At 39.7% G+C, this 144,179-nt stretch overlaps 2 protein-coding genes across 2 annotated transcripts; both read right to left on the bottom strand.

Moving 5' to 3' along the window:
* Positions 1-54,889: 54,889 nt before the first annotated feature.
* otpa (orthopedia homeobox a) lies at positions 54,890-62,073 on the bottom strand. The gene is made up of 3 exons (XM_052020253.1): positions 62,037-62,073; positions 61,290-61,702; positions 54,890-55,393 (listed from the first exon to the last, which is right to left on the bottom strand). Exons 1-3 carry the CDS (start codon positions 62,071-62,073, stop codon positions 54,890-54,892), a joined length of 954 nt encoding a protein of 317 aa, XP_051876213.1.
* Positions 62,074-70,855: 8,782 nt separating this feature from the next.
* Positions 70,856-120,385, bottom strand: tbca (tubulin cofactor a). The gene is made up of 4 exons (XM_052019842.1): positions 120,223-120,385; positions 93,485-93,590; positions 73,724-73,810; positions 70,856-71,159 (listed from the first exon to the last, which is right to left on the bottom strand). The coding sequence occupies exons 1-4, from the start codon at positions 120,273-120,275 to the stop codon at positions 71,079-71,081; spliced, it is 327 nt and encodes a 108-aa protein (XP_051875802.1). The 5' UTR covers positions 120,276-120,385; the 3' UTR covers positions 70,856-71,078.
* Positions 120,386-144,179: the final 23,794 nt, after the last annotated feature.

The raw sequence follows: 144,179 nt of genomic DNA, 5'->3' as shown, positions 1-144,179 counted from the left end.
CAGCTTTGACAGATTTTTTTGTTGAGTGGCAGCTTGCTTCTGCTCTTTGTATTATCAGGCAGTTACACTAAAATATGGAAATTCCTTTTAAAAGCATATTAATTGCTTACATATTATACTTGCAGGTGCAATGATAATTTTTCTTGGCAGACAACAAATTCCATGCAAAATTTTAATAGAAGCTTGAGAAGAAAAAAAATTTCACTACAGAAAGAAGATTTATATTTCTTTTAAAGAAAAATGTTCATTTATAGATGGTGGTACTTTAAAAGTTATGTCAGAAATAGCTCAAAGTGCTTCATTTATGAAAGCGTTAGAGAAATGTTTATATACAATTTGTTTGTTTGTTCGTGCTCCTTAACATAAAAGATAATGGGTAAATCAAAGGGAAAAAATGTAAGTTCAGGAAATCAGAAATAAAAGCAGAATGTGCCCAAAATATACAAAGATCATTCTGCGTCAGTAGAGAGAAAAGGCAAGATGATATTTCAGGGTTCACACCATAACCTCTGTTGTCCATATACTGATGCTGACAAGACTCCCTCTGTGATTCCAGCACCTTGTCTTTGTTCAAAGGACAACAGTGCTTACAAACAGAGGAAAGACTGTTCATGACGAGCTTTATTTGGAAGGGTAGGGATGTCAGCAAAGGACTCAATCCATTCTGGTCCTGGGATTCCATCATAATATAGTTGATGAAATGCCAGCATCAAACACACTCTCCAATAAATAGGTTGTCAATTTGCAGGAGGGAAATTAGGAAGGACGGCCAAATGTGAAGAGCATTCAACAGCACCTTAAAGGGCAGAGGTTTATGTGTTGGGAATGAGTACAAGCAGCACTTTAGACTAACAGGCATCTTGTGTGCTGAACCTTATAGCAATAGATGTATTAGAACACCAAGCCTTTAAGTCCTCATACCCACAAACAACCGCCATAAAAATGTCTTCCAAACCTCTATATTGAGCTTTCGCCAACCGAAGCGAGAAGGTCTTTTGCTTCCAAAACAAAGGAGCACCTTCTTACATTCACCACCCATGCTTGCTGAGCACAGAGTGGGTGCAATTGTCGTAGCATTTCGTGAGGCAAAGGCAAAGGCAGGAGTAGGTTAATTAGCTTCTCAAGCCTACTCCATCATTCGACAAGGGCATTGCTGATCTATCTCAACACCATTTGCATGCCCTATCCCCATATCTCTTGATTTCGCTATTATCAAGAAACTGTCATTCTCTGTTTTGAATGTGATCAGTAATTGGGTCTCCATGAACCCGAGGGGTAGAGAATTCCATAGATTCACCACCCTCTGAGTGAAGAAATTTCCTCTAATTTCATTTCTAAGTGACCTACCCCTTATTCTGAGACTGTGAATGAAGAGAGGCCAAGCAGATTGGGATTCTACTCATTAGAATACTGATCTTATGGGGGAAAAAAAACAGGCTTCTGAGAGTGGATTGATAGGGTGGATGCTGAGAGGACATTTCCCCTAATGGGGTACCTAGTACTAGGGGGTATAGTTTCAGAGTAAGGGGGTTTCCCATTTAAGAGGGACGTGCGAAGGAATTTCTACTCTCAGAAGGTTGTGCTTCTTTGGAATTCTCTACCCTAGAGAGAATGGAGATGGAGTCATTCAGTATATTCAAAGTGGAAAATAACAGCTATTTAAACTACAAAGGAGTATGGGGAGAGAGTGGGAAAATGGTTATTGAGGCCAATTGAATGGCAGAGCAGGCTCAAGCGATGATTGGCCAACTCCTCCTCCTGTTTTTGTTTATGTTCTTATTGGCCCCAAGTTCTACAATCCTTAACCAAGGGAAACATCCCACATTCACCCTCGATGAGAGATACAGTAAATTATATTATCAGCTGAATATTAAACAATTGGCACCAAAAATATTTGCTAATCGTACAGTATTGAATCAATTTCTTCCCTCACCTTAGTGGAAGCATCTTAGTTCAGATAGTATATGCCCCATTAATTTCACTTCTGCCAGATAGTTGGGATCCCAGTTTTGTTGAAGACTGGAACAGAGCCACGTAAGAAAGCTGACATAATTTTCTATTTAGGAACTTACTAAAGCTGGCTGGTGATCAAAGTTGGGAACATGTGGGACAGTTGGACTTTCCAAATGCACAAGCTAGAATTCCTACCCATCCCATTAACAGAGACCCATTGTTATCAGACCTTTTGCCACTACAGATTATTAACATGTATCAAGTCTTAAGGAATTGGTCAAATGCCACACAAAAAAAACCTGCTCCGCCAAAATAGATGGTGACATTGAAAAACTTATCTTTGCAAATGTAGAAAAGATTGACTTGTAGTGACGTGAACAATTGGCTATTTTTGTAAAATACATGAGCGATTTTCCACAACCTTATCAAAATATGCAAATCAAAATGTACAATTAAAAGCAGTATATAAGAGTATTATCATCCGTGAAGTGTAGAACTGTGGGGTGTAGAAAGATCATAAAATAGACTGCCCTTTGCAACATTCATGCATAAATTCATTATTTCTAATTAGCCCAGCCTAATAGTTGAAGTCTTGATTCTGCTCTGCTTTGTTTACCATGGATAAATTGCTAAGAGTGTGTAGGTGAAGACTGACTCATCTTCCGGCTTCTGAGAATATACTTCACCTAATGCAGTTAGCACTAATGGATAGGTTTGGACAGTGCACACTGCCTTAAGCATTCTTGTTAGTGATGTGCATCAAGTGTGTGACCTCAGACAAGGTCCTTTGCAGCAGAAGTATATGTAGTTGAACTTCCACATTATACAATAAGCCCTTGTTAAATTTGCTAGTCATTATATCAAGCCAGATAGACCTTGATTTTCAATGTTCTCTTGAATTTTCAGTGTAAAGGTTTTCATATTTATATGCCTGGCTATTCAACTGCTTATGTAAATACTTCTTAAATGTTCTGAGAATCTCTGTCTCCATCAACATTTCAGGCAGTGCATTTCTGATTCCAATCCCTCTCTGGATGAAGAAAAATATTCCTCAGGTCCTCTTTAAACCTCTAACACCTTACCTTAAAGCTATGCCCTCTAGTTTCTTACCATTTACCCTATATGTGACCCTCAGCCTCCTCTACTCCATGGAAAACAAACCCAGTCTATCCAGTATCTGGAAACACTCCATTCCAGGCAATATCCCAGTGAATCTCCTCTCACCTTTCCTGTGCACTCACATCCTTCCTAAAAAGTTCTGCGGCTATGGCCTAACTAACGTTTTATAAAATTGTACCATATCCTCCCAGATCTGATATTCTATGCCCCATCTACTTAGGGCAAGTATCCTATAAGCTTCCTTAACCAACTTATTCACCCATGCTGCTACCTTCAGGGATTCTTGGGACATATGGAGCAAAATCCCTTTGTTCCTCCATACTTCCTAAAGTCCTACCACTCATTGTGTATATCCTAACCTTATTAGTCCTCACATTAATTTGATTAAATTTTATCTGCCATTGTTCCGTCCATCTTAGCAACTCAACAATATTGTCCTGTAGCCTAAGAATACTCTCCTCACTATCAACAACTCACCTCTTTTTGTGTTATCTGCAAACATGCTGATCATACTTCCTATATTCACATCCAACTTGTTAAAGCATATAATAAACAGTAAGGGTCCCAGCATAAATCCCTGTTATACACCACTGGTCATCAGCTTCCAATCACAAAAACAACCCTCCAACTTCACTCTCTGCCTTATATTACCAAGCCAATGTTTGATCCAATTTGTCAGCTTGCCTTGGATCCCATGGGCACTTACCTTTTGGACCAGTCTCCCATGTGGAACCTTGTCAATTGCCTTACTGATGTCCATATAGACCACATCAATTGCATTGCACTTATTAATACACTTTGTTACCTCTTCAAAAGATTCAATCAAATTGGTCAGATAAGATTACCCCCTAACAAAGTCATGCTCACTATCCTTGATTAATCCCTGTCTTTCCAAGTGTAGATCAACACTGTCCCTCAGATTTTGTTCTAATACCTTCCCTACCATAGAACCATAGAACAATACAGCACAATACAGACCCTTCGGCCCACCATGTTGTGTTGACCTTCAAACCACACCTAAGACTATCTAACCCCTTCCTCCCACATATCCCTCTATCTGAAATTCCTCCATATGCTTATCTAACAATCTCTTGAACTTGACCAACGTATCAGCCTCCTCCACCACCCCAGGCAGCGCATTCCATGCACCAACCACCCTCTGGGTGAAAAACCTCCCTCTGACATCTCCCTCGAACTTCCCACCCATTACCTTAAAGCCATGCCCTCTTGTATTGAGCATTGGTGGCCTGGGAAAGAGGTGCTGGCTGACCACTCTATCTATTCCTCTTAATATTTTGTATACCTCTTATCATGTCTCCCCTTATCCTCCTTCTCTCCAATGAGTAAAGCCCTAGCTCCTTTAGTCTCTCCTCATAATCCATACTCTCTAATCCAGGCAGCATCCTGGTAAATGTCCTCTGCACCCTCTCCAATGCCTCCACATCCTTCCTAAAATGAGGCGACCAGAACTGGACACAGTACTCTAAGTGTGGTCTAACCAGAGTTTTGTAAAGCTGCATCATTATTTCGCAGCTCTTAAAGTCGATCCCACAACTCATGAAAGCTAACACCCCATAAGCTTTCTTAACTACCCTATCCACCTGTGAGGCAACTTTCAGTGATCTGTGGATATGAACCCCCAGATCCCTCTGCTCCTCCACACTGCCCAGAATCCTGCCATTTACCTTGTACTCCGCCTTGGAGTTTGTCCTTCCAAAGTGTACCACCTCACACTTCTCTGGATTGAACTCCATCTGCCACTTGTCAGCCCAGCTCTGCATCCTATCAATATCCCTCTGCAAGCTTCGACAGCCCTCCACACTATCCACAACACCACCGATCTTTGTGTCATCCGCAAACTTGCTAACCCACCCTTCCACCCCCTCATCTAAGTCATTAATAAATATCACAAAAAGTAGAGGTCCCAGAACTGATCCCTGTGGGACACCACTAGTCACAGCCCTCCAGTCCGAATGCACTCCCTCCACCACAACCTTCTGCTTTCTAAAGGCAAGCCAATTCTGAATCCACACGGCCAAGCCTCCCTGGATCCCTTGGCCTCTGACCTTCTGAAGAAGCCTACCACTGAAGTTAGACTCACAGGCCTATTGCCATTCAAGAATAAAGGTATCACATTTACTGTCAGGCAGCATCTGATTGAGTCCCTCCACCTTTTTTGTGTATTGCTACAGATTCCACTATCTGCAGTCTCTTGTATCTCACATTTACTGGCCTCCAGTCATCCAGCACCCCACCTGTTGCCAGCAAAGATTTAAAGATTTCTGTCAGAGTCTCAGCAATCTCCTCCGATGCCACCACTAACAGCCTTGGGATACACCTCATCAGGCCTTGAGGATTTTATCCACTTTGAACCCAACTAAGTCATCCAATATCTGCTCCTTTTTCATAGTGTTATTCTAGTATTTCACAGTTCCAGCAGTTTTTTTTCTCTCTCCCTCTCACTGAACTTCCTCAGCTCCTTCTCTTTGTATCTCCTCCACACAGATCAGCTGCCATTAACAAGCCTTCACCATCCCCTCTCAGTCAGCATCACCACTGCTAGTGTCATTCAGTCACTCGCGGTCTCCACACTATCACAGGCTTCCCTTTGTTCTCTCCACCCCTCCCCCTTCTCTGCTATATTTCAGAGGTAGAAACTAGCATTTTTGATTTCAACATTTTCCTAATTCTGATCAAATATCAACCTTTGATCGGAAATATTAAATCTGTTTCTCTCTCCAGTGATGCTGCCTGACCTGCTGAGTATTTCTAGCATCCTTTTTCATATTTCCTTTATAATTTCATGTATGCACAATATTCATTGAAGTTTGGTGCAAATAAATAGTTTTTCTTCTTTTGTGTGTAGTGTATATGCCAGCCCATCTGTATTGCCAACTTTGTGCTCCTTTTGGAGTTACATTTGATGCCTTTCATTTAACATATAAAAATGACCCAAACCACAGACAGCCATAAGGAAAAAGAAAACACTGAACTGGAAAATGGGAGGTGACCAAAGTTGTGGTTAACAAAGAAATATTTTCATAAGTTGCTTAAAGGAGAGGAGAGTGGCAAAGAGGTTTGGAGGAGGCATTCCTGTCATTGGCATCGTGCTAAACTGTGGGTGGTGCCTCCAAAGGACCAGGCATAAAGATCAGGAGCTGTGAAAAAACCTATAGTCAGATAAATCCTGTTTAAATCCAGTGTAGGATTGATATTTCAGACTTTTAGACAGATTGGAATTTACTGATAATAACAAATGAGAGGTCAGAATGGAGAGTGTTGTGGTAGTGCAAATTAGAGGTGATAAATATATATATATATGAGAGTTTCAGCAACAGAAAATTGAGGTGGTGGCAGAGACAGGCAATGTTTCTGAGGTAGAAGAGTAAATTAGAAAAAGTGAGAGAACACATAGAAATGAAAACAATATGGTGACTGAAACTGAGCGGAAGATCAAATAGGGTACCAGGATCACAGACAGTCAGGTGTAAACCAGAGGAATAAAGGGGGGTGGAATTAATGGCAAACAGCAGATTTTGTGCTGACTGACTTAAGATGACGTCGTCAGTCTTCCCAATGACAGCTTGGAGCTAAGAGTTGTCCAAGACTGAATGTGAAATCAGAAATGTGACAGACTGTGGTAAGCTTTAGATTCAATGTAATGGGTTGAAGTATAGAGTGACACAGGAGACCAACCAGCATAATATTCTTGTGCTGACTTTTTGAAAGAGCTACTCAGTTGTTGTCTTCCTTGTGCCTTTTCCCATTGTCCTAAAATTTATATAAGCTTTTTAATTTTCTTTTGTTATTATCTAATCTACCACCACTCTTTTAAACAGCACATTCTTAAAAAGTACAAGTAAATGTTACAGATGTTTGTTGAGCTAGGGTATTATTAATATGCATGTAAAAGCTGACCCTACTTTTGCAGATGAAGAGCAAGAGTAAACAAGAAAAAGTAAGAGCACTGCTTTCTTTCCAATTGCCACATTATAAAGGGTATGATTTGAACTTCCAGGATAGTATTGACTTTTGCCTTCCTACTATAACCACGGATTCAAAAATTCTGGAACTTATGATGTTCCCACTTTTTGAAATTCTTAGATCAAGTTAAACTCTTTTTAATTGATAATTGTGTGCAGTTCAACATGCAGATGATCAAACACAGTATAAGACATTGCATTGATCATCTTGGAAGAATCATAAACTTAAACTTTGATTTTTGCTGCACATAATCAATGTCAATAACAAACAAGAATTTCCTTGAGGAATCCTGCATGAAAGTTCACTCTAATAAGATTTTTGTTAACATTGTAATGCCAAAGCTGCTTACAGCAATGACGTTATAGCAAAGTGACTCTTCTTGGCACTTTCTGAAACACACTATATTGTTTATTATTGGAGAGCATCATGAATTATGAACAGCAGTATACATAGAATGTGCTAGATGTTCTTAGTTTTGTGGTCATTAAAATTTCATATCATATCTACGCTAAGGGTCAAATGGATTCTTCCTATTTGGTCCTGACTTTCACCATTCATCAATCAAATTGAATGTTTTTTTAAAATCAATGAAAGTAACAAATAGGGGCTGTTATTATGTTGTTCCCTCAACAAGCCTGCACAGAATGTATATTTGGTTGAGACAGCTTTTCCCTGCACAGAAACCTGCCTTTTTTTTTCCTGGAAGGTAGGGTCGATAAGAGGTCTTATTCTGTTAAGAAAAGTATGTTGTACCTCTGTGGTGATTGACATAAGACTGATTCTTGTGCAGTTTATCATTAAGTGGGTTCCCCACTTTTTGCAGTGCTGTTGTGTTTTAACTTCATTGCTTGGACACTATTGTTTTTCAAAGAAATGTTGGCATTTCTCATAAAAAGTATACTGAGAAAAATTTCCAATATTTTGCAAATTTTACCTTTGGTTATTAATTAATTTGAAAATTTTGCCAAATTTTAGCTGCTTAACAGTTATTTTTATTTCCTTATTACAATACCTAATTCAAACTCAATAGAAATATTCTTATTGGCAGCTTAAGGCAGGAGAAACTTGTGAAGAGTCAAATATTCAAAACCTCCAAGAAGTATAATCATGTTCACAAGTTAGTTGACTTCATATTGATTTGGTTGATACAACTTTTACTTAGTGTATTATGCTATTCCCCCTCCCCCCCCCCCAACCTCCTGGGCAGCTTCTCTACTTCAATTGACCTTTTTTGGCCCCTGATATTCACTATTCTTTGAAGTACCCCTTTTTATTAGTTTTGTTAGTAATCTATTGTTCTTTGAGCTGGATAATAACAGTGCTATGTTTGTTAATTTTACATTGCTCATGTTCAGCAATCAGTTCTTTCAGTGTAAGCGGTTTTAAGTATGACTTTTGGAGCATTGTGCTTGGGACTGTGCTCTTTTCTAATTTACCATTCATAACTTGCATCATAAATATTCTTGTTCCCTTAATATCTAGTGATAGATACCAAGGAAAAAACCTAACTATATTATGTTTCCATCTAACCACTTTTGGCCTCCAGTTTATTTCCTGAATCTACTTTAGTTTTTCTCCACTGAAGCCACCTAGGCTAATTCCATTCTCAACACAGTGCACTTTACTATTCATCTTCAAGCATCTTTCTAATTCCCACTTAACAAGAACCTATAGATTTTGCATCAACAATGAGCTTGTGGCAAAGAATTCAAAATTCTTTGTGAAGACATATTTTACCTTGACTTGCACTTTCACAGCATCTGGATGGTCATCTTCAGTATGAATAAATCAACAGTTAAGGTAAATAGCTAAATAAACTATTAATGACGTGCCCTGAATTTTAATTATTTTATATGAATTTATTATCAAACAATTATGAGGTTAGCATTTCAATTGATATGGAAAATGCCATAGGGATTTAATTTCCTCTGGTAGCATTTCAATTAATCAGTTTGCATAAAATTTTTTCATGTACTATTTGAATACAATGATCATTCCATTTAAAATAAATTTGTTTTAAAAACGGATAATGACTATTTGCACTAGCATACAAAAGAATTATACATGAACATGTCAATTAGTTCACTGTAAGAAAATTTATTAAATCCATTGTGTTTTTTATATCCTCTTACAAGGAGGAGGAAACATTATTCTCTGTGCTCTTGTGTAGCTCTCAGTGCTTAGTTCAGTGCATCATTGACACAGATGTCTAAGGATACCCACATCCATTTTGTTGGGCAGGAATGATGGTTTAACTGGGAATAACAGAAGAAGGAGCCAACATCTCTGCATAGGAAAATGAAATAATCTTTAATTGAAGTGTTATATTTAAGAACCCATACAAGATACAGATTCAATTATAGTTGGAGTATTTAATCCAGTTTCAAATATCCCATCATAGAAGGGATATCACATGTTCTGGAAAAATTAAGAATAAGCTCAGTCGGATAATATTGGGGATCAAAGTTGTGCTCATCAGGGAAATTAAAATACAAATCATGATTTGAGGCAGGGGATTGGATGGGATTTTGTTTTTTCATAGAGAGTGATTGATATCTGGAACTCCCTAGTAGTGGAGGTGGTAGAATCAGATACAATCACTACATTTAAGAAATATTTAGACAGGCATTTAAGTCAGCAAGACATAGAAGAATATGAACCTAATTTGAACCAATGGAATTAGTGTAGATGAGCAAAACTTGAAACAAAAAGGTCAGCATGGACGTGGTGGGCCGAAGGGCAGTTTCTGTGTTGTACAACTCTATGGTTCTTTGATAATGAAGAGGATACTGTGAACTTCATTGTGTTCCTTGTGAGGGGTTCAGATTTGTATTTCAGTAGACCACTTTAATCTGACTGAAGCTACTGTGGCAAAAAGTACAAGATGAAAATACAGGACAAAGCTGATAGTTATATGTTTTCAATTTTATTTTATGTTTGCTATCACTATCAGAATAGCATCAGTCACAGGTATCTTTTGCTGGTAAATAACCTGGATGTTAAATCTCATATGATGAATTGAAGTGAAACTATAACAGCGATTAGCCAAGGTTGAAGGAGTATAAAGGCAGAAACTGCAAAATCCACTAGATTATCAAGTATACTGAGTTAATATAAAGGGAATTAATATAACATGACTAGAACTTTGAGTGATGTCTAGTTGTAAAAATACAAGCTTCCCTCATCTTGCATCTCTTCTTTGGATTGAGATGGCATGGTGTTGATGGCTGTGACCTTCATGGTGGCTTAGGTTCCCACCTGGCACTGATTTTTGATTTAGTGCTGATCGGCTGCGCTTGTCAGAGGCTGCAAGGTGCTTTCTATGCGCGACTGGAACAGCTCAAGGGCAGCCTGGGGCTGTATCTGCCTCCTGCCTGTCAGTCTGATAACCATCCTGTCTGCTCAATAGAGAACTTAGATTCTGTGTCTGCATGACTGACACCAAAATATGCCCTAATGTTTCCAAATGTGAGGGAAAGATTTCTCATTCTGCACCAGATTCTATACCTCAGATGATTCATTTGAAAATGCATTGAGGTTTTGTGGCAGCTTGTGATAAACTGTTATTTATTTAACTGCCCTTAATTCACTAAAGATCAATTGCATTGTTTAAGATAGGCAAATAAACCATAGGTAATAAAACTATATAAATTTTCAACAATCTAATAAAACCGTGCACCGTACAGTATCACAATGCCTGTGTATCTTGTGACATACGTGGCTGTCCTGTTCCTTATACTACTTCCTTCTATGCTCCTCAGCATTCCAATGCTTAGAGTGTTCTACTTCAAATCCGAAACAATCAAAATATAGATTTGTTCTAAATCATAACAGAAATTTGAAACACTTCTTTTATAAGAATCTTTTCATATACAAATAATTCATGTTGGTTTAAGGAAACATGATACATTTTAAGAATGCCAACATTGAATAAAAACACAAATGAAAGTTTTTACCCCACCTCACTGTGCTATTCATTATGTCATTCATTATTATGCCATGTGTCTAGTCTGTGAAACACTTAAAACTGGTACTAATAGCTATGACCTTCATGGTGAATAACATTTCATAAGGTTCTATTTCTTATTAGTCCCATAGGTATAAAGCCAGACCTCACACAGTCCATTCCCTCAATCTGTTCTCCGTATACTCCTTGATCCTATCTTTGCAGAAACTGGACATTAACCATGAAGAACAGACTTCACACCTGCCACATTCAACTTGCTAATTTCTCTTACAACTGTCATGGTTGCAACTTATTTAGTTTCTCTGAGGAATTACTTGTTCTATATCCTCTTTCTCCCATAAAGAGAGTAGGTATCTTACCATATCACAGACTTTCTCAAATTAAACATGGGCTAGCTATTAGGAGGGACACAATGGCAGCTCATATAACTCTTATAAGGAAATAGAAAATTACCATTTATCATTTTCAAGTAAAGTATAAAATGATAAGAGAAATCCAGTATAATTCTACAATTGTACTTAATTTTTGAAGTAAAATCAGAAAACACTATTCCAAGTAAAGGTTGGGTAAGGAATTTGGATTTCTTATTTCCCCGAATGGCAGTGGATACAGGGACAAATGACAGTTCTGAGATCAATAGATTGATCAAATATTTTTAGTTAAGGATATTAAGGGGGGATTGGCAGTTAAATGGAGTTGTGGTGCTGATCAGCCATGACCAAGCTAATTCGTGTAATGGTGCACAACATTTTTGGGGGGGTGGTGCCAGATTTACAATCCCAACCACTCTCGAGGGCGACTCATGAGAAATGAATTTTATCTTAACTATACATAACAATATGCCAATATTTTTGATATGATAAAAGACAAAATTGGAATAGATCTCACTGCTTCTTCACAATCTCCTTGCTGCTCTACTCACCAAATTTCCGGTACTCCCTTCTTGCCAGCCTTGTATTCATAGTGATGTATAGTGTCAGAGCTATTGCTGCTGGTACTGTACTCCAATGGTAGACAATGACAGACCTGTGCCCACCAGTACAGTGGCCCATTGTTATACAGAGGCACACCCGCATCCACCAGTACTGTACCCTAGTTATACAGGATGGACCTGTTCTCAATGGTATTGTATCCCTGTGTTATGCAATGACAAACCTGTGCCCATGAGCAGGGAAACCTAAATATTAACAGAAATGGACCTGTGACCACCAATGCTGCACTCCAGTGTTATAGAGCAGTGAGTCCTGTGCCAGCCAGTACTGCACCCCATTGTAATACAGCAACAAACCTGAACCCACCAAACAGTACCAATTTCTATAGCGACAGGCCTATGCTCACCCAATACAGTGCAACCTGCCTCTGGAGCCAGATATGGACCTGCATCTGGACTAAGGCTCAGAAGATCAGACCAGATGGTTCTTGTCTTTGTTCCCAATGTATTTTGTTCCTGGACTCGAGGTCAGTTGGATACTCGGTGCAGGGCCCGCCATTGGGATGCCTCTGAGGTGTGCATCAGAATGGGGCCCCAGAGACCTAGACTTGTTGTTGGGTGGGGCAAGTACAGGCTAGACAGACTCATCCTGCTGGCCTGATGTAGCCTGTGACACCATATGTTGTGCACCACAGGCCTAGTGGAACTAACTTAAGTGTGCAACATCTTACTCTTGTACCAGCGGGGGTGACCAAAGTCTAAATTTTAACCACATCAGTCCAACAACAACAAAAGAGACTGCAGATGCTGGAATCTGGAACAAAGTACAAAACACTGGAAGAAACTCAGTGGGAAAAGGTAAACAAAGGGAGAAGAAAAACCAGGTGGACAGGTGAGTGTTTGTGGGAGGAAAACACCAAGGGTGTGGGTTACCTCAAATTGGAAAGTTCAATGTTCTTATCATTAACTTACACCTTTTGCCTCCTCAGATGCTGACTGACCTGTTGAATTCTTCCAACATTCTTTTTTTGTCCCATCAGTACATCACTGCATTGAGAACATCAGATTGCAGCTGTAAAAAGAAAATTGAATAGGCACACTGGAGCTTCCATGTTAGGGCCAAAGGTTTCCACCTGAGAAGGTTTCCAGAACATAAAGAAGAAAATGGAACCATCTGCTTCCCATGAACAAAATTGAAGACATCCTCATGTGCTTTCCACAGGCTGTAGAGCATCTAAGGTCATTTGTTTGCCTATTGTCTCTTCTTCAGAATGATCCAAAGTGAGGGATAAAGAAAAGTTAATTTGTACATTAAAAATATTTATAAATCCCTAATATGAATTTCCCTTCAATCAGTGAACTTACAATATTAAAAAAACTTCCGAAATTGACGTTATTCAGGTACCCACAGTGCTGCTGTAATAGCCCTTATACCCCTGGGCTAGAGGAAGGGAAAAAATGTCAACTAGCATTCTGCTCCTGCTCCAAATTCTATCTAGTTAACCTTAGTGGAATGTGTCTATGTGTGGATGAAGCTGATATAAATTGGGCTTGTCTATGGTATTTTCCATGTCAAAAAGCTGGTAATTCTTATTATCAAGGATTATCCATGAAGAAATAAAACTTGTATGTGGTAATGCAACAACAGGAAATCATAGCCTAATATGATTAGGAGTTCAAAACAAGACATGAGAAAGTTGACAATAGAAAAATATCAACTGATAGTTAAAAATTTTGCAATGGCAGCTGGTTGGAATTCATAAACCTACCTGAAATATTCATTGGCAAATTTGTTTGTTCAGATTCCATCTAATGACTAAGTGTAGTGTCACCAGATGTCAATATATGTCAATGTACAATGTACAGAAAACTGCTTATTTCCTTCTTTTTCCTTCTTAATTAATTATGATTGAAAGACGAGAACAAAGTTAAGGTATAATTTTTACTCTGCTTCTACAGGTTACTGTTTGTTTTCCACTACATTTGGGAAGATAAAGCTATTTTGATATTAATAACAAATTGAATATAATGTAGAACAGGTGTCTCTCCATCACTGCTGGTAAAATAAGTAAGTTCTACCCACTCTCACAGCAGCAGAAACCTAATTAATGATATTAAATGTGGCTGTAAAATTAATAAATGTACTGAAGAGCACAATACATTTTGCTGTATGTTAATGAAAAACAAGGTAGTATCGATATGCGTTGCTACAGCAATGGAAACATAAAGGTTGAATTTAGCTGCACCACTAAATTGTTAAATTCCTACTCTGTAGCTATTGCAGTTAGGTGCTGAGTCAAAGAACTAGGGAATGGGGAACAGGAACAGTAGTTGTCCTTTGTTTGCTGTGGCTTGCCTCTTGGTGACTGGCATTGATTTGATTACCCAAATGTACTTCAGAAAACCATAGATCGACCATATTAACAGCAATAAACCAAAATACTGCAAATGCTGGAAATCTGAAATGAAGGAGAAAGTCTCAACAAGCCCAGCAGCATCTATGAGGTGAAAAGCAGACATAACATCTCAGACTCTACATTCAACTGATCACCCTCAGCCATTCCCGTCAAGTCAAATGGGATGTTACGAGTACGCACATCTTCCCCTCCCCTTTCTCAACATTCCAAAGAGATTGTTCCTTTTACGAAACTCTGTTCCATATCTCCATCCATACCCATTCCCCTGCCTGATGACCACAAAATTCAATAACGTCTCTTCCAAACTCTTACGCTGAAGTACAGCCGACCCCTGCATTACGACTGTTCGGGTAACAGAAATTCCCCCTTACAGAATTCACCAAATCACTACCCAAGAATTTGAGATACTGAATAAAATACAGTCTCACAGAATTTATGTGAAAAAATTAAATAAATACAAAATGTATTTCTTTTTCAACTTGAGTTTCTTGATGCATGTGCTGATGGCATGGATTCATGTTAAGGAAAAGCGTGATATGGACCATTTTCTAGGAATGCAATCCCCATAGCGCAGGGGCTGCCTCTAATCATTTAATTGTATTTCCTTCATTTCAGTATTTGCTAGGAGTACTTGGGGTGGTGCAGTCTGCATTCTGAGCAGCAAATACTGAAATGAAGGAAATACAATTAAATGATTTGAGGCAACCCCCGCATTATGGGGTAATTTAACTGGGAAGTAACCCAAGAAGTAAACAGTTTTTGGTACATTGTACATTGACGTATATTGATTACTGGTCCAGTAACTGGATCACAAGTTAGTCCATACTGAACTGACAATCAGAGATCCAAATTCAAATCTAACCATTGGCAGCTTTGGAATTTAAATTTAGATTAATAATCTGGAATTAATGAAAAAACAGCCTGTTTTAGGAATTATGACCACAAAACTACCAGATTATCATAAGAATCCGTTGAATTTAGAGGAGCGGAGTTGACAACATAACAATGCTCTTTGTTCATCGAGAAATATCAGTCCAGTTTTTTTTTTCTTTTGAAATTTTTGTTTAGTTTGTTTTGTTTTATTACTTACAATTTTTTTTCAAGTTGGGTTTTTTTATATAATAAATCTTTTTCTTTCCCCTTTTGACTTTCTTTTTGTAATATATTCGTTTACCAAGAAACCGTGGGGCCTAGAATATATTTTTTTATTCTTTATGACTAATCTGTATTAATTTGAAAATTAGTAAAAAAGATTGAAAAAGAAAGAACCAGTTTGGTTCTCTGAAGTTCTTTGGAGAGGAAATCAGTTATTCTTACCCGGTCAGCCCCATATGTGAATCCAGACTTACAGCAAAGTGGTTACATCTTAAGCATCCTCTGGAATAGCCCAGCAATCTATTCTGTTCAGGGGCAATTAGGGATGGGCAAGAAATGCTATCCTTGCCAGCAATTCCCACATCCCAGAAAATAAATTTGAAAAAAAACTCTTCAATGCACCCTTGACCCTCCCTGACTTCTGGTTGCTTGTCTTTTTAATTCTCCATTCCACTCCCATTCTGACTTTTCTGTATTTGACTCCCTACACCTTAACAATGAAGTTCCAGAGAAGCTTGAGGATTAGCACTTTATCAATCAGTAAGGCACATTACAGCCTTCTGGATTCATAATTTTTAGATCAACATTTTTAGACAATAAGTCTTGGTAATTATTCTGCTCTTATCATTTATGGCTTTGATAGACTCTTTTGTTTCTTTCCTCGTCCCATAACAGTACCCCTTGTGCCAGGATGGTATAAACAATGGACAAAGGAAGACGATTAGAAAAGCAATCAAGGTACAGTTGATAAAGGTGGGCTTTAGGAAAGATTTTGAAGGTGGAAAATTGTCAGCTTTTATAGATGGTTATGTTCGATACGCTTTAAACTTTCAAGAAATGGATGACAGTAACTGAACAATCAAGGCTTCTCCCCTCAAACCCTTCCACACACCCCCAATCCAAACCCACATTCCCTCTACCCACCCTATTTTTTTGAAGGAGTGAAATGCATTTTACCCTCATCATTTTTGCCACCTATTGCCAACTGTGGTTTCTAGCAATTGATGTAGGCAGAAGATGTGTACCAATTACTCTTAACCAATTACAGAGTTCTACTGGCAGATACTTGAGCTTACTCATGGAGGTTTGCAATTCTGAAGCACATTGCATTCCAATTTCTCTGCTTCAGTCACAGAATCATACCTCAGAACATCATACCACATTGTTACAAGGTCCATAAAGTACCTTGATTTTTGTTTCTTTGTCAAAGCTAAATTGCTGAGATAAATTTGCTTTGTGATATGAGTATTGATCTATTTATCTATCCAAAACCTCAAATGTATAGTAAATGAAGGAGATTTCTCCACACAGTGGGTGAATTTTTCTATAGCTGGGTAAGTATAAGGGATTGAAGGATTGAGAAAAAGTAAGTAAGCCAGCAAACACTTCCCTTCTCAAAGATTAATCCCACCTTCCCACATTCATCCCTTTTTTTTATCAATCACACCTAATTGCCTATTTAACTCATTTATGCTATTTGCTTCAGTGACCTTCTCTGCTATAAAAACAGTGTATGAGGTTAGCATCTATGGCTGAGTGAGTCGCAAATACTTTACCTGGTGTGCATGTGTTCCTAACTACCATATATCACCAGACAGGAATTTACAAACAGCACTTTGTTCACATTTAGCACCATGCTGCTAAAAGCCTTAGTATTAATCCTAAAATCTAATTAATACATAAGAATTCAAATTAATAAAGGCCAAGGATTTTTTGATAACTGGATCCAGAGACTTCTTTCGAGAATACTGCTAATTAAGCTTTGTGCAATACATCTTCAATCAAGCTGCTGAGTTGATGTATAATTGAACAAGAATGGTAGAATGTTGCAAGTTGTGAACGAAATTCAGCATGTGAAGTGTTAAAAGTACCATTTGAACTTTAATGAATGGAATTTGCATAATTTGTTCAATTTGTCAACTCTCTTGCTTTGTGACCCACTAAAATTCAGTTCAAAGTGTTTTATGAAAAATAATGGCTAAAAACTGAATGTCTTAATTTAAATTTAATGCAATTAAAAACAGTTCTAAATTATGACTGATGAACAGCACACACTGATGTCAGTCAGTTTCATCAGAATATATTGAAGTTAATGTCGATTAATGCTCCACTGATAAGTGTCAGTTTACACAAATTAATAAAAATTGTAAAATACATTATATTGCAAACAAGTGGAGAAATGGGGGGTGGAAGGGGGGAGTAATCTAATGAATTCCAGAATACACTGCAAAAAAAGAAATTTATTTTATTTACTGCAACATATAGTTTTCACACCTTGCAATAAAGTAGGGGGCACCAGATCAGCTTTGATCAAATCAAATCCCTTTCACTTCAATTTTTGTTTTGTACCATGTAATTCATCTCATCAAGCCTGCATTAAAATAAAATTGTGGTGGTTGGTTTTTGCAATTGCACCTTCAAGCAGGTGATATTTGGTACTCACCTGACTGTCAGCTGCCTTGACCCTGCACGATTATGCATGCTCGGCTTATTTTATATGGTGCAGCTGACCTCATAACCAATATTGTGCGTTTTGTTGACAGTTAGTCAGGGGTGTTTAAGAAATCACATTTGAGAAGCCTTTGAAGGTTGCTTACATTGCATTAAGTGTAAATTTATAGGGAAATGGTCACTGAAAGATAAGTTTGTATAGGGGACATAGAAGTCTATTAATGTCTAATGTTTATTTTGGTCTTTGTCAATAAAAGTGCCTGGCAAATCTCAATGGTTTCCAAAAAATGCATCCAATCTTTAATTTGTAATTCCACAGAGCACCAGAATAATGTGGTAGTCAGTCTTTAAGCCAACAAGCTACCTCAGAGTGGACACTCCATAGAATAGCAGGGCTGTGTGCATTCTGGGGGCTGGACTTAATAGTAAATCTGTTATTTCACAAGCAAATCCAGCCTTGTGACAAATGTTTGGTACGGTGGGTTATGTGATTGAAAATCCCCATACTATATTACCAGACTTCCAACTACCCACAGCATCACTCTGCTGCACCAATATTTCAAATAGCAATCTTCCTGTATACCACATCAACTAGTGCAAACTTTCTGATTCATAACTGATTAAAAGAGAAGGATAGAAATCATTGAACCACATGTACCAGTACCAGTAAGGACAGTCCATTGATACCACTATATTAGCCAATGAATTGGAAGAGTTGGAGGATTTGTAACAGGATGCAGTGAACTTGCTTTAAACAAAACAGCTCAGAAGCAACACAACAAAATATATTTGCAGTTTACAGAACTCCTGACTGAAATGGCAGCAAGTTCTCCTGATAAAGGAGCAATGATTTCTCCAACAAAGTGCAGTGACTAGAGGATAGTTATGCATTAATTCTGTATGTAAGGTCAATCCCAGCCACTTACAGTACATTCAAAATATGATTGGTGAGGGAGCTCCCCAGTAATGTCTATCCTGACTGGGTAGAGAGGATTTGTTACCCTCGTACACCTCAGGGACACATCCAGTTATTTCCTTGTTATATTATGAAAAGTAACTCCAGATTTAAGCTAGACTTAATGAGTGATCATTTACAGATCCTCTAATATTTCACCTTAGTATCATTGAGCCATTCTTTGCTACTTCTCAGTACTGGCTACTACTAGAAATTTGGAGATGCTTACTATTGAATATTTGGCAGATGCAAGTAAGCATTTATTGTGAATATGTATCTGAGAGTAGCAAATTCTAGCATTCCTATTGTGGCCTTACCTTAAGTTTTAATGGAAGGAATGCATGCACTGAAATGAATGCATCTATGATGTGTTTACCAACCAATTAGATAGCACATTTCCTATTTTAATTTCAGTTGTCACAGAATATTTCCGAAAATTGGAGCTGTACCTCACACAAAGGAAGATGGTTGTGGTTGGTCAAGAACAACCATCCCAGCTCCAGAACTTTGCTACAGGAGTTCCTCAAGGCATTGTCCTAAGCCCCAGCTATTATCAGCTGCTTCATCAATTACCCTCCTTCCACTGTAAGGTTGGAAGTGAGGGTGTTCACTGATGATAGCATAGCATTCAATTCAATTCCCAACTGCTCACCATGAGAAGCAGTCCATGCCTCCGTGCAGAAGACAAAAATCCGGCATGGCTATAAACGACAATTAATATTTGTGTCACAAAAGTGTCAGGCAAAGTCCATCTCCAACAAGAGAGAGACTAACCACCTACCTTTGACATTGGTGGTGGGGGGGGTTGGTGGAAATAACTTGGCATTACCATTACCAAGTGCCCCATCATCAGCATCCCTGAGATCATCAAAGACAAGAAACTCAACTGTCAGAGGCTGGATATCCCGTGATGAGTGACTCACCTCCCGACACTTACCCAGCTCCTTTTTGAATTCTGCAATGAAATCTGCCTCCATTACTACCCCGGTAGCGCATTCCAGACACTAACCACATGCTGTGTGGAAAAAAAGTTCTCTCATGTCACATATGGTTCCTTTTTCAATCATTTGCATTCTCTGCTCCTTAGTTCTTGATCTCTGCATTCATGAGAACAGTTTCTCTCTAACTATTCTGCTTGCATTTTTCATGATTCAAATACCTCTATCAAATCCCCTCACAACCTTCACTGCACCAAGGAGAACCAAAGCTTCTCCAATCTTTCACATACTGTAACTAAATTTTCCTCATCCCTGGAATCTGTTCTGGGAAATTTCTTCTGCACCTTTTGTCTGGCTGTTACATCATTCCAAAAGTGGGGTGCTTGGAGCTGGACACAATACTGCAGTGGTAGCTTAACCAGTTTCATAAAAAATAAACGTCTTTCTCTTGTACTCTATGCTTCTACACCATAAAAAAGCCCAGGGATCCTTAATGCTTTTCTTTACCACTTTCTCAACCTGCCCTGTCATTTACAATTATTTGTGCTCATACTATCCCCAGCTCTCTCTGTTCATGTACCCTTTTTGGAAATGTATTCACTGGTTTATATTGCCTTCCTCAATCAAAGGCTGCCATGATATCAAGGACAGTCACTCTCACCCCATCTCTAGAATTCAGCTCTTTGACTCATGTTTGGTGATAAGGCGACCCTTCATCTGGACTGAAAGAGTAATGGGGAGATAGCCAGTATAAAAAGGTGAGGGAGAAGGATCCGAAATGTTGACAGTCCATTTTCCCTCCACAGATGCTGCCTGAACCACTAAGTTCCTCCAGAAGTTTGGTTTTTTTTGCTACAAATATTAAATTCCAGCATCTGCAGTCTCGTGTCTTTTTGTAGCAAGTTTGATAAGGAGACCTGGATTTAGAAATGTTGGAAAAAATTGTTTCACATGAAGTGACCTAGACAGAACTAATGAACTAAAAGGATGATAGAGATAGAGATCTCACTGTATTTAAAAAAGTATGCAGAAAAGCACATTAATTTTGCACATGAATTAGCCTAAGTAATGCACTTTTGGCTGCTGCAGACATGGTGGGCCAAAGAACCTCTGTTTATGTTGTTTATTTTAATAACTTCATGACTCAATAGGTCCTGCTCTTGTTTTTTTTTACATTCTGATGAGATATTTTCACATTTTACAACATTTCTTAAACATGTTATTAATGGCAGAAATTACAAAAGTAAGGAGCATTCATTTCAATTTGTTGTATGAAAATGTTCTCTTTAGCCAGATTTGATCTTAAAAAGAAATAATCAATAATCCTATTAAAACTTACCAACTGGAAAAGATATGATGAACTGCAACATTATTTTGGGTTTCCATTGGTCTTTTTCTTGATACTTGTTTTCCTACATGTACTGACAGCATTATTAGGACACATTGTCCAACCTGCATCATGAGGGAATTACAGTACTAAAGGAAAAATATAGTCATTAACCCAGGGTGCCTTGGTATTCCTGTCATTAAAGTTATGGATATTAATTCAAGTTCTTTGCACACTTGTGCTTACTGACACCACCATCATGGTTCTCTGATGATGCCACTGCTCCTAGATCCTTAAACAAGTATTCCAAACAAATAATAGAAATACTAAGTATAAATAACTATTTTAAAAAATCATTATTTTCCGTTACTTTATTTTTAACCTGCCTAAGAAACTCATTGGGGGATATGATAACATTGTATGTATATACAATTCTTGCAACTATGTCACTGAACATTAACCTAGAAAATGGAACATTTAGCACCTTTTTTTTGGGTGCAGCACATGACCACTGAAAGTGGAGAGGGAGTAATCAGGATTATATTGAGAACTTCAAGGCCATGCATTGGGAGCACACAGAAGTCCTGTGTGGATTTAGCAAACCGTCGCATAGACTACCCCAATCCGGATGCAGGGTCTCAACCCAAAGGATTGACAATTCCTTTACCCCCACAAATTCTGCTTCACCTCCAGCAGATTTTTTTTCACAGACTACCCACCTACTAGTCCTGTCAGGCACCTTCTGGCTCACCTGTGGCAAAGCCTCAGGACTGAAGTGGTAGCAAGTCATCCTTGATTTCAAGGGACTGCCCAAGAGGAAGATGGAACCATTGGGCCAAGATAAGGATGTTTGGCCCATTGTTACAAACTATATACAATTTCCAAAAGATCTTTTTTGTAAGCATAATCACTTCAAAGAAATCTTACTATTTAATCAAAGAAGTCATGATTCCAAACTGTATATGAATCAGTCTAAATCAAACCATCAAGCACCATAGTCACTCTTCAGGGTTCAGAAAATGAAAATTCTTTCCTAACATTATGATTTTTTTTTGTTGTATATTGATAGTTCGCTCAAGAATTGCAACTGTTCCTTCCCTTGGAACAAACACCATTACCTAAGCCCTATGGCAACAGAAGTGAATGTTTTAGAATGAAACATGCAGGGATGTATGTTCCTGTAATTAGTGCCTAATTATTTCAGTGCTTTCTTAGTCAGGGATAAAACTATATTTACTTCAGTCTGCAATACCACTACTTTGAGGTTGCAGTCTGTGCAAGAGCAGTTAATGGGCTATTCAACTTATGTTCTAAGATCCTAACAGAATGGTAGCTAATGCTATATTAAGAAAGTTTTTTCTTAATTAGTAATTGGCCACAAATGCCCAGGGACACAAAGATGCTTTAGTTTGTTCTGGCATCCTAGTGGCAAAATTCCATTTGGCTATACAACTGATGGACAGATAAACAGTATAAGTGAGTGTAATGATAATGGCCAACACCATAGAGTAGTAGAATGTTGTTGCTTCCTATTATTCACCTGCCACCTGTCAACACACAACTGGGGCCTCTGGAGGGAAGGAAGGCAAATCAAATTGTGTGACTTCTTCTTGCACTTCAGGACTGACATTTGACCTAAAGCACACCATATTGTTCCAGGAACAAGTACCCTCTGAAAACCTGATTCCATGATGTGAAAGATGAAAATTAAAATAGTTTTAGGGTGCTTTTGGAGTCCACCTGTAGAATCAGTTGATAAGATGTCTTAGTTTGATAAGTACATATTAAAATGTAATGCTTAAAATGAATTTCTATGCAGCAGGAAATTTTCCTGAGGCATTCTCAGCTAATTACTAAGCTAGAAATATTATGATTAGTGGTAGAAGTGGAGGATGATAGAAAGAGCAGAATTAGATATATATAATTAATAATCGGACATAACCACAAAGTAGAATTGTAGATGCAAGAAACATTTTATTTAGTTTTATAATGAGAAAGTAATTATGCTTACATTTAGACTAAACTAATAGAATGCACTTTTGGTGGCGATTGTTGTGCAGATGAGTATGACTATTATAGAAAAGCAACATCCTGTTAATGACTGTGAAATGAATGACATGCTGAACAATCTCCTGCATTTGTGGTATTAGTTGATGGAAAAATGTTGTCCAAGACATCAGAATGTTCTCTCTGTAAATAGGGTCGCGGAATCATTACTATTCTGAAAACAATGTCCTACTCTACTAAATCTTCTTATTTCTCTCCTTGCAACTGTTTATTTTGTTGGAATTAGAGGCATTAACCAGGTTCTCTATTCATGCCTAGTAGCAATTTATCCTTTGAACTTGAATCCAGCTCCAGCAGCAAAAAAAAATGAATTAATTAGAACAAGATTGTGAGTAGGACACGAGTAAATTCGATCAAGTGATTTTGTCAACTATGTATTTGAAGTAACTGTTATTTCAGCTCAGTAAACACTATAACTAAATGAAAATGGAGACATTTCTTACCATCAAAAAAAGTTTTGCATTTACATAGCACCACCCTAGCCTATCCCAAAGTGCTTTGCAATCAGTGAAGCAATTCCGAAGAGTAGTCACTGTTGTAAAGAAGGAAACAAGTGAGAAAGTTTGTAGAAAGCAATCTGTCTCAAGCAGCATCTTGATATTGGCCAGTTAATCAGTTCTTATAATGTTGACTGAAGATAAATATTGGCTAAGACACCAAGGATAGCCAATATTTATCCCTCAATCGACTTCATAAGAAAGGATTAACTGGCCAAATTGCTGCCTGTGATTGAAGGACAGCTCTCCTGTCGTTCTTCAAGAATGTAGCATGCAGTCTTTTACATTCACTGAGAAAACAGACAAGGCTTTCATTCAACATTTCATTCAAAAGACAATGCTCAAACAGTGCAGCACTCCCTCAATACTACACTAAAATGTCAGCCTTAAAACTTTGTGTTTATATCTGGAAAGGAATTTAAATCCGTAGCCTTCCACCTCAGGAGCAAGCAGCTGCCCAATGACCCACAGTTGACTCAGCTCCTAAATAACTGTTGGTATTATTAATAATGAGTGCCTGTGACATGAATCTGTGTGCTGTTTTAAAATGGTGTTATCCCATTCAAAGTAAACGAGGTAATGCCAGTAAATTGGTAAATTAAATTGGTAAAGTGGTAACTTGGGTTATTATTGTCACATGTTCCAAGGTACAGTGGAAAAACTTGTCTTGCATACTGTTCATACAGATCAATTCATTACACAGTGCATTGAGGTAGTACAAGGTAAAACAATAACAGAATGCAGAATAAAGTGTAATGGCTACAGAGAAAGTGCAGTGCGGGTGGACAATAAGGTGCAAGTTCATAACAAGGTAGATTGTGAAGTCAAGAGTCCATTTTATTGTACTAGGGAACCATTCAATAATCTTATAACAGTGGGGTAGAAGCTGTCCTTGAGCCTGGTGGTACGTGCTTTCAGGTTTTTGTATCTTCTGCCCAATGGGAGAGGGGGGAAGAGAGAATGACCCAGGTGGGTGGGGTCTTTGATTATACTGGCTGCTTTACCGAGGCAGCGAATAGACAGAGTCCATGGAGCGGAGGCTGATTTCCATGATGTACTGAACTGTGCCCACAACAATCTGCAGTTTCTTGCAGTCCCGGGCAGAGCAGTTGCCGTAGCAAGCCGTGATGCATCCTGATAGGATGCATAATATGTTGCATTGATAAAAATTGGTGAGTGTCAAGGGGGACATGCCAAATTTCGTTTTAGCCTCCTGAGGACCAGGACAGGCTATTGGTGATGTTCACTCCTACGAACTTGGAGCTCTCAGCCCTCTTGACCTCAGCACTGTTGATGTAGACCGGAGCATGTACACCGCCCCCCTTTCCTGAAGTCAATGACCAGCTCTTTTGTTTTGCTGACATTGAGGAAAAGTTTGTTGTCATGACACCATGTCGCTAGGCTCTCTATCTCCTTCCTGTACTCTGACTCATCGATATTTGAGATACGGCCCACTACAGTGGTATCATCTGCAAACATGTAGATGGAGTTAGAGCAGAATCTGACCACGCAGTTGTGAGTGTATAGGGAGTAGAGTAGGGGGCTGAGGACACAGCCTTGTGGGGCACCAGTGTTGAGAATAATCGTGGCGGACGTGTTACTGCCTATCCTTACTGATTGCAGTCTGTTGGTCAGGAATTCAAGGATCCATTTGCAAAGGGAGGTGCTTAGCCCCAGGTCTCAAAGTTTAAAATAACCAGACTATTAAACTAGCAGGAAGCAGACTTCCATCAAATGAACATATTCAGTCTTATCCCATCAGATTGCCAATCATGATCCATTAACATTCAAGAAACCCATCTATCTGTCCTTGCTAGTCTCAAATTACAAGAAATCATTCAAAGTGAAGATGGGCATCACCTGAAAATCAACTCATCAATTCAGTCCACAGATGCCATCTGACTGATGCCCTTCTAACCTTTTCTTTTGCAGTTTTGGATGTACCATGTGCTGTACTTTGTTTATACTTAAATACATTAATATGTTTGATTTGTCATTGCTGCAATTCCTGGATCCATTTACAATGTGATTGTCTACTAATGCTTCCTTCATTATCGGTGGAGACTAAAGAAGCACACAGGTAGGTCTGAAACTGAATGCAGCCATCAATAGTGCAGAGGAACTAGTGCCTGAAAAATGATAATACTGCTTTTATATTGCATTTTTAGTATGGGTACCAACCATATTATAGTCTTTGCCATGCCTGAATCAAAAATACAAATAAGGTAATGCGATCAGTGCCTCACTGATTCTGAAAATGCTGCTGTCTGTGATAATATTGACTCAGAGGGCAAATCACTTAAATAGCTCTGTAACACATGAGAAATGGCTCTCAGTTTAAAAATAGATCTTTAATTTCTATCCCCTGTTTAATTATCAATATCTTTTTCTAGTTTTTTTAAAAGCCCATGGGTTTATTGAAAACAGACACGTTTGCTAATTTGCTGCAATAAATTTCTGGAGAAAACCTATGACCCAGAATTAACTCATCAATGTGCTGACTGACGATTCCTTCCATTTCCATAACTTGCATGTTACTTGAACCTACTGGGATTAATTGTTTATAAGATTTTGAGAGTGATTATTAACTAAACCCACCTGGCATAAAGGTAAGCAGGGTGCAACATGGAATTGGCCATTAAAATCACTCGGGATTGGGAGCTGACTGGCGGTGATTTTAAATTGCACCGCTGAGCAGGCATCAAAGACACACATTAAAAGATGTTGAGGTCCTGCTTATCATGTCCATGTCAGATTCTGTAGAAAATCCAGGGCAATGATCCCAGGGGAAATTTCAGGCATGTTAAGAACCACAGCCAAAATTATTTTAGCCCCTAAATCACTTTTCCACTTCTTATATTTCATCATCCCTGCCCCCATTCTCCACCCCTACCTCATTCCAGTTAACAAAGCAGCAAAATGCACATTAATATGGCACAGCTTAAGGCACCATAAAGCACCATATAACCAATAAATTACTTATGTGTTTTTGGCAGAAGATACAGTAGTCAACAAGCACATAATAAAGGCACACAAATTGGTATTTACCATTAGATAAAGGATCAATTTATCTTTTGTAATTAGAATGGTTAAGAGAAGAGCCTAACCCAGAATTTAGCAAGCTGGGAACTGAGCAACCAGGTGGGAGCTTTCGTTTAGCACCTCCTTCAAAAACAACACTACAGACAATGCAGATCTCTGTCAAACCTGACTGAAATATCATAGGTTCAGAAGTGAGCTTATGCCCACAACCTTGAGGCAGAGATGTGGGTGCTATCCATGAGGCAAACTGACACTCAGCTGCTGGTCCACGATCCATTCACAGAGACTTCAAAATTGCTTTTGTCTTGATTTTGGACAAATACAGAAACAAAAACAACATGCCCTTTAATCTGAATATCCTTAGGCATGGGTCTCATTACTTAGCAAAGAGGGCGCTGGTAGTCACTCTGGTACCACTGGTAGTTACTCTAGTGCCACTGGTATTACTCATAGAATCATGGGAGCATGCAGCATAGAAACGGACCATTTCAGCCGACCACATCCATGCCAATCATAATGCCTATATATGCTAATTCTATTTGCCTGCATTCAGAACATATCCCTCTACTACTTACCTATCCAAGTACCTGCCCAAACACCTTTTAAATTAACTGTATCTGCCTCCACTGCCTCCTTGGCAGCTCATTCCAGATATTTACAACCGTATGTGTGGAAAACCTGCCCTCAGATCTCCTTTAAATTTATGCCCCTCACCTTAAACCTGTGTCCTCCAGTTCTAGACGCCCCTGCCCTGGGAAAAAGATTCCGACTACCTACCCTATCCATGTCCCTCATAATTTTGTAAACCTCTACAAGGTTACCCCTCAGTCTCCTACATTCCAGAGAGAATAAACCCAGCCTATCCAATCTCTATGACTACAATCCTCCATTCCAGGCAACATCCTGGTGAATCTCTTCTGTACTCTCTCCTTTGCTACCACATCCTTCCAGTAATGTGGCGACCAGAAATGTATACAATTGTGCAGTATTATTAGTGCAGTATTAGTATTAGTGGTAGTTAACTTGGTTCAACTGGTAGGCACTCTGCAGTGACCTCAACTGTCTACATGTCCATTAATAATGAAATATTAATGAGTTTCACATGACCAATCAAGCCTGGCAAAAATGTCAATTGCTTAATCAAATTTAATAAACATCATAAATCCAGCAATTAACTAAAAGAACCAATGTGCTACATTATTTCTCCAAGGGAAATTTAAGCAAACTTTTCATCTCTATTTTCAGTGGAACGCTGGATCTTTGGTATTCAGATGGTTTTGTGTATATGCCTATTAAGATGATGAAATGGCAACTCATGTAACTGAATAGAAATGTGTCGGCCTCAGTGGATTAGCCACAAAATCAGGCTCCTTAGCTGTTTCAATAATGGGCTCCATCTTTGAAACATGTTACATTATTGTATTTAATTTATTTTACTTTATCTGTCAATGGCTCTTGGTAAAATGGTTGCAAAGAGAATCAAAAGGACAAGATTTCGATAAAGATGTTAGTAATCGCATTTGCTTTTATTTTCCTGCAGCTGTTCTGCTGCCTTGTGTTCCACACACAGCATGTCAAATTGCCCCCAAAAAACAAATTCTACAGCAGTAGAGAGGCATTCACACTTCACTGACTATTGATTTATTTCATTTATTGACACAAGATGGACTTGAGGTAAGCACTTAGTTCCTCCATTTCCACTATTCTCCAAGCAGTGGTTCCGAGTAATCAGAGCAGTATTCCTAAACACACCAGGTCAAAATTTGCTATGGCTCCCTCATCATTGTGTGAAAAATTACCTAATGAAGAATAGGTTACACAGACCTAACAAATTAATTGGTTGGGGCGAGACTGAAACTAATTGCTCGAGTTATATAATGTAATCCTGCACCTGTTTGCGTGCAAACGAAAGCTGGCAGCTGTGAGAGCAAAGAAGGCAATGGCCCAGATTTAACAGCAAGAATAACGGTGCAGTTATCAGCACACACTCCTATTAAGGAGTAAATCAAATAGCAAAACTGGTATCTGCACATACACCATTAGACATGGAACTAAGAAAGTTATGTCTATTTTATTTGGTTTCTCCAAAAACTTCATTACGCTGGTACCTCATTCAAATATCTAGGCAGCGTAAATTTGTGTCATGTACCCGATAGCGAGATGACTAAACATAGCAAAAAATATTAGAAATGTCTATCCAAGCATAAGTAATTTTTAATGGCACAATATGTCTTAATTACTAATAAGCTAGCTTTCCAGCCCTTAACATTTACTTTCATACTTGTAGAGTTCCATTCCATCAGATTTTATTATTTTTATTCTTTTATAAGAAGTGAACTTTGCTATCCAGGCCAAACCTTTAATTTACCTACTCAATGACCTTGGGAAGGCGGCGGTGAACTCCTTTTGTAAACTGATGGTAAAGGTGCTCCCACAGTGCCATTAAGCAGGGATTTCCAGGATTTTGATCCACTGACAATCAAAGAGGGCAAATACATTTTTTTATTCATTCAAGGGATGTGGGCTTTGCAGGCTGAGCCAGCATTTAATTGCACATCCCTAGTTGCCCTTGAGAAGGTGCTGGTGAGCTTCCTTCCTGAAGCACTGCTGTCCTTGAGGTGTGGGTGTAACCATCGTGCCGCTAGTGAGGGAGTGCCAGGATTTTGATCCAGCAATGGTGAAGGAACGGTGATATATTTCCAAGTCAGGATGTGTGTGGCTGGAGGGCAACTTCCAGGTGGAGATATTCCCATGCCTTTGCTACTCTTTTCCTTCTAGCTCATGGGTTTGTAGGTGCTGTCTAAGGCCTCTTGGTGAGTGTTGCAGTGCATCCTGTAGATGGTACAAACTGCTGCTATTGTGCATTGGTGGTGGAGTGAGTGAATGGTTCTGGATGGGTTTCCTATCAAACGGGCTGCTATGTCCTGTATGGTGTCAAGCTTCTTGAATGTTGTTGAAGCTGCACAAATCCAGGCTATTCCATCACACTCCTGACTTGAGCCTTGTAGATGATGCACAGGCTTTAGGATCAGAGGTGTTATTTCCAGGATAACTATGTCATTATTTGAAATTTTTAAGTCATTTTCTTTCTGTTTCTTTAACTTCCTCCACACAATTTTACACTAAATTAAATATCCTAACTTCAACTTTCTGATTTTGACTCTGTGAGCCTCTGTAAGGATTTTTCAATCTGCTTTATTAAAGAGGTACCATTGCTTAACCTGTTCTCATTGGTCCCAGTTCCTTGTAGAGAGGGTTATGATCCATCAGACTCCTATGTCAGTAAGATGCTACTGAAATGCCCAGAAAAGTGCAATGAATGACAAACATGGCTTGATCTTTTCTGACGGCATTATTCTATCATAGTCGACTGGACTACAATCATTCTGCAGCCATTATTGCAAACAATTAATACACAATAAACAAGCCTTTAAGTGTATTTTGTTGCAAGATTCCCAGCAGTTAAGTGTACCTAAGAACACAAATACTGTACCATTCCATAAGATAATGGTTGATCTGATCTTAGCTTCAGATCCATCTTCCCGTTCATTCTAACCCTGGGCTTCCCTTTGGACCAAAAAATCCATCACAGCCCTGAAAATACATATGTTCAATGACTCAGTCTCCACAGCTCTCTGGGGTAGAAAATTCCAAGGATTCATGACCTTCAGAGAAGATTCCTCTATTTTAAATGGACAATCTCTTATTCCAAAACTACACCCTCAGGTTTTAGATTCTCCTACATGGAAAAAACATCCTCTTGGCATCCGCCCTGTCAACCCTCCTTAAAACTTATGAGGAGAGGTTGGACAAACTAGGGTAGTTTTCTCTGGAGCAGCAGAGACTGAGGGGAGACCTGAAAGATTATAAAATTATGAGAGGCATAGATAAGAGTAGACAGCCAGTGTATTTTTCCCAGGGTCAAAACGTCTAATACTAGAGGATATGCATTTAAGGTGAGAGAGGCAAGTATTTTTACAAAGAAAGTGATGGGTGCTTGGAATGCACTTCCAGGGGTGGTAATGGAGGCAGATACAACAGATACATTTAAGAGGCTTTTAGATAGGCATATGAATATGCAGAGAATGGAGGGATATGGACCATGTGCAGACAGAAAGGATTAGGCATCATTAGCTTAATTAGTTCCGCACAACATCGTGGGCTGAAGGGCCTGTTCCTGTGCTGTACTGTTCTATGTTCTATATTTTATGTTCTATTTCTAATAAGATGACCCCCTCATCCCAAGAATCAATCTGGTGAATGTTTTCCGTACTACTTCCAATCCAAGTATATTCCTCCTTTATAATGAGACCAAATCATTACTGTACAAGATAATGACGAGTTAAAGGTGGCTCAAGGCTGAGGTTACTATTAACAATTTCATCAAATGATCTGGGCTAGTTATGGTGAGGGGAATACATTCAGCTTGAGGGATATCAGGATCAAGGGTTTCAGGAAGCAGGGTTGGAACTGAGGAATGTCGTGGGTGGGATCATTACAGTACAGAGTTGATGGGCAAGGATGTGGGAAAACAATTGACTTACCAAGCAAGCCTTCCAGGTCAGCATGGGAAATGACATCAGCATTTGCAGCCCTGAAGTTGAAATTGTACAGGTTCACAAAGGTGACTCATGATAGAGCCCTTTGTTGAATTTTCTGAGAGATGCAATGATTACTGACATGTACTCCAGAAAAATATAGATTTTAATTGCATAGCCCTGATTAAAACAACAATTAAATTTTCCAGCAAATATAGGTACATGTGAAGTGGTGCATTTTGGTAGGAACAATAAGAAGGACATATACTACTTGGAAGATAAATCTTAATGGAGTAGAGAAGCAAAGGATCTGGTGTGGCAGAGGCAACAAAGGTTAATAAGGCTTTAAGAAATCAGACATTCTAGAAATTTTGAAATAAAAAGGCAAGATATTTGATTAAGGAGGGACAAAAATTCTGCAGATGCTGGAATCTGGAGCAATACACAAAAAGTGCTGGAGGAACTCAGCAGGTCAGGCAGCATCTATGGAGAGAAATAAGCAGTTGACATTTTGGGCAGAGAGCCTTCATCAGGACTGGAAAGGAAGAGGGCAGAAGCCAGAATAAGAAGGTGGGAGGAGGGGGAGGAGCACACGCAGGCAGGGGATAGGTGAGTCCAGGTGAGGGGGGAAGGTAGGTGGGTGGGGGAGGGGGATAAGATGTGATAAGCTGAGAGGTGATAGGTAGAAAGGGCTGAAGAAGAAGGAATCCAGTAAGAGAGGGCAGTGGACCATGGCATAAAGGATGGAGAAGGGGAGGAGAGGAGATGGGCAGGTCATCGAGGTGGGGGAAAGGAGCCATAGGAATAAGGGGAGACAGAGCAGTGGGGGTGAAGAAAAAGGGGTGGGGTTACTGGAAGTTATTGAAATCGATGTTGAGGCCATCAGGTTGGAGACTCGCAAGGCGGAATATGAGGTGTTGTTCCTCCAACCTGCATTTGACCTCAATGTGGCAGTAGAGGAGGCCATGGATAGACACGTCAGTATGGGAATGGGATGTGGAATTGAAGTGGGTGGCCACCACGAGGTCCTGGCTGTTGCGGCAGACAGAGCAAAGCTGCTCGACGAAGCGGTCACCCAATCTGCGTCAGGTCTCACTGATGTACAGGAGGCCACACCAGGAGCACCGGATGCAATAAATGACACCCTCAGACTCGTAGGTGAAGTGCTGCCTCACCTGGAAGGATTGTCTGGGAACCTGAATGGTGATGAGGGAGGAGGTGAAGGGACAGGTGTAGCACTTGGTGCGGTTGCAGGCATAAGTGTCAGGGGGGTGATCAGTGGGGAGGGAGGAGTGGACAAGGGAGTCACAGAGAGCGGTCCCTTGGGAAAACGGAATGCGGAGAGAGGAGGTGAGGGGAAGATGTGCCTGGTGGTAGGATCCCGTTGAAGGTGGTGGAAGTTGCGGAGAATGATGTGTTGGATACAGAGGCTTGTGGGGTGGTAAGTGAGGACAAGGTGAACCCTGTCCCTGTTATGTCGGCAAGAGGAGGGGGTGAGGGCGACGTGCAGGAAGTGGAGGAGATACAAGAGGTGGCAGAAGTTGCAGAGAATGATGTGTTGGATACTGTATTGATGTATTGATTAAATCTGTATAGAACCTCCGTTGGCGAACACATGAAGCACTGTGCACAGTTCCAATCTCCCTATTAGATTAAGATGTAGAGACACTGAAAAACTTTTAATAAAAAGATTTACAAGGATCACATCAGAACTGAGATAATATCCTTCAGAAAAGATAGGACATACTGGGCTTATTTCTGAAGAGAAGGCTGAATGATGACTTCAGCCAGACAACATAGAAATCTTCAAGCTGGCACTCTGCTCAACCTCAGCTCTGGAAATGCCCACCTGCAGATCCATTGTAGATCTCCAGGAAAGATTTGCCAATAAGGTAATCACCAATAAGTCCAAAGGAGAAAACAGGAGAAATTTATTAACCCAAGGTGTGTTTAGAAAGTGGAACTGGCTGCCATGTTCATTAATTGAGGTGGGTACACCTATAGCAAGAGAGGCTAGGAGGTGACAGGTGGAGGTGATAGGTCACCTCCCAGCCTCTGTCACTATTCCCACTCTCCCCTCCTCCCTCAGCCTAGCACCCCTCATCACCTGAATCCAGGCGATTGCCAGCTCTTGCTCCAGCCTTTCCCCTCACCTCTTTATACTGGCTATCTTCCCCCTATCTTTCAGTCCAGATAAAGGATCTCGACTCAGAACATTGACTTGTCATTTGTTGCTTAAGATTCTAGCATCTGCAGTCCCCTGTGTCTCCTGACTTGGAAGTATCTCATTATTCCTTCATCACTACCTAGTCTAACTCCTGCAACTCCCTGGCCTACAACTTTGCAGGAGTATTTTCAACAGCAAAACTGCAGCAGTTCAAGAGGATGGATCACCATCACCTTCTCAAGGCCAATTAGGTATAGGCAATAAATACTGGCCTTAAAATTCTGGTTCCTTGAGCCACTCCCTTAAAACTGCAATGGAGGTTCAACCTAGACATTGTCATCTGGAGTAGGACTTGGTCCCAGAATCTCATGAGTCAAGGGTGAGAGTACTCCTCACTGAGTCACAGCTGACAGAATAAATCCTTTCAAATTAAAACTAAGTACAATCATACACAAAACAAAAAAATCACACCAAAATAATTTCATGCCATGCAGAATTGGCTTTTTTAAATAAAAATAAACTACATAATCTGGAAATCTGAAATAAAACAGAAAGGTCAGGCAGCATATATGGAAAGAGAAACAGTTAATGTTTCAGGTCTGAGACCTTTTGTCAAAACTGAGAATGAGAAAAACAAGTTAGAATTTGAATTATCTTGGACTTCCCACAATGTATTTGAGTTCATGATGGAAATGATAAGAAAATTAAATTGTGATATTTCTCATTGACCCTGAAATTAGTGCAGTATATCCTCCAGGCATCTATTTAATCTCAGTTTCTCTAAACATGATCCCCTTTTCTCTGTGACTGGCCAATTTATTTGTGCTGGCTTTCCAAAATTGAATGATTCTATTATACATAATCTTTCTCCACTACTTAATTTCTGTCAGCAAGCTCTCTGTGACTCTGACCTTCTCTGCTATCTCCTAGTTTTTTCTTAATATCAAATCTCACCAACTCCCCTGCTTGCAAAGTTCCTTTTGTGTAAAAATCCCATTAATTTTTGATCACATGTATAATGAGGTAAAATTGACATATGATTCAAACAGCTGAGATACAATTTTGCAGGCAAAACTAGATCCATGCTTTGGCCGAAACCAAAGAAGATACACCTCTGGGAATACAGGAGGTTGAGAGCATTCACCAGCCGTCTGGGGATGTATTTGAGGATATGCTCAGACCTCTCTATGGATTTCTTCCAAAGCATTCTGGTATACTCAGCTGGTTTCCATCTTCTAAAAGTGTGCATGAAGTTTCTTAAGGGTTAAGGGAGGCCCAAAGACAAGTGGTCATCATTCCCAGGGAGATCATAGTAACCCTTCTCCCTACTAGCTGAGACTTGATGAAGCTTATGCCTTTTGCTTCAGCTTCTTCCAAGCCTTGGACTCTCCCTGGTAGAGTGGCAGGATGTTGTTGTGCACACCAAGGTGGTTCTGTTTTGCTGGTATATATGCGAACACTTACTTGATTACAAAAAGGACTGTGATTTGGAATAACGTCAATGTAACATAGATATCTGCATTCCCCACCCATCCCCTTGCAATTTTTTATGATGTTCTGGGTTGCTTAAATCTGTGTGTATTAGTCACATAGATTAATGAATCAGAGAATGTTGGCTATTTGCCAAGATAAAGGTGAATTGATATATATCAAACTTTATGCAGCACAACATTGTCAATGGCAGTAAATACGAGCGCTGCGCTCAATTTCTCTGCTGCTAACTCATTTCACACTCATCTAGTAAACATCATAAGCGTCAGTCAGTGTCTCAGATCCAACAACAGTACCCAGCTAACAGCTGCATTGGTTAAAAAAGCAAGTCTGTTTACCAATGGGCCACAAGTTTCAAATGAAACTGAGCTTTATGCTACTGCAGGGTTTTGAGGATATATTCTGGAAACATTGACTACCTTTGCAAAATTTCTCATACTCTGAAACAAGAAAGAAGGATTCATTCTGCATGTCTGTGCTTGTGATGTAAGAAGAATATCATGTATTACTTTTGTCAACTTCTTGGGATTTTAATATAATAATATTGACTTAATTAAGTGCTTAATATTAAAGGAGTCCAAAACATGTCGAACAGGATGATAATAAAAGCAAGCATTTAATGGACCCCCATATAAATCCTGAGAATGGGTTTAAGTTTTATGGAGCTGGAATAAAAATGTTTATAATGACTAGAAGGAGTGATTTTGAGAAAAATGTTAAATTACTAATTCAGACGTTATTGGCAGAGGAGAGTTAGCTTTAGGTATGAGAGATTGAAGTCAAATCTGGATTTTAAAAATTGATACTGACACTAATAAATTCATTTTTGGGAATTGCCAGAGGGCAGGAGTGCAAGAAAAAGGTAATTAGCTTGGAAATATATGAATAAATACAAAATGGATGTGAAGGAAGCAGGGGGTAATATTCATGATTAGGGTATTTTAATTACAGTAAATTACAGCAGAATATTAAATTACATTCTCACAAAAGAAAGAGCTCAGATTGTGGAGCTTCTGCAGATTTGTTTATAAACTATACGTTGTGTCATATTTAGGTCAGACCTGAACCTGTGGCAGTAGTAAATTTAGAAATAAGGAATACTGCAGAATTAGTGATAGAACTTAACATTTTAGCTCTGGTAGGAGCACAATATATTAAAAGGAATATATCAGGAAAGGAAATATTCATAAAAGGAAAGTACAAATATTTCAAGAAAACAGTAAAGTAAGTAGTAAAGTATTTCAAAGTAAATCTAAAATTTTCAGAAGAATGATATGAGTGAACAGATCTTGGGTAAAGAAATTTATAGATAGGAGGGCAATAAATTGCTCCAGATTCCAGCATCTGCAGTCTCTTGTGTCTTGAATAAAAATATACGTTTTGGTTGCTGTCATTTTCAGACTTTGACTTTTCCATTTTTGTAATTTGTATTAATTGTAATCAATATTAACATACACATGTAGAATCATGACAGCAATTTGTTAGTTTTGCATTTCTGATTTGCAAGTGCACTCTCAGCTGACCCTTTTCACTCTCTAATCTCGTTAGCTGTGCAGTTAAACTCCGTAAACCTTGCCTCACCAGTATTGTGGGCACACTTGTCTGCATTCAACAGAGAGAAAATCATCTGTACTCTGGAGGACGAGAGAGATATCTTACCTTTTAGAAGCCATGTAAGAAAACATTTGCGGTTGAATTTCCTACTAAACCGATAAATGTAATCATCACTTTTCTCCTACATTGTTTTGGAGATTTGTTGAATTTAAGTAAAAGTTAGGGGAGATCAAGCGCTTTCTTCTAAAAGTCCATTGACGCTGGGGATCAACTGAAAATTTCAAAACTGAGATTGATAGAGTTTTGTAAGGCAAAGATACAGAGAAAGACAGGGACTTCAGGAACCACTCATGATTTAACCGAAAAATGAAAAATGGCCAAATGTCTGAATGGCTTCCTCCTGTTCCTCTACCCTCAGGGTGGATGCCAGATAGTCCATTTTGCCTGTGTTGTTAACTTTACATCAGGAGTTGGCTGCTGGAATTCCATTTTCCTGAATCGTTTTAATTTAATTAATTTCCAGTATATAATTTTTAAGCAAGCAAGCTTGTCACCAAACTCCAAGACCTAGGACTCAACACCTCCCTCTGTAACTGGATCGGTGACTTTCTAACAAACAGACCGCAATCAGTGAGGATAGGCAGCAATACCTCCGACACAATTATTCTGAACACTAGTGCCCACAAGGCTGCATCCTCAGCCCTCTACTCTACTCCCAATACACTCATGACTGTGTGGCCAGATTTTGCTCTAACTCCATCTACAAGTTTGCAGATGATACCACCGTTGTAGGCCTTATCTCAAACAGCGATGAGTCAGAGTACACGAAGGAGATAGAGAGCTTAGTGGAATGGTGTCATGACAGCAACCTTTCCCTGAATGTCAACAAAACAAAAGAGCTGGTCATTGACTTCAGGAAAGGGGGCGGTGTACATGCACCTGTCTACATCAATGGTGCTGCGGTCGAGAGGGTTGAGAGCTTCAAGTTCCTGGGAGTGAACATCACCAACAGCCTGTCCTAGTCAAATTACGTAGATGCCATGGCCAAGAAAGCTCACCAGCGCCTCTACTTCCTCAGGAGGCTAAAGGAATTTGGTTTGTCCCCTTTAACTCTCACCAACTTTTACCAATGCACCATAGAAAGCATCCTATCTGGATGTATCACAGCTTGGCATGGCAACTGCTCTGCCCAGGACCACAGGAAACTGCAGAGAGTTGTGGACACAGCCCAGCGCATTACGGACACCAGCCTCCCCTCCTTGGACTCTGTCTTTACCTCTCGTTGTCTTGGCGAAGCAGCCAGCATAATCAAAGACCCCACCCACCCAGGACATACTCTCTTCTCTCCTCTTCCATCAGGTAGAAGATACAGGAGCCTGAGGGCACGTACCACCAGACTTAAGGACAGCTTCTACCCCACTGTGATAAGACTATTGAGCGGTTCCTTTATACAGTGAGATGGACAATGACCTCACAATCTACCTTGTTGTGACCTTGCACCTTATTGCACTGCACTTTCCCTGTAGCTGTGACATTTTACTCTGTACTGTTATTGTGCTTACCTGTACTACGTCAATGCACTCTGTACTAACTCAATGTGACTGCACTGTGTAATGAATTGACCTGTACGATCAGTATGCAAGACAAGTTTTTCACTGCACCTCGGTACAAGTGACAATAATAAACCAATACCAATACCAAGGTGTTGCTATCATCCCTCCGGATGGAAGAAACTCTTCTGTTGTCCCCTTTATTCTTGTCCTAATGATCCTCAGCATTGGCCGTTTGTTTTGATGATGAACAGCATCAATGCCATTTTGCTGCAAGCTACTGAGGCCATCAGGTTTCAATGTGAAAGTGTTGAAAGCAGAGTTTGGGGAAGGGACGTCTGTAACCATCATACTTGGCTCTGCGGCTCTTTGATGCTTTCCCATGTGACCCGGACACAATTTTGTTATCATGCTCAGAACCGTTGCAAGCTAATCTCGTCAAGGACTGTCAGATTAGCTTGAGCCATTTCCACAATATCCTTAGGATTGATGTTATCCCTCTGGAGACTGCACCTTAGGTTACCTGTGAAGCATTTTGAATCAACAATTCCTTGATGCAAGCTATTGAGGCATTTAGGTGCCACCATGACACATTACAGTCTGCTGGACACAAAATTGAATTCAACACCTTCAGGTAATCAGCATTGCAGCCTTGTATCTCACATTTCCAGCATTCATATTTTATTCCTCTCCTGGTAATTTCAGATTTCATTCATCCTCCAATTTATACCACTCCCAGACATTCCTTTTGTAATTCACAGATTTTTCCCAAAAGAAAAAGGAACAGGAGTGGACCATTCAACCCCACAAGTCTGTTCCACTATTCAGTTGGATAATGGCTGATCCAACATTCATCAGGCCCACTTTACCACCCTCTCCCTATTACCCTTGTTTACCTAACTGATTAAAAATCTATCGATCTCATCTTTGAATATATTCAAGGAATCAGACTCCACAGTTTTCAGGGCAGGGAATTCAAAAGACCCTGAAAGTTTTGCAAGAAGAAACTCTTCAACTAAGTCTCAAAAGGACAGACCCTTAATCTGAGGCCATGTGGTCTGGTCCTAGACTCTCCTGGAGGAGAAGCATCCTCCTAGCATTTATCCTGTCAAGCCCCTGAGGGATTGTATATATTTGAACATGTTTGCCTCTTATTCTTCTGAACTCTAATGAGTATAGATGAAACCTGTTCAACCTTTCCTCAGAGGACAATCCCTCCCAGGAACATCATAGTGAACCTTCTCTGAACTGCTTCCAATGACGATATATCTTTCTTTAAATAATGGAACCAAAATTATTCACAGTAACTCTTGATGTGGCCACATGTGCCTTGCACAGTTGAGGTAAAGCTTCTCCTAATGTTATATTCCAATCCTCTTGAAATTAAAGCCAGCATTCCTTTAGTCTTCTGATTACCTCTTGCACTTTTATGCTAGCTTTCTATATTTCTTGATCAAGAACTCCCAAAACCCTTTGTCCTACAGATTTTTTGCAGTCTTTCTCCACTTAAATAATATTATTTTATCATTCTTCCTTCCAAAGCGATTCACTTCCCATTTTCCAACATTGTACTCCATTTGCCTACCTTTGTTGCCTTAACTGATCAAAATGTCTCTGTAAACTGTTTGTATCTTCCCCACAGATTACCTTCCCACCTTCTTCTGTATCATCAACAAGTCTGGTTATGTATTCACTTCCTTCCAGTGTCAATATTTATTGTAAACAGCTACAATCCCAGCTCTGATCCCTGTAGGAAACCGCTTGTTACAGGTTGCCAACTTGATAATGACCCCCATTATCCCTCCTTGCCAGTCAGCAATTCCACTGTCCATGCTGATATATTATCTCCAATATCACAAGCTCTGATCTTGTGAAATAAATTTTTGTGTGGTGCTTGTTGAATGCCTTTTGAAAATCCAAATGTATTACACCTGTTCGTTGCCCTCTATCCTCTCTGGTCGAGATTTTCTCAAGGAACTCAAAAAAATTTATTGGGCATGAATTCCCCTTCATGAAGCCATCATGAATCTGCTTGATTACATTATGACCTTCCAAGTGTTTTGCTATTAAGTTCAAGTTCAAGTTTATTGTTGTCATTAGCATGCATAGGGTATAAATGCAATGAAAATTAGCTTTCCCCAGCAGCAGCATAGTACGTTACAAGACGAGGACAAACATAAGTTATTGGTTTGTTATTATTGTCACTTGTACCAAGGTACAGTGAAAAACTTGTCTTGCATACTATTCATATAGATCAATTCATTACACAATACATTGAGGTAGTACAAGGTGAGATAATGCAGAATGCAGAGTAAAGTGTCACAGCTACAGAGAAAGTGCAGTGCAGATAGACAATAAGGTGCAAGGTCATAACAAGGTCAAAAGTCCATCTTATTGTACCAGGGAACTGTTCAATAGTCTTATAACGGCAGGATAGAAGCTGTCCTTGAGCCTGGTGGTATGTGTTTTCAGGCTTTTGTATCTTCTGCCTGATGGGAGAGGGGAGAAGAGAGAACGTCTCAGGGAAACAGAGGCACTGGTGAGCTTTCTTGGCCATATTGTCTACGTGATTGGACCAGGACAGGCTATTGGTGATGTTCACTCCTAGGAACTTGAAGCTCTCAACCCTCTCAACCTCAGCGCCGTTGATGTAGACACCACCCCCATTTCTGAAGTCAATGACCTGCTGTTTTGTTTTGCTGACACTGAGGGAAAGGTTATCGTCATGACACCATCTCACTAGGCTCTCTACTTACTTCCTGTACTCTGACTCATCGTTATTTGAGATACAGCCCACAACGGTGGTATCATTTGCAAACTTGTAGATGGAGTTAGAGCAGAATCTGGCCACGCAGTCATGAGTGCATAGGGAGTAGAGTAGGGGGCTGAGGACACAGCCTTGTGGGGCACCAGTGTTGAGAATAATCGTGGCAGACATGTTGCTGCCTATCCTCACTGATTGCGGTCTGTTGGTTAGGAAGTCAAGGACCCAGTTCTAGAGGGAGGTGTTGAGTCCCAGGTCAGAGTTAGCATAAATCTAAATTAACATAAATTGTGCATAACGTACATGTGTGCAAAATAAACAACAAAATAAATGACACTTGTGCAAGATTGAGAGAGAGAGAAAAAAAAATCCGAGGTAGTGTTAAGGTTTTTCAGGTCGGTTCAAGAACTTGATGGCAGTGGGAAAGATGCTATTGTTGAATCTTGAGTCTCTAGGCTCCTGTACCTGCTGCCTGATGGCAGCATCGAGAAGAGGGCATGGCCTGGATGATGGGAGTGCCTGATGATGGATGCCACCTTCCTGAGACATCACCTCTTGTAGATGTCCTCAGTGGTTGGGAGAGCTGTACCGCTGATAGAACTGGATGAGTCCACCACTCTCTGTAGCCTCTTGCATTCCTGTGCCTCCTTAGTAATTGATTCTAACATTTTTCCAATAATAGAAGTTCGGCTAACCGGCCTTGAGTTACCTGCTCTTTGCCTCCCACTCTTTTTAAAGAAGGATATCACATTGGTAGTTTTACAATCCTTTGGTACCTCTCCAGAAACTAAGGATGTTTGGAAGATTACAGTCATTGCATCTACAGTCCCTGAAGCCACCTTTTTTAATACCCTGAGATACAAACCATCAGGTTCAGGGATTTACCGGTCTTTAGCCCCATTATTTTGCCTAATTCTGATCCTTTAGTGAAGAATCAGGTTCTGATTCTGTTTCAGAATCTTTATTGTAAAGATTGATGCAAAATATCTGTTGACCTCCTCTGCCATTTCCTTATTCCCCATGACTATTTCCCCAGCCTCATTCCCTAATGGGCCTCTGTTAACATTGACCTCTTTCTCCATTTTTTTACAGTTAAAGAAGTATTTATATTTCTTGCTATTTTGCCCTCATAATTTACTTTCATCTTCTTAATTATTCCTTTGGTCTTTCTTTCCTGGGTTATGAATTTATCCCAACCTTTAGGCCTTACTTTTTTCCCTCAGCCAACATCACCACCTCTTCCGTCTTTCAATCTCTCGTGATTGCCACCCAATCACAAAGCTTCCCTTTTGTTCTTTTTATACTGCCCCTCTGTTCTTTCCATTTTTAACCCTCTCAGTACTTAAAACTTGTTTTATTTCTAACTTTTCCCAGAGTCAGGGGAAGACCATTGACTTAAAACATGAACTCAGTTTCTTGCTCTGCAGATGCTGCCTGATCTGTTGAGTATTTCCAATGATTCCTCTTTTTCAGATTTCCAGCATCTTCTGTAATTTGCTTTTGGTTTTTCACTTTCGAAAGCACTGATTAGTTTTGTTTCTATTACCCTTATGGACAGTAAATTCCAGATCATAACGAATTACTACATTAAATAGTTTTTCCTCACATTTCCCTTGTGTATTTTGCCCAAAATTTAAATCATTATCTCTCCGGCCCTTGAATTATTGGTAATGGGAACAATTTCCATCTAAGCCAGACCTCTATTAAATCTACTCTCAACTTTCTTTGTTCCAAGGAGACCAACCTCAGTCTCTCCAATCTATTCCTATATCTGAATCCTCATCCCAGGAACCATTACATAGAACATTAGAACATAGAACATAGACGAGTACAGCATAGGAACAGCCCCTTCAGTCCACGATGTCTGTGCCAACCATTTGTGCCAACTTAAACTAATCCCATCTGCCTGCACATGGTCTATATCCCTCCATACCCTGCCTGTTCATGTGCCTGCCTAAGTGCCTCATTGTGATAAATATTTCCCACATCTCTATAACAGCCTTCAAATCCTTTGTATCCTTAGGTGATCCAATTTGGACTCAGTATTCCAGTTGTGGATAACCAACATTTTGTACAGGTTCAACGCAACTTCCTTACTTTTATACTTTTTACCTCGATTTATGAATCCTAGAGAAATGGCAGGTGGAGTTTAATCCAGACAAGTGTGAGGTGTTGCACTTTGGGACGTCAAATGTAAGAGGAAAGTATACAGTAAATGGCACAATCCTGAGGAGCATTGATGAGTTGCATTGGGGAGTAAGTCCATAGCTCCATGAAAGCAGCAACATAAGTAGATAGGGTGGTAAAGAAGGTGTACAGCATACTTGCCTTCATCGTTCGGGGTATTGAGTAGAAAAGTCGGGAAGTCATGTTGCAGCTGTATAAAACTTTGGTTAGGCCACCTTTGGAGTACTGTGTGCAGTTCTAGTCACCACATTACAGGAAGGATGTGGAGGCTTTGGAGAGGGTGCAAAAGAGGTTCAGCAGGATGTTGCCTGGATTGGAGGGTATTAGCTATAAGGAGAGGTTGGACACACTTGGATTGTATTCTCTGAAGCATTGGAGGCTTGGGGCGACCAGATAGAATTATATAAAATTATGAGAGGCCTAGTTAGGGTCAATAGTCAAGGTCTTTTTCCCACATTTAAGAGTCATTTAGACAGGCACATGAACACACAGGGAATAGAGGGATGTGGATCATGTGCAGGCAGATGGGATTAGTTTAAATGGCCATTATGGCTGGCACAGACATCGTGGGCCAAAGGGACTTCTCCTGTGCTCTACTGATCTATGTTCTATGTACTTGTCTAGATGCTCCTTAAATGTTATGAGTATTTGACTCCACGACTTCTTCATGCAGTGTCTTCTAGATTACAACCACGCTCTGTGTGAAAAAAATGCCCCTCAGACCCCCTCTAAGCCTTTTACATCTCACGTTAAACCTATGCCCTCTTGTCTTAGACACACCCACAATGGGAAAAAAGATTTTTTTACTATCCACTCTATCTATCCCCCTTATAATTTTTATATACCTCTATCAGCCTCTGTTCCTGGGAAACAAACCCAGCCTATCCAGTCTCTTCTTATAACTGAAGTGCTCCAATCCAGACAACATCCTGGTGAATCTCTTCTGCATCCTCTCCAGCACAGTTACATCCTTCCTCTCATGTGGCCGCCAGAATTGTGCACAATACGCCAAGCGTAGCCTAACCATTGCTTTAGGAAGTGGTTACATGACACCCCAGCTCTTATATTCTATGCCAAGGACAATGAAGGCAAGCACCCTATATGCCTTCTTCACTATCTTATCCACCTGTGCTGCCACCTTCAATTGACATGTACATTAGGTCCCTCATTCATCAATGTTCCCTATCATTTACTGTACACACCCTACCATTGTTTTCCTCCCAAAATGTATCACCTTGCACTTGTCAGGATTAAATTCCATCTGCCAATGCTCTGCCCAACTTTCCAGCTGATCCATATCATGCTGTCGCCTCAGCAACCTTCCTCGCTACCTATAACAGCAGCAATTTTTGTATCATCTGCAAACTTACTCATCATACCTTCTACATCCATTAATGTACTGTATAGCACAAACATCAAAGGTCCTACCACTGATAGTCAGAGACTTTTTCCCAGGGCAAAAATGGCTACATGAGGGGGCATAATTGTGATTGAAGGTGATTGGAGGAAGATATAAGGGGGATGTCAAGGGTAAGTCTTTTACACAGAGAGTGGTGGGTGCGTGGAATGCACTGCCAGCAGAGGTTGTGGGGGCAGATACACTGGGGACATTTAAGAGACTCTTAGATAGCCATGTGAATGATAGAGAAATGGGAGGGAAGGGTTAACATTTGGGAGGGAAGGATTAGATAGATATTAGTGCAGGATAAAATGGCACAACATTGTGGGCCAAAGGGCCTGTACTGTGCTGTAGTGTTCTATGTTCTATGTACTGAGCCAGGTGGTACACCACTGGTCACAGACTTCCCACCAGGAAAACAACCCTCCTCCACCACACTCTGCCTCCTATCACTAAGCCAATTTTGGATCCAATTTGCTGACCTGCCTTAGATCCTATTGGTTCTAACCTTCTGGGCCAGCCTACCATGCGTGACCTTGTCAAAGACATTACTGAAGTCAATGGAGACTCTGTCAGGGTTAATGTTCCCTACTTTCTCCTTGCTAATCATACTGTCCCAAATGATTACATCTTTCTGACCCTGCCGTTGAAGTCCCCCAAGAGAAGTGAAGGAGGTCCGTCACCTTGATAATTGTGACATGCACAGTTTCTTCAGCACAATCAGGACCATCTATGGCCCAAATACCCTAGGGCCCATCCCAATGACAGCCAAGAGGACAGGTCAACCTATCAAGGATAAAGAGGCAGACAGAACCCACTGGAAGGAAGACTTCAAAAAACTCCTCAACCATGACTCTGTCCTTGACATGAGCACTCAGTCCATAACAAATTATCCAAACCAGCCTCAAACCCACCTCGAATGACAATGTCAAAAAGGCCACATGACAACTTATAGTCTTTTTTTTGACATTAAGAGAATCAAGGGTTATGAGATTAGTACAGGATCATGGCACTGAGATAAAAGATGATCTTATTTAGTAGCAGAAAAGGTGTGAAGGCCAAAATACTCCCCAGACATCCTTACATTCTTGAGTCTATCTGCTGTCAACCCTGACTCAGTAAATGAATTCTGACTGATTTTGAACTCTTGCATTCAAAAGAGAGCCTGGAAGGAGCTTTTTGAACAGGGGAACCAACGGGTAACATTTTGCTGCTGTATGAAATACAACCCTTTTGGATAACATAGAACGGTGGCATGCAGATGCAGCAATTCTTGTATTCCTAACAGAAGTCTTTTTAAGTGCTGTATGTTGTTGCTCCAGTCATGATTTCATGCTGCACTGACAGCAGGGTCTCCTTCCTTCAGTTGACCAAGTACTTTCTCTATTAAGCTGCTGACACACAAAGGAGTTTACGTGTCCCAATCCTGCACTGGGACTAAACATCCAACTCTCAGTCCTTTTAAATCACAGCATTCTACTCCATGGAACAATACTGAGTAAACGAGAGTGCAGATCTGTTTTGGTTCGTGGTGAGATTTTATACTATCAATCATCTATGCAGGATACCTTGCAGGTCATTCAGCCTTATTGCTGCTTTAGAAATCTATATACATTGATCCGCCTGGCATGTGAACCATTACAGAGATACCAAGTGAATACTAATTTCTTCCTAGTATGCTTTTTCTTACTAAACAATAGTACAACAATTTAGTCTTTATATTCAAGATAGATGTTATTAATCACCCTTTTGTTTAGCCTGCATTAATAGATGTTTATTACTGAAGTAAATGGATTCATCCAATCTGATCTTGAGAGCTTGGTCACAACATGTATAACTGAAGAGCCTGCAGTAAGAGATAACATTTTCTCCAGATGTTGTGCCTTTTTATTTCCATGGCAGGTTTGGATGGGTGTGTTTGGAATAATTTCTCTTCTTTCCCTCTCTTGGATCTTACTGTGTCCCTTTCATCCCTTCCTGTGGGGGCAAGTAGATTGACAACTTATTCCAGATATTTCCAGATATAGGAAAGCTGTTCTTACCTAACCGTCATGAGTTGCTCAAACAGCATAGGGGTTACAATACAATTACCTTTTGTTACTAGCTACCATTTAGTGTTACAATATAGCAACACAGCTGAGGTCAAGATCTTATTATGTAAATCTCATTTTGCAACTCTAATTTATTTATTATATTTAAATATTGAAAGATAAGATACAGAGAGCATTTTGACAGATTGAAGAAAGGATTTGCATTTACATTGTACCCTTTTAGATGACTCATATAAGCCTTAAGAAGCATCTCATATACCAATAGAAATACAAAAACACTGCAGATGCTGCAAATCTGACAAAAGGTCACACATGTGAAATGTTAACTCTATTTCTCTCTCCACAGATGCTGCCTGACCTGCTAAACATTTCTACTGTTTTTATTTCCCAAAAGGTAAATTGTTTTCAACTTCTGTCACTGTTTATATGTGGTTGCAGGGAGTCATTTATGGAATATTGCATGTAATTTTTATTTCCTACAAATATTATTCAACATTTTCACTGTTACTGGCATATCACTATAAAGATAGATGAGGCTGTTGATGCTTAGACTCCCATTGAAGGTAAAATGAACTGAATCAAGCTGGTTGAGGCCTTACTGGACTCACTGACAATGATCCCAGCCTTTGCACACATACCTGGCCATAGTGGAATACTGATTGAGGTAACCCACTGCACCCAGATGGTGTCTGGAGAGACCCAGCAAGGCCTCAGTGACATTTCAGTCAGACCCATTCCATAGTGCCCCGACAGCCTTTGACAAGAGGCAAGGCTGGGGTTGGAGACTTGCCTCCTGTTAAATCTGTCACAACTTTGTAAGGGTTCTTAACTGTCACATATTCAGAGACATTTAAATATCAATAGACTGCTTTAAGTGTTAAATATTAAAAACTAAAATAATAAAATTAATTAGAAGCATTAAAACACTAAAATGATTTCAAATATTAAAATAAAAGTTAAAATAAATAACTCACATACCCTTTTCCTCCCTGTCACCAGGGCATGAATCCCAATTCAAATGAATGGGGACTCTGATCCAAAGCCATTTCAGCCAGAGGTAGGAACAAGTAGGCAGATTTCCTAGTGCAATAGTGGAGAATCCCAGCATAGTCAACTCTGCATGGCCATCTGTCACTCAGCACAACTCTCCCAGATTCATGTGGACCTGATGTGAGTCTGAGTTGTGCTGAGTGACAGATATCCATGCATTTACTCACCTGGGAGCCCAGGACACTGGTGGTTCCCTTACTGGCCACAGCCAGCACAGTTCAGCCTGATATCTCATACATTACAAATGGTCTTTGGTACACCATAGATCATCTGACAGTACATCTTTACCTTGACTCATTAGAACCTTTGGACTATGTACAGTTAGTGAAAACAACAAAGTTTAAATTTGCATTGTGACTTCATTATAATGAAGTGCCCCCAAAGTATTTCACAGATGAGCATTAGGAAATCAGTACATAATCAGTTTAGGAAGGGTGACTGATGGCAGGATTTTGCGAAAGAGATGGAGAAATGAAAAAAAAAATTAATGAGGGGAGAACCAAGGTATAGGATAAGGAAACTGAAGGTTTCTCATGAAAGGAACAATAAAGGGCCTAAATCCAGAGACAGGTTGACAGAACTTCTGGATTTTAGAAAGAAAGATTTGCATAGTGCTCTTCATGTCTTCAGGCCCAGTCCAAGTGGCTCCAAAGGCGATTAACTACTTTTAAGTAAATTGAATTAGCACACAGGAATTAACCAATTCGTATTGCTGGTTATGCTTCACCCAAGCAGTAGATAAAGTGACATGTCACCAACTTGTTCCCGTATCTTTATTTCATTTTTCCTTCAGCTACGTTATCAAAACTCTGCTCAAACATTGTTGTGGTCTCTCCTTCAGCTGTGTATCTAACCAGCCTGTATGAAAGGTTCTCCTGCTTTTTATGTTTAATCTCTTACATTTAGTCTTATTTTCAATGTCCTTCATTCTATATCTTGCAACAGTCTAAAGGATCTTTTAACTTCAGCATGAACATTAAGTGGGTTTTATTGACTTAGCTGTAGCTACACTTTGGGTAAGGACTGTAGTTAACTTTCCAATGCATTTGCATCCCCTTTACACTAAAACTGAATCTGGAAGTTCTGATGATTTTATTTATCTACTTTGTCTCATCCTTTCATAAGATTAAACACCCTGTAATTTATTTTATTTCAAAGAAAATATACCACTTTTAAAGTCTTTATATTGGTTTTGTTAATGGCATGTTTTTTGTAGTGAAATATTGTCACCATTATTTTGATATCATATACATATCATTTTACACACAGCAAAGTCCAGTAATAGCAATCTGATAAATAAATGGTTTTTAAACTATTTTAGAGGTGATGACTGAGGGATTAATGTTGGTAAGGTCACTGGAAAAACTCAACTACTCTTCTTCAAGCAATACCATGGGATTCTTTACAACCTTCCAAACAATATCACAGAGCTTTGATCTAACATCTCATCAGAATGATTGCACCATTCCATTCTAACACAAAGACAACTTACATTGTGATCTTCAATGTAGTATTCCTTAACTAGTTCCTATTGTTCAGAATAATTATATCCTTGCACTTTTGCATTGTGACACTTGTTGTCAGGGAAACCCATGATTGTGCTGTTGTTTCTTTGACCTAGCAATGTTGATGTACTTTTCTGCAGATCTAGTTATCAGAATTTACCTATTTACATGGAGTCTTGGCACTACAGAAGTTGATTTCCACACTGTTTGGATTATGTGCTTCACTAATTATGACCCTAGTATTATGACCATCAACAATTTGTAACAGAAAATTGTTCAGTCTGGTATATCTATGGAGGATAACAAGTCGAAATCCACCCAGCAGAACATGCTAATGGTAGATTCTTTATGTCAAGTAAATGAATGACAATTTTTGTGGTTTCATCTGCCTTTTTTGATCAATTTTACTGTGAGTTTGGCTCAGCCTGCTGAGCAACATGTTAGAAATGCCTGTGATACCAGAACTCTGACTGGTTTTCTTTGAAGACAAGAATGCACTAGGGAAATGTGATTCTCCAGGCTGTTTCAGCATTCCCTTGATTAAGCATTGAAGCAAGTCCTAAATGACAACAAGCTTCAGTTAAAATCCCATGTGCATTCTAAGTATTCAGCTTGTTAGATCTTTCTGTTAATTAATAATGCATCTACTCATATTCTGCACACTATAGCTGAGTATATTGTGGTTGAGATCAAAACAAATGAAACCAGTATGGTCACAAGAAATGGTATGCGTTCTGTTCTAACAGTGATAGCCAAAGAAACTCAGCTATTCATATGTAATTCCCACTTAAACCTCTCTTTGCTCCTTTAAAAGATTTCTTAAATGCTACCTTTCTGCCCAAGTGTTAGGTTATCCACACTACCACATGCTTAAGTGGCTTACTACCAAACTTTGTTTGAAAAGCTCCTGGGAAGAGCTTTTAGATATTTTGCAGCATTAATGAACTATTTTAGTAGACTTTTTATTGCTGCAGTGTTATTAAATTGAACAATAAAGCCAAAAGTCAAAATTCTTCCTTCCAGAGGGTTATCTTCAATTCATAATATAGCAGTTTCATTGATGTAATTTACGTACAGCTAAATATGAGAAAAAAGATCACTGTTGGATCAGAAGTTCCTTCTTATGTTTTTCTGTTGCTCTTTTCTGTGTCTGAGAGCTAGATAGCCTCTGGTGGGCAGTTTTAGAGCAAGAAAGAGTCAGTAATATCAGAGGTGAGACACGCTGGTCAGATCCATCAACCTTTTATAAAATGAAAGCTTGAAAAACCATACATTAGCTATGAAGTGGGTGGTGGAACAATTTTTTGAAGTGTATATAGTTAGTGTGTTCATTATCATAAAGAGTTGCCTATTTTTAACGAAGTAGTAGTAATCTAATGATTTGCAATTAATTGCAAATATAAACTGTACGCCTTCAATTAATGTATTTTCTATTGTCATTATCCTCAAGGGCCTCTGAATGTGGTTGTCACCATCCATTGTAGCTCAAGCTATTAATGAAGCTATAATTTATCATTTTGAAATGCAACATGGAAACTATTCTTCCCTGTTTTGATTTCAATTCCCTATGTACGTTATAAACATAAGCTAACACAAGGCGCGGTGAAGCAGGATTAAGTACTCCAATGCAAACTATTAATTATCCTCGAGTTATTTGATGCCTCCAAAACTTTCAATTCCCAAACCACTACAGCAACCATTCTGATAGACTTCAGAAAGCATTTCAAAATAAAAATCTTTTTATGTCTACTTAACTGCGATAAATATATTTATTTAACGATTACATTGGAGAGAGTCAATGGGTTTGCAGAGTTGCGTGTATTCGCTCCGACAGTTGTAAGCAGTTTCGTAGCTAGGCAAAAGGACATAACCGTTTAAGGAGCGGCACTCCAGGGGAATTTTCTCAGGGTAGAGAGCCGTCTACTGCGTGCGGCCCATTGCATGTAATTCTCAGCTGCAGCATCATCTCACTAAGTAGTAAACAAACAGAACTTGTTCATAATGGCGTGAGATGCCATATATATCTGCAGTTCCTCCTTAACGTTCTCATCTTTGACAAATTATTGTCCCTATAATTCTACTAAGGTTTAAGGGAATCACGTTTTTAATTAAACACTGTGCTAATACTCTGGACCGAATCAACTTTTTTATATCAACCATTTATTTCTATTTGAACACTAAACTAAATTTCACCGGGATCTTGGAGCTTTAATTGTACATTGATTCCTCAATAAGCTCTTTTCTAACAACGCCTTTTTAAAATTCAAAACAACTGTAGTTAATCCTTTGTCATAACTTGGCTACAGACTCACGTCGGAACAAATGCTTACGATTAAAATATATATAATCTTAAAACAATGTACGGCTAGTTGGGCAAAATTATATTTGGGTTGGTAGAAGACAGGCGAGCCATGAGGCGTGAGATATTCGTTAGCAAATAGGTCAATAAATGTATCAACAGCATATCAACAGATAATTTTAAACAGTTTAATAAAGTGCACACTGATAATTTTTTAAAGAATTATTTTGTCAAGTTATTTTGCAGTTTAATTGTAAATGCTGCGTGGTTTTGCTTGAGTTGGTTCGGTTTAGTAGGCAAATTGACTGCCAGTTGCCACGTTGTGACATTATGGTTCCAAAAATGTCTTCAAAGAACTCATCCACATGTAAAGGACTTGAATTTAAACCTTTACTGGTAATGTTGTTCTGGTGGAAAATATGTTGGATGCTCCAATCCTTCATTATTCAATGGGTTGGCAAACAACTCTTGTAAAAGATTAAAACTGTGGCGTTCTTCATTCATGTTCCCCTCCCACTGATGTGTAGTGCAGGCGTCTATGGGAGGAAAATGGAACAGGGAATGGTAGACTGATTGACTCGATGTACATAGAGTTACACAGCACGGAAACAGGCCCCTTCGCCCTGAGCTAGTCCCATTTACCTGCGACTGGCCCACGTCCTTCTAAACCTTTCCTGTCCATGTCCCTGCCTAAATGCCCTTTAAATGTGGTAATTGTACCCGCCTCTACCATTTCCTCTGTCAGCTCGGTCCATACACCCACCACCCTCTGTGTGAATCTTTATTATTTGCCAACGCTGTCTTAACTCCCCTTTTTGCCCTCCTAATTTCGCTTTTCAGCGTACTCCTACAACCCCTATACTCCTCAAGCATAGCTCAGATTTGTCTGCTCTGCCTTGTGTTGTTCACCTTTCAGGTCTTCCGGTTGAGATGAAAATCATAAACCTGGAGGGATAACTCCGCTTCTGTCCCCACAGATGCTGCCCGACCTGCTGATTTTTAAAAATTTGTTTACGTTATTCCCCATCTAAATGATGCGAAAAGTCTTATTTCGAATCTTAACTTCGACCCAATGGTCCCCAAAAGTTCCTCTGGAATAGTAAACTCTTGATCTTCCCCGTACCCTTCGATAATGATGCTGCAATGCTTTGCGTCTGAAATGCAAATGTAAACCAATTAACGATCCATCAAAACGTCCACTTGTGTTGCAAGTTAAAATCTACCCCTGGAGGTAACTGGAGAGAAATCAAATAAGTAGTACCGCAAAGGTCAGCTGGCGTCTTTATTAATGGACATATAAAACCTGACACTTCAGCATTCAGAACTTAGTTGAAGATAGTACGTGCAAAGTCTTTAGAAGGCTGCAAAGATACACAAGACTATGTCGATAGATAAAAGTGCAAATCTACTAATAGATACAGCATCCTGCTTTTGAAAGCAGCGAGTAAGAAGAGCACTCCAGCTCTTATAAACCACACAGTTCACCTACTGTGGCATTAATTTTGATGTAGTGTATCAGTTGCCCATTTTTGTGTAAGGAAACAACGAACTTCACATGCTATCTATGATCTGAACTCTCCCTAGAAGTCTAAGGGAAAAACAAAACTTTATCTTCCTTAACGATATATGGCAAGGTAAAAATCCGTCTGCTTCTATGGTGAAACATCCATGAAAAGACTGTGTAAAAAGTGTGAAGTCGAAACTTTGTCCTGCAATGCATTGCAATTGTTTTTATTCAATTCATTTGCTGAATTTCCACAGATCGAATTTCACTTTTTTTACCGCTTCCGACATCTCTAAATACAAATAACTGTACATGAAATCATAAAGCTTTTTTTTATAAATTCCGTTACAGGTTTAATACACATTGTGTATTAAAAATGTTGTAAATATTAATCATCACTTAATTGCTAAATTGGGTAGTGATTAACATAAAAGACTTTCTTATATTTCTGTGCTCCTTTAACTGTATGAGTTTCCAGTTAGCATTTAGCATTTGAAAGCTTGGATAACAATTAACCAGTGCGTCGAATTTCTAACAGTTATGAATTGCTATGTATCTGTAAGAACGTTTGTAATAAACATAATTCTGCGATAACTTTGCTAGTCTTAACACCTAATTTTCGTTGTCTTATTGATTCGGAACTGCAACTGACAGTTAAAAAGGCACAGAAGATAATAGCGTGTTCCCAGAAAGGGAATGTTAAGCCAAGAGCACACACTCCGAAAATGTGAAGATATTGTATATTACATATTCGAAAAGCAGGGCTTTTTGTTTACCATGAATAATTTTAACTCAGCGCAAAAAATTATAATATTCAATAACAGATCAAACATTTATTAGGAAATCTATGTTCGATAAATAAGCACAGACAATAATTTAAAACATAGCACAAATTGACCAATGTATAACCAGAGTGGTTATTCTACACAGAAAACATTCTATATCACAGCTTTGATCGTTCTGTTCAATGTAACTTTCGCCCGATGGTTAGTTCTGACCAGTTCATGCAGATGAAGGTATAGGTTATGGGTTATGTGGTTCCAGGGCTCGAAATACTCACGTGCACATCGCATGCTGGATACCTCCCCTTCTGCATGCTGTGCAGGTGGCATTTTTGAATAAAGTATTCCTTATATTAAAAAAAAGAAAATCACCCAAATCATGAGCTACGACCAAGGAGGAACAAGCCTCCGGGAGGCTTGAACATAGTGCATTGAGAAAATACCGTTAGTCAGTCCGTGTTCTTGCATTGTCCGCTCATGTTAACGTGGCCGCTGTAGTGCAAGACTAAATTATGCTTCCGTACGTTCTCCACGGCGGAGAAGAACCTGGCGGTATTGTAAATTAAAAGGGATCTGTTGAGCCAAGTGCTAAAGATACAGAGGCAATGCTGCATGGCCAAAATCACAAATATATTTGGCATTGACAATTGGCTCTTATGTAATTAAGGGTATAGAGTCCGAGTCAATAAAATTTTCAACAATGAGATAGATTATTGATTGGTTAAGAGATATGGAACCAAGGCGAATAAATGGTAGATCGCCAAGGATCTATTGAGTGACAGAAGAAACCTGAATGGCCTATTCTATTCTTGGACAAGAAGAATTGGGAAAACATAATATGGCACATCTGCAATGTCCGTGAAGTGCATCGAAATGTAACAAGACAGGGTCTGTGAACACTGTCCAGTAAGTATATATTATTATATATATTAAGACTAAAAATGTGCAGAAATTCAAAGCAAATAAAGGTGTCCCCTAAAGTTGGTCAGAGCTCCTTCTTTGTGTGATTTAACATGTTATTGCAACAGGTCATCTCGTGATCTGGAAAAGTGGTTCAGAAAGATGAGGCAGCACAGAATTCCAGATCACCGCCATTGATCAGAGTTCTTGAAGTTTGAGTCCATTGGTAATCGTTTTGCCCTCTGGTGCCTCTAGCATTTTCCTCGCCTATTAATATTTTAGAGTTTGACCAACCTCCCTCCCTCCCTCCCTCCTCCTGGTTGCGTGTGGGTGCTGAAGGATGTGATTCCAATCCTGAGTCGACTCCCTGGTTGCTGAATGCTGGATAGAAGGGGGGCAGCTGCATTAGGTGAAGCTCATGGAGACTGTGTGCTCGAGTGCTTTACGGCGCAGGGAGGCAATGCTGGTCCCCCGCCACACGTCGCTGTCCGGGGAGCTGCAGAGCTGCGGCGAGCCGCTCGTCACGTTGCCGGGGCCGGCCAGGGAGGCGGGCACCATGCCAGGGAAAGTGGGCTGGTAGAGATGGGACTGCAGGCCGCCGCCGTTCGCGCCAGTGAGGCTATTGGAAAGACTCATGGAGTTGGACGGGCCTCCGAGGCTGCACTGGGACAGAGACTGAGCCATGGCCTGTTGCCTACCCAGAGCTGGGGGCAGCTGCAGCTGCGAGACCCCCATGCCTGCCGTGGCCCAGCGGGTATCATTGGCATGGAAAGAGCAAAGGCTGTCGCCCATGCTGGCGCCTGGGAACTGGGGCAGTCCTGGCGTAGGCACCAATGTGCCAGGGGCGCGGAATACATTAGTGGTCTTCTTTCGCTTCTTCCACTTGGCGCGGCGGTTCTGAAACCAAACCTGAAAGCAGAATAAAGAGGGAAATGCAGTCAGGAAGGAAAGAAAACAGAGTGGGCGAGAAACATTAATCCTGTCAACATCAGACCTCAGTGGGTAAAAAACGAGCCTGCGGCTCCCAGCAACAAACAAGATGCTGGAGGAACTCAGCGGGCCAGGCAGCATCTGTGGACAGTCCAGATGAAGGGTACCTACCCGAAACGTCGACTGTCCCTTTCCCTCCACAGATGCTGCCCGACAAGTTCCAGCAACTGTGTCTGCAACGGTCTGTCCCAGGTAAAACAGAACTGATTTGATGTATGTGAGTGTCCCCACTGTTTCAGCGGAGGCAGTGTGGCTGAGATTCTTGTTGGGAGATGGATCATTAATGTTCCCAGGTAACAACCCTGCTGCCTCTGCTGTTGGCAGGCAGCACCCCCAAACACACACACACACACCCACACACACCCCCACCCATCCAAGTACTGACCAGGGCAAAGCTTGCTTACCTAGTCAACTTAGAGGATGGTGCGTGCATGGAACGAGCTGCCAGAGAAAATGGTTGAGGCAGGTACAATAACAACATGTTAAAAGACAATTGTACCGGTACATGGATAGGAAAGGTTTAGAGGGATAGGGGCCAAATACGGGCAAATGGGACTAGCTAAGGTGGGCATCTTGGTAGGCATGGAGGATTCGGGCCGAAGGGCCTGTTTCCATGCTATACAGCTCTGTGACTCTATACTGGGGACGCTCAGGGAGCTGCGGAGAGGACTGGTCCATTGCCCCAGTGTCCCGAAAGTGGCGGTTGATGGAGAATTGGCCATTCGTCCAACGGTAGATCACAAGGAGAGCGGAATAGTTGGGGTAGAGGGAAGGGGATGGGAAAGAGGTAACCACGCTGGGCTCGCCGGAGAGTCTGTAAGATGCCCAATTGCAAATCCAGGTCAAACTATGAAATGGTTTAAGAGGTTAGGGCACGCTCCGGTCTCCAGAAAGAAGACTCGTATTTTTTTAAATACCCGGGGAGGGAGGGGGGTTGGGGGAGGAACCTCCTCGTGTCACCCTGATGACGATTTCTGAGGGAGGGGAATCAACTTTAGAAAAAAATAATTTAATTTGATTCAGGTGTAACTGGGAAAATAGGAGTTGTAAAAGAAAAAAATACAGACACAATTAGGACTTCAAACACTTAAAGTAAAGGGAATTAATTGAACCACATGGAGAACAACGTTGTAGTAGAGATGGAGAAGTAACTCATCAGTTTATGGCGGAAGCGTTGAAGAGCATGTTGAAATACAAAGAGCAGGTTGAAGTAAATGAAGAGTCCTTCATCGCCTATTACGCACCCTTTTAGAACTTTCACAAGTTGCCTTATAATTAAATGATTTTCCGTTAGTACATGGAGTTCCACTTCAGTGCACGTAGATATAAAATTAACCCGAGATTATATAAATTAATATTCTTTTGAAATACTTTGCATTAGAATTGTGTGATTCTATACTGTGATTGTCACCCGGAAAGAGTCAACAGGCACATAATAGGCACATAAGGTGTTTAACTTATCTTGAGATCATTCACTGTATTCTCTTAAAATGTATTCTCACGTTTAAAGCAATAGGCAAGGAACAGCAAAATTGTCAAAAGTGGACGTATTGCAATAAATACACGAAAAATGTACTGAAATAAAGGGTGATTGAAACTGCATTTTTTAAAAGCAAAAGGACGTCTTAAATCATTACGTGTTACCCTTTAGGAAATCCTGCCGTTCATTGAGGAGACCCATGGCTTTGTGATTAAAATATGAGCTATCTTGACTAATCTTGATTTAGAGAATAAGAATTATTTCATCTAACAAAAGGTGCAAGGTGGGCATGAAAAAATAACCGTACTATTTACACAAGGCTAATTCGTGATGATTTTGCAACAGCTGTGAAATAGATTGGAACCGAAGATATAATAAATAATGATCATCATGATAAGGCAAATGATATTGAAGGAAAGGTCGACAGACTTTAACCAAAATTAAAGGTTGAAATAGTATTCAGAATAAATAAGATGTTACTGATCCAGGAAATAAAAATACACAGATTAAAATAGCACCTCCAAGGATGCTTCGATAAAATAAGTCGATGCAGACCGAGAAGCCACTATAGTGACTGAATATAATAAGTTTCTCTGCTGTCTAGAATTTTATTTTTCAAGATAAAAGCAATTCTATAAGTATTTTTTTATTTTATTCGTTTATATATTTATAAAAAGGTACATTGATGGTTTTAACGGAGGTGAGGTCATTTTTGCAAAATACAGCTTTAGAATGTTAGATTTTGCAGGAAACTGTGGGTTTATGAAGATCTCATTGTAATATTTGCGATGATTAATGCGGAGATTTTGTGTGAAATCTCCAGCTCTCGATGTGCTCAGAGCAGAGATTCATTCTGGCCAGCCAGCCGTGAAATCCCAGCGAAATTCATTACACTTTAATAGTGTTAGAGAAAATGCAATTTCTCATTCCATTAGAAAAGTAGAAAATACTTCCAACTTGTCGCCTATTAAGATGTGGCAGGTGACGGAGCATTGCATATCTACAATACAGAGCGGCAGGTTATAGTGAGAATTAAAACACATAATTAGGGAGAAAAGATGAGATCTCAAGGATCACTGTGCAGCGGTTATTTCACTGATATGGGTTTTATGTAAATAAAGTATTGGAAGCTAATTAATACATGCTGGAGACTAATGATTATGCTGATTATATTGTATTTTATTGCACGATTTGCATTATTTTCACATTGTCATTTAATAAACTATTTCAGACTACAGATGATTCAGAAACGGGCTACCTATAATTGTTCAAGTGAAATATTTTAAGTGAATAAATAAATTTCGATATTAGTGAGGCAGGAATGTAAAATTATAATAAATCTTTCTTCTAGTTTATTGTTAGAAAGAAGGTGAAGTTAAACAGTGTGTTTTCGTGGATGTTTGTGTGCGTGAAAGGGAAAGGGATGGAGGCTGGGGAAGCTTCTTGCTTTTGTTCAGCGGGTCCCTGGAACGAAAAGTGATTTATGTTGTAATGTGTTGTCTGTGGAAATTGAATAAGCTTTAGATAATGTCTCCTTTTGTGTGAGATGACAGGAAACAACTGCAAGACAAACGTTAAGAAATGGTAAAGAAAAACAACAGTAATGCAGTAGATTCAACTAAAAAAAAGATCCTTTATATAAAGTAGGAATTGTAAAACCGTGCACGGCGTTCCTAACAAATGAATTGTCCCGTATTGAGAAAATTAATCTCAGCAATAGACACAATGAAAATAACAAAATATCTTTCAACAGAATCGATTATTAATATGTTCATATTTTATGTGAATTCGATCAGAAGATAAAAAGCATATTTTTTCTAAATAAATGAATAAATATGACTACAATCAGAGAGGGATTACCGAAATTCTAAAATTATAATCTTCAGAAATCTCGCTGTAAACATTAACTAAAATTGTTGTGATCGCTGACAAACATCACTTCGCCTAATATTTAAATCTAATTACAAATTCAGTGAAAAGGACATATTTTAATTCTTAAAACAAATTCTTATAATTAATTTTAAACTGAACACTGACTGAACTGCGAATAATGAAATCCCCGCCATCCTGATGTTGTCTACAAGGTATGTGGTAAGATCTCAATGATTTTATTTTGAACAGTCGCCTAATTTGCTATTGGAAACTTTCAGTTGTGAACGCGTGGGAGTCTTCCATGCAATTTATGATTATTCGGTAGTATTTTAAAACTAGGTAATCCAACCATAATATATCGAAGTTATCAAAAATAATCAGTCCCTCTAGACCCAATACATCTAAGGCAATACATATGAACATTTTACATCAAAAAAATGTACGATTCAACTTACTTCTCCCTTGTTGTGATATTTAACTTAATTCAAATTCCCAGTTTTGAATTTCAACCCAATCATAAATGTAATCCAGTAACAAACCATTCATGATTTGTGAGCCCGTTCCATCTACTTTGTTCGAAATGTTGATTATTTTAATTTCTAACTATGCTTCTGACTGTTTGGATTATTAAACTCTCTTTGAGCTGCACGCTAGTAAACACTCGGAATTAAAATGTTGGAAATCTGTTCAGATTTGATCTCCAATCTTTCTTTCACTAGATGAGAGTCTCTAGGACTTTTGAGTCATGATTATTTAACTTATGTATATAACATGCGCCGTACTTTTTAAGTGCTTTCTCTATGCAAACGTCTAAAATGTAATTCTTTACTCTTTCCATTATCTGCTTTATCATCAGATTAGAATCGCTATCATGTTAAATCATTGGGCAGCCGTTGTAATGGCCAGTGTCAGCAGTAATTACAGATAGCCGCTTCGGGTGATTTACTGATTATACCGTTCGTCAAAACCCGGAAACCTCACAAATCTCCACGTCTTTAAGAAAAGAGTTTCCTTCTGCAGTCACTGTTCCCAACCGCACAGAGATTAGTTTCATTGGCCTGCGTTACTTTGGGAGGCGCAGAGCTTTGAGCCGATCTGTAATTCTTAACACCACGGTCATAAATCTTTAAATGAAATTAGATGCCGGCTGCATAATTTCCTTCAGCTTCTGAAAATGCTGAATTCCAGTTATGAACTCGAACTTTGTCTGTATTTTGTATCATAAATATCTGGCAATTTAATCAGCACTTTCCATTGTGAAGAATAATTATCGTTTTCCTAATTCTAAAATGTGTTTTCATAAGTGTTACATTGTGAGAATTTGAACTTGAATTTTATTTTACGCCAGTTGTTAGTTTTGGTTCATTTTTTTTCATTCCAGGTTTACGTAAAACTTTACCTTTTAATCCCTGGTTTCATCTCTAAATATTCATCAAACTTTGAAAATAATTTAAATTCTGTGCCTGACGATGGCAATATAAACGAAATATATAGTAAAACCGATTTACAAAGGCGAGCTACCAAACACCGAAGTAAAAATAATGCAAACATCTTCCGGTTGTTCATTCCTTAAGAATTATTCGTGGTTTAAAAAGATTCTTTAAAACAATATGTACAGCAACACCAACGTTCTGAAGATCAACCATACGTTGTACAGCTATATATATATATATAGAGAGAGAGAGAGAGTACATTAAACTGATGTCCTGCTGGATGAGATTATTGAGGATGCCGAATCTAACTGTAAACTGATTGAAAGATTCCCCAAAATCTGATAATCTGATGGTGTGTTTGTTCAGACACCGGGTGCCTTTCAACTTCTATCTTTCAAAAGCCAGTCTTCATCCTGACTTGATGACGGGTTGTTAATAACCCGAAACCTTGTCATATTCTGCTGTCATCTCTTCTGTTCTATGTTTTCAAAATTGCGTGGTCGCTTATTTTACTCGTTTTCTCAACCGCTTTAGTTTTCAGCAACAACACACGCATTCTGCCTCCAAGTCCTTTAACCGTCCCGTGGTCTAATTATCTTGCCTGATATTGAGCTTTTCGGAAAGTCTCGATATTCCTTCACTCAAAGCAGAATTAACAAACGAGAGTTTAATTTGCTCACTTACTAGACTCTCTGGAGAAAGCTGAAGAAAGCCTAACACATTAGAATTTCGTTCAAATCAAGTGCAGTTTTAAAAAGTGCAGCCTAAAACGCACCTTTATTCACCCTTTTTGCTGGCTTGCATACAAAATTTGAGGCAAACGAAACAGTTTCGAAGTTATTGATACTGACTTTCAGAATTTGTTAGAAATACTAAAAACTCGTTGATGATACTCTTCAAGATTAACGTTAAGGGAATCGCCCTCCATGCACAATAATCGTTCCCCCTTTGGGAATGGGTTAATTCCTCAGTGCCCCATCACCCCACAAGGATCGCTTGCCTTTCGCGGGCAATGTGCCTCGATTCTTACCTGCACCCTGGACTCGGTGAGGCCGATTCGCAGAGCCAGTTCCTCTCTCATGAAGATGTCCGGATAGTGGGTTTTGGCGAAGCTCCGCTCCAGTTCGTTGAGCTGAGCTGGGGTGAAGCGGGTCCGGTGCCTCTTCTGTTTCTGCTGGCTCTGTTGCTGCTGCTGTTGCTGCTGCTGTTGCTGCTGCTTCTCCGCGTCTTTGCCGCTGGCCGAGCCGCCGCCACCGCCGCCGCCTCCTCCCGGGTTCGATCCAGCCGATGCGATGCTTTCCCCCGGAAGGAGGGTCGCACCCTCCACCGTGTCTGACCCTGGTGGGCAATCGCCTGGGTGGCCCGACTCAGAGCCTCCGGGTCCCATCCGACACTTCACCGCCTCCCGGTGCCCGAGTAATTCAGCCGCGGCATCCTTCATTCCTAGTAAACAAAATAAAGCAAAGCAAACACAAATCAGATAGTGATCCAAAAAAAGGGAAACAGACAGAAAAAAAAACTTTCTATCAGTTGTTAATATCAGTGATAGATTTCCCTAACTCAAACAGTAAGTGCAATTCTGTTAGATTGATTCTAAATCAAATTATTGCAGTAATTTGAAACTAAAATAATTAATTTTAGATAGAATTAACTAATTTTCGCTGCATTAAAGCGAAGTAGCGAGGAGTCTGTGAATGGAAGCTGCTATCCAGCAGCCCCCGGTGACACGTTCTTGGATAGATTTTTTTGGGGAGCGGAGTTTAGCTCAAACACTCACCCAGGCGAGCGTCCAGGAGGTCGGCGTGTGAGAGCATGGCGCACCGCTCCAGGGTGAGATTCTCCCTAAAAACCGGAGAGGTTTTTTAAAAAATACAAAAAAAAACTACAAATTTCTGTTTGTTGTAAAAGGGGGTCTCTTGCATTATAATCTCCTTTAGAGGGACGGGGTGGTGCTTAACAGTTGAATGAGCCCATGAGCAGCTCCAAATCAGGGCCAATCAAAACTCAACGCTGCAAATGTCAGCGCAAAGTGAGACTCCATTACGCATGCCTCAAGGCAGCTCTCCCCAACCACTCAGAAGCCACTCAGAACATTTACAATTCTATTTCTGCTTTCTAAATCTGATTTATTAGCTTTCAACGTCAAATATTATGCCTTTAAATGACCTGTTCTAATTTGGATAATAGATACAAACCAAACATAATAAAGCCAATATTACAGGAATTATATTTATCCAACTATACCTTATCTGCTCACTTCCCTTCCCTATCCCTTAATGTGATCTATTATGATTCGGGGTTAAATATTGATGTTTTCGCAATTTTATGGTAGATCGTACAATACGATCGTACAATAACGTCTGGACGTTTTCCCACAATGTTAAGCTGTTGAAACTATATTTGTATTAGACAGTCTGCTGGTGGAATTCAACTTCTTCAAGTTTGATGTGTCTACAGAAGGCTTCAATGTTCTGTATTTCATTTGTAACTTGCGTCCGATTCTAGCTACACTGTAACATTTCAGTGTATAATTATACTATTGTCACAATATGTTTGCTATGATACTCTCCAAAAATATTCGACCCTCGGAATATTTTTGAAAACTTATGCACGAAGCACAAATTCAACCCCAGGTGTTGGAGGAAAAATCGGGAAGTTATCAATAATATGGATTTTAACAACTTTATAATCGCATGAACAGTTTACAGAACTGTAAAAACACGTGAAGTCATCCGTTTCTAATATTCTGATTTCCAAAATCAGCCAACAACAAAGTTTCTGTTAGTAATATATTTCAAACCAGAGTAATTTTCAAGATCATTAGGCATTTATCTAATTAGTGCCAAATCTATAAGCTTTTATTACGATTATTAAAATAAAATCATTATAAATGTGTACTAATTTACTACTGGTTTAGACTTGGCTGTCAACCGAAAGAATCTGCTGTTGTGAATGATATCAGTGGAAGCAGCGAGCAGATTACGGTACAGATGTAATGGATGTAGGAACCAGTCCATTCAAATGGTATTCGTATTCGAGATTGTATCTCCTTCTAAGATTTTTAACTTAACACAAGAACAGAATGGGCAATAAGGCACAATTGGGACTGATACACTTCATTGATACGATTCATTTCTATTGTGATTGACTTTTAAACAAAATAGATATAATTAAGAGTATTTATTAAGTGGCAATAAAAGTACAAAACGGGTCTTCTGTAAAGTCGGTTAAAATAAGGCACAAAGGACTAATTTAGAGCAAGTTAATAACCCCCACATAACAATTGAAAAGCCTTAAAGCAGATGCAAGAGTGATATTTTAAAAAGCTCTTTACACGCTGAGCAGACAAAGGAGGCGGCGAGGCGCAGATTGTGCATGTTTGTTCTTTTCTCTGCACCTTGGCTAGATTTATTCAATTCTGCTTTTAAGCACGTCAGTCCTCAGAATGAATGTGTTGCCGATGGGATCCACAGCAGAGTGTTTTAATCCTGATCTCGGCCAGGCCTCCAAGCTTCTATTCCGTGGCTCCAGACCTGATGTGATGGTACCTGCTAATGTGAGTACTCTCGGGGTGAACTCAAAGCTCTTCTTGTGCATGTGTGCGTCAATAACATTGGAGAGCGAAGGTGAACTGGAACCTGGGAAAGGAGAGGATCTTTTGTTAATAAAAGTGTTGTTATCAGAAGCCACAAAAACACAAAACAAAAAATCACCGAGTTCAATTCTGCAAAGTCGACAGCTGCATCTTCATAGAAGGGAAGGGCTCAGGTGTTGAGCAGACCCGGTTGAATGTTTCCGTTTAGTTGCATTTTTAAAAGCTGTTTGTTAAAGTGATCGTTAATGGAACAGAATGTTAGAACATGTATTTTAATTTTGTAAAAGCATCTTGATTATTATCTGTTTGCTTACTGTTCGCCTACTCAGTTTAAATTGAGACAGTGTATGGGCATTAAAATGTATTGACTTAACGCTACAGCTAAGTATGTTTTGTGTTATAGAGAGATCATTGGTTTTATTATTCGCTGTTTACTGCGGGCTGGGTAATGGCAGTCGAATGATTGATAACTTGCTGCATTTATGACTTCTTATACCACCGTGGATTTTTAGATCGGAACAAACGCACCGATATTTGTATAGGTTTGTATACTTCCTGCAGGATCCAAAAGGAAGGGAAAAGGGCGGGGTGGGATGGAGGAGAACTTTGATAAATATGCACCGAATAGAGTGGGCGAGGCGTGGGAATAAAAATGGAAAAATAATTAACAATAGCAGAACTTTAAAAAAAAGTTTAAATAAATAACCGAATCTCTGTAAGTTTCTTTAGTATGTCGGGTCCCCCTGTCCACGAAAGTACACGTCATTTTAAGAATGAACAAGCGCCGTCTAAATAGATTAGTTTTTGATCATCCACTTCACGCAGAACATTTTCTGCTGGGTTTTATTTCGTCTGAACTGATGACAACGCAGATGATCAGGAACAGAAATTATTTTCAAAATTCTAAATTGCATGAATGTTTTTCCCTTCTCACTTCAAATGGCGAGAAAGAGCGGCAGTTGAGATATGCAGATGGCTGCAGCTGTCAGTGAAAAATACTCCGAGCGGGAAAGTTTCTGGGTAGATACTGAGCCAGGGATAACAAAAAACAACAAAACGAACACCTTACCGCTTGCCCCCCTTTGCGGATACTTGTTCAGGGTAGATTTTTCCATCATCATCGTCAAAGAATTGTCAGCAATTTTAACTCTGTAACATGTCCTGCAGCAACATTTTGCTCAGACGCAGCGAAACGTAGTAAAAATGTTTTCACAATAGGTTTCTAAACAATCGGTGTAAAGACAGGCTTTGTTTATGGAATGGACCAGTACATTTTAAATAGGTTTCAGATTGTTGCTCACACCAAAAGGAGCAGTGAAGTAGCTGCCTGAAAACATATTGGTTGCTCGTAATATAATTTATTTATTGAGTTTGTCTGTTACAGAACAAAAAGATTCAATTTTATACCAACACAACGTAGCGAGGAACTAAAGACCCAAGAGGAGCGCAGGGCATTAACTCATGTCGTTTATTTTATTAAAGGGACAGAAACTGGACATTTGGATTTTTAAAAAATATGTATATTTATATTTGCCCCTGTACCTACCCGTGACAAGATATATTTGTTAAATAGAATTAAAAGATGTAACTTGTAAATTACTCCAGTTATTTGGGGTAATTTTCTATCCAACACTGATGAAAGCCAAAAACCCCAATGATTCATAAATTCCACCCAACTAAATCTATTGTAGTATGAAATCTGCATAGGAATAGCGCATCTGCTTAACTGGATAGATCAGACTTAAAGTATAAACAGGCTGCAAACCTGCAAATATGGGCCACATATCCAGGAAACAACTAGTCTTGAAACGTTATTGGCCAAATGTAATATTAAAAAAGTCATGTAGATAAGACGACTAGTATAAATATGTTGACCATTGGATATCTGAGTTGTATATAGTATATATTCTCTGATTCAATAAAGATATTAGCTATGTCTTACTGATAAATGTCCTGCAAATAATTCACACTGATAAACGGATTATAAACTGTTGTAAGAGTTCCAGAAATCGTCCATGTATCCAGTCAGCTATTTAGCTATTTCTTCATCTTCTTTGCCTATTCGCCTGGTTTGATTCCGTTTGTTTTTTAATGCTTATTCCGACCCCTGGCGTTTGAAATGAAGAGTCCACCACAATAATTAACGATCGCACATTTTCTTATTTTCTTGCCTGATGAGAAGAATCAATTTTAATTCGCTGGCAAATTAGAGCAATGCTTTTCTGTGTCATTCAGTTATATAAAACAAGCCAGTGATTGGGGGGTTTTATTTGTTTTATGCAAAGCCAGGGAAATAAACAACCGCAAAGAGACAAATAAAAAACGGTCAAAAATTGTATTTTTAAAAAAATTAAAAACTTTAATTGGACAAAACTTAAAAAGTGTCGGTTACATCCTCTCTCCTTCCATTTGTTTCTTAACAAGATACTGATAATAACAACACATCAATCTTTTCCCCAAATAAATAAAAATAGACAAACAAACAAATTCGCCTCGAACAAGTTAATGCGGTGTATCTGAGTGGAAAGTAGATATTTTCACGCACTCTGGAGATGAGGATAGACTTTTAATAATATCACAAGAAAACAAATGTAATTCCAGCAATTCTCAGCTCGGTTAGTTAGTATTCTAACACCGTACTCAGCTCTGCTTTTTAAAACCCAGTTAGTTCCAGAATATGACTGTCATTCAATCAGGGACCTTTCGATCCGCGTGCGTTTATTATTTGGCTATTCCAGAGGTAATATGGGTTATTTTACAAGGATGATTTTTGTTGACTTTTTCCCAACCGAGCTAATTCGGGCGTCTATATTCACTCAATTAGAGAATTCTAAAGAGAAAATCGATCTTCCATCTACAGAAATGCCAGGTTAACAAATTAGATTCTTGTTTCGTGCAGGTGATTTTGTGAGAGCGCAGACAGTTCATGAATTAGAAGTAATAAGTTGTTTGTGTCGATGTTTTTTTCTTGCCGAGACCAGGAGAATGGATCGGAGCTGCGAGGGACTCGCTTTACCGGATCACACACTCCAAGCCACTGCTCTGCCCCGCATCCCACCGTCGCTAAATCTTCGCAGCCGCAAACCTGCCTTCAATTAAGGGGCGCTCTGCCCCCGAACGTGTGCTCTATTAAATCGTGATTCAGCCAAAAGAAATATAATTATGGCACCAAATAAAATAATCAGCATTGAAGAGCGATTTCGTTAATGAGATGGAGCGGCTGCATGTCACGGAGTACGGGGGTCTCATTAAACGCTGGTAATGAGGCTGGGTTTGTGGATGAAGCAGAACAGGAGTGTTTTTTTTAATCTGCCTTTTTAATCCAACGTTTAGCGCGAGAGAGAAAGAGATTCGGGCAAACGAAAATTAGCAACACTCTAATTTAAAAAAAAATCCCATCACACTGGAATCGATGTTGTACGCTATTTTAAAGAAGGTTCAAATCAAGAACTAGTTACATTTTCCAAATTGGGAAATTCTGACGCCTGGAGGATTAATTTTCTCCCGCCACCGGCCTGTATGTACAGGTCTTGGTTAGCCTGTCCAATCGTTGGCGGGCCCTACATTGAATTTCGCTGGTCTGCACATTTTGCCTTCAAGGTTTGCGCTGTTACTGATTTGCTGGGACTGCCCCAATTTGCTTGCATTTGTCCAAGTGACCCAACTTCCTGGCTCTAGCCCAAGTATTAGGTTTGTTTGTGTCAACGCTTTGGGTGGGGCAATCGAATGCTCCCCCGTGATTTTTGCTGGGCTATAACACACCCATCCTCGGTCAGAATTTACAGGTCATCAAAACTGTAAACTGCTCTTCAGCCTCCCAGTTAATGTAACACCTTTGCACCCTGTTGCCCGGGCCAGTTCCTCGCTCGCCCCTCGCGGATTTGTGTTTCTGTCCAGACATCCGAGCACTAAATCCAATCCTGCTGCAGTGCTTTACTGAAGCACTACTGCATTGGCAGAGGTGTCATCTGCTATATGAGGTTAAACCGAGTCCTTCACTCAATATCACTAAGAACATTATCAGATGGCTGTTTAGTGGGAGCTTACTTCGGATAAATTGGCTGCCTTTCCCAGCACTTCAAAACATTTTAAAGGTTTTGGGTTGAAATGAAAGTTGTTTTCATTCAGAAGCACGGCTCAGACCCATCCTAAAATCTGTAATATCCCGAGATACTTCACAGGAATAGTGTAATCAGTTTGGCACCAGGCACCGTGGTGACCTATCTGTACAGATGGTCAAAGAGCAGGTTTTAGGAAAGGACTTACTTTAAATAAAAGACTTTAAGCTTTCAGAAGCCCAGAAGTGGCAGTGGTTTGAGACCATGGAGGGACTTGAACTGATGGATGGAAGATTCACAATCGAGGCGTTCCAGGACCCGGAGCCAAAGTTCACCCTGAGCATGGGGGTGATGGGTGAACGCAATTTGCTGCGATTTAGGGCAAAGGCAGGAGTTTGGAGGGAAATCCTTTGTTGCACCACACGCCAATGGCATGTCCATGGGTCACTCTTTTCCAAAGCCTACTTTTATGACTTACTTTTACTGAACTTGTTCATTGAATGTGGACAGTGACAATTTTCATCAGTGTCATTTGAGTTCTGTCCATTAAATGCCAGACTGTACTCTGAAGGGACTTCTGGAAATCTACGTGTTCCAAAACAGCCTCTCGCAATGATTTTCTCTCCCTGCGATTGTGTGGAATCAACAAGGAAATCATAATCAGAATGACATGTACATGGGCGTTAATGCACACCAGTGTTAAAGTAGAATAATCAAAGAAAAAATATAAACAGCTTCATGCGAACCACATTTAACCTCGAAAAGATCGATGCACGGGCAGAAATCTGTTGAAAAATCTGGTTGATCAGCGTACCAACTAACCGGTGCAACTTTAGAAAATGAGCTTGGTCAGATATTCGCATACTTATGCAAGTACCTCCTAGAGGGAATCTCAATTTAGAGTCTTCCATGTTCTCCCCGAGTTATAGGGCGCATTACATAACATCTACGCCAGCCCGGAATAATTCGGTTTTAATGCCAGGAGTTTCTATTCAGTTGCTGCACTGCACATTTCCTCTCCTCCAGCAGTTAAAATTGTTAATAGTTGGAAATTTTGAGGAAGAATCTGTGCTCTTCAGACATTTAAAAATTAGGAGCAATTACATTTACAAAAAGTGCATGAGTCCCGTAAATCCCGAGCACGTCTCCAGGGTACATCGCTTTAGTTCCCTGCCAGTCGCAACGGGGTCTATCACTAGGATCAGCAATGAAGGTGAAAACATCTGCGACACACCTTAAACTTACCGTTGTAATTCCATGTGAGTGCTTTAACAATTATTTACAGTATACAGTCCCCTTAACATAAGGAAGAAAGTTCCAAACATAGTTCGACCTTCCGGTAAAGCGGCAGTTAAATTATTTATGTTCAGAACAAATGTGTCTTAAATTATTGTAATTAAATTCGTATTTTATATCCCAGTTACACAAGAGTTGTACTTATATTTGAGTTTGACACCGAATTACATCCTTGGAATAGGGCTCTTCTTTAAATTTATGCCATCCTTACACAGCAACACTTTGGCATACAGTGGAAGTATTCATATCTTCCATCAGTTTTTGTTGGAAAAGCTATCAGAGAATATTCTAAGAAAAGCAATAAATAATATTTTGAACAATGTTAACAAAACAAAAACTTTATTAAAAATACTCGACTGAGTTACAGATATCGAGTTGCTACAGATAGGGAGTTGCACCACATATCAATGGCCATCTTATAATTCTCAAATATGAAATAAGCAGGATGCAAGCACTGCTCGTCACTATGTTTTATATGTCATATGTAAGATAGTCAATGAATAGAGGTCCTGCTTTAACTACTCAGAATCAAACTCTTGAAAATAACCAAAGTAAATTAATTTACAGCATGAGTTGAGTGATGCAGATAGTAAAAATAGAAATATGAAAATTAGCTGACCTTTCTATCATAGAGTTAGAGGAGTATGATGTGTAAAACAGCTCATGTAAGGAGCATGCTTTGGTATTATATACCACTATTTCAAGAAGCGAGTTGAAGTTAATTCTACTATAATAATACATGGAGATTAAATTGTTCCCTACATTTTATCTACAAATGTGTTTGGTATTAGAATTATCCATTACAAGGATTTTAAAAATAAGTAGGATGGAGAGTTTAATTTCTCAATAGGGTGAATGTTTAAAATTTCAATAGATTGGGTGGTGTTCTTCCTTCCTATCCTATATTCAGAAAAGTTTTTTCAGACTACAATATTCACAGGTCATCTAAGCCCATTGCAAGTTTACCAGTGAGAAAATGAAGTGAGTCCAAATAATTTTTAAACTGACGATAGTAATAAAACAGAAAAACTCTCAAACCTCATTGACACTATCGTTATTATTACAAATCCAACTTTAGTGCTACAGTTGCTGCCCAATATCATCACAAATATCAATATCTGTAAAATGCCACACAAAACCAACAGGTCAAAATTATGCTGTCAGTACTGCTGCAACAAGTCTACTGAAAGGAGAACCATGTGCCACTCTCAAGAGGATTATTTTTAATCCTACAAGGAGGCCGATGAAAAGAATCATGGAGATTCCAAGTAATTCACCAGGCAATTTTCAGTATTTGGTTTTGTATCAGACTGGAAATATGCCACACAGTTACAATCTCCAGATTGAGATCAGACCACTGGGTTACACGGTGCTTTCATCTTGATACTAAGTGGCTTTGGTAGTATAACAATTATTAAATCACTTGAAAACAGACAACAAAGCTGCCTCTGTTCTTGAATAAGTTTTTTTGAAAAAGGAGAAATGGTGCCAGTATATTTGGCCAATGATGTAGCAGCTGCCAAAATACAACCAACCATCAAGTTGCCAGACCACAATTTATATTCACTTTATCCTATCAGGAGAATGGAAGGAATCTCTTAGCAAATAGGCATTTGAATGTCAGATGCACACATAAAATAAGACAACTTATTGTCAGCATGTACATTTATTTAATGTTTCATTATTTCACCATGATGTGGAACAAAATTAGTCTGTTGTCCAATGGAGGACGACCCGGATCACACAGGATTGATACATAAAGCCCAAGCTTAATAATAACAGGATCATAATGCCTAAAACAGAAATGAATAGGGAAAATGGAATGGACACTGTAAATATTAATAACAAAAGAGATCATTGATAATAGGTTCTATGCTTCTAATTTAATTGATCCTATTGTGGCCTGGGCTTCCTTGTATTCCTCAGTTTCTTCCAAATCTTTCTCGCTTTCCTAAACAGGAAGGATATAAAATGTAAAATGTTTTAATTTTCCACAAATGTACATGCATAATTATTTTGTATGAAATCTATAATACTCCAACTAACAGATTAATAAAAACACTCAAAACATTCACAACTACAACAGAAGACTACACCACGTTGTACAAGACTAGTAACTTGCATCTAAATCTAGCTCTGCAACTTGAGGTGTTCCTGCTAGGAATTCTACATTAGTAGCCCCAGCATAATTAGCAGCATGGATTGTAAGCATCGCTTTTGGGGAGGATAAAAATGATTGGTGTTTATTTGGTGCAACGTTCATCACTATAGATACAAAGGGTTGTCAAAAGTTTGAACCAAATTATGGATTTAAAAACTGCCTTTCCTTGAATGGGAACTAATGCTGCTAATAGCCTAGGTAGTGAACTGTTGCAGCCATTGACAAAGTACCAGTAAAGTGAATGAAATTCTAACAAGAATTGAAATGGGCAGCATGGTCCAATACTCAAATGGAATCCAAACAAACTTATGGAGCTAACTCTCAGCCAGTTAGTGTCCAAGTTTCAGAAGGTAGGTTGCAGAATATACAGGTAGCCCTGTTCATACAGGAAGGGAGTTAAATAATGTACTTATTCACAGAAATTAAAAAGTAAAATTAGAATAGAAATTAATTAGAAATAAAGAATGGAGGAATAGAAGCTCAACAAGTCTAATGACCCATAACTGACCCAAACAGATCAGGAAAGAAAACAAAAATTTTTTTCAAATGCGTTAAGTTAACTAATTCTAGTCAGAACTAAAATTGGCAATGGGACTCTCGGACTAAGATTGTATCAGTCAACCACAGCATCTCCTTAACATTTGTGGGGGACTATTAGAATCAGCTGAAAGCACTAACTAGGCAAAAGTAGTGAACTTAAACACTGAAATTAGAAATGAATAGCAAAGTGTCTGATCTTTTTCTCTGATTATCAAATTGAATTCTAAGACACTTTTAACACCTCAAAGTTACAAAAAAAAATTGAACTTTGCAGCAGTTAGTTATATTGCAATTGGTGGAATCTCCACTGGAGAATCCCACAACACTGGAGAACATAAAACTTCTGGGTGATTATAAGATCATTTTGAGTCAATGACACACAAGCACTGCTTAACACCAATTTAAGGCAGTGTCATTGCTGTACTTTTATCTTTATCCTGATCAATGCTCAGATAATCAACTTTAACCAGTCAGCAAACTACCCACAAATGCTCCTGGTTCCTTTTGGACAGACTGGAGGATGTCATTTAATGCTTTCTGCTCAGCACAATTAAATAATAAAACAGAATGTAGATTGTGCATATTACAGATACTCTGTGAATATGCCAAATAAAAATCCTTTTTACATTTTTAGTTAAAAAGATTAAAATCAATATATACCATTTAGACTACATTTATCCATTTTAGAATTTGATTTTCACCAAGTTTGAAGAACACTATTATACATAAAATGGACTTCAAAAGCAACTTTCCTTCCCTCCTACCCAAAGCAAGTGTTTAATAAAATACATTACAGATTAATGTGACTGTTCATGCCCAAAAATTGCCAATTCTGCTACTCATAACAAGCAAAAGTGACTTTTAAGATATCAATATGGCTAAAAGACACTCTCCAGCTAATTTTACATAAAAATGCAAATGAATAAATGTACTGGAATGGTTGTAGTCCAATTTCTTTAAAATATGTATGTGATAACCTAATTATTCTAGGGAACTAGAATATTTAGAAACAGCTGGCATCATCCATTTTCCCTAATCCTGTATTTATTACAGATTCAGAGCTTTTATCCAACCAAGCATACTTTAATAGACTAAACTCCCCTAACATTTACACCTCCATTAAAATTATACTTCACAACATAGCTAAATATCTACTTATTTTTATAAAAGTACTTTAACTGCAATTTTCCAAAATTAATATAAATTGCATTGCCTCATACTTGCCAAGAAGAATCTACTGGTTATTTTGTGTTTAACATGCATGTTCCCTAAACAATTTGAATAATGAAATGCATCTTATTGCAACTTTATTCTTGAACATCTGTGGCAAATTCATTAAATGTTAAAAGATAACTAGATAATGCAAATGAAGCCCCACAACCATAAATTAAGCTTTATCCGAACATCATACATTTTTTATTTAGTCGAGTAAAACAAAAACTAACATTTATTTGTTTTAGAATCAATGAAGCTAGTACTTCAAGTTCAACAAAAGCACAAAAGAAAATCAGCTTGATAGCACATCAAGTACATAGATTTGAACTGGGCCACAAAGTAGCAAAACCCTTCAGCTTAAAGTTGAGTTTGTAACAAACAAAATAACATATTCTAGAAATTCTAGGCCAATCTTTTCAATCAACATATTTTGCTTAAATTTTCACTATTTTCATATTTAACATAGCCTATGAATTTACAATGAATAATTAATTATAATTGATGTAATACATCCAATCCATTGCTCAATACATATACTGGAAAAATAAATTGGAGCTAAGCACATTGAACTTGCCAAACTGAAAATAAAACATTCTCACCAATAGTTGTGCAAGGTCACTGTGGGCGGTTGCCAACCGACGTTGACAATCTGGAATCATCATCCGTGATTCTTGCAAAACTTCCATCTGAAAAAAAAAGAGAAAAATGAGGCTGGAACCAACAAAGCATCATGCTATTGTACTTATGTTTTGAGCTGAACTTTGCAATATTATATCTAAATTCCTCAAGATGTCACCAGTTTATAAAATCTCCTCTTTTCACCACTTTTAGGAATTTTGCCAATAATTTGAATTCCATTGTTTCTTCATGACATGGAAGCACAATTAAAACCATTGAACAAGTTCAATAAATTTATTGTAATGGATTAATTCAAGTCATTGAATTTTTTTCCTAATTTGCATTCATAATAGTTCAGATACAAACTATGCTTTGTTTTTATTTTTTTAAACAAATGGATCTGCAGTTGACATAAAAAGCTTTTATCTCTGAGGTAATAAAGAAATGCTGTGTTCAAGTAATATCACACAGATAATTACTGCATGAAAAAAGTTATTGAGTTATTGATCGTACTGTGTGCTCACTGCAGGAGGTGTAGGTTGTGAAAGACAGAGGTCTACAGGAGCTCAGAGACAAGAGAGCAGAGACCAGCAGGTCCATCTTCATGCTCTTTATCATGCATAAGTTATTTCAAAAACTGCACATTAAATTTTAGCCAAGCCAATATCATTTTGATCTCTTCAGTACGAATTGAAATAACAAAGACAGCCTAGCCATTATAATGAGTGTCCAACTAAATGGTGTAGCATTAGAAATGAAACAAGGCTTTAGAGTTTCAAAGCTTCAAGAAAGTACAAAGGATTTGATTCTCCATGTTTAAAGCTGAGGTGTTCTGCACCACCATCTAATTCTGCTTTAGTCTCAAGAGCTGCTTTCCAAGCATGTAGTTTACTTACTTTACACAGCACAAGTATTAGTGGTGTAATTGATGAAAAAGCTCACTGTTCTGCTGTAACTAAATTAAAGATAGTTAAATCTCATGTACACTGTAAAGATCAAATAACAAAAACCAAAAATATGCACCTTTGTATTTTGAATTATCACTGCCAAAATGGAATTGTAAATACATTTGCAGAATACATAATATCTACACCACCCTGCCACATAGCCTGAGTAAAAATGACTAATATTTCAGTATGAAGACTAAAATGTATTGAAAATTTTGCACTGTTTCTATTAGTGCTTAACTAACATTCTTCCTTTTTAATTAAAATTGAAAGTTAGTTAAACAGTAGTAGATACAATCAACCAAATACCAAACTGTAACACACACAAAGAAAACAAAACCTGTAAGACTTGAGGTACTGAACATAATTGCTGGAAATCTAAAATAAAGGATGCTGGGTAAACCCAGCTGGTCAGGCAGCAGCTGTACAGACACAAAAACAGAATTGCAGCAGAATTGGCCAGTGATTAAATAGCAAATAAGCAATGTTGGAAAACTGAAACAAAAACAGAAGATGCTGGAAATATTCTTAAGTATTTTGCTTTCCAATCCCTGGCCTGTTCTGATGTAACTCAGTTCTTCTCTCTCCACAGATGCTGCCTGATCTGCTGGATTTTCTCAGCATTCTCCTTTACTGGTGGCCCCTACGATACTGCAGTTCAGGTAACAGAAATTCAACCTTACATAATTCACAAATCACTACCAAAAAATCTTGAATATAGAATAAAAATTTACTCATGAAATTTGTGTGTAAAAAAAAACTAAATAAATGAACTCTTTTTCCAACTCGCATTTCTATATACATACACAGACGATGCAGCTTTACTTCACGAAGGTTGGGGGTGTTGTGGATAGTTTGGAGGGCTGTCAGAGGTTACAGAGGGACCTAGATAGGATGCAGAGTTGGGCTGAGAAGTGGCAGATACAGTTCAACCCAGATAAGTGTGAAGTGGTTCATTTTGGTAGGTCAAATATGTTGGCAGAATATAGTATTAACGGTAGGACTCTTGGCAGTGTGGAGGATCAGAGAGATCTTGGGGTCTGAGTCCATAGGACGCTCAAAGTGGCTGTGCAAGTTGACTCTGTGGTTAAGGCAGCATATGGTGTACTGTCCTCCATCAATCGTGGAATTGAATTTAGGAGCCGAGAGGTATCGTTGCAGCTATATAGGTCCCTGGTCAGACCCCACTTGGAGTATTGTGCTCCGTTCTGGTCACTTCACTACAGGAAACATGTGGAAGCCATAGAGAGTGTGCAGAGGAGATTTACAAGGATGCTGCCTGGAATGCGGAGCATGCCTTATGAAAGCAGGTTGAGGGAACTCAGCCTTTTCTCCTTGGAGCGACAGAGGATGAGTGGGGACCTGATAGAGGTGTATAAGATGATGAGAGGTATTGATAGGGTAGATAGTCAGAGGTTTTTTCCCCCGGGACTGAATTGGTGGCCACAAGAGGACATAGGTTTAAGGTGCTGGGGAGTAGATATAGAGGAGATGTCAGGGGTAAGTTTTTTTACTCAGAGAGTGGTGAGTGCATGGAATGGGCTGCCGGAAATGGTGGAGGAGGCGGATACGATGGGATTTTTCAAGAGACTGTTAGATAGGTACATGGAGCCGAGTAAAACAGAGGGCTATGGGTAAGCCTAGTAATTTCTAGGGTAGGGACATGTTCGGCCCAGCTTTGTGGGCCGTAGGGCCTGAATTGTGCTGTAGTTTTTCTATGTTCTAAAATCACGATACAGACCATTATTTAGAAACTCAACCCCCTCCTCCTCACCCCCACCATGTGGGATCACCTGTATTTTAGATTTCCAGAACTACTATATTCTGCATCTGAGTTCCAGCGTGGCACTTTTTGATTCTTTCCTCTGCTCTTCCCCATTTTACACCTCTTCCAGAGATTAGCTGCTATTACAAACCTTCACCACCCTCTTTCAATCTGTCACCTATTTTCTCACAGACATTCCCTCCACTCCCACTTCTCTGCAACTTAAATCAAGCTTGCTTTCTAAATTATTGCACTTGTCTGTTTCTCTTTCCTCAGATACTGCCCAACCTGCTATTTCCAGTATTTTGCCTTTTGACACCTCTATCACTCCTTAAAAGAATTGTACACAATACTTCAGATGTGGTCTCACCAGCACCATGTACAGTTAAAGTAATGTTGATAATTCATTTACTTGTACCACATTGTTCTGTAATCATACTCTATTTAAGCAATATTCTGCTATTTTGTTGTTCCTATCAAAATAGACAACTTCAGATTTCCCCATTTTATACACTTTCTGCTAACCTTTTGCTCTCTCAGTTAAGTCATCTATATACCTTTACAGACTGTCCTATTCATAACAAAAAATACAGAAATACGATATTAGTCAAATTGTCTATTAGTAGAAAAATACAATCCTTTTAAAAATGAGACTATGTACTTTAAATTTTGGCTTATTTAACCTTAATGGAAACTAATACCACAGACAGTCTTTGTGAAAATGAATACAGAAACAGAAAATCAGAATGCACTACATGAATGGAGCCACAAGAGACTGCAGATGCTGGAATCTGGAACAAAAGACAAACTATTGAAAGAACTCAGTGGATTGAGCAAAGGAGGGTTTCAACCCCAAATGTCAACTATCCCTTTGCCTCCACAGATGCTGATCGACCCCCCCAAGTTCCTCCAGCACTTTGATTTTTGTGCTATTTCACTTAGCACTGCATATGCAGCATTTGCTTCTTTTCCCACTCTAGTAAAGGTCCCCTTTTCCACATCTTGATGTTGCACCATGTTGAGAGCAACCATCTTTGTCTATGGATGATATATGCACACTCATGATACCTAATTTTACCCCTCCACTAGCTCTCTTAAGCCAACGCTAGCTCTGTGGACATCATTCTTGAAAGAATGTATAGCTTCCTCAGCTGAGAAATCACAACCATCATCTTTACTGCTCTTCATAAACTGCTCATCAGCTTCAGTCTCAAGATGATCAAAAGGCAACCTTTCAATGTCATCCTCCCCATTCAAGATCACCTAACATTATCTGCTCCTACCTCAATCTACTTGTTGTTACCACCACTCAATTACTCCAACACTACCCTTGCCAACCTCCCATTTCTCCAAGCTACACAACCAATTCAAAACTGTATCGTTCACTAAATCAATTACCAGCACCCTTGAACATTTTCTCCCAGCACCTCAAACATAATTTTTGTGGCTTGGTGTTGTCTCCTTAAACCTTTGTCAACTTACTTTGAGGAATATAGATTGAGGGATAGGGCCCACTCGCAGACAGATGGGATTAGTTTAGATTGGCATCATGGTCAGCACAGACATGGTGGGTTGAAAGGCTTGTTCCTACACTGGACTGTTCTATGCACCATCTTATTCACACAGACCCTCAGGATCTGGTATCTTGTACATCATTCCTTCCTTTGCCTCTTTGTTAACAGCATGATTCATTCATCCAGATCACACTTTGAAACCTTCTTTCTAACCTCTCATCTCCCTCCAGCTCTCACTCCTTTCTTAAGGTCTTCTTTAAAACCTACATCTCTGACCAAATTTCTGTTCATTTGCTCCAGCGTTTCCTCATTTTGCAAAGCATGATTGTCAAAACAAAGCAAAATTTTTGTGAACTTAAGGCTATTTCACCAAGTTAAAATGTTATACAAATGTAGGTTGTAATATTTTTGGGTTTGTATTCAAAAGATTTTAAGGGTACAAGTTCAAAAATAGACATTCTGCTGCAGACAATATGTTCTTAAAGGAATGCAAGATTTTTCAAATCCATTCTTCTATGCACCAATCCAAGCACTCTGAGGCCTGTCCCATGTTAGCCTTTTTCCAGTTTGAATCCATATCCTATTATGCAAATCTTACAATTTTTATTTAAAATTCAGAATTTATCTTTTCCATATTGTTTATTATACTGTATTTTTAATAAAACCACTTCCTTTCAAGATTGAGAAGCCCAAGCCTTTGTCTCTGGCCCCTTTCGACAACCCCAGTGCTTAGAAATATGCTGTGCCTTTAATTGCCTGAATTCAAGGTTATTCAATCCAGAGATTGAATGAAATCCTGCACCTTGGCACAGAAGACATATCAAATGCCCAATCAGGACTTTTATTGACCAGAAGATGGCAAAATAAGCGGATCATCACCACAAGCATCTTACCCTCCCCTTTCAGCATTTCAAAGGGACCATTCCTTTTGTGACTTGCCGGTCTGCTCTTCTGCCTCCACCAACTACTCCCCTTCTTACAGCACTTTCCCATGCAACTGCAAGAGATGTGACATCTATCCTTTCATCTCTTCCCTTCCCTCCATCCAGGGATCCTAACAGTCTTTCCAAGTGAAGCAGAAATTCATGTATTTCTAATCTAGTTCAAATTCAAGTTTAAGTTTATTGTCATAGGCATATATACCCAGGGTATAAATGACATAAAAGTTAGCTTTTTGCATTGTGTTCACAATGTAGTTTCCTCTATATAGGAGAAACCAAATGCAGACTGGATGATCCTTATGCAGAACACTCATGTTTAATCCGCAGGGATAATCCTGAGCTTCCTGTTGCCTGCCGCTTTAATTCTTCATCCCATTCCCACTCTAACCTCTTTTGTCAGAGTGGTCAAAACTGCATCATTATAATCAGGTAACCTATAACTTCAGGTAACTCACTTTCACCGCATCAGAACCCCCCATTTCTGCTGCAAGTTATCCGTCTGTGGTATTGGCTCAGTTTTTCCCTTTTCCAACAGCACAGTCTTTTCTGCTGGGCATATCACGTAACACTGAACTTTGCAAATTTTATATTCTTTTGTTTGAGTTCTCACTCTTTAAACTACACCTAGCTCATAGTTTTTATTCTTATTCTCTCTAACTGCCCCCATTAAACTGCATGACCTCTACAACATATCCCCATGGGAACCCTGACATTACCCTTTCAAAGATTTCCTATCCATTCCTTCCCTATTTTCTCTGCAATAAAAAACAACTTTTCTCTTTCTCAGTTCTGATTGAAGGGTCTACAACCTGAAAGTTTCTCTTTCTACATATACTGAACAACCTGCTGAGTGTTTCCAACATTTTGTTTTTATTTCAAATTTCCAGCATCTGCAGTTTTTTGATTTTTACTTGTCTGTGATTAATGGTATTAAATGCCAAACAAATTCTTGAACAGTAAACAAATAAATAAAGCAAATGAAATACTGTAAATGCATATTAATAACAGGCTTAATAAATATGCATTATAATAAACATAGTCCTTAAATAGCAGAAAAATGACACCTGTAAATATTGTACTAAGTTACAAATGTACAATGGATCATTAAAAAGGTCTCTGAACATTAACCTTAACCCTAATATGGGCAATGGAATGGCAAATGGGCAGCAGAGTGACATATTACTGCTGCTGCTGTACAGCTCCTGTGACTTGGGTGCTATCTGCTTTTTTTCCTGGGTGCTCAGGTTTCCTTCTAGATCCCAAAGATGTTCAAGTAGGTTAATTGGCTCCTCTAAATTCCCCCTATTTTAGATAGGTGGCAGGAGAATCAGGAGAGAATTTTTGGACATTTAACACAGAACAGTAAAAAGGAAATAAGTGAGGTGATGGAACTAAAGGGAAGCCCTGAGAGTCAGTATAGACTTGATCAACTGAATGGCCTCCTATGTCCTAAGAAAATATGAGAAAAAAAATTAGAAAGAAGTTTGTTTGCATTTCAATTCAATACCTTAATAGACAAGTCGCATGCACATACAAAACTGAAGAGGTAATTAAAGACCAAGTAAGCCAACAACTGTGATCAAGCCCAAAACACTCATTCCAACCACCATCCTACATTCTTACACCTTTGAGCAAATTGGGTTTTAAATCTGTGCACTATGATGGAAGAACTCAATATAATGATTTACCACTGGCAAAACGGCTTGTGGTTTATTGTACCTGCATAAAACAGAAGAGAGGCAGTTATCTAAAGTTCTGCAGACAGAATATCCCTTTTCGTAGCCACAAATGACGTTTGACGTGACTGCAATAAACAGTCTTCTCTCATGCTTCTTGACCCATCAGCAGCCTTTGACTCAGTTCACCAAATCATTTGCCTCTAATGCCTCTCCTCTACTGTTCAATGTAAGATGACTAAGAGGTTAAAAAAAGGCAGATGCTGGAAATCTGGAAAAAAAAGATCAATATATACGGGAAATAGGAAGTGCAGGTCAAACAACATCTGTGGAGAAACAGTTTCACGTGGATGACTTTTCACCACAACTGTCTGGTCCAATGTTTATCTAACAAGTCGTAGCTAAAGAATCTCTTCCACATCAGCTCCTACCTCTGGTATGCCCCTAAAGATCTATTCTCAGCTCCTTCCTATTATGTGCATGATGCCCCATGGGAACACTGACAGCACTTACCTTTACCTCACCACCACCTCTCTCAACCCACCCGCTGTCATTGCAAATACATACTACATTTCTGACATCTAGCAAGGATCCCTGCAACTAAAGACCAAGTCAAAACCACCTTGCAACTCTGCCACCAACTCCATGTTTCTCATGGCAACCATTTTAAACAAACTCTTCAAAATCTTTGCATTTTAATTTTGCCTTTGATGCGTTTCTGAGCATATATCCATACCATCGCCATCTAATTTCTCTTTCTCAATATTACTCAATGCTACCCTTCCTCTGTCCTGAAACTTCTCATCCCAACTTTGTTACTTCTAGACTTGATTATACCTAGTATGTTCATCTGGATAACCTCCTACTTTACAACCTTCATAAACTTGAGTCATCCAATAAAACACCGTTGACATCTGCACCGTACCATCACCCATGTTCTTCTTGTACTAATGCTTTTCTGTACCTCAATTTTAAAACTCATGGCCTTCCTCTCTCTACTTCCCCAACTCCCCTAGCCCCACACACAACCTTCTGATATTTCAATGTGCTTTCAAGTCTGCCTTCATGTAAATCACTAATATTAATCACTCCATTCATAACTGCTATACTTTCAGCTATGCATGTTCTAGAATTCCCTTGTTAAATGTCAATTTTTTTTTAACCTAATACCCCCATTCAAGGAATGGAGTTAAAATTCGCTCAAAATCAGGGAAGATTTACTACATCAAAAGGAGGTATGTAAATACAATATTTTTATAGAATGCTCAGAAGCATTAGATTGCTCATGTACAATGAGATTTTTATGCCCAATGACTGCTGCTGGAAAACATGCATGTGTGGATACCTTAAAAATCTCAGGATTAATTACAAGGCAATCAAGTTTAGATCACCTAAGACAAGATGTTACAAATGACCTCAGTTACTGGGTTAAGTTACAGAACAAAAAACTTGCGATCAGTACTTTCTTGCTGGAGAATGTATATGGTGGCAGAGTTTAACTACTACCTATGCTCACCCTCTTGGCTCATACACAAAATTTGGAGATGGGTGAGATTCCGTAAAATAGCAGTTACCAATTGAAAGATTCAAATTGGGAACTGATGAGCATCTTCCGAGGGATTGTGCTGGTTCATTTACTATTCATTATTTTTTGTTAATCAATGATCTTGAAGTTATACGAAGAATACTATATAATAAAATAGAGAAAGTAGCTTAAAAATTCAGAAATCAGAATTAATATGTTTATTACAAGAAGGTATTCTGTGTGATAAAGACCAACACATGGATTAGATTAGGTCATTAGGATTCTGTACACCAGGACTAAGCAGATGGTCTCTTTTAAAGTAATTTGACAAGCATTAAAGGATATGTGCATAGTGTTATACCCAGTTTGGAAATAAACATTCATTTTTCCATTGATATTTGTCAAGTAAAGTCCTATGTTTATAACAATTTAAAAAATGTCTTTCAATGATAAGGGATAAATCCCAAGCTACAACCCAGTAAGAATATACATGGTGCAAAAATTGCCATCTACTGGTGTGGTAGCATATGACACAAAGACCATACAACAAACTTTAATGAAGCAATTCATCTGGCAGAGCCCACCTAGATGTATGAATAACCTTCATTTCCATAATTCTTCAGTATCCTTTGCCAAGAAATTGCCTTGGATTGGTTTGTAATCTGAAGATCCAAATGGATATCAATATTTAACATGCTTATGTTCTGCTAATATTAACAAAGCAAACAAGATGATTTGTCTTTAGTCGGAATTTAAAGCCATTGAATTAATCTATTCAGTTGGCAGAAGATTATAGATGGTATCATTATTAAATGCAAATAAATCTAAGGGATTTTAGTAAGGTTGTACACAGTCTTAAATAAGTAGATATGTTCATAAAGGAGTAATGTCAGATAAGGGATAGAACTAGTATAGTATACATCCAAGGCTAGGTAACAGAAGGCACATCTGTCTACTCCACAACAAAAAAAGTGAAGTCAATACAACTGTTTTGTTTTCGTGCAAGTTAGCTATACCTTTTGGGGTGCCACAAGCATTAGTGCAGGAGTCTCAGCTCTTTCAAATCAATACTAATAACTTAGATGAAGGCAAACCTATTTTAGTCAAATTTTCCTGGTGATGCAAAGAAAGGGTGAAAAGCAAATTATGAGTAGGACACAAAAAGTCAGTAAAAAGATATATACATAGGTTTAGTAAATGGGCAGAAAATTGCTAGATGGAATAATAATGCTAGGAAATACAAGGTTATCTATTTTTAGTAGCATAGGAAAATAGAATATCGTTTAAGTCGAAGGATACTGCACACTGCTGCTGTACAAAGCAATCTAGGAGTCTTGATATACGAACACAAAAAGTTAGCATACAGGTAAAGCAAATAATTAGGAAGGATGATAGAATGTTCCCTTTATTGCAATGTACTGAAATATAAAAGGGAAGTTTTAATGCAACTTTACAATATGCTGCTGAGACTTTACCTGGAGCTCAGTGAACAATTTTGGTCTCCAAAGGATATACTTACATTGGAGGCAGTGCAGAGAAGGTTCATGAGGTTGATTCATGGGTTGAAGGGGTTGACATATGAAGAAATTTGTGTCTATACTTGTTAGTGCATAGAAGATTGAGAGATAATCTTATTGAAATAAGATTCCATGGGGGCTTGTCAGGTTAGAAACTGAGATTGGGGAGCTACAGGGCATTGTTTCAAAATAAGTGGTTACCCATGAAATAATGCAGATACTGAAAATCTGAAATAAAAATGAAAATGCTCGAAACGCAGGTAAAACAACATCTTTGGAAAGAGAAACAAAGTTTCAGGTCAAAGACACTTTGTCAGAACTGGGAAAGAGAGAAAACCAGTTAGTTTTAAGTTGTAACTTCTTTCCCAGTTTTTAACTGGTAACATTAACTCTGGTTTCTCTTTGTACAGATGCTACCTGAGTTGTTGAATATTTCCAGCAATTTCTGTCTTTATATAAGGGGGTACCCATTTAAGAGCAAGATGAGGAGGGATTTCTTCTTTTAGTGGACCATGAATCTTTAAGAATTTTTACCCCAGAGAGCTGTGGAGGGTAGCATTGAATACATCCAAGACAAAGGTAGACAGATTTTTAAACTGCAGGGGAGTTGAGGCTGATAGAGAATGGCAAGAAATTGGATCTCATCAGACATAGAATGGCTGCACAGGCTCAAGGTGTTGGAGGATCTTCTCCCGTCCTTTTTCTTATATTCTTATAGATGGATGTCCAAATAAAGCAGGAGCAGTAGCAAGAACACAACTTGGGAGTGTTTAATGATCAGCCGCTGAAGGCTCACAAGGAATGCAAAGTTGTTGAAGAAGAACAAGGTCTGCACAAGAGCAGTGAACTGAGTAAGAGGGCATGAGTTGCAGAATGAGTCTCACCCAGAAAGAATTGAAAAATCTGACACTCAGACAAGCCATGGAATCCACCAACACCCAATGTGGCCAGCTGTCAAACCTGTCAAAAACTCTGAATATCTAACATCCAGAAACATTCGAAGATTATTAAACATCAATTAACAGTTCAAAGATTACTAAGTATTTACTTAGTTTAAAATTTTCCTAAAACATTTCAAAGGTTCATAAATACTTCTAAGCAATTAAAAATGTTCAACAGACATCAATTAATTCAAGTGTACTTTTTCTAATAACATCATCCCGTGGCAGCCATTCTACTCTATTATTGTTTCTGTGCTGTAGCTACCTTCTGGAAACTGCCCAAGTGTGAACCTTACCAACAGATTCCACAAGGAATCCAATGTCATTGTACTATCAGAAAATTGCCTAATAGCACCCAACATTGGTTTGTAGGGGAATCCTGGACTTGGTGGCACATACACACAAAAAAAATCAGGGGAAGGGGAACTGTTGGCATTTCTCCTGCATGAGTCACCCAAGAAATCAATTTGCACAGAAGACTGCTGACACTAAGAAGGATGAACATTATTTTGGCGGGGGGGGGGGGGGGGGGGGGGGGGGGGGGGGGGGGGTAAGAAAGAGAGAGTTTATTTTCTTTTTTTGATAGAGAGATCAAGAGTCATATTCCTAGCTCAATTGTCACTTTACTTGAAATGCAAGTTACACAATTGGCTTTACACTGCTTTATGGTCAGAGCATTTGGTGCTTTAAGTATGCATCCAAGTATATATATTCTGTTAACCAAAATCCCAATATCTGTTAAATTAATGTTAGACTTAGTTAAAAATCTATGTTCTAAATGGCTGTTAAAACACAGTGGGGGCAGATAAGGGAGCTAAAAAGGGAAAAGAATACCTGCACATTCACATGCATGCACACATAATTTTAATAGGTTTTGATATTTTTACCATCAGTAATCTTCTTCCTCATTCTCTAATAATGTTATTCAGATTATATTTTGGCAGATTTGTGTTGTTTAAAAATTGAAGACAATATGGTGGGATGACTTCCTTCGATTGACTTTTTTCTATTATTTTCCCTTTAATTTCTCTGAGCTAGGTACTACTATGTTAAAAAAGTAGTCAACCTACTCGTTTCATATTTCAGTTTGTAGGGGTAAAGTATTGTTTCAGATCTCTAGAGGGGAGGATTATATACGGACGAAGTGTCAAAAGTAATCAATCTGTAATAACAAAGCAGCCCCCGCTCTCTTCCTTTTTTTTTTAAAAAAAACTCCTTTCTCCTCCCTTCAGTTCTGCCATGCTATGTACATCAAGATATGGATATATGTGTATATTTTAGTAGCAAAGTGTAATCTGTACAAACCTAACTAAACTGAGCAATTGAGCAGCAGGACTTTAAGTTGTTAACTAAACAATTATATTACATCATATTAAACCAAATAAATCTCTTTACATAAGTGGCACACTTGGTCTCACAACTGTATTTATAAAATTCATAAAACAGGCATTGTACTTCTACAAGCCAACCAAAAATCTTCTAAGAGTCTAATGACATTATGCAAACAGTAGTAATGAAGACAGATTACAGACATTTAGCTGCCAAGGTCAATAACTGAAGTCTACCTTCACTACTAATCTAGCTCAAACTCATTTGGTAAAAGCAATTTTTCATTGATTTCAAAGGATATTGTAATTTGCTTCTATGATACATCTGCAACAAAGTACCTCAAAATGGCCTGATACAGGCATATTATTCTATAGTGAAGAATAAAATAGCATAATAATACTATACTTGTATCAATAAAGGGCTTTAGTTATGTGCTAGATTAAGAGATAAAGTGTAAATAAAAATCTAAAGCTATAACCTTCCTTCCGTTCAGAAAGTGATGCTTCTAATTAAGCACCCATGTTCATCCAATTTATAGAAAAGCACCATTGCAAAACAAAAACTTTTCATAAATGCTTTGTTAATAAGATTAGAAGACAAAATACTTAACACTTTCTATCATAGAGTAATACAGCACAGATACAGGTCCTTCGGCCCATCGTCCATGCCAACCACAACTCCCACCCAGCTACTCCCAATTTCCTGCGTTCAGCCAGTATCCCTCTAAGTCCTGCCACTCCATGTAACTATCCAAGTACTTCTTAAATGATACTATTGTACCTGCCTCAGTCACTTCCTCCGGCAGCTAATTCCATATAAATTTGTAAGTGTTTGACCCTAGTCTAAAATAAATTAAAGAAAGTCATAAAAAGCCTGCACTTGAGGCATGAACAGAAAACAGAATATAGCTGTACAATAGATCAACAAGTATACAGGAGACCCTAAGATACTATTACTTTGTTTACAAAGCTCCAATATTTTTTCCCATAATATCGGTTAATAACAGAAAATGCATCACTTCTATCAGCGTACAGGCTGAATCCCGAAAAATTCACACAATATTCAGTTTCCCAAATACAATGTAACCTCTCCACCTGCTCAAGCTGGTTATCATTATCAAAAAATGAGAAATACTAGAGTTCCCTTTGCCACATCTCAGTTCCAGTCAAAAATACCCTGCAGCTAACAACAATAGGGGGACTATTCAATGTATTTTCTACTCAGTATCTTTGAAACCTAATAGACATAATCATTAAGGTTGCAGTCGTTATTATTGACTTCAAGTCCATACTTTTACCTACTATATCTGGCTTATCACAACTGAAAATATCACTGCCTTTCTCTCCACTTGATGCTTTACTCATCTTTCCATAAAGTTTAATTTGTCCAAAATTTAACTGCATGCACAACAACCACACTTGCTCACCCTCACTTATTTTCACCTACTCAATGTCCCCAATAAAGTTAAAAACTCTTGCTTGCTTTTTGATATATATATCTCCTTCCATAGCTTCAGCTCCCTCAGTTTTCATATACTTGGCTCTCTTCCAGTCTCCTAACTTTTGTCTCCTGTTAATCTTTTTTCCTAGTCTTCATTCTTAGTGGAGTTTTCAGTTTTCTCCAAAACCCCCTCTCCATGCTTTGCTATCCTTGAAAGGCATATCTTTGACCAAGCTTTCAGTCATCTCCTAACTCATTTAATCAGAACCTTGGCATCTGCTCCATTTTCTCTCAATGGGATGTTTGTCTATGTTGAAGATCCTATATAAATGCAAATTGTTGTTGATAGATTTAAATTGAGGAGTAAAGTAGTGTTTGGCATGAATGAGGAATCCGAATTTCTTTGTGATAGCTTTAGCAGGAGAGGTGCGAGAGGTTCCATTTGAGGTCAGATACAGAAGCTGATGGTATTATCAGGTGAAAGCACAGGGATGGAGCTGGAGGAAGTGGCTATAGTTGCTCATTAAGACTTGCAAGGCATCACAGAATTGAAAGCAGCAGCAAGATTTTCATTGCTCCCACTCAAAGGTATCAAGAATCAGGAAGTTGATTAATGCAGAATGGAATTATCACATGTGTAGCTGGGACTGATACTGAGTGCAGAACATCAATTTAAAAGAGGAACAGAATGAGAGAGGGAGAATTCCCAGGAACTCCTAAGTTACTATCTTAATAAAAAAAAGATGCACCATCAACTACAACACAGATATTATAGGTGATGACAAAGCGACTCATAGAATATACACAGACCACAAAACATACAGCACAGGAACAGGCTCTTCGGCCTGTGATGTCTGTGCCTACCAAAATGCCAGATTAAACTAATCCCATCTACTTGCATATAGTCTATATCCACGTTCCCACCCAACCCCCCCCCCCCCCCCCCCCCCCACCCATTCCCTGCCTATTCATGTGCCTGTCTTAAATGCCGCTACTGTATCTGCTTCCACCACCTCCCCTGGCAGTAGGTTCCGGGCACCCACCACCATGTAAAAAAAACTTGCTCATAAATCTCCTTTAAATTTTCCCTTTCACTTTAAACCCATGCCCTCTAGTATTTGATATTTCCACCCTGGGGAAAAAAAAGACTATCTACCCTATCTATGCTTTGTATAATTGCATATACTTCTATCAGGTCACCCCCTCAGCCTCCGAGGGTTCAGAGGAAAACAATCCAAGTACGTGGCAGGATCCTTGTGAGCATTGATATACAGAGGGATCTTGGGGTGCAAGTATACTTTCCTCTTATATTTGACCTAAGTGCAATACCTCACACTTGTCCAAATTAAACTCTGCCATTTCTCCACTTGTATTTCCAACTGATGGATATCCTGCTGTATCCTTTGACAAAATTCCTCACTATCCACAACTCCACCAATTTTTGTGTTATCTGCAAACTTACTAATCAGCCCTACATTTTCATTCAAAATCATTTATACATACACCACAAACAACAGAAGTCCCAGCACTGATCCCTGCAGAACACTACTGGTCACTGACCTCCAGTCAGAATAACACCCCTCCACTCTGTCTTCTATAGCCAAGCCAATTTTGAATCTAATCTACCAAGCCACTGTGGATCCCATCTGCCTTAATCTTCTGGATCAGCCTATCATGAGGGACTTTGTCAAATGCTTGACTGAAGCCCATGTATACAACATCCACTGCTCTCTGACTCATTTTGGAAAAAAAGTACCATATTAGTATAGCATCTTTAACATCGTAAAATGTACCAAAAAAATGAGTAAAGGAGAACAGCTGGGGAGGCAGAGAGGTTGAGGGAAAAAATTCCAGATTTTAGGCCCTGAGCAGATGGAAGGACAGCCAGCAAATGTAGTATGATCAAAGGAGAGTTTGTGCAAGAGGCCAGATTTGAAAGAAAGCAGAGATTTCAGAAGCTTGAAGAGATGGAGAAGGTTACAGAGACAGAGAAGGGAAGAGGGAATGGAGAGATTTGAAAGGATGAGAATTTTTCAAGACATGTTTTGTAAGAGAGTTTATGAACAAACAGTAAACATAAGAAACTCCCAGTAAACCATGTGACATCCATGAAGAAGGGAAACATTCTTATGAATAGCAGGAGCAACATCTATAAAGTGAGTTTGATGTCTTTAAACCACTGCACTCTTCCCCCCGTGCCCCACTGCCCCCCCCCCCCCCCCCAGGAGGGAGTTTATGTCAAAGGTATCCCATCAAAATTGTAACAAGGATAGGAAGTAATGATATGTTCCATTGTTTGATCCAGGTTACAACCAGAGGAGGGTTTGATTTGTCACTTACACATTAAGTGGGCACATTGTTCATGTCCTATCTGAATTCTGTTTTAAACTGTCCACGTCCTTCGAGGTTGGTGAAACCTAGGGAGCCTTAACACTGGGCCTTGAATGAGTTCCTTAGGGAAAAAAAATTAATGTACCAGATACAACATTTTGTCAGTGCATTCCAGGTTTGGATTTTTATCATTCTAATCTGTGTTGAAGTTAACACAGATTAGAATGATAGAAATCCAAACAGTATCAGAGAAAAAAAATCGTATCTATACTCAGTGAAATGAGCATGAAGCACCATTTTAAATTATGCCTGAAATAGGATAATACAACTCTGGATTGTAGGCATGTTAATATTTAGGTAGCCATGGTATTTGAGAAAGAATCAAAGGCAGAGTGGTTTAGGCAAAGTATTTCAGATTAGTAAGCAACAAATAAAAGTTTTAAAGTTGGTGTGAATCCAATCAGCAAAATAAGTTAATTTTCAGCTGATGGTGCGAATACCACAAATAAAAGTCAAATCTACATCTTTGTGCTGTTGTGGCAATGACAAAAACATCCTCATATTGTGGACAAGACAGGGCTAAATATGTCAGGGTGGGATTTTCCTTAGGAAATTCCTGAAATTCAGAAAAAAGATTCTGGAGAGAGAGTGTTAGTACCATACACCACAATGGTGGTAACTAAAAGAAGAATCTAAAATACATTGAGTAGGTGGGATCACTTTGGATCAAAAGAACTCACATTGATATAGTATCTATAGTGTGATAATACATCTTTAGATGCAAGTGCTATCAAACAAAACAAGCCACATAAAAAGATATTAAGGTAGATGACAGGCAGGTACTAAGAAACATCTTAATGGGGAAAAGGGACACCAAGAGGTTTAGGGAGGGAATGACAGAGCTTAGGTCCTGGTTGGCTATCGTGCAGCAATTAAAGTTTGTGCAAGAGGCAATAGAGAGATGAGAATTTTTTTTAAAGAAAAAACAGACTTCCTAACAACAAAGGCAGTAAAAGAAAAATAATTATTAAAAATAATTTTTTCTGGTAGTTAAGCACAGATATTGGCCATCTCAAGTTACCTGGAATTTCTTTTTACTATATAAAATGCTCTACTCTTGTGGCAGGCAACATTTTAGGCATCATCCTTGACCTGCTACATTCCTTACAATGGTGATTTGGCAAAAACAAGCCAAAAATTTAATTTTCTTCTTATTAATTTGCAACAAATGCTTATGGTTGGGTGGTTCACTTTGCCACCTCAGCAGTCAGAAGTATTATACACATACTGTGAGACTGAATCACGTGTAGTCTTAACTTGCCAGGCAAGGCCATTTTCTTCTCCTAAAATATATTAATGAGCCAGATAGGAATTTTATGATAATTCAGAAGTTTTTACTTCTAGTGATAGAAATTACCAAAGACAGAGAATGCAAGTACACAATTTACAGTGGAATCTGAACTTCCAACCTGTGGCTTATAAATCCATTTCACTAACCATTATACTACCATACTCAAGTCTGGAAAAAGTGTATGTTTACGTGGGAAGGTGTTGGGGTGGTGGATAATGTGGGTGGAGAGGGATAAGAAAGTAGTAAAACACTATTTGAATTTGTATCTTACACCAATGGTCTCATATGCTGTTATTTTCTCTATATATCTCAACTGTAGTTACATGGCTTACACAAGGTGTAAATAGCACTTTTTCTACAGCACATTTTCAGAAGTAAAGCATGCCACCTCTGAGAAGACACTGAATATGTAATATATCGAAAGCAGTAACATTGATAGGTGTGCCTGAGGTTCCTGTAAGTTTTGTTTTACTTATTGTCTTTACCAATCGCTTGTACCATATATTTGATTGAAAAATGTGATCATTAAACCAAGATTTAGAAGGGACCCGATGGGCAACTTTTTTTTATGCAGAAGGTGGTGGGTATATGGAATGAGCTGCTAGAGGAAATGGCTGAGGCAGGTACAACAGTATCACTTAAGAAGCACTTGGATGAGTACATGGAGAGGTGGGGCTTGGAGAGATACGGGCCAAATGCAGGAAATTGGGACTAGCTGGGTGGGCACCATGGTTGGCATGGACTCATTGGCTGAAGGGCCTGTATGTCTGCTATATTGCTCTACGACTCTAAGAAGCTGTATCTTAGAAACTAAATCTCTCTAAAGCTTTGGTACATGGCTGATATCAGTAGTCTTTCTGGATAAGATTAATTGCCTGGTTGAAGAAAGCATGTCATCTGTCCACATACTCTTCACTTGATTACAGATCACCCTACAAGGTTCTGGTGGTCAGCTCTCTCTCAGATGGGGAAGCTATCACTAAGTGGTATGATATGAAAAAGAATGTTCCTCTTTGTGAAGTCAACCAGACTTTTAAAATGAAAATTAAAGAAAACCTGCTGATGCTGGAAATCCAAAATAAAAAGGGGAAAATGATGGAAGCAGTTGGCAGGTCAGACAGCATCTGTGGAAAGAGAAACAGTTAACGTTTCAGGTCAAAGACTCCATCAGAAGTGGAAAACTCTGAACTTCTCGCATTCTAATGAAGGATCTTCCACCCGAAACATTAACTCAATTTCTCTTTCCACAGATGCTGCCTGACCTGCTAACTGTTTCCACTATTTTCTGCTTTTATTTCAAGCCATTAACTGAACTGAGGAGGCCAAGAACTGTTTGGGATTGTTGCTTATACTGTGACCATGCAATTCCTAAGTTTTAAACTCTGCTCTGCAGAGAACACTAACTATTAAATTGCCTTAAGCAACAGTGAAGCCTTGTGGGATTATCCTTTTTAAGCTTTATCTTTGTCAGGTAGGCACTTCTTTATAAAACATTCCACTCAAGTAGTAAAAAATCATTTAGGGTGCATTTCCTTTCCTACTGCCCCAAGTCATCAACCAAACACACTCTCTCCCACACCACTTCTTACATGCTCACCATATAAACTACAGTTTGCTTTGCTATCAAGTTTTAGAAATATTTTCCGATGGGAATCCTTTAAGCATCTGCTCTGTAATAGTTGTCCTTTACTGGACTAAATTACCTTTGTGAAAGCAATACCAAAGCGAGTCAGGAATCCTGATCACACAAAAGTTTCACAATGCTGAAATTAATGTATATATGGCCATCGCAGTCAAGAATACCAACATGGAAAAGAATGAAATCTTACATTTCAGGCACCTATCTGCAACACACACCCATTACAGGTCAATTGTGAGATGGGAAATTACATAATTTGGTCTAGTTACAGCAATCTGAACACAATTTTTAGAAATGGTTTCACAAGTGTTAATGCACAACAGGAATCACCACTGAAAATGAAGTGAACTAGAATCAATTCCAATGTTCCTGCACAAGTTAGAACCAATTCTTAGAAAAAAAGTTCTCCAACTAAAAAAAAACACAAACCAATGAAAAACTGAAGTGTTAATAGTTTGAAACAGACAGAAACAGATGCTTTCAGCTGAGTATTTAATTACCACTTCCAACACCTTGCAAACAATATGCCAAAATACCTTTATTTATATTTTTTAAGCTTGGTTTTTCAAATTCAAAAAGGAAAAATTTGATTGATTTGACAGTGAAATGGGCCCACCAAAACTAATTTCTATAACTAAAATATTTAGAAATGATTTCCTTGGCAGCTTTGAAGGTGACAAGGTTCAATAACTGATCAACTTAAGAACTTTTAATTTATTCTGTACGCCTGAGCATTTGTCTTATTTTATCAATATTTGCATATTTTAGGCTTGTTATGTACACAAAGTAGTTTTCAAATAAAAAACAAAACCAGAAGCAAACTCACCTGCTTTTTAACCATATATTGATCATTCCCCTCGACTTTCATTCTCTCAACTTTTTCTTCCTGCTGTTTGGCCTCTTTTTCATACATAAGCTTTTCCTTTGCCAGCCTGTGTAAAACAATTATGAGCATCTTCAGATTCATAAAATCAAAACCTGCTCATTTCCAAGAATATATGTAAACTCAAAGTTTAGGATATTCAGTATTTAAAAATACCGGAGTATTATTCAAGTCATGACTCATCTAAATATTTGAATTTTTTCTCCTGTAGAATATTACATTGTAAAGACAAACCTACCTATTTATTGGTGCCTACGCCTCTATTAGTCAATGCACATAAATTTGTTTGACTGACGTGAAAAAAAAGTCCATCTTTTCCTAAGGTTGTCGTTTTTATACAGACTCCATAAATCCAGCTATTTGTAATCCAGCTGCATGCTCATTAGCTGCGATCCGTGGCGCATGCAGCTCCTTTCTGCTCATTCCACTAATCTCCTGTCTTTACTCCATTTATTTGCCACTTTTGCTGCTGCTGCTCTACAAAATACAACGCTGCCCCTTCTAAGATTAATTGATCATCAATTTAGTCCTAATTTGGATCAAGTCAGGTGGTAAATGGACCACTTTTGCTTGATTGTTAGTGAAATGTGTGCAAGTACATTGATAAATTTTGATTATTTGTCAATTACCACCAAATGAACTAAATCTATTGAATAAATTCCTGCCTGATTGCCATAATAGAGTTTGAAAATATTGCTATTGATAATGATTCCCATTAATAGTTTCTTCCGGCTGCTGTTGCCTGGTTGTCGGCAAGACAACAAAGAATTCATTTTTCATAACATCAACTGCATGTGCCTGAGCAATTCTTCATTAATCAGTTACATTATGGGGCCGCTCCTCTGTAATGTGTGTTGCTTTGCTCAGAAAGCTTAAAACACTTTGTCATATTTTATGTCAATTACCAGTAATTTTAATATCCTTCCATCAAAGCATCTTGTAATGGTTAGCATATGCTGCAGCAAGAATTTTAAGCTTCTTTGAGATCACTTGACTTACAGTTATGCTTATGTTTGGTCATGCTACCTTAGGAGTGCAAAAATACAAATAAACAACAAGCTAATGAAAAGCCATCCCATAGCCTTAATTTGTATCCAGTAGGCTAAGTCACTTATAGGAAGGGTGGAGCTGAACTTATTTTAAATGAATCTGCCAGTGCATTTTCCCCCAAAGTTAATGGAAATGCAGCTCTCTGGAAAATGGGAAAAAGAATTAGACTCGACACACACTCAACTGCTTTAATACTGTATTTTTGAGCCATGTAGCTAGTGCCAGTTCAAATGACAAAGCTAAATTACTGTTGTCATTTTATTAAGAGCATTCACTGCATCTGGCACTGACTCAAATGTGCAAAATTGCAGGAAAACCATGCGCAGTATATTCAATGACCAAATAGCAGCAAAAAGGAAGAGCAGTGCTTAATTTTACTTTGTACTATGACTGCAGGTCTTGCACAAGGCCACACACATACTGGTGGCTCTGAACCTTGCACTGTATCCAAATTATACTTTTAAACTGAATTGCTGCTCTAAAGTCAACTTCAGTGTCCACCAAATCTTCTATCCTTGGGTGTAACTTCTGTAAATGAAGGCTTGGATAACAATCACACAATAAAAATGAGAGAGAGAGAGAGAGAGAGAGAGAGAGAGAGTGAGAGCCCTTTAATGTAGTAAAATATCTCATGGCTCTACACAAAAATGGCAAAAATGGATACTACAAAATGGCAGGAATAGCAAGAGGAATAGTTCAATGAGATTGCATTGATGTGGGCAGAAAAGTGGCAAACAGAGTAGTAATTGATTGGGGCTGGATTAACAAGGCAAGGGATATAAATGGTAGGAGGCTGAGAAGAATGGAAGGTCCTGAGAGAATGCGTGAAGGTAAGACAAGTAGATAAGGAGGTGAAGGCAACATGATAAAGAATAAAAAAGCATGGAGGTCATGCAGGAACAATATAAATCACTAGGATAGAGGCTGATTAGCTTCCACCGAGGAGTGGAAGGTAACCTTGGGCGATTTCTTCTAACGTGGGATAGCTGTTGCACACCAGCTACCATGCTGATTCAACAGAGCAAAGACTTGATCCAATGGTGAGAAGTTTCACTCACTCACTCATCCATGAATCTTGCACACACACTTTTCCTTAGCTCCCTTCTCTCACCCACTCACACTGAGCCCCTCCGTCCATCCTTCTACCTCTGGCCCCTTTTCCCAATTGCCTCTCCACTCCATTGTTTGCCATTCCTCTCAGCTCCCTCCCTCCTACTTTGCTCATCTCTTTCCCAGTTATCCCATTCCCTCTTCCTTCACTTCTAGATTCCCCACGCATCCACTCTGCCCTCACTGATCCCCAATCTCCAGCTATCATTGACCTAGCCCATGACTTTTGTTCTCACACTTAACTGTTTTTGACTTCATGGTTCCCAGCAACCTTGAACCTTGCTCCTGCTTGTTCTCTCCAAGAAGGTCACCCACCAAGGTAATCAAAGCCCGCAGCCTAATCTCAGATCTTCCCCAGGAAACCTCCAGAGAATCTTCATCTGGCCGCATGGTGCTGCCTGACAGCAGCAGACTGCATTCTTCTGCTGGGTCCCTGCTCCTAATGTTCCTACATTCTGGCCTTCAGTACCTGTGCACTGCCACTCAGAAGTATGGAATGTGCTGAAGGTCAAATACTAGAACACTAAACCACTCTACTCCGTCCCTAGACTCAGGACGAAGTTCACAGCCGATTCCCAAGTTCACTGAGCTGAACAACCAGATGCACTTCATATCTGGCTCTTTCACTTTACACAAGCCGTATCTGGGAGATGCAGTGCAGTCTCATTCACCTGAATAGCATTGCATACCTTCATTAAAAAGGTAGGTAAAGGCAGTTTTTAATAAAAATTAATATTGTTTTGAATTAATTTTCTCTTTGATAATTACTATTTCAATATATTTCCGTTTCTAAATATCTTGGAGTATCAAAGACATTTAGAATCAGTGGAAATCATCTGTTTAGAAAATTAAAACTTGACCTGAATCCAACCAGACCATGGCCAAACCAAATCCAACCCCTAGGACTTAATTTTTCTGATATGCAACTTCACAAATATAAATTGGGTCCGAGTCAGGAGCTAGGCCCAGGTAGGATAGGTTCCTGTTCACAAGTTCTTCAGCTTTCAGTGGACATCACCGTGGGCATTGGTGTCACGGCCCACAACTCTGGCTACTCCCATTCCCTGTATGCCTGGTTCAGATCCACCTTCCATCCTCAGTTTCTTCATGTTCCCTTCCAGCTTATCAGTCCACAGAGCCCCCTACCCAGGATACAGCTGCCACACTATCACCCAACAATGAAATCAAGCAGCAGAGTTTTATTTGTATTTATAAAGAGCTGGCCTGGCCCAATCTGCCTGAAGTTCCTGTGGCATGTATAGTTCTGCCCGAGACCTACTCACCACTCATTGCACACCACAGAATGGCTGCGGCAGCAAGGTTCAAGGTTGCTGGGAACCATGAAGTCAAAAACAGTTAAGTGTGAGAACAAAAGTCATGGGCTAGGTCAATGATGGTCTGGCCCATTGTTTCAATTCTGGGTTCACGATATCGCAAAACAGAAAATCAAGGCTACCCCCAACCACGGTATTTTTGGATAAAACGTAAGCCAAAGCTCTGTCTGCCCTTTCAATTGTATATAAAGGAGCAGGAAGTTTTCCCTCAGAATCATGGCCAAAGTTTAACCATTCAACACTGCTGAAACAAAACATCTGGTCATTAAGATCACAGCTCTTACTGTGAAACTTAATCTCATATTTGTTAGAATATTCGTATTGCGGTAAAAGAAGTGAAACAGCTATACAGCATTTTGGGATCTCAGAGGACATAATAGATGTTTTATCAATGCAAGTTAATGATCATTATCCTATTCCATTCTCACCAGAGTTCCTCAATCTCGTCGTCTCCACTTCTCCTCCTTTTCCTGTCAAAGCACCTCTCATCTATTTTCAGTTACCATCCTCCACCTGACCTCCAACACATCACCACTTCCTTCACCCACTTGTTATCTTCCTGTCTTTTAATGTTGCATGAATTGAAAAGTTCTTGGCCTGGACTCCTTATGGTCAACACAACAGGTAATCAACTAGTTTACACATATTGGTTAAGGTTCTCAAATTATGCAAGTCTGCTCTATGTTAGTGATTATCAGCGAATAGTGACAGCACCCCAAAGGAAGGAAAGAACCCTGTAGACATTTGAAGAAATTTAAAAAAACACTATTAAAACATCCACATGGCCAAACATCCACGAGTTGCTGATTCTTATTACTTTCATTTCAATATAATCTCTCTCAATTTCAGGACATCCTAAAACCAATGAAAATACCTTTAAAGTGTAGTTCTTATTGTTTGGAAGGAAAGGTAGTAGTCATTTTGGGCACAGAAGTATCCCACAAATGGCAAAGCGATAATGACCAGGTAACCAGTTTATGAGAAGTAGATTGGAATATACATATTTGTATGAACACCAAAGATAAACTCTGTGTTCTTTGAAATGGTGCCTTGGGATCATCTACATTGTACCCGAGGAAGCAGATGTGATCTCACCCCAAAAAAGCAATATTCTCTCAATCATCCCTCATGCATCAGACAAAATGTGTGTGTTTGTATTGCTGGTTAGGGACCTGTATTTGCAGCCTCCAGACTCAGAGATAAGAGTGCTACCAACTGAGCTATGACAAGCAAATGAGCAACTTAAAATAATTTAATTTTAAGGAACTAAATGTAACAAACATCATAAAATGTAAGATGCATATTTTTATTTAATGAAATTATGAAGTTGAAAAGCAGGTTGAAAAGCAAAATGGATGGCAATTTAAAAATTAGAATAGGTTTGGAGCCCCAAGCATTCTGCCATAGGACTGGGAAGATATCATACATTAAATTGAAAGACTACAGCACTCTGACACGAAGATGAATTTATAGCATAAATTTCCCCAACCAGCTTACATTATGAATATGAATGTAAATCATTATGAATTTTTAATGATAAAACATGACAAAAGTGTAATTGCACAGGATTTTTAATATACCAAAGAATAGCTTTAAAAAATTAACTTAAAATAAAAATCAGTTGTGTACATCATCAACAGGGATCCTGATCCAACATTTCTGCCTTAACAGCAAATGTGTCAATTCTATTATAGTCATGGAGAGATACAGCATGGGTCCCTTTAGCCCACAAGTCCACATCAACCACACATTTATGCTAATTCTACATTAATCCCATTTTTCTATTTTTGCCACATTCTCAACTACCCACAGATTCTATTACTCACCCACATGCAATTTTAAGTGGACAATTAACAGATTAATTAATAGGACTGAATGTATAAACTTAATTTCTACATATTGGATTATAAATAAAATACCAAATCTGACCATGTAAACAACCACTAATCATTATAATCTGTTAGACACATGGAACAAAGTTAGCTTAAAAGGCTATTATGTAACTGTTAATTTGCAAAAAAAAAAGGCCCTGGAAAACAATCATTCGCAGCATGTGAGCACCACTACCAAACCTAGCATTCATTGCCTATTGCTAATTACCCCCAAGAAGATGGTGGAGAGCCATTTTCTTAAGTTGCTGCAGCCTATGTGGTAAAGGTACTCCTTTGGATCCATTAGTGAGAAGTCCAGGATTTTTCTTTGGAAAACCTGATTATATTTCCCATGATAGTGTCTGACCTGTGGAGGAACTTGGAGTAATATTATCCCCTTGTAGCTTCTAGGCAATAGTCTCAAGATTGAGAGGTAGTGTTGAAGCCATGACAAGTTGCTATGTGGCACCTCAAATTATATACACTATAGCTACAATGTGAGGTTAGTGGAGGCAGTGAACTTTAAGCAATGGGAGAATGGGGTGCCAATTATTAGGCTACCTAACAATTTCTATCATGGCATGGTGCTGAATTTCTTGAGAACTGTTGGAGCTGCTTCTACAAAAACGCTTTTGGCAGCCAAGCTACAAATAAGTCTTGCAGAATACCAAGCCACTGACCTGTTCTTGTAGTCACAGTTAAGTTTCTGGTCAACAGTGACTCCTAGGATGTTGACGATGGCAATGCAATTGGAGTCATGGGAAGGTAATTATACTCCTGGCACTTGTGTGGAACAAATGTTGCCATTACAACCCAAGCCTGAATGTCTTGATGGATGTGGGCATAGACAGTTTCATTAATTAAGATAGTGAGAATGGAGCTAAACACTGGGCAAACATCTGTGAACATTCCCACTACTGAGTTTATAAAGGAAGGAATGTCATTAATGAAGCAGGTGGTTGGGCCTAAGACACCACCTCCCAGAACTCCTGCAACAAATCCATGGAACTGAGAAGTTATTAACTGTTGAAAGGCCAATCCTTTGTGCTAGAGTACGATCCAGCAGCCGGCCAATTTCACCCCCCACCCCACCCCACCCCACCCCAATTTCCCATTGTCTTCGATTTTAATCAGGGCTCACTTGATGCCAAATACTGCCTTGATGTCAAAGGTAATCATCATGCTCTTGTCATTTCTGGAAATCAACTCATCTGTTCATATTCAGGTTGTAATGAGGTCAGGAACTAAGTGGCTCTGACAAGATCCCAACTGAGCATTTAGGTTACTAGTGAATAACAGCAACTTGTTTGCACTGTTGACATATTTATGAACATACAAATTAGGGGTAGGAGTAGACCATTTGCCCCTCAAGCCTGCTCCAGCATTCAATAAGGTCAATAAGATCTGATTGTCACATCAACTCCACTCCCTTACCTACCCATGGTAACCTTTCACACCTGTGCTTATCAAGAATCCATCCCACTTAAAAAAATGTATTCAAAAGACACTGTTCCCAATGCCCTGAGGGATTTCCAAAGACTTTCAAACCTCAGAAAATTTCACTTCATCTGTGCCTTATGGGTAATCCCTTTTTAAAGTAACTCCTAGTTCTAGAGATTCTACTATAAGAGGAAATATCCTTCCCCATCCACCCTATCAAGACCCATTAGGATATGATAAGATTTCAATCATGTCCCTCCATAAAGAATTTCCTCTATCTTATGAGGAAAGGTTAGACCACTCAGCTTGTATTTTCTGAAGTTTATCACTCAACTTTGCTGAACTGCTTCCAATGCATTAGCATCCTTCATTAAATAAGGAGATCCATGCCATTACACCTCATGTCACCTCTGGATTTCAATTCTTTTGTTAATACTCATTGGCTATTCCTGTTGACAACACCTTCCAACAATTTTCAGTTTAATTATAGCAGGTAATTGATTGGATTGGATTCGTCCTGCCTTTTGTGAAAAGGGCATTCCTGGGCAATTGTAATGTCTTCATGCAAAGGACATTGCCATCATCTGATCAGTGTTTAATTTTTGTCAATGGCATGATGCTTCTGTTGTTTGCCATGCATATATTCCTATGCTGTAGCTTGAGAAAATAGTATCACATTTTATTCATACTTCTAATATACTCCCAAGGAGCTCTCCCACACTCACAATCAGGATTGGTCCCATGGCTTGACAATAACTGAAGAGTGATGAAACTCCCAGGCTATAAAGTTCCATACCATGGTGAAACACAATTATGCATCTACTATTGACTTACATCATCTCAGTTTTAATTTGCTAGATTTGTTCTGAATCTATTCCATTTAGTGTGTTGTAATGCCACATCACACAACAGAGCATGTCTCAGTGTGAAGACTCATCTGCGGAAAAGCTCTCCAATGGACAACCTCAAGTAACAGACGTTTACACTGGTGCATCATTGAAATATACTGCTGAAACCATTACATTTTACTCATCTAACAAACCAGTCCAATAGATTTGCTGGTATTGATTGTGTTACATATACAGCATTCTAACTTAATGAAATGGTGGATTAAACTTGCAAACATCAGCGCCTGGAAATTCAATTGCATAACACTGTTTTTTCAGCATTATGCAATTGAAAATCGATTTTTTCTCCAAGAGCGAAGCACAGTATTAACTATTCCCAGATCATTTGGAGGCGCTTGGAAAATTCAATCAGACACTTCCCATCATGAATCGCCCTTGTGACTATGACACAATTTCCGCTTCAGGATACACTGAATTACATAATTCTCTGTACAATGCTCCTTTTGGAGTATTACAGAGGTGCTTGGACCTTGTTATCTGCAGACATGGCCGCTCCTTGGATAACGTGGTTTTACTCTAGCAATACTAACCGGGAAGGGTGGTAAATTAAGTAAAATATTTACATGTATGCTTGTGGAATCCTGCATTTCCAGATAGCCTTCTCTAGCACTGACCCCAGTCTGCAGCTCCTCCTTTAATCTAACCAAACCATCCCCTCCCCAGTGCAATCTGCTACCCTCCAATCCTTCCCTTCACCCAACATCTCTCCACTACCCAACCTCCACCTCAGCAAAGGACAGTCACCATATCCAGTTGTGCTTTGCTCTATACCCACACTGAACGAAGGCCAATTTCCACTCCAGATTACACACCCACCTCTCCAATAAACATAACCTAATTCTGGGTTGCAAGGCATAGTCCCCACACTGTGCCTCAGGAGGATGATGGCCAAATGGCACAGCTTAACAATCATATTTCTGTTTCAGGGCTCAGAGTTGTGGTTAGTGATTTTGTGCATGCTTCAAGAGTTTTTAAAACAAAATAGGATTTAGGTGAACAGTGATTCAAATGGCCTCCTTCAGTGGTCTATGACTATGACCCCAAGATTCTCATCCTCCTCTTGAAAAACATCAAGAAAGATCAAGTGCTTTAGCTGCTGCATTAGAAGGGGGCTAGAAACTATTGTCCCACTACTTTTTAAAATGTCAATCTCTACCCACCTCAAAAATTCAGTCCTAACCATTTGGTTCTCAGCTCCCATCTCCAAGCTTTCTTAAAGTAATTGAACAAGTAGGTGCTACCCAGATCCAGGCTTTCCATAACATAAAACAGAAAATAAAGAAAGCCACTTACTTGATCTAGCAGTATCTGTGGAAAGAAAAACGCTGTTAAAGTCACAGGTCCAAGACCATTCATTTACTGTTGAATTCACTGCCACTTCTCTTCCAGGAACGCATGATGAAAGGTCTTGGACCTGAAACACTAATTCTGTTTCCCCTTCCTCAGATACTACCCGACTTGCTGTTTCCAACAGTTTCCATTTTTATTTCAGATTTCTAATTTTTTTTTATTTTGATTTCCAGGCTCATCATTCCTTGTCAAAATCAACCCAGTTAGGATTCCACTCTTTCACAGATTGAAACAGCAAAATCAGAATTGATAATCTCTATATGATTATGCTCTATCTTCTTCTTGGGTTCTCAGCTTTCAGCAGTCAACAAAATCATTCTACAGCATTCCTCTTTTGTTGTCCTGATGAATGAGACCAGCTTTTTTGTTTGGATCCACTTTTACTTAGCCAAATAGAATCAGAGTTGCTCAGCACACAAAAAAAACTCTTCTGCCCAACCCATCCATACTAACCCAGATACCCATCTATGCTAATCCCATTTTCCTGCAATTAGTCCACATCCTTTCCTATTCCAGTTTCAGACAAATGCCGCATCAAAAGCCCTGGTTTGCACAACGGCGCACAAGAACTTTGGCTGCTGCTGAACATGTTTATACAATTAATGCAACACACTGAGTTCTGTATTTTCTTCGTCCAACTCTGTTTTGCACTAACTCTGCACTAAATTTGTATTCTGTATATACTGTTTCTCGCACTATTTGTATTTGCACAATTTTTTTTGTCTATGTTTATTGCATGTCTTCTGTTTTATGTATGTCCTCTGTTGTGGGAGTCTGGGGGAAACGACATTTTGTTCCGCCATGTGTTTTTATAACATATGGGTGGAATAACAATAAAGTAACTTGAACTTGAATAGTCCAAATGCTTTTTAAACATTCTGATTGTACCCATATCTACCCCCTCCTTTGGCAGGTCGTTCCATATACCTAAACCTTCTGTGTGAAAAGCTTGCCCCTCCGATCTCCTTCATATATCTCTCTCTCACCTTAAACCTATGTCCTCTAGTTTTAGACTCCCCTACCACTGGAAAAAAAACTGTGACCATCTACTTTAACTATGCCCATCATTATTTTTTATAAACCTCTACAAGGTCATTCCTCAGCCTCCTACAAGAAAATTCTCAGGCTATCCAATCTCTCCTTGTAACTAAAACTGTCCATTCCAGGCAACATTCTGATGGATCCCTTCTGCACTCCTTGCTATGGTGTGGTGACCAGAATTGTACATAATATTCCAAATGTGGCCTAACCACATTTGGAATATTATGTGCAATGTCTGGTACAGCTGCAACATTACATCCCAACTCTTGTACTGAGTATGAAGGCAAGCAAGCTAAATGCCTTCTTCATTACCCTATCCACCATAGAAGGTGTCAAATAGCATACTTAATCAATGTAAAAGATTTAATAGGTGTACAAAGCCATGACAAATAACTTAAAGCGTTTGAGAGTAGAATTATAAAAGTGAATAATAAGGTCACCAACAGAACTGGCTGTAACATTTTAAATGATGAACAACATTTATTTTAAGTTTTCCACCATCTTTTAAATGATGATCAGTACAGCATTCAAGTACTAATTTTCAAAACACCATAATTTCAAAAATTCTGCAAAGCTTGTAAATTCTAAGAATTTTTCAGAAATTCAGAAGTCCAAATTTAAGGACATCATAAAGGCTTGCTTCTTTTAACCTATGTTCATGAGCAACAGGGCTAAATGTACTACTAACAATTATTTAAGTTGGTAAATTGGTTGATTATTGTCACATGTACCAAGGTACAGTGAAGAACTTTTGTTTTGCATGCCATCCACACAGATCATTTCATCACATGAGTACATTGAGGTAGTACAAGGGAAAAGCAATAACAGAATGCAGAATAAAGTGTTACAGTTACAGAGAAAGTGCAGTGCAGGCAAACAACAATGAGCAAGGCCATGACGAGGTACACTGCAAGGTCAAGAGTCCATCTTATTGTACAAGGGGACCGTTCAATAGTCTTATAACAGCGGGATAGAAACTGTCCTTGAGCCTTGTGGTATGCGCTTTCAGGCTTTTGCATCTTCTGCCCGATGGGAGGGGGAAAAGAGAATGACGGGGGTTGGTGGGGTCTTTGATTACATTTGCTGCTTTACCGAGGCAGCGAGAAGTGTGGCATGCTAATGTGCTAGGGCAGGATGGAGGTGGTGCTGGGTCTTTTGAGCATCATCAAGGTGGATAAGTTCCCAGGGCCTGATGGGATATGGAGTCATAGAGCACGGAAACAGGCCCTTCAGCCCAATCCGTCCATGCCGACTATGCTGCCCAGCGAGCTAGTCCCATCTGCCCGCACTTGGCCTATGGCCCTCCAAACCTCTCCTATTCAATGCACTTATCTAGTTGGCTTTTAAATGTTGTTAATGTGCCCAACTCAACCACTATTTCTATGGAGACCATCTCTATATATCCCAGGTGATTAGAAGAGGCAAGAGAGGAAATTGCTGGGGCCTTGAAGATTTTTGTAACCTTGTAGCGGCTAGCTACACACCACGAAATGAAGACACAGAGTCGCTGGTTTCGAAATCAGAGGTCGAATGCAGACCCGGGGCACAGCGCACCTTTAATAGCCGAAAACTTCCCACGCTACAGTTCCCGTGCTGACGTCACGTGCGGGTCACCTGACCTTCCCGCGCGCGGGCTTTCCCAGCCCAATGCTGGGGAAGAAGGAGGGCCCTGCGCCATCTTGGATCAGGGCCTCCGACGACATCGCGAATTCAGGAGCTGGTTCGATGACAGTGCGGTGAGTCGCTACATAACCCCCCCCCCCCAACAGAACCGGCAATATCGTTGCGAAAACCAGAATTAAATAAACTATGACTTGGGTGGCCTGCCCCTGCGTCGCGCTCGCTGTACCACCATGGGTTGGTCCGAGTCTAAATAAGCCAGCTTCAGCCAGTCAACCATAAACACCTCCTCGCGCCCCCCCAATGTCCAGCACGAATGTAGATCCATTGTTCCTGACAACCCAGAATGGCCCTTCGTACAGCCGTTGCAGCGGTGATCAGTGCGCACCCCTCCTGACGAAGACAAACTTACAGTCTTGGACGGAAGTCAGCATACGGGTCTGGACCTATCCGTGTCGCAAGGCGGTAATCGGGGCCAGGCTTCCAGGCCGCTCGAGCGCCATGGCAGGTCCTTCCTCTGGCCCCCGAGGGGCTGGTAGGAACTCACCCGAGACGACTAAGGGTGTTCCGTAGACCATCTCCGCGGACGAGGCATGCAGGTCCTCTTTTGGCGCGGTGCATATCCCAGGGTAGTTAGTCTACCCAGTTGGGCCCCTTAAGGCGGGCCATGAGCGCCAACTTTAGGTGGCGATGGAACCTCTCCACCAGCCCATTGGATTGCGGGTGATAGGCAGTGGTGAGGTGGATCCGGGAACCCCACAAGTCGGTGATGGCAGACTACAGGCCGGAGGTGAATTGAGCTCCCCTGTCTGAAGTGATATGTGCCAGGACACCAAAACGGGCCACCCAAGTTGACAAAAGGGCCCGTGCGCAGGACTGGGCGGAGGTATCTGCAAGGGGAATGGCTTCAGGCCAGCGGGTAAAATAGTCGACAATCGTGAGGAGGTACCGCGCTCCTTGGGAGACTGGAAGGGGGCCAACCAGGTCGACATGGATATGGTCGAACCTCCGGCGAGTAGGCTGAAAATCCTGCAAGGGGGCCTTGACGTGCTGCTGTACTTTCGAGGTCTGGCAGTGAGTGCAGGACCGGGCCCATTTGGAAACCTGTTTACGCAGGCCATGCCAGACGAGCTTGTCTGACACCATCCGGACAGTAGTCCGGATGGATGGGTGTGCAAGGCCGTGGATGGCATCAAACACCCGTCTGCGCCAGGCAGCTGGGATGATGGGGTGGGGTCTACCCGTGGAGATATCGCAGAGCAGGGTGCGCTCACCGGGGCCTGCCAGAAGGTCTTGCGGTTGCAGGCCCGAGACTGTAGTGCAATAGCTGGGCATCTCCATGTCCGTTTGCTGTGCCTCCGCTAAGGTGCCGAAATCCACCTCCTGGGACAAAACCTGGATGGTGGGCCGTGACAGTGCATCTGCAACCACGTTCTCTTTCCCCGACAGATGGCAGACGTCAGTGGTGAACTCTGAGATGTACGACGAGTGCCACTGTTGCCGTGCTGACCAGGGATCTGAGACCTCGTTGAAGGCGAAGGTCAATGGCTTGTGGTCGGTGAAAGCAGTAAACGGCCTGCCCTCCAAGAAGTAACGGAAGGTGTCTGATGGCCAGGTATAACGCCAACAGCTCGCGGTCGAAGGCACTATATTTGAGCTCTGGTGGTCGAAGGTGCCTGCTGAAGAACGCCAGCAGTTGCCAACGCCCTTCAATAAGTTGTCCTAGCACACCTCCAACCGCTGTGCTGGAGGCGTCGACCGTGAGGGCAGTCGGGACGTCCGTGCGCGGATGCACCAACATGACCGCGTCCACCAAGGCCTGCTTGGTTTCGACGAACGCGGTGTGAGCCTCTTCCGACCAAACAATGTCCTTGCTTCCGCCTGACAGGAGAGCAAACGACAGGTACATGATGCGGGCTGTGGATGGTATGAACTGGTGATAAAAGTTTACCATACCCTGGAATTCCTGCAGGCCCTTGATGGAGGTGGGTCTGGCGAAATGGCGGATGACGTCAACCTTCGCAGGCAGGGGCATGGCGCCGTGTTTGTCGATCCGATGACCCAGGAAATCGATTGCCTCCAGCCCAAATTGGCATTTGGCTGGGTTGACGGTCAGGCCGAAATCCCTCAGGCGAGAAAAGAGTTGGCGGAGGTGTGTGAAATGTTCCTGGCGGCTGTTGCTGGTGATCAAGATGTCGTCGAGGTACATGAAGGCGAAGTCAAGGTCGCGCCCGACTGCGGCCATGAGTCGTTGGAAGGACTGAGCAGCATTCTTGAAACCAAAGGGCATCCAGACGAATTCAAAGAGGCCGAAAGGTGTGACCAGCGCCGTCTTCGGAATGTCGTCTGGATGCACCGGGATCTGGTGATACCCACGGACGAGGTCGACCTTGGAAAAAATTGACCGCCTATGTAGGTTGGCTGCAAAGTCCTGAATGTGCAGCACAGGGTACCGGTCCGGGGTAGTAATGTCGTTGAGGCGTCGGTAATCACCACAGGGTCGCCAGCCTCCGGCTGTCTTGGGGACCATGTGTAGCGGAGAGGCCCAAGGGCTGTCCGACCTGCGGATGATCCCCAGCTCCTCCATTTTCTTTGAATTCCTCCTTCGTGAGGCAGAGCTTGTCTGAGGGTAGCCGCCGGGCGCAGGCGTGAAGGGGAGGGCCCTGGATGGGGATGTGATGCTGGACGCCGTGCTTGGGCAAGGTGGTGGAGAACTGGGGCGTTAGTATGGACGGGAACTCTGCCAGGACCCTGGCAAACTCGTTGGTCGACGTGGTGACAGAGTCGAGGTGTGGAGCCAGCAGCTTGGCCTCACCCGACGAGAACATTTGGAAGGTCCTCGCATGTACCAAACGCTTACCCCGCACGTCAACCAGCAGACTGTTGGCACGAAGGAAGTCTGCCCCAAGGAGTGGTTGTGCAACAGCAGCCAGGATGAATCTCCAAGTAAAGTTGCAGGTGCCAAACTGGAGGTGTACCAACCGGGTGCCAAAGGTCCAAATGGCGCTGCCGTTGGCAGCTCTGAGGGCGGGTCCTGGTGTGCAGTTGCGAGTCTTGCGGCCGTTGGGAGGCACGACACTGACTTCGGCTCCGGTGTCCACTAGGAACCGACGTCCGGAACGCCTGTTCCACACATGTAAGAGGTTATCTGGGTGGCCAGCCACCGTAGCCATCAGTGGCGGCTGGCTCTGGCGTTTCCCGGAAACCTGCATGGTGGCCGGCCTGCTGGGTACGTGGCGTGGGAACGCGCTCAATGGACGCCCCGCTCTCCTTTTTTGCCCGCCAAAGGACATCAGCCCGGGCGGCCACCTTCCAGGGTTTGCTGAAATCTGCATCCGCCAGGAGCAGGTGGATGTCGTCGGGTAACTACTCCAGGCAGATCTGCTCAAACAGCAGGCAGGGTTTATGCCCGTCTGCCAGGGCCAACATCTCACTCATGAGCACGGAGGGGGGTCTGTCACCCAACCCATCGCGGTGGAGTAGGCGGGAGGCTTGTTCACGTCAGGAAAGGCCAAAAGTCGAGAAGGAGGGTCTTGAACTTATTGTACTTCTCCTCCTCCGGGGGCGCCTGGATGAAATCCTCGACCTGGGTGGCGGTGTCTTGGTCGAGGGCGCCCACCACGTAATAGTACTTGGTGTCGTCCCTGGTGATCTGGCGAACCTGGAACTGGGCCTTGGCCTGGTCGAACCAGACACTGGGCCGGAGGGTCCAGAAGGTGGAGAGTTTAAGGGCTACTGCCTGTACCTCTTGCTGTGCAGACATCGTGGGTCCAAAAATGTTTGGGCCCGTCGGGGTCACCAATGTAGCAGCTAGCCACACACCACGAAATGAAGACACAGAGTCACTGGTTTCGAAATCAGAGGTCGAATGCCGACCCGGGGCACGGTGCGCCTTTAATAGCCGAAAACTTCCTGCGCTGACGTCACGCTAAGGCCACCTGACCTTCCTGCGCGCGGGCTTTCCCAGCCCAACACTGGGGAAGGAGGGCCCCGCGCCATCTTGGATCGGGGCCTCCAATGACGTCACGATGTGGGGAGCCGGTTCGATGCCGGTGCAGTGAGTCGCTACAACCTCACTAAAAACAGGCAAGGTCTCAGGACTGGAGAGTAGCCAATACTGTTCCTTTGTTCAAGTAGGGAAATAGGGATAATCTGGGAAATTATAGATCAGCGAGCCTCACATCGGTGGGAGGGAAGCAATTGAAGAGGATTCTTAGGGATAGGATTTATGCACATTCGGGAAAAACATGGCCTGATTAGGGATAGTCAGCATGGTTTTGGGCAGGGTAAGTCATGTCTTAAAAACTTGATTGAGTTTTTTGAGGAGGTGACAAAAGTGATTGATGAAGGTTGGGCAGTGGATGTTGTCTACATAGATTTTGTAAGGCATTTAACAAGATCTCTTTGTAGGCTGATCCAGAAGGTTAAGATGCATGGGGTTCACGGTGACTTGGTAGTTTGGATTCAGAATTGACTTGCCCATAGAAGACAGAGGGTAGTGGTGGAAGGGTGTTATTCTGGCTGGAGGTCCGTGACCAGTCATGTTCCAAGGGATCTGTGCTGGGGCCTTTGTTGTTTGTGATGCATAAAAGTAACTTAGATGAAAATGTAGATGGGTGGGTTATAAGTTTGCAGGTGACACAAAGATTGGTGAAGTTGTGGACAGTGTAGAGAGCTGTCAAAGGATACTGCAGAATATAGATCAGTTACAGATATGGGTGGAGAAATGGCAGATGGAGATTAATCCAAGAAAGTGCGAGGTGTTACACTTTGGGAGGTCTAATGTAAGGGAAAAGCATATAGTTAATGGCTGGACCCTTAATAGCACTGATGTACAGAGGGATCTTGGGGGTCCAAGTCCATAACTCACTGAAACTGGCCACACAAGTAGATAGAATAGTAAAGAAGGCATATGGCATACTTGCCTTCATTGGTCAGAGCACTAAGTACAAGAGTTAGGACGGTCATGTTGTAGCTATACAAAACTTTGTTTGGGCTGCACTTGGAGTATTGTATGCAATTCTGGTCACCCAATTACAGGAAGGATGCAGAGGCTTTGGAAAGGGTGCAGAAGAGGTTTACCAGGGTGTTGCCTGGATTAGAGGGTATGAGCTATAAAAGGAGATGCTGGACAAACTTGCATTGTTTTCTCTGGAGTGTCAGATGCAAAAGGGAGACCTGATAGAAGTTTATAAGATTATGAGGGGCATAGATAGGGCGGATACTCAGAACTTTTTTCCAGGGTAGAAATGTCAAGTCCTGGAGGATATGTATTTAAGGTGAGAAAGGGAAAGTTTAAAGATGTGCTGGGCAAGTTTTTTTTTGCACAGAGTGGTCAGTGCATGGAATGGCCTGCCGAGGGAGTGGCGGAAGCAGATATGATTGTGGCATTTAAAAGGCTGTTAAGACACACAAATATGCAGGGAATGGAGGGATAGGGATCAGATACAGGCAGAAGAGAATTAGTTTAATTTGGCATCGTGTTCGGCACAGACATTGTGGGCCGAAGGGCCTGTTTCTGTGCTGTATTGTTCTATGTTAGAATGGAGCACTGAACTGATCCATTGGATGTAACAGATTCCTTAAGTCTGTCCAAAATATGCTACCGTCATTGTTCAGCATGCCTAACAAAGAAACAACTATCATTTATATAGCAAGCTTTCCCAAAGTCTTACCAAGAACATTATCAAACTAAAATTGGTGTGATTTCATGCAAGGAGATACTTGGACAGATGATCAACAGCTTGATCAAAGAGATAAATTTTAAGAAGCATCTTGAAGGAAGAAAGAGGTTTAAAGAGGAATTCCAAAACAAGGAACCTTGGCAGCTGAAACACATCAGCTAACAATAGAGTGGTTAACTTCAATGAAGAACAAAGCACACATCTCAAGATGGTTACAGTGCTAAAGAAGACTGAAGGGGTGGGTCCTTCCAGAAATTTAAAAACAAGGGTAAGAATATCAGCATGCAAGGAAGGTCAGCAAGCACAAATATTATCTGCAAGTTAAGACAATTGGACAACTTCAGAATTACATCAAATAGAATAAAAGCAGTCAGCCAGGAGTGCATTGCAATAATCTAAAGCTAACATGGCCAAGACTGAAGGTCTCAACAGCAGTTAAGCTGGAGCAAAGGCAGATTTGAGCAAAATTATGGAAATAAAAATAGGCATTCTTAATGATGAATTGGAAGTTGTGGTCTGAAGCTTATCTTGAAGTCAATGTACTTCCACGTTGTGAACAGTTTAGTTCAATTTCAGACCATCAGAATGGAATGTATGACTAGAGAATTAAGTTTGTGATAGAATCAAAGTCAATGATTTTGTTCTTTCCATTAATTTGGACAAAATTTCTACCTAGGCAGTACTAGAAGTCAGCAAGAGGTATGAACATTGAAAGATAATGGTGAGGTGAAAAAGCAGTGGGAACATAGAGCAGGTTATCATCTGCCTATATGCAGAAAATTATTCTGTGCTTCCAGATTACATTGTCATGGAATAGCACGTTCATTAGAAGTCATAGGAAACCATCATTAAAACTTTGAGACCTCTCAGTTAAGACTTGAACGAGAAGAGAAGCCATGGTTAAAACTAGAAAATTGAACTGAGATGCTTTGGATGATAATGATGTGGTCAACCACATCAAAGGTTACAGACCTACTGAGAAGGAAAAGGCGGGAGAGACAAATTGTATTGTAAAATGTTCACGATGGACTGGTGCTGCTTACAAGGATGTTGTCTGGAGCTCCTTGACTCTAGCTTGAAAATGATGATGGTAGAGCAAGGGATAAGTCACGCCATGTTACAAATTGGTATGTAGGCCTGGATAACACCTCATGGATACACAGTTTTGATTTGTTGCATCTACCTGTAATCGTTCATATTGGTTATATCACATGACATGATGGCCACGTCTTTTGCATGAAGGCAAAACAATCTCCAAAACAACTGGAGGAAATAAGCCTTATTTCTTGCAATAATGCTACAAATAGCAAAAGGTTCTGTATTATAAATCAATACATTCTCCCCACTGGTAGTAATACAAGGTTCTTTTGTAGTCAAGGCTCAGATGTGTAATTATAGTATGCCAACAACAGTTAAATATGAGTGTTAAAAGAATGTTGCAGATAAACTAAAAGGATTGCACTGTGAATTGTTTTAGGCTTATTCTAATCTATTGGTGTCAGTTTGGTTTAATCAACACTAAACCATCAGCCTAAATTAGCACCACGCTGACAGATTTTTAGCCTTGTGTGTACAATATAGATTCTAAAATCTTTGCAGATCAATGAAAACTGATCCCAACTATACTCAACCAGGACACAACCTGTGGCCTTTCAATCAATTTTAAAAATTAGCTTAAAGTCAGCTCACAACTGTTTAAGATTTAAAATGTGTTTCTACTTCTCTTAATTCTGAGAATACATTACTTGCCCAGTCTTTGCATTCACTTGCTAATCAAGACCCTTGTTTAAAAAAATAGGCACAAAAAATGAAAATTCTGCACAGATATGAAACATGAACATAAAATCAGCCCTCAACATTAATATTAACCTAAAAAGTCTATAAACTATTGGAAAAGAGCAGGAAAATGGCACAAATTAAATAGGTCTACCCTTGCATAATGGGCCAAATAGTCTTATTCTGAAACATTGCAAGATTCTGTGCACTGCTGAAACCCTTAACCATGCTGTTGAAACATCAAGATTTGATTCTCCTGCCTAGATTCCCATAACTTGAACATCCAAAGCTCTGTCATTTGTCCAAGACCCTTGTACTTACTGGCCTTTGCAGGTAACAATATTGATTTACAAAATCTCACTCTAGTTTACAAATTCTTTCCCACCCCCTCCCAGCACCATGACCTCCTCCAACACCAGTTCTTCTTGATCTCTATTCTCATCCAATTCTGGCATTTTACCTACCTTGTTTTTATTGCTCTACCACTGCCACCTGTTCCTTCAGCTGTTGAAAAGCAAAAAACGGCAGATGCTGGAAATCTGAAATAAGACCCACCAGATCAGGCAACACATCAGAGTTAATGTTTCAGGCTAATATCCGATTCCAATCACCAATTCAAAATGTCAAATCTGGATGTTCCCAAACCAGAAACCATGGATGAGCCGGGAAATCCACTCCCTACTGAAGTCTAGGACTGCAGCCTTCAAATCAGGTAACCCCGACCTATACAAAAAAAAAAGAAATCGAGATACGACCTCTGTAAAGCTATCAGAGGTGCCAATAGACAATACCAGTCCAAAAATCAAGTCCCACACCAGCTATCAGTTGCGGCAGGGCTTATATGCTATAACAGGCTACAAAATGAAGTTGGGCAGCATCGCCAACAACAGAGCATCCCTTCCCAATGAGCTTAACACATTCTATGCACGTTTTGAACAGAAGGGGATTGGTATATCACCACCCACCCTGACAGCCTCCAATGCACCTGAACCCAAAGTCACCGTTGCAAATGTAAGATCAGTCTTCCGGAAAGTGAACATGCAGAAAACAGGTCTACAGCAGATAGGTCTCCCTGGCCCTACACTCATCCCTGTAGCATCTGGAGAGTACAGACACCTATGTTAGACTATTGTTTATTGACTACAGCTCCACCTTCAATACTATAATTCCAAGCAAACTCATCTCCAAACTCCGAGACCTGGAACTCAACAGCTCCCTTTGCAAATGGATCCTTGACTTCCTTGCCAACAAACAGCAATCAGTAAGGATAGGCAGCAATACCTCCACCACAATTATTCTCAACACTGGTGCCCCACAAGGCTGTGTCCTCAGCCCCCTACTGCTCTAACTCCATCTACAAGTTTGCAGATGATACCACTGTAGTGGCGCATACCTCAAATAAAAATGAGTCGGAGTACAGGAAGGAGATGGAGAGCTTAGTAACATGGTGTCATGACAACAACCTTTCCCTCAATGTCAGCAAAACAAAAGAGCTAGTCATTGACTTCAGGAAAAGGGGCAGTGTACATGCTCCTTCTATATCAACGGTGCTGAGATTGAGAGGGTTCAGAGCTTCAAGTTCCTAGGAGTGAACATCACCAATAGCCTGTCCTGGTCCAACTACATAGATGCCACGGCCAAGAAAACTCACCGGCTCCTCTACTTCCTCAGGAGGCTAAAGAAATTTAGCATGTCCCCTATGACCTCGTCAATTTTTATCAATGCACCATAGAAAGCATCCTATCCAGATGCATCACAGCTTGGTATGGCAACTGCTCTGCCCATGACTGCAAGAAAATGCAGAGAGTTGTGGATGCAGCTCAGCACATCACGGAATCCAGCCTCCCCTCCATGGACTCTGTCTATACCTCTCACTGCCTGGTAAAGCAGCCAGCATAATCAAAGACCCCACGCACCCCAAACGGCAGAAGATACAAAAGCTTGAAAGCACATACTACCAGGCTCAAGGACAGCTTCCATCCTGCTGTTTTAAGACTATTGAATGGTTCCCTAGTAATGATAAGATGCACTCTTGCCTTCACAATCTTCCTCGTTATGACCTTACACCTTATTGTCTACCTGCACTGCACTCTGTAGCTGTTACACTTTATTCTACATTGAGGTAGCACAAGGTAAAAACAATGCACTGTGTAATGAACTGATCTGTATGAACAGTATGCAAGTTTTTCACTGTACCTCAGTACAAGTGACAATAATAAACCAATTCCAACTGTTTCTCTCTCCACACATGCTGCATATTTCCAGCATTTTTGTTTTTATTCCTTCAGCTGCATGACCTCTATTTTCTACAATTCTCTGTCCAAGCCTCACCCAGCTCTGCCCCCTTTTATCAAAGATCCTTAAAGCCGATATCAGACATATCATCCCCTGATGTGGCTAGTTATCAAATTTTGTTTGATATCATCCCTGTGAAGCTCCTTGGGACATTTTCTTTGTCAAAGATTCTATACAATCACAAGACATTGATGTGTCTTTCTATGGGTGACTTGCTATTTCTCTCTGTCACTCTAAGTTAATGAAGTATGCTGGCTCATAAGGTTGGTTAAATTTATGAAATCCTTAGGCCTATGAAATGTCACAATCTTTTTAATTTTCCTTCACTGGCTAGATAGACTAAGATGTCCTTAGCCCAACAAAATGTCTTAAACATTTCCACTATGCTTGACTGGTTAGCTTACTTTTCCAGAGCAGCACATAAAAATAACATACAGTATTATTGGATTAATATTTTAATCATTGCCTATCATTGCATTTCTTATACAGCAATGACACAAACCATCACTGCCTCACACATCCAAAATTGGGAACCTTGTCATAATCTGACCAATCAACCAGCAGGAATGTATTTACCACTGTATTCCAGAACAGACTGTTTTATAACATTCTACATCACTTTAGAACTTTGTTAGCAGCGCACCAGCATGTACTGTATTCTACAGGCTTATTGTGGCCAGACAGTACCAGAAAACCCACAAAATAATCTGATCAACTCCCTGTACTTACTCTGCCCTGCTCTTTAGGATACAATTTATTCCTCTCAGGAGAAGAAGCACAATACACTTGAAGACTCTGATCAAGATTGAAGTCGATGGAATAAAAGGGGCAAAGGTAGCATGGATAGAACATTGGCCAAGTGGCATAAAATAGTGAAGTGAACTCGCAGATTTTAGAATTACAGAAGATAGTGCAAAGGTGTTCCCCAGACATCCATACCAACATCACTGTTTTTCTTAATGACTTCAACTTGGTAGAAAAGACAATTTCCAAATTTGCAGATGAAACAAAACATGGAAGAGTAGCGAACTGTGGGGACAGTAATACACTTCAAGAAGTATAAGCAGGCTAGTAGAATTTGGCGACACATGACAGATGAAATTTAATGCAAAAATGTGCAAAATGTTACACTTCAGTAAGAAGAATACAAACCAGAGGGCAACTTCTAAAAAAGGGATTGGGATATATCTGCGGGTATGGATGCATAAATTGATAGTAGGGCAAGATGAGAAAGCAGCTAAAAAAAATTGGTATTGTGGGCTTTATAAATAGAAGCATAGATGCATGAGCAAGGGAGTCATGATGAACATTTACACAACATTGGTTCAGCCAAATGGGAGTATTAATAGCTTCCAGTTCTAGGAGCCATGCTTTAAACAAAATGTGGAAGTCTTAGAGGGAGTGCAAAAAAGAGTTACTTGAATGATTCTATGAATGAAAGACTCAATTTGGATAAATAGACTGGAGAAGATGAGGTTGGTCTCCTTGGAACCAAGGAAGTTGTAAGGGAATCTGATTAAAATCAAGGCAGATAAGGACTAAGCAGACAGAGAAACTGCTCTCATTGACAAGAACTGTAGTTCACAGAATGAAGGTGATTGACCAAAGAAACAAAAAATGACATTAGGAAAAACATGGAGCAGGTGGTAGTGTGTGAATTGCACTGCTAGGGGTGGAGACAGTAGAGACAGTAGAGACAGATTAAGTTCTGGCATTCAAAAGGGAACTAGATATCCAATTGAAAGTGATGTGGAGGACAGGGAAGTGGGATTTGCTAGGTTGCTCTTGTATAGAGCCAACACAGATTTTATGGGCCATGCCATAACTTGTGATTCTATCAGTGGGAAAAAAAATGTTCATTACCCAATTCAATAATTTACCCTAGATCAAGTGGTGGATGGCAATCAACTGTCTTTTGAAATCATCTGCATAAACTTTCAGAAAATAATTTAATATCAACTTGTGCTTCTTTTTAGACAATCCCTGCTTTTGAGGATAACTTGCTGCCATTCTGATTTCACAGGTTCTGAGGTAGCTAACAAGGCCAACGCAGGAACCCTAGTTGGGACAGGTGGTGTCTGACAGACAGGCAGGTAGTTTTTGAGGTGGTATAGTCCTTCCATCACTTACACAGGGCTTCTGTGTGCTCCCATTGCATGGCCTCAAGTTCTCAATACCATCCCATAAGAACTCATGTACCACGCTACCTGCAACAATATTCTCTTAGACCTTCGGTTCTAGAATTTAATCTTCAGTTTTGTGTAACATTTTTAATTTATTTCCACGATCTTACAACACAAATTCAAAAGCTGTGGAAAAAGTTCTTGTAAGTTTGGCTAAGCAAACTGGATCATTATTCTCTAATCACAGTCATTGGGCCTCACTCATGATGTGAAGGAACACAGAGACAGTATTGGCTTTATATATATATACACACACATACATATATATATATATATATACATATACATATACACACACACACACATATACATATATACACATACATATACACACACATACATATACACACACATACACATATATACATATACACATACATACACACACATACACATACACACATACACATACACACTCTCCAGATTCCAATTTATTTTGCTCATTCTTCACTAGCATTGCATTTCTTTGATTTTATCCCATACAATTCCTCATACGTGCACTAATTATTTTCTTCTATTTTTATTGACTTACACACTTCAGATTTTTGTCCTTGCCCTGTGGCTAGACAATATTAAAAACTATTTCAATAGCACATTTAACACGACCAAAACTTCCAAAGGTGCTTCAAAAGAGGATTGTGAAGAAATGCCTTAAAAGAGAAAAGAGAGATCGAGGCAAAGGTATTTAAAAAGAGAAATGTAGATCTTATGACTTTTGCAGATGGAGGCACAATTGCCAGTGACAGTGTGATTAAAGTAGTTGATAACCAACTGGCAAGAATTAGAGTCCAGGTGTCCTGGAGGATTATAAAACTAGGGAGGTTGGAGGAAAGACAATGAAGGGATTTGAAAACAAGAATGCAAACTTTAAAACTGAGGTCCTGCACAAAGGTAGGTGGAAAGGCATTGGGGGTTCATCTGGTGAATGACACTTGGCATGAATTAGGACATGGGTGACACAGAGCTGAATTAGAGAAATTAACTAGGAATATGTTGAAAAAGTGAAATCATAGATAAGAAAAGCATAGGTGAGGTTTGAGCAAATAAACTGAAGCATGGGCAGAGTCCAACAAAATTACGAAGACAGAAGTAAGTGGCAGGTCAAACAGTCGGATTAATTTTGGGTTGGAGAGTTAATTGGCCACTAAGTTGCCCCAAGTGTGTAGGAGAGGTAGAATCTGGGGAGAGTTGATGGAAATGTAGAGAGTACAAAATAGGGTTAATGTAGGATGTGTAAAAAGGTGTTTGATGGTCAGTGTGGACTCAGTGGGCTGAAGGACCCAGCTCCTTACTATACGATGCTAATTTCATATGGTTGCAAGGAAGAGGAATAGAATCAGTACCCAAGGAATAGAGTTTGTGAAAGATCTGAAGATGATGAGCCAATTCTGCCTCTCAATTCATATTTGCTGTTATTTTCTAATTTTTAAGAGACTGCTAGGTTTGCAACTTACATTTATTCCACTTTAATTGTCATCAAATGTCTTACTTCAGGCTTTATGCTTTCAATACATTTGCCTGTTTGGAGAGCTAATAGACTTCCAGAAACATACCAAGACTATTACTAACTAAAAGATGTATGTGTGTGTGTATATATATATAAAAGATAACTAAATTTAAACCTGAAAGAGGTGTGCTGAAACTGTGTAGTTCTCAGGTCAGTTTCAACTCCACAATTAGTTCTGGCATCAACAAGGGAATATTCAAGAACAACAAAAGATTGAACCCTAACTTAAAACGACTCTTTTCCTCAAAAGGAGGCATATGACAGGGAACCTTAGCAATAGTAGAAACAGAAGCAGAAAAGATTAATCCTGAACACAGCTTCAAAATATGTCAAAATGTGCTCCAAGGGGCCAAAATATATAATCTAATAAACGACTAGTTGAGGGTTGATGTAAAGAACTTCTGTACACAAAGCAACTACACAGAAAACAATTAGCCAAAGTTAATAGTTCAAGATAGTAGTATTATCATCTCAGCAAGAAAGTTGCAAGTTCAAGTCCCACTGAAGAGACTCAAGTATAAAACTCTAGGCTGAAACCTCAGTAAAGCAGGGAGCAACACTGCTTGACTATCCAATGAGACATTAAATTGAGGCTACATCCGTTACATTATAAAGAAACCAAGGCCACTGTTTCAAAGAGTTAACCCAGTATTCTGGGTCACATACATCACTAAAACAAATTACCTGCTCACTATGACATTAGAGTTTGTGGGAGTTTATTACACACAAGCATAATCAACAATGATGACCTTTTTTTATAATTACCCAATTAGTTATAAAAATGCTTTAGATCAATACACACAAAATGCTGAAGGAACTCAGCATCTATGGAGGGAAATAAACATTCGACGCTTCGGGTCGAGAACCTTCATCAGGACTGGCTAAATCCTAGTCCTGATGAAGGTTCTCGACCCGAAACGTCGACTGTTTATTTCCCTCCATAGATGCTGCCTGACCTGCTGAGTTCCTCCAGCATTTTGTGTGTATTGCTCCAGAATCCAGCATCTGGAGAATCTCTTGCGTCTCCAAAATGCTTTAGATGTCCAGATAGGAATATGAGAGGCTCCAATATAAAGCACAAGTCTTTCCTATTATGGTGTTAACTTCTGAAATTAATAATGTTTCAGATGTTTGTCGCGAACAATTTGAGACGATACTTGATTTTTGAAAGGAATTGAAAGATGGAACGCTGTTGATCACTGGACTGGGGTGGGCACCAATTCGTGCATTGTCTGCACCAACGTGTTCAAATGATTTAGTTTACATTCCAAACACAGAGGACTCATTAAGTGCCAGCAAACCAGGTCAGGTCTGACATGGTTTCTTTCAATAAGAATAAACAACAATCGAATTTCGCACTAAACAAACGGCAGCTGACGTGAATCAGCAACTTCAGTCCCAGGCCCCAGGCCCGAGTTGCAGCAGCCTGACCGCACACAGGCCCCGGGACGCTTCCCCAACCCGCCACACAACCCCACCAACTACTTCCCGCCAAGTTGCGTTTCCACTTACCGCTTCACCACGCCGGTCTTGATTTTGATCTGCCTTGTTCTGGGATCCGCCATCCTCGCGTTCCTGTTGCGAGCGGCTACAAAATGTGACCGGAGGGGGGAAATAAACCCGCGTCTCACGTTCGACTGTCGCCACCTAGCAACCTGGGAGAGGAGGTCGCACATGCGCACCGCGCTGCCTCAGCAGCCGTCAGAAACATTCCGGACTGTTGCATTGATTCCGCCGCGCAGCCGCAGACTGTGCATTCGGCTGAAGCGTTTCAGAGTCAGACCAGTCTTCTTTTAACTTTATCAACGTTCTTTTATTTTGCTTTCTGCTTCATGCATCTATCGACTTTTCACCCTGACTCGGTTCTCTAGGTCGGAAGATTCTGTAGTCGAGTGGAGCAATAAATATCCAAGCTGAAACTACAATACAAATGGAGAGCTTTGTTATTGGATGTGCCCCCCAATCAGACTGGACAGGACCCTGTCTCCCCTCTCATATGTATACACAACATTCTATGACAGTGTGTTAGATAAGAGAAGGTGAGTTATACCCAATGTCTCAGAATATAAAAACAGGAGTATCCCCTTCGGTCCCTCATTCTTGCTCCATGGCTGGTCTTTTACTTAAGCATCTAGGTCATTACTGATTTCTTAGCATTGCTAAAGTAGATCTGGTCATTGTCACCTTACCGTTTGTGGTAGCTTGCAGTACGCAAATTAACCTATAATTCCAACATAACAATTACTACACTTTAAAATGCTTAATGAACTGTAAAGAACTTTGGGGTCTACTGGAAGGAATTTGAAAGACTACATAAATGCAAATATTTAATTTTCCCTTAAAGCTATTCTGCACATCTAATACATGTGGTAACATGGTTACATATTCTTACCCTTTTTCGGGTAAACAAGTTTCTCAGACACCAATAGACCGCCTTTCTTTGGGAGATGTTCTGAACTGCAGCTTCCCCTCTACCACTGGAAACAAAGCCCTTGACTGCATCTCATCCATTTCCCGTGCCTCTGTTCTCAATCCCTCTCCTCCGCAACAGAACAAGGATAGAGTTGCCCGGTCCTTGGCTTCCATTCCACCAGCCTCTGCATTCAACAGATCATTCTCCCCAATTTCTGCCAGCTTCAAAGAGATTCCACCACCAGACACATCTTCCCCTTTTAACATTTTGCAGGGACCATTCCCTTCATGAGTCCCTGGTCAACTCTTCCATGCCTGCCAGCCCCTCACCACGTTTTTAAGGCACTTTCCCTTGCAACTGCAGGTCATGCAACACTTGTCCTTCCTTCCCACCATCTAGGGACCCAAACAGTCTTTCCAGATGAAGCAGCAATTCCCTTGCACTTCTTCCAATCTAGTATTCTTCATCTGGTGTTCACAATGTGGTCTTCTCTTCATTGGAGAAACCAAACACAGGTTGATTGATCGCTTTGTGAAACACCTGTGTTCAGTCCGCAGGGATAATCCTGAGCTTCCTGTTGCCTGCCACTTTAATTCTTCATCCCATTCCCACTCTAACCTATCACTCTGTGGCTTCCTGTACTGTCATAGTGAGGCCCAATGGAAGCTTGAGGAACAGCACCTCATTTTCCATCTGGGCATGTTACAGCATTCTTGACTCAATATTGAATTCCACAACTTCAAGTAACTTCATTGTCTGTATCAGTCATCCATCTGTAATAATAGTTCAACTTGTTTTTTTTTCTCTCTTTGGGACTGGAGGAAATGCCCAGCCTGGCCTGCTGGGCTTGTCCACCTGCTTTGCATTTTGCAACTCCCACATTCTTTTGTCTAAGTTCTTTGTCTATATTCTCATTCTCTAACTGCTCCCCTTCACTCATTGACCAGATAACCTTGTTTACAGTTTATCCCCATGGTCACCCTGGTTTTACCCAACCAGAACCAACCCCCTACCCCACCGTCCCTACAGCTTCAACCTCCACCATCACCCCAGGTGGCAAGCATCATTTTGAGGAAGAGAGGAGAATACAGAGCAACAAGATACCATGGAGGAGGAATGGTGTGAAACCCCAAAAGCAACTAACCACTGAATCCAGTCAGAGGAGATGGAAAGCAACCCAGAGTGGAGGCAGGCTGGGTCACTCAAGAAAGAAATTGGAATTGGTTTATTATTGTCACTTGTACTGAGGTACAGTGAAAAATTTGCCTTCTGAGATCACACAGATCAATTCATTACACAGTGCATTGAGGTAGCACAAGATAAAACAATACAGAATGCAAACTAAAGTAAAGTAAAAGAAAAGCTTAGAAGTCCAGAGGGGCCAACATTCAAAGCAGTAAGAAATGCCTGAAGCCTCCATCAAACAATGATGACACCTCCTCTGAAGGGGAAGGCGAAAATGATACTGACAACACACTTCAGACAAAGAAGAATCAAGATAAAGCCAAAGAAATGTGAGCAATTGCAGTGATGCACTCACCTTCAGAAAACTGGAAGCAGTGACAGAGAAAGCAAAGCACACCAATCCGGGAAACCAGAATCAGTGCAGCATCCCAGCACTCCAGCTCTGGGAAACCAGGAGCAGCTTTCTTGAAAACAAAGGCAACTTCAAAGGGTAATCAGCAAGACCCCCTAACTCCACCCAACAATACTGTCTGCTTCTCCGCATAGGAAATCAGCAGCCAGAGCAGATCAAGACCTATATCTGAGTCCTGGGCAAGTAGAGCAGCTCACATGCACCGGGGGCATGCTGGGACAAAGAAACTAAATTAGATTGGTCCATTTGATTGGTCCATTCCTTCAGAGCAAGTAAGACTCATGGAAGCTATGGCTTGCCAGTGACCTGCAATTGGCTCTGTGCAGTTGGATCAGCCCAGACCTGCTGATCCAGTCCCATGGAGCTATGTCTCCTGCTGGCAGCATCACCCTCATCTGCAAGCAGAAGGGGAAAGGGAGGAGATCAGACATTGGTAACACAAGAGAGAATGCAGATGCTGGAAACCTGGAGCCACACACAAAATTCTGGAGGAACTCAGCGGGTCAGGCAGCGTCTATGGAGGGAAATGGACAGTTGGCATTTTGGGTTGGAGGCCCTTCTTCAGAACTGGATAGAAAGGGGAGATAGCAAGTATAAAAAGGTGTGGAGAAGGCATGGAGTAAGAGCTGGCAGGTGATCAGTGGATCTAGGTGAGAGGGGGATGATAGGCAGGTGAGGGAAGGGGAGAGTGGGAATGATGTAAGAAGACGGGAGGTGATAGGTGCTGAAGAAGATGGAATCTGATAGGAGAGGACAGTGGACCATGGAATAAAGGGAAGGAGGGGGATCCGGAGGGAGAAATGTGTTGGGGGATGGGCAGATTGAGAGGGCGGGGGAGGGGAAAGAGAAGTGGTGATGGGGCAGTGGGATAAGGGAAAAATGGAGGATGGGGGGAGTGGTTACCGGAAGTTAGAGAAATCGATGGTCATGTCGTCGGGTTAGAGACTACCAAAGCGAAATATGAGGCGCTGTTCCTCTATTCTGTGTTTGGCCTCAACTTGGCAGTGGAGGAGGCCGTGGACAGACATGTCGGTGTGGGAATGGGAAGTGGAATTAAAATGATTGGCCACTAGGAGATCCTGGCTGTTACAGCAGACGGAGCAGTCCCCCAATCTGTGTCAGGTCAGAAATTGCTGACAACTTTTACTGCTTACTGTGGTTTACAAGATTCTGTCCAGGGTCATTCAGGCCCAGAGCTCTACCCAGGAAGATCTCCGAAACATTAGGTTATAATTGCCTTCACACAGGGTGTGGGGTGGATACTCCAGAAGGCTTAGACAGAATAATACAAATGCATATGATGGACAGGCACTCCAGAATGGGGTTTGGGGAGGGAATCTGCAAATGGATATGGCGGCTTTACAAAAGCATTAGTTGTTGAGTCCTAATCAATGTATGGAAACAGAAAGCACCCCAAACAAATCTGCAGTTAGGCAAGGCTGCAGTATTGAAATCAGAATGAAAATCAGGAGCAAGGCAAAATTTATGATAAGAAGAGTGAAGTCGTGAGGGAGGAGCATAAAAATCCATGAAGCTGACAAAAAAAGTAGGATTTAAGGGCCCAGATGAGGGGTGGTGGAAAGGAGCAGACTGAATGGAACAGGAGAACTAATTTAACTATGTTTATAGGGTAGAAAAGTGCCAAGTTAAAATGATATGATAGAGATCAAATACTAGTATAAACTAGGAGAAGTAGAGAATATTATGGTAAAATTACAGGAACTGTATAGATTGCATAGTGGTGGAGTGATTTAGAGCTGGGTAAAGGGTTGGATGTGGATGAGTGACTGCTGAGGTAGCTTAAGAATAAGCAATGGTTTGGTTGTTTATTGAAAATCTAAATGCTATTTTGACTTTAGTTGCACTTATTATTTCAGGAAAAGCATTTTCCAAGCTAATTTGAATAGCCCAGCGTAGAGTTACAACAGATACACTGAATGGTGGGAATGTAAAGAGGGAAGATTTTGTTGTGCAACCCATTTCAGTGCAATTTTATTGCATTTTCATGATCCAATACTTCTTTTTTGGGGGTGGGGGGAAAGACCTTTCAGCTAAAAGAAATATCAATTAACTGCTGAAATTCTTTATTTTGATGTCCAAGCATCCCTGTTTAAGAATGAAGGAGTATATATTTACAGCACTTTTCACATCTTTGATTCATCCTAAAGCACTCTTCAGCCCACAAAGTATTCTTTTTAAATGTTGTCATTGTTGAAATAGAGTTTTTTATAAAGGATATGGATAGAAAATTTATTTTATTTGTTGCATTGATAGCTTATAGTTTCTGGAAAAGTGTCTATTATCACCATTACTTTAAAGAAATAATTTTATGACACTATTAGTGAGGACAATTTGAGTGACTTTTCTTGATTGTCTGCTGCAACTTCAACAGAGTAGCTACAAAAACATCTAATAAACAATATCAATACTATTTATGCCATTATCCACAGGGTTGCTCAGCTGGGGATCCCTGCAGAAATTCAGCCATAGGTATTCTGTAAAAGTGCAGAGTTTGATCTGTGTTAATCTGCATTTATTGTTGAAACCCTCCCATTGAAGTTCATACTATTTAGAGCTAAGCCTTGGAAACCCAATATATAAATTGAGTTATTCATTATTACATACTGAGCAGAAGGTAGTTTTCAGATTTTTTTACTTTGATTTTGCTTGCATAAGTATTAATAATTTATAAAACACATGTCTTTATTGACGAGTATAAAAGTGATGAGTGTAAATATTGGCATCATATTTATCATTATCTTGATAATCCCTACCTCTTCAATGAAGAATAAATTAGGTAAGTGGACAAAAGATCTAAATGCAAGACCTCAGCATTCCTAGTTGAGTGGCTGCAGTACCTGCTAGCTGAGCAGACAGGAAATAATCTCAACAGAAGTGCAAATAGTAGGTGTAGGTATTCTTACATCCATTTATAAATATGAAAGGCAAGTCCCCCATATAAAGTAGGAACATATTTAAAGCCAGTCAATATCATTATTCCATTGCTGTAACAAATCTTCAGAGAAGCTCTGCAGCTCATTGTTAATGCATTCAATGAAAGCACAAGTCATCATGTCCAGAAAGTCATTATGCAAACTCATGCAACTAATGTGAACAGGGGCAAGAAATGGCTACAGCTGTAATATTTTATCCTCTGTGCCTCTTGCTAAGGCATTTATAATCAAGTTTTAGTTATGTCTCATGGATTCATACAGAGTTAAGCATAGAAACAGGCCCTTCAGCCCAATGAGACCACACCAACCATAAAGTATCCATTTCATTCCCCCCATGTTTCCATCAACCCCTCGAGCTTCTACCATTCAACTACACACTAGAGACAATTTACAATGGCCAATTAACCTACAAACTCACTCATCTTTGAGATGTGAGTGGAAACAGGAGCATCAGGAGGAAACCCACACAGTCACAGTCACAGACAGAACCAGAGCTCAGAATTGAACCCAAGTCACTGGAGCTGTGAGGCAGCAGCTCTACTGGTTGTGCTGCTGTGCTGCCCCTCATGGGCCACAGCTGCAGATGTGTTGTAAATCATATCACATTTGTTTTCTTGTTGGTTTTTCCAAGATTAAGAGGTTAGAAAAAATGATTATGACCCTAAAAATTTTAGCATTTTATTCCATCACATGTTTCTGCCTGCAGAAGCTGAATTTGTTGAAAAAGGAATGTGTTGTGAAGGACAATCACAGGAACAATTAGGGATGACAGTAGAAGACATTGCCAAAGTAACTTGCCTGTGATTCCATGCTGTTTTCCAACAGGGAACTCTCTCTTACTAGACCTGTCTGTGGATAAGGTTTAATGCAAAAGCAAAAGGCATTTTCAGTCTTCCTGTACTGGCTTCTCCTCCCACTCCTGCACTGTTATCTCACGAGTTTCTTAAGATTCACTGGAACAATGTTAGTCCTCATTCATGCTTTGACTCTTGTCATCCAAAAACAGTTTCCAGATGTACTCTGATGACACCTGCTCCAGATCACCACTACTTTTCTCCGCTCCTCCATTATCTCTCAATTATCAGACTGTTTGTCAAGTATCTAGTTTGGATGAGTAGCTGTTTTTTCCAACTAAGTATTGAGGAAACTGAAGGCATTGTCTTCTGTCCCCACAACAAACTCTGTTTCCTAGTCATTCCCTCTCCATGGCAACCGTCTGAGGCTGAACCTTACCGTTTATTGTCCAGGTGTGATATTTCATCATGTGATCACATACCTTCACAAAATTTGCCTATTTTTACAAAATTGCTCAGCTCCGTCCCTGTTTCATTTCATCTGCTGCTGACACCCTTGTTAATGCCTATTATTTGTAAACTTGATTATTCTAATAAATTTCTTGATGCCCTTCAACTTTCTGCCCTCTGTAAACTTCTGTCAATATCCTGCTGTGTGTATCCTAACTTGCACCAAGTTCCATTCACCCATCACACTTATACATTTTGATCTGCACTGGTTCCCCAGTTAAGCAATTTTTTTTATTGTAAAGTTCTCATCTTTAGTTTCAATTACCTCCACAGTTTCATGACTCTCTATTTCCAATATCCTCCAGCTTTACAATCCTGCTTGATATCAGCAATCTCCAATTCAAGCCTCTTGACCACTGCTCATATTTGATTTGCTCCATCTTTGGCTGCTGTGACTTCAGATGTCAAGGACCCAAGCTCTGTGATTGCCTCCCCAAACCTCTCTGCCTTTCTACTATTCTTTCCTTCTTTACGATGCTCCTTAAAACCTACCTCTATGACCAATATACAGATACAATAGTGCATTCGTATAAAATCTTGTGAGGTCTTGCCTTTTAAATGATTGGTTTATTCTGAGCTTTGGGTGAGAGAAAATCTTGTACAATGTCATCAAAGTTAATTTGTTGCACCAATTCTGATTCAATTGCCATCAAAGATAATATATTTGGATTCCTGTTGTGCATTTTTGATCTCAGTTCAATTTTTTGGGTTTTCAGTTCTGTTAATATATCCTTCTTCACAGCTTGCAATTGGCAGGGTCAGGATAAGTCTAAGAATGATGTATACATTAGGAAATGTTGATGGAAGGCCACTTTGTGTTTAAAATTTGCAGCAGTTTTGCAGGAGATATGTCTGGCTTATGCTGTATAAACATTGTGAATTAAATGAGTTCTTCAGGCAAGTTCTGTTCCAAGTCATTGGTGTCAGTGATGCCCAACAAGTTGTCTTCAAACAGTACAGGCAACCCCTGCATTATGGGAGTTCAAGTAATGGAAATTTACCCTTACAGAATTCACAAATCACTACCCAAAAATTTGAGATACAGAATACTTTCCACTGCCTCGGGACAGCAGCCAACAGAATCAAAGACCCCTCTCATCCCAGTCATTCTCTTTTCTCCCCCCAGCCATCAAGCAGAAGATACAAAAGCTTGAGAACACATACCACCAGACTCCAGGATTGTTATAAGACTCTTAAATAGACTTCTTGTACGATAAAGAAATATTGATCTCTCAATCTACCTTGTCACGGCCCCCGTACTTTATTTGACTACCTGCACTGCACTTTCTCTGTAACTGTAACACTATATTCTGCATTCTGTTATTGTACTGTTGTTTTTCGTTTAGTACTACCTTGATATACTTATGTATGAAATGATCGGTCTGGACAGCATGCAAACAAAGCTTTTCGCTGTATCTCAGTACATGTGACAAGAATAAACCGATTACCAATTACCAGATGCTGTCTGACCCGCTGAGTTCCTCCAGCTGCTCATTTTTTTCAGGAAGATGTCCAAATGTTTAGTAATTACTTGACATTGTGGTGGAAAATACTTGCTTTTCACTTCAATTTTGGGATCCAGATATTGTCTTCATGGATTCCTGTAATCTCCAGATTCGTCATTTCTGCTATGAGAGCAAATAAAAAACTGATGTCATGTTATTGGTATTAACATGAAACATGCCTTGTATGAGCAACATTGTACCCAAATTCCAAATCATACACTATCCTGACTTAGACACATTTCAGCTTTCTCCATTACTGCTAGGTCAATAGCCTGTAACTTCTTACTTAACACTACTGTGGAGCATAGATCCCAAAAGAAGTCAAGATAAATTCAAGTCAACATTGTCCCAGTATTTTGGAGTTAATGTTGATAATGCAGATTTTTTTTTACTGTTTCTCTGTCACGCTGATACAAACAATGTGGCATCAGTTTTTACAGTGGTGTCCTTTTGATTCATTAAGAATGTTCAATTTCATAATAAGCCTACTGTATCAGTCACTGATTATACATATTATCCAAATTAGTCAAGATGTATTATGTTATTAATATAAGAACACAAGCAATATGGTAAATAATAGGTTTTCTTTTGATTTACAATTAATAATAATGTGTGTGATATACCAATGCATGTTAATTGTAATAATAATCACTTGGTCCATAAAATACACCTGGAGCACAGTTAAATTGACATATTGATGTTGTATTAGACCTTCCATGCAAATGCATACTTTTTTTAATCTATTATGGATTTGTGGGAGTTCCTGACAGGGCCTAAATTCATTGCTTATATCAAAATGATCTTGTGAAATTGGTAGTCAGTCACCAACTTGAACTTTGTCATCCATATCATGAAGGTACTTCTGAGTGCAGTAAGGAATTCCACCATTATGACCTAACAATGAAAGAGTGGCAATGTGTTTCAAATTGAGATTACATGCAACCCCAAAGCAAGTGTGCTGGTTGTGGTTTTCCTATATCCTTGCTTCTAGGTGGTAGAGGTCACAGGTTTGGGAGGTGCAGCTATAGAGCCTTAGTAATTTGCTGCTTTGAATCTTGTAGTTGATAATAGGATTAAATAGGTTACTTAGTCCATTTATCCTAACCACTGCATGCCAGCACTTATGCACTTGAGCCTCCTCCCATCTTTCCACATCTAAATCTATCAGTGTAATCTACTATTCCCTTCTCCCTCACATGTTTGTCCACCACATCTTAAATACATTTACACTATTTACTTTGACTCTCCCTGTGGTAGCAGCTTCCACATTGGTAAAATGGTTTATTACTGTCATACATACCGAGGTACAGTGAAAAACTTTGTTTTGCATGCCATCTATACAGATCATTTCATGACAACAGTACATTGAGGTAGTACAAAGAAAAGCAATAACACAATGCAGAATAAAGTGTTACAGTTGCAGTGAAAGTGCAGTGCAGGCACACAATAAGCTGCAAGGCATAAAGAGGTAGACTGTGAGGTCAGGAATCCATCTTATGCGGAGATGTGGAGAAATTTCTTTAGCCAGAGAGTGGTGAATCTGTGGAATTTGTTGCCACGGGCGGCTGTGGAGGCAAGGTCATTGGGTGTATTTAAGGCAGAGATTGACAGGTATCTGAGTAGCCAGGGCATCAAAGGTTATGGTGAGAAGGTGGGGGAGTGAGGCTAAATGGGAAAATGGATCAGCTCATGATAGAATGGTGGAGCAGGCTCGATAGGCCGAATGGCCGACTTCTGCTCCTTTGTCTTATGGTCTTATCGTACTAGGGGATCATTCATTGGCAGTGTTTTTTGGTAAAAGTGATTTCATCTGAATGTTGATAGCTCTGATTATGCATATTTCCACAAGTGGTAACATGCTCTCTGTATCCATTTTAACAAAATGTTTCATCATTTTAAAGACCACTATTAGTGGTCCCCACAGCTTTCTTTTCACAAAAGAAAAGAGTTACAGTAATCAAAATGCACCAGTAGTGAGTGAATGAATGTTTACGGTCCAGGATGGGGCACCAATCAATCAAGATGCATTATTATGGATGACGTTGAGATTCTTGAGTGTTTTTGGAGCTGCTCTCATCCAGGCAAGTGGTCAGTATTCCATCACACTCTTGATTTATGCCTTGGAGTTGGAGAATGCATAACAAAATATTTAGCCTCTGATCTACTCTCATAGCTGCCGGTTATATGTGACTGATCCAATTAGGTGTTTGGTCAGTTGTCACTGAACATTTTGATGAAGATACTACCATAGAATATCAATTTACATGGTTAGTTCTTCTCTTGTTGGTAATCCTCATTGTTTGGCACTCGTGTGGCATATAGCTTGCCATCCATCACCCCAAAACAGGTTTAGCTGCATAGAGGCCCAGGGTGTTTCATTTAAAGAAGGCTTTGAGTACAACCTTGAACCTTTTCCTCTGTCTACCTGGTAATCTCTTCTCACACGAGAGCTAAGAATGGAGTACCTGTTTTGAAAGTTTGATGTCGGGCATACAATGGTCATGCCCTGCCCAATGCAGCTAACTGAGAATAAGTAGAATTTCCAATACTGGGGATGTTGCCCTGGTAGAGAACAGTTTGCTTTCCTTCCACTGAATTTGTAAGATTTTGTGGCGACATTAATGGTATTTTTCCAGTGCTTTGAGGTGCCTGTTGTAGGTAGTCCATGTCTCATATAGGTGGGCAGGGATTGCTGCTGCACAGTGCCAGTGACCTGGGTTCAATTCCTGCTGCTGCCTGTAAGGAGTTTGTATGTTCCCCCCGTGTCTGCGTGGGTTTCCTCTGGGTGCTCTGGTTTCCTCCCACATTCCAAAGATGTACATGTTAGGAGCTGTGGGCATGCTATGTTGGCACCGGAAGAGTGGCAACACTTGCAGGCTACCCCCAGCACATTCTTAGCAACACAAAAAGACATATTTCACTGTGTGTTTCGATGTACATGTGACTAATAAATAAATATCTTAATATCTTTTATGCCAGGTCTGGGTTCTTGATCTTTAGATATCTTTCTTACCAATGGACGAAGGCTGTGCTGATGCATTGAAGGCAATGGTGAATTTCATTAAAGATATTGTCTTTGCTGAGTTATGGTTCCCATGATATGGGAAGTTGTCCTCATCTTCCAGAGTCTCACTTTGACCCTTTGTTTTTAGAGGGCAGCTTGGTAAAGGACCTCCTTCTTGTGGATGTTGAGTGCATGGCCTGTCCTCTCATAAACTTCATTGAAGGCATCAGTGATGACTTGGAGCTAGGCCTCTTAGCGTGCACGAACACAAGCTTCATCTGCATATTGCAACTCATCTACTGAGATTTGGTTAGCCTTATAGAGTTATAGAGTCATGGAGTTGTACAGCACAGAAACAGGCCCTCCTGCCCATCATGTACATGTTGACCATAGTATTTATCTATATTTATCCCATTTACCTGCATTTGGTCTGTAGCCTTCTATCCCTAGGTAATTCAAGTGCTTGTCTAGATGCTTCTGAAATGTTGTGAGAGTACCTGCCTCCACCACCTCCTCAGGCAGTGTTCCAGATTCCAACCACTCTCTGTGTGAAAGATTCCCGTTCAAATCCCCACTAAACCTCCTACCTCTCACCTTGTTCTATGCCCTCATTTTAGACACCCCACCAAGGGAACGAGATTTTTACTATCTGCCCAATCTATCCCACTCACAATGTACCACATCGACTGCATTACCCTCAATAATTAACCACAATCTTTCAATCTCTTTGGATAAGGGGTGGTGCCAGAACACTGAAGAGTAGCAAATATTACTTCATTATTTATAAAAGATAGTAACGAAAAGTCCAGAAACTATAGGCTTATCTGTTTAACTTTAGTGGTGAGAAAGCTTTTAAAAACATTGATCTGGGAAAGGATTAATCATCACTTGGAAGAAAATGGATTAATTAATGAGGGCAATACAGTCAATGTGGCGTATAGGGACTTCCAAGAAAGGAAGAACATGGAATAGGTAGCATGGATATAAAGTTAGCTAAGTGGCAGGCAACAGAGGATTGAGGTGAATGGTTATTTTCAGACTGAAGGAAGGTGAATTGTGATGCTCCCCAGGGACTGGTTTTGGACCATTGCTTTTTTATAATCTACGTTAATTATCTGGACTAGTGGGTGCAAGCCACAATATCTAAATTTGCCAATGGCAAATGCGAACTAGGAAGAGTTGAGCATAGGTTGCAGTGGGATAAAAACAGACTAGTGAAATGGACAGAGGCATGGCAAATGATGTTCAATGCAGAGAAACATGAGGTGATGCCTTTTTTGTAGGAAGAGGCAATATTGAATAAAGAACACTGTTCTAAAAAGGGTGCTGGAGCAGAAAGATCTGAGGGTATGTGTGCACAAATCATGAAACTGACAAGAAGACTAAGAAAGTGGTAAATAATGCATACACAATTTTGGGCTTCATAAATATAGGTATGGAGCATAAAAGCAGGGAATTCTTGCTAAAACTTACTAAAACACTGATCTATCCTCATCTGGAGTATTGTGTTCATTTCTGATTTCCACATTACAGAAAGGATTTGAGAGTGTTGGAGAGGGTCCAGAAAAGATTCATGCCATTGTTCTACCCATCTTAACAACTGATCAATATTATCCTGTAGCCTAAGAATACCCTCCTCACTACCAACAACAATACTAATTTTTATGTTATCTGAAAACTTATTAATCATACCTCCTATATCTGAATCTAAGTTGTTATTATATATGACAAAGAGTAGGTGTCTCGACACTAATCCCTGTGATACACCATTGGTCACACACTTCCAATCACAGAAACAACCCTCCAACATCGCCCGATGTCTCTATTACCAACCAATTTTGGATCCAATTTGTCAACTTGCCTTGAATCCCATGAGCTCCAACTTTATGGAATTGTTTCCCATGTGGAACCTTGTCAAAGGCCTTACTGAAGTCCATTTGATGACATCAACTGCAGCCCACTTCAATATACATTGCTGTCTTTTCAAAAAATTAAATGATGTTGGTCAGACAGGCTGTCCCTCTAGTAAAACCATGATGACCATATTTAATTAATCCCTGCTTTCCAAGTATAGATTAATCCTGTCCCTCAGGAATTTTCCAATAACTTCCCTGCTATTGACATTAGACTCACTGGTTTGTAATTACCAGGCTTATCCCTGCTGCTCTTTTTGAATAAAGCTACCACATTTGCTGTCTTCTCATCATCGGGCACCTCACCCATGGTTAACAAATACTTGAAAATCTCTGATGGAGCTGCACCAACCTCCTCCCTTCCTCCCATAGCAGCTTGAGATAAATCCCTGGGAATCCTCCATCTTTAAGCATGCTAAGATATCTAAAGCATCTTCCTTTTTCATGTTCTAGAACTCCACCATCCTCTTCACTAAACTCTCCAACTACGATGTCCATCTCCTTGCTGAATACCAATGAGAAGCATTCATTTAAGAACTCACCTTCATCCTCTGGCTCCATGCACAGATTGCCATTTTTGTCCTGAATGGGCCCTATTCATTCCCTGATTGCCCTCTCAATATACTTACAAAATTTTCTTTAATCTTGTCCACCAGTGATATTTCATGCTCCCTCTTTGCCCTCCTAATTTTTTAAGTGCCCCTCTTTCCTACATTTTCTGCACTCCAGCCACTTGCCCAACTATGTTCCCTAAGATTAAGTCCAGTACAGCTCCCTCTCTAATAAGGCTATCTCAAGAAGCTCTCCTGGATGCACTTTAAAAATTCCACCCTCTCTAAGCCCTTCACACTAAAGTGATCCCAGTTAGTGTTGGAGAAACAGAAATACCACCATAACCCTATTATTCTTATCTACTCCTCCACCTCTCGCTGACTGTTAGGAGGACTGTAGTACACCCACAGAAAAATGATTGCTTCCTTTTTGTTTCTAGGGCTTCATTTGAACTCTTCTTGATTATCCTATTTCATTACTGCAGTAATGGACTCCTTAAGTAATATTGCAATGACACCTCCCCTTTTACATTTCCCTCTAATGCCTGAAGATTCTATACCCTGGAATGTTGAGCTGCCAGCCCAGCCCAGCCCACCTTTCAACCATGTCTCCAAGACAGCAACAATATCATATTCCCATGTGCTGATCAATGTTCTTGGTTCATCTGCCTTACTAGTCAGGCTCTTTGCATAAATACAGCTGCAATTTAGCCTTGCATTTCTCCCACGTGCCTTATCACGCCTATTATGCTCTGCCTACTGGATTGAATTGGTTTTCCTTCTATTTTTGACTATACCTCCCCCCCAAACATTTTTCTGCTCTGTACCCTATTCCCCTACCAAATAAGTTAAGACCATCCCCAACAGCATTAGTAATCTCCCCACAAGGATGTTGGACTCATTCCAGTTCAAGTGCAATCCATCCAGCTTGTGCAAGTCCTACCTTTCCCAGAAGCAGTCCTAGGGATCCAGAAATCTAAAGCTCTCCTTCCTGCATGATCTCCTCAGTCATGAATTAATCTGACCTATGTTCCACTTCCTAAATTCACTAGCACGTGGCACTGGAAATGAGCCAGAGGTCACAATATTAAGCTGGTACCAAGCTCCCTAATTTCATGCTGCAGGTCCTCATCCATCATTTTTACCTATGTCATTAATATCAATGTGAACCATGAGATCTGGCTTTTTACCCTTCTCCTTCAGAACGTCCTTCAACCATTTTGTAACTTCCTTGACCCTGGCAAAAGGAAGGCAACACAACATCCTGGATGCAGCCACAAAAGCCTCTGTCTATTTCCCTCACTATTGAGTCTTCTACCGTTGCCTAGGACTTTTGTTCCTCCCCACAGGCAGTTGAGCCAGCAACAGTCTCATGATTCTTGGATCTTGCTATACTCCCAGAGGTATATTCATGGAGAAATGGTTTGCTGCTTCCCTTCCTGTATCCAGTGGTCACTGATTCTTTCTGTGACAAATTTTCCTTAAATTGCTGGGTACCATCTCCAAAAACCATGTATCTCCACACACAAAATGCTGGAGTAACTCAGCAGGTCAGGCAGCATCTATGGAGGGAAATAAACCTTTTGACCTACTGAGTTCCTCCAGCATTTTGTGTGTGTGGCTCCAAATTCCAGCATCTGCAGAATCTCTTGTGTATCCATGGATCTCCCAGCCTTGTAGATGCATTGTAGCTACTCCACACACACAGAGTAATGTCAGATGATTGTGTGTTCAGTGAGTACAGTAATTCCTTCTAGAATGCCTTTTGATCTATTCTCTGTCCTATTCTGTGTCTGAGGGAGGTGACAGAGGAAGGTGGTTTGAGTGACGTAGACTAAGATAGGGAGAGGTTTAGAAGGGGAATTGTAAAAGGGAGGGCTTAAGAGGAGGTGGTACTGAGGAAGAAGATATGGGCAGGAGTGTGTAACTAGAATGTTAGTATGTTTATCACATGCAACATTCCATGTTCCATGTGTGTCCATGCAACAGAGCCTGGTCTCGATTGTCTTAGCTCCTTTTGTGACTGGTGTCCCACATTAAAAGAAACCACACACAGCATCTTACATTTGCCAACTGTAGTAGAACCAAGTCACCCTCTATCCTGGGGTACTGAGTGAGAAGAAGAGGGATTATGCCTGACAATGTCTAGTGTATTACTTCATGACAAAGAGAAAATTGCCTTTTTTAAGGCTTTGGTGATACATTTTTGCTGGGTAAATTTTCATAAAACATGCCAGAAGTGAGCAATCACAACATTCGCTGAGAACATGTCAGAAAACTGCAAGCACATTACCCATGATTCTCAGAGCACGCCAACATTACAAGCTTGAAAAAAAAACTCTATACTTTGATAAAGTCAATTGGAATTGAATTGAAGTGTCAGAATCGTCATGTTTGTTTCTGTGTTTAATGTCATTGTTAATGTTAGTTAAAAAGCAGTGACTGAATATGGAGTACATTTCAAATGACCTATCTTTGTTTCTTTGATTCTTATTTTTAAAGTGTGGCATCAGAATATTTATGTAATACTTGAACTGTGATTTAGCATTGCACATGATTTATTATATGAAATACGTCTGAAGCTTACTGGACAGGAATTGCATGAATACTCAAAGTTTTTGTGTCTCTAATGGATCTTCCATGGTTTTTACTCATGATAAATTAGATGTTAAAATGCTTTATAAAGAAAGAAAAGAAAGATTTGCATTTCTAACCCAACTACTAAACATCTAGCTAAGCACTTTGTAGTCAATGAAGAACGATTGAAGTGCAGTTACTGTTGGAATGTAGAAAACATGCTAGCCAATTTGAATGCAACATTGTCCCAGAATGTACTAATGATTATAAAACCTGTTTTAGTGAAGTTAATTGAGGAAAGATTCTGGCCAGGACACTGGGTGTAATTCATAGAATCATATAAAATTTATGACACAGATAGTGGCCTTTTGACTCACCATGTCAGTGTCAGTCAGAAAAGAGCTGCTCAACCTAATCCCACTTTCCAGCACATGCTACATAGGCCTCCTGATCATAGTTTATCAAGACACGCCCAATACTATTTAAATATGATGAGGATTTTTACCTCTACCAGCCTTTCAGGCAATGAGTTCCAGATCATTAATACCCTTTGGGTGAAAACATTCTCCCTCATTTCCCCTCTACTACTCTACCAATTACTTTAAATTTCCATCCCTTGTCTGCAAAACCTCTATTAAGCTCCTTCCTATTTATGCCACCCAGGCCCCTCATATATTTTATATGCCTCAATTAAGTCTTCTTTCAACCTCCTCTGTCTGAAAGAAAACAGTCCTAACTTATTCAAACTTTCCTTACAACTACAATTTTCCAGTCCAGGTAACATCTTCTAAAATCTGCTCTGCCTCTTCTACGGTGTAATCACATCTTTCTGCAGCATGGTTACTAGAACTGTACGCACTATACAGGCTGTGGTCTAAACTGGTGTGTACAGATCAAGAATAATTTCATTTCTATTTCCCTCTACCTGATTTGTTGTGTTCCTCCAGCAGTTTGTTTCTTGCTCCAGATTCCAGCATCTGCAGTCTCCTGTGTCTCTAAAGTAACCTCCCTACACTTATGTTCTATGCCTCTACCAATAAATGAAAGAATCCCTTATGCCTTCTTAATCAAGTTACTAATCTGTCTTGCTATCTTTAAAGATATATGGATGTACACTCCAAGGTTTCTCAGTCATCCACACCACTCAGTGCCCTGCTTTGTGCACTTTCTAATACAAAATTCTCCTATCCTTCCTGGAATAAGAAGAATCTTTTACAACCTTCCTGAGAAGAAAGTGCCTCATCTGAAAGACAGCACGTTTAATATTGATGCATGTTCTCAGTACTGCACTACTGTGTCAGCCTAGATATTTGAGCTTTAACTACCTGGCTTGGGACTTGAATCGACAACCTTCTGACTCAGTGACATGGTTTGAACCCAATGAAATCAGAGTATGTTATTACACTATATTGTATAATACACAGTACATTATTTTGCTTGTAAGGTGAATCTTTGTCCCTGTAACGCCACAAATTCTAATATTTAATTAAGGAATTCACACACTCTTCCGTAGCGTCTATCAACTGTGAAGTTGATGGAAGCTGCAACAGAGAAGTGCACAGCACTACAATATAGACACAAGGGTAATAAATGAAATTATTTCCAACACAAATCCACTTAGTTGTCAATTTATAATTCTGGATTTATTTTTACACACAATTCTAAGCATGTTTCATTGTTCTTTGTAGGCTTTTAAACTCCATGGGCAAACAACCGAGACACAAAGTCTAACTTGACCAACTACCCATGTTGTGGTTATTTCAAACTTGGCAATTGTATTTCTCGCCATTTTGATTTTGCTATTGTTGAAAACTGCGGGTATTCCTTATAAAATGAGATCGGTAATATTCGACATATTTAATGGTACAATGTGGTTTGTGTGCATTGTAGGCAAAATAATCTTTCTCACAAAAATTGAAAAGGGAACCTTTCATTATGCAGTTGTGAAATGGGATAGTAAAGTTCGTTTAGTAGATTTGCGGCGCCAATGTCAGTGCTTTTTGTGTAAGAATATTTCTGTATAATTGTCTATTGTTTCAACATCGCAAGACGGGTTTCTGTTGACCATGTTTACGTGGTTCAGTTGCTCTTATACAGTGTAAATAGATTGATCCAATCCCTGTTATATTTGCATAGCTAAACGTTTGTTTTTCATGCAAATACGTGCAATCAATAGGGAAATTAAGTTCTGGCATCCAAATTCAACATCTTTTTACTTTTCTCGCGTAATACCTACATTTAGATAAGGTACAGTACTTCGTAATGTTTCGTTATTGCCTTATATTTTATTAATATGATTTTATGTTGCATTTTCATATTATTTTCACTGATGGTAAATTCATATTTGTCTACATTGTTTTCAAATGTTTGTGATTATTCTAATGCATAAATGACATTTAAACATTGTCCAGTCTGGTCTAATTATGTACGGTTATTTGACACTGCTGTGTAGTTGTTGTTATAGAACATTTTCCTTGCACTGTTTTATGAGCTGGAGTTTCTCGATAGGCTTTAAAAATGCCAGTTAGAATGTTTAATTTTCATCTGTCCTCTATATGCAGCCCGTCATCATTAAAGACTGTACAATCTTGTATCAAGCGAATTTCCTGCACCGGGTAAGCGGCGTTTTACACAATTTACTAACTTGTCTTGTTCCAAATTAGATTGAGGCTACAATTTGTTTGGTGAAAGTCGTCAGTATAGCAAGCAAAATTTTAAGGACTCTGGTTTCAGCTCTGACCGTTTGGCAGTTTAATTTCATTCAATTTATCCGTGAAACAACAAGGGAGATAGCACTGTAACAAGCAGAGATCGGTAGACAGCAGGCTCAGGAATCTATACACTTTCCTTCAGTTCATGGCTACGCACATATATCCAGTGGTTACAAGTGTATATCCATAATAAAGATACACACATGGATGCATTAACTCACCTCAACCTAATGTCCTTTCAGGGGAATATGAAAATAGAATGCTGCAATACAACTACTATATATCTGGATATTAATGCTGTACCTCTTTAATAAATCGACACACGATTTACAGATTAATTTTACCTGCTCACAGCTAGCTTTGAACTTTACCCCATCTCTTTCAGAATTTCTACAGGGAAAACTGTTTTTCATACGTTAGTTTAAAACTTAAATGAATATTTTCAGTAGCCCATATTTAAAACAAAACTGCGTTCAAATCTGTTGGACAATCCAATGAGCGTGACTTCACGAAAAAGCCTGACATGTATGAGAAGGTTTTCACTAATGAAATAAATAAATAAAATCAGCCATCATTAACTTTAATTTTACTTAGGCTACAAGGTCACAGGGAGAAAAAATTACATATTAATTCTCACTCTTACCGGAACGACCTAATGATGTCGGATTTTAGATTTTTCATGCATTAATACGATTCATTATTTCCAAAAGTGAGTTCAATAATATAAAGATATTACCTAGTCCAATAAAACCTCTTTGCCACCCAGTGGAGTGAGATACCTAATAAAAGCATAATAGGAACGCAACATAGATAATGTAATATTAATAATTATGTGAAGTTAAAAGCTGTGGTTTTAAAACCTGTTTTGAAGTTTTTCTGTCTCTCACACACATACACTCTCACTCACTCACTTTCTCTCTGCCTGTTCGTCGATTATTAGTATTTTCCGAGTTTTCCAAACTAATAAGTGCCACTATCAGGCGGTTAGAAGAGCTGGGAGCTTGCAGACTGGTGCTTTTGCCTTAATTGATATTGAACGAGCCGCTGGTAGACGGTAACAGGGCCACTGCTGGATAATTTGCAGTTTAATCAGCGTTTGTAATGAGAGCTGCTGATTATGGGCTGTTGGAAATAAAAGAGAGTTACAAGGAACGTCTGTCAGAGTCCGGTGATAATTCAGGACTAATTGTAGTGATTAAGGCAAACTGGATGACTTTGGGTTTGCTAATGTGCAAGCTGCCGGAGAATTCCTCTTGCTCAGCCCCCAGCTCCACTGTGAATTCCGCATGTGCTACTCAATTTAAACCACAAATACATTGCTGTACAGGCTCCTGCCTTAATTTAGTGTGAGGTTCTTCCACTTTTTTATTTTCATTTATTGCTTAAACGAGGGAATTTAACAGACTAACCATTCTAAAGTTCACTTTACTTATTTAATTCATTACATAGAATACATCATGCTAATCCGAGTTAATGTACCACAGAAACAAGTCAGCCAGGTGCCTTTCTTTTGAGGTATAACATCTTGTTTTTCTTTTTAATAAAATTAAAGAAGTCTGGGGGGTTTTAAAACAATGGTCAACATTGTATTATTGCATGGCGTATCGCCATTCAACAGCAAATGGTAACGCTAAGATTGTAAACAAAATTGCGTTCCATAAGTAACGATATCATAGAGTCATAGAAAGGTACAGAACGGAAACAGGCCCTTCGGCCCACCGAGTCCGCACCGACCAACAACCACCCATTTACACTAATCTTACATTAATCCCATGTTTTATCCTGCCAACGTTGTTATTCTCCTCTGCCCACCCCAGTTTATCTACTTACCTACATACTAGGGGCAATTTACAGTAGCCAATCAACCAGCACGCCCTTGGGATGTGGAACATAACCGGAGGAAACCCGCAGAGTCACAGGGAAACATGCGAACTCCACACAGACAGCACCCAAGGTCAGAATTGAACCCGGGGCTCTCGAGCTGTGAGGCAGCTGTTCTATTGGCTGCGCCACTGTTCCGCCCACCCTTGGCGATACCATGTACTGATACACAACTGTATAATGTTTCAGGTATTTGCTTCTCTGTATTAACTAGTTTTATTCTGATACGACTATCATACAAAAAGAATTGTATAATTGTTTTACTCCGAGAATATGTGTCTGAAACATGTTGTTCTATTCCAAGTTAAAAGAAAAACTGTTCTGTCCTGCAAATTATGCTATGGGCTATAAGGTCATGCAACACCAAATCAATTAATAAATTAATTTACAAATAAACAAATTTTCCTGTTGTGTAATTTACATCATGTTTCATCTAAAACAATTAATAATTAAATTACTTAATTCAGTTAAAATATGTCAATGCAAACTTAAATCTGTTGTGACTTAAATACAGGTGTACAGTTATTCAAAAAAAGATTTGTACCTAACTGCAAAACGGGAGATACAGTATATATGCAGAAAATGAATAAAATAACAAACGTTGCATTTTCAACTATATGACTTCAAAAACACTTTCTGCTCACGTAACTATCCATTCCTGATATAACAATGTAAATTGTATGTTATTACCATGTCTGTAAGCACTTGATAATAAAAAACACATTATTGTTCTGTTAGATTAACACGCGAGAATTGATGATATGCCAATGAGGATTCAGAATCGTTTTAGTAAATGTCCTGCTTATTTTAATTCATATTTAATTAGCACACCAAGATATACCATACACTGTCAGAAATTACTTGCTGAATCTCACCTGTTTATGCAGAACATGTATAATAAAGAAGAAGCCAGATTTGTGGGTATCTGATTATAAAGCGCAATAGCTAATTTTCAGAACAACGCTTCCAGATGAGTTGATGGACATGATAAATTATATTCATGTTGTATCTAGGAGAATTTGCTGTATTGCTTGAGTCCTGCTTCAGCTACCCGCAGAATTATAAATTTGAAATTAGTGAGAATGTGAGTGTGAAGAGAAGTTGGTAATTAGCAAGTCTGGAGGAGAGGGGAACAGATATGGGAAGGGGACCAGGTGAAGCTCTAGCTCCTAGGGCTCCAAATGAACTTGAAGAAGCACCATAAGTACCCGTCGCAAAACAGCAGTCAACATTATTTCCTTCTGTCCAAATGTGACCACCAAGAAGGATGAAGTCAGAAATAAATGACAGTTGGATAACAGGCATTTCTAATCTCATCCTGTCATTTTTCCAATCCACACAGACCACATATATAATAAAAAAGCAAACTTTTGCATCAATGTATCTGCTTCTTTTACATCCGTATCAACATCATTAACAAAAATACCTGGCAATAATGTTAGTGCTATAAGTATCAATCTAGACTGTTAAAACGGTTAACACATTATCTTTATGTGTGTGTGCGCGTGTGTGAATGTGTCACATTAAATGTGTTTTATATCCAGAATTGAGCTAAAATATGTAGACTTTGTATTCATACAAATGAATATTTCACTGGTTATGTGCAATTATGTACGATTTGGTATACTTTGAACAATAGGTCGCATTTATAACATTATCGATTTGATTGATCTGCTTTAAAGTTCACTATATAAATAGAAATTCTCAAATTATTATAAAATAAATTATTCAGAAAATGATTATATTCATATTACCCATACTGTATATTTCTTGTTAACAATTAAATCTCAAATTATATTTAATACGACGACGGTATAGCAATAATAAAGAACAGTAAGTACATTATCACGGTTTTTGCCTAAGCACCTCTCTTCCAATAAACACCAATAATGCGTTTAAAACACACTTATCCAAATATATTTAATGTGGTGGGACGATTAAACTTTATTAACAATCTGGCCTTTAGTCCCCACGTTTTTCGGTTTTACGAATCATTCTAAAAACGAAGCTTATTTCTGATCTAAGTGCTAGTTATAAATTGGATGTAATAAATATTTGCCGGTAGATTAGCTGGGGAGAATGTGTGAGTGCTCTGTTTGGACCTGTAACCTCTCCAAAGCCGTGAGTTCTGCGCCAGATTAGCCCCATCCATCCAGTGTCAATGGCTGTCTTGTTGAGAAAATCAGTGAGTAAACACGGCTGACAGAGAGGGGGTCTCATCTGATTACTGTTACAAATAGACTGCAAACTCCATGATGATGAAGCAGTCTTCACATTGGAGGCTCCATCCTCTGGATGACAGCGATGCTTCTCCCAGGGTCCCGTGTCCTGCTGTTCCCACTTTGTCCTCCATCAATCATACTATTGTGTCCTGGATGCTTTATAGAGTCAGTTAATATCCCTGCCTTCATCTCTATTCACTTAGAATGATGTGTCATAAGGTCCAGGGGCATCTGTCAGCAGAGACAGGGGGAAAATCCTGGGACCTTAAGAGAAGAAGCCATTGAAATTCTCTGTGTGTGTGTGTGTGTGTGTGTGTGTGTGTGTGTGTGTGTGTGTGTGTGTGTGTGTGTGTGTGTGTGTGTGTGTGTGCGCGCGCGCGCCTCTTGTAGCACTTCCAAAATTCAGTGGTTATTTTCGATATATGCTTCTTTAGACGTCATTGTTGCTGTACGTTTGTAGATTTGAATATTTATTTATATAGCTTGCTGGCATCCCAATTATTCAGAATGTTTTCAAGTGATATCATGCTTTAAAATCACTTAATATTACGCCCGTTCAAATTAGAATTAGTATTAACTATACAGTTAGTTATTTTGATATACATTATGACATGTCTGATGACCTTCAAAGACAAGTTGGGTGCTTTAGAAACAATTGTTGTATACATTCAAGTGTAAAATAAAACACTTCTGAACTGATAGATACATGATCCTGTTTGAACAGTGATGACATGTTTAAATGAAGTCGAAGATTTCCATTCTATATCTAATTAAGTCAATTATGAACATTCCCAGAATAATATAAATGAGAAATCGTATGCGTAGCCTTAAAAGTCT

This window comes from Pristis pectinata, chromosome 7 (genome assembly GCF_009764475.1).
Source record: "Pristis pectinata isolate sPriPec2 chromosome 7, sPriPec2.1.pri, whole genome shotgun sequence".
NCBI classification, from domain to species: domain Eukaryota; kingdom Metazoa; phylum Chordata; class Chondrichthyes; order Rhinopristiformes; family Pristidae; genus Pristis; species Pristis pectinata.
The sequence above is the reverse complement of the archived record's forward strand: the minus strand, read 5'-3'. Positions and strand labels throughout refer to the sequence as shown.

Bases quoted from the DNA above. Each gene is read 5' to 3' on its own strand.
- otpa (XM_052020253.1), bottom strand. From the start codon at position 62,073: ATGCTCTCACACGCCGACCTCCTGGACGCTCGCCTGG. The intron at 61,703-62,036 runs GTGAGTGTTTGA...TTTGTTTACTAG, and splicing joins CCTCCTGGACGCTCGCCTGG to GAATGAAGGATGCCGCGGCT. The intron at 55,394-61,289 runs GTAAGAATCGAG...TTCTGCTTTCAG, and splicing joins TCACCGAGTCCAGGGTGCAG to GTTTGGTTTCAGAACCGCCG.
- tbca (XM_052019842.1), bottom strand. From the start codon at position 120,275: ATGGCGGATCCCAGAACAAGGCAGATCAAAATCAAGACCGGCGTGGTG. The intron at 93,591-120,222 runs GTAAGTGGAAAC...TGTTTTACACAG, and splicing joins AAGACCGGCGTGGTGAAGCG to GCTGGCAAAGGAAAAGCTTA. The intron at 73,811-93,484 runs GTGAGTTTGCTT...TTTTTTTTTCAG, and splicing joins AATATATGGTTAAAAAGCAG to ATGGAAGTTTTGCAAGAATC.